At 59.3% G+C, this 126,861-nt stretch overlaps 12 protein-coding genes across 23 annotated transcripts in view; 8 read left to right on the top strand and 4 right to left on the bottom strand.

The window, feature by feature from the left end:
- The first annotated feature begins 7,121 nt into the window (after positions 1-7,121).
- Positions 7,122-21,009, top strand: LOC104336366 (SITS-binding protein-like). Its single transcript, XM_075426538.1, has 11 exons — positions 7,122-7,381; positions 7,939-8,442; positions 11,023-11,194; positions 12,063-12,270; positions 12,390-12,540; positions 12,786-12,983; positions 13,425-13,693; positions 15,148-15,284; positions 16,864-16,985; positions 17,771-17,950; positions 20,836-21,009. Exons 2-11 carry the CDS (start codon positions 7,984-7,986, stop codon positions 21,007-21,009), a joined length of 2,070 nt encoding a protein of 689 aa, XP_075282653.1. The 5' UTR covers positions 7,122-7,381; positions 7,939-7,983.
- A 5,081-nt stretch (positions 21,010-26,090) lies between these two features.
- Positions 26,091-32,635, top strand: SERPING1 (serpin family G member 1). Its single transcript, XM_075425843.1, has 10 exons — positions 26,091-26,173; positions 26,231-26,449; positions 28,604-28,676; positions 28,903-28,972; positions 29,090-29,588; positions 29,945-30,082; positions 30,155-30,358; positions 30,478-30,620; positions 31,070-31,289; positions 31,851-32,635. The coding sequence occupies exons 2-10, from the start codon at positions 26,260-26,262 to the stop codon at positions 32,099-32,101; spliced, it is 1,788 nt and encodes a 595-aa protein (XP_075281958.1). The 5' UTR covers positions 26,091-26,173; positions 26,231-26,259; the 3' UTR covers positions 32,102-32,635.
- UBE2L6 (ubiquitin conjugating enzyme E2 L6) lies at positions 26,521-28,359 on the bottom strand. Of its 3 annotated transcripts, none has more exons than XM_075425844.1 (4): positions 28,169-28,359; positions 27,706-27,795; positions 26,880-26,971; positions 26,521-26,807 (listed from the first exon to the last, which is right to left on the bottom strand). In XM_075425844.1, exons 1-4 carry the CDS (start codon positions 28,342-28,344, stop codon positions 26,653-26,655), a joined length of 513 nt encoding a protein of 170 aa, XP_075281959.1. In that variant the 5' UTR covers positions 28,345-28,359; the 3' UTR covers positions 26,521-26,652. The 3 variants fall into 3 exon arrangements, with proteins under 3 accessions (XP_075281959.1, XP_075281960.1, XP_075281961.1); XM_075425845.1 differs by having other exon boundaries at positions 26,880-27,069; positions 28,169-28,267; XM_075425846.1 differs by having other exon boundaries at positions 26,880-27,066; positions 28,169-28,267.
- A 205-nt stretch (positions 32,636-32,840) lies between the features above and the next one.
- YPEL4 (yippee like 4) lies at positions 32,841-35,987 on the bottom strand. Of its 3 annotated transcripts, XM_075426735.1 has the most exons (5): positions 35,515-35,683; positions 34,177-34,506; positions 33,515-33,558; positions 33,325-33,433; positions 32,841-33,097 (listed from the first exon to the last, which is right to left on the bottom strand). In XM_075426735.1, the coding sequence occupies exons 2-5, from the start codon at positions 34,318-34,320 to the stop codon at positions 33,008-33,010; spliced, it is 387 nt and encodes a 128-aa protein (XP_075282850.1). In that variant the 5' UTR covers positions 34,321-34,506; positions 35,515-35,683; the 3' UTR covers positions 32,841-33,007. The 3 variants fall into 3 exon arrangements, with proteins under 3 accessions (XP_075282850.1, XP_075282848.1, XP_075282849.1); XM_075426734.1 differs by lacking the exon at positions 32,841-33,097 and having other exon boundaries at positions 33,342-33,433; positions 34,177-34,767; positions 35,515-35,987; XM_075426733.1 differs by lacking the exon at positions 32,841-33,097 and having other exon boundaries at positions 33,341-33,558; positions 34,177-34,767; positions 35,515-35,987.
- Positions 35,988-36,033: 46 nt separating this feature from the next.
- Positions 36,034-38,823, top strand: CLP1 (cleavage factor polyribonucleotide kinase subunit 1). The gene is made up of 2 exons (XM_075426732.1): positions 36,034-36,822; positions 38,014-38,823. Exons 1-2 carry the CDS (start codon positions 36,217-36,219, stop codon positions 38,683-38,685), a joined length of 1,278 nt encoding a protein of 425 aa, XP_075282847.1. The 5' UTR covers positions 36,034-36,216; the 3' UTR covers positions 38,686-38,823.
- Positions 38,824-43,010: 4,187 nt separating this feature from the next.
- ZDHHC5 (zDHHC palmitoyltransferase 5) lies at positions 43,011-61,082 on the top strand. Its single transcript, XM_075426558.1, has 12 exons — positions 43,011-43,106; positions 45,974-47,340; positions 55,031-55,152; positions 55,612-55,769; positions 55,884-56,056; positions 56,168-56,270; positions 56,788-56,879; positions 56,964-57,096; positions 57,524-57,647; positions 58,552-58,664; positions 58,831-59,711; positions 60,098-61,082. The coding sequence occupies exons 2-12, from the start codon at positions 47,237-47,239 to the stop codon at positions 60,261-60,263; spliced, it is 2,169 nt and encodes a 722-aa protein (XP_075282673.1). The 5' UTR covers positions 43,011-43,106; positions 45,974-47,236; the 3' UTR covers positions 60,264-61,082.
- Positions 61,083-61,457: 375 nt separating this feature from the next.
- On the bottom strand, positions 61,458-63,833 carry MED19 (mediator complex subunit 19). The gene is made up of 5 exons (XM_075426563.1): positions 63,638-63,833; positions 63,065-63,321; positions 62,867-62,963; positions 62,683-62,777; positions 61,458-62,504 (listed from the first exon to the last, which is right to left on the bottom strand). The coding sequence occupies exons 1-5, from the start codon at positions 63,831-63,833 to the stop codon at positions 62,436-62,438; spliced, it is 714 nt and encodes a 237-aa protein (XP_075282678.1). The 3' UTR covers positions 61,458-62,435.
- Positions 63,834-64,067: 234 nt separating this feature from the next.
- Positions 64,068-66,594, top strand: TMX2 (thioredoxin related transmembrane protein 2). The gene is made up of 8 exons (XM_075426839.1): positions 64,068-64,295; positions 64,766-64,826; positions 64,994-65,107; positions 65,504-65,580; positions 65,658-65,764; positions 65,867-65,932; positions 66,030-66,159; positions 66,262-66,594. Exons 1-8 carry the CDS (start codon positions 64,107-64,109, stop codon positions 66,406-66,408), a joined length of 891 nt encoding a protein of 296 aa, XP_075282954.1. The 5' UTR covers positions 64,068-64,106; the 3' UTR covers positions 66,409-66,594.
- A 259-nt stretch (positions 66,595-66,853) lies between these two features.
- On the top strand, positions 66,854-67,924 carry SELENOH (selenoprotein H). Its single transcript, XM_075426840.1, has 4 exons — positions 66,854-66,972; positions 67,126-67,272; positions 67,352-67,497; positions 67,569-67,924. The coding sequence occupies exons 2-4, from the start codon at positions 67,127-67,129 to the stop codon at positions 67,667-67,669; spliced, it is 393 nt and encodes a 130-aa protein (XP_075282955.1). The 5' UTR covers positions 66,854-66,972; position 67,126; the 3' UTR covers positions 67,670-67,924.
- Positions 67,925-75,904: 7,980 nt separating this feature from the next.
- On the top strand, positions 75,905-107,727 carry CTNND1 (catenin delta 1). 8 transcript variants are annotated; one of them, XM_075425422.1, is made up of 21 exons: positions 76,035-76,122; positions 90,689-90,807; positions 91,620-91,934; positions 93,091-93,162; positions 93,445-93,603; positions 93,824-94,356; positions 98,093-98,556; positions 98,684-98,867; positions 99,157-99,274; positions 100,488-100,641; positions 101,043-101,060; positions 101,308-101,376; positions 102,844-102,971; positions 103,547-103,697; positions 103,959-104,151; positions 104,259-104,373; positions 104,927-105,014; positions 105,284-105,331; positions 105,469-105,566; positions 105,729-105,803; positions 105,990-107,727. In XM_075425422.1, exons 3-21 carry the CDS (start codon positions 91,740-91,742, stop codon positions 105,996-105,998), a joined length of 2,871 nt encoding a protein of 956 aa, XP_075281537.1. In that variant the 5' UTR covers positions 76,035-76,122; positions 90,689-90,807; positions 91,620-91,739; the 3' UTR covers positions 105,999-107,727. The 8 variants fall into 8 exon arrangements, with proteins under 8 accessions (XP_075281541.1, XP_075281537.1, XP_075281535.1 ...); XM_075425420.1 differs by having other exon boundaries at positions 105,987-107,727; XM_075425423.1 differs by lacking the exon at positions 101,043-101,060 and having other exon boundaries at positions 105,987-107,727.
- A 902-nt stretch (positions 107,728-108,629) lies between these two features.
- LPXN (leupaxin) lies at positions 108,630-112,037 on the bottom strand. The gene is made up of 9 exons (XM_075426087.1): positions 111,938-112,037; positions 110,939-111,087; positions 110,750-110,805; positions 110,275-110,377; positions 110,043-110,198; positions 109,788-109,961; positions 109,640-109,721; positions 109,286-109,434; positions 108,630-109,201 (listed from the first exon to the last, which is right to left on the bottom strand). The coding sequence occupies exons 1-9, from the start codon at positions 111,948-111,950 to the stop codon at positions 108,935-108,937; spliced, it is 1,149 nt and encodes a 382-aa protein (XP_075282202.1). The 5' UTR covers positions 111,951-112,037; the 3' UTR covers positions 108,630-108,934.
- A 6,644-nt stretch (positions 112,038-118,681) lies between these two features.
- Positions 118,682-126,861, top strand: part of ZFP91 (ZFP91 zinc finger protein, atypical E3 ubiquitin ligase) — a 21,589-nt gene continuing 13,409 nt past the window's right edge. The window contains exons 1-2 of the mRNA XM_075425694.1: positions 118,682-119,031; positions 119,827-119,852. Coding sequence (XP_075281809.1) covers positions 118,682-119,031; positions 119,827-119,852 — 376 coding nt within the window. The remainder of the gene's footprint in view (positions 119,032-119,826; positions 119,853-126,861) is intronic.

Genomic DNA, 126,861 nt, shown 5'->3' with positions numbered 1-126,861 from the left:
CGTATGCAGCAGGGCTTTCTCTGGAGCATCACAGCCTGGGGAAGCCGCTTATCCCACCTCCCCTCCCTGCTACAAAACCTGCACAGACACCCCTTCCCCTCTTCCAGCTCCCGAAGATGATTCCTAGGGCTGCTCACGCCTAGCCAAGGGCTTTCTCTCCAAGGGTTTCATTAAATCCCACTTCCGTGCATGTACCCACATCCCTCCCGTGGGGTGAAAACAAGCCCTGTTGAGGGGCCGGGCCAAGAGAGCAATTTGGGACTGCTCCTTTCCAGCATCTTAATTAAAATCCTGAATGCCAGCGGTGGGAAATGCCGCTGGGGGCTGCTGGTTTGCTCACAGCTCTGCATATGGTGAGGGCAAAACTGGGGGCTTTAAAGCCTTGGGGAGCTGCCCAAGGGGAAGCAAGGGCTGGGGTTTTTTTGTTTGTTTTAATTTTAGGTGTTTTTATGGCATTCTCAAGTGAGCTGAACACTGTGAGCTGGGCTTGGGGTTTTGTGGTCTGGCAGCGTGAGCGTGTGGCTGCTGCCGGGCTGCTGGAGCTGGTGGGGAAGGAGCTGCTTTCGGGATGCGCTGAGCCAGCTGCTGCATGCCGGGACCCGGGTCAGAAGAGAGCCAGCCCGGCCACAAAGCCGCCAGGATGAGGAGAGAAGAGCCCGGTAGCTACGATTACGCAGCCTTCAGCCTTGCTTGCCGACCCCAAATGTAGCAGCTCGGGGCTGCATTAAGAGTCCAACTCAGGAGGGATTAAAAACCCATTGGGATGCTGGACATCTGCTCAAGCCTTTTACCATGCCACAGAGGTTTTGGGGGTCCTCGAGCACATTGCTTAAGTCCCTGATGTCCCCATGGCTTGTCCAAGGGACTCTGTTTTCTTGCTGGTTCGAGCTCCAGGTCAGTGCAACACCAGGCACAGCAGAACCCCACGTTACTCAGCACAAGTTATTCAAAATGATGGGTGAGAGAGGACGAGCTTGCGAGCAGAAAGCACGGCCAGCCACCAGGAACAGCATCCTTCAGCGCTCCCGGCCTCTGGGAATAGAGGAGCGCCCGGCATGGCAGGGATTGCTATCCTGAATTAACCCCAGGGCTTTTTCATAGCACAAGGAATTCAGAGAAGTTCTCAGCCAAAATCTCGGTGCAGTCACTGCCTGTGTTTCAGCCCACACTCCCCTCGCCCAGGCCAGGAGGCAGCTTAGACTTCCTCACCTGCTATAATTAGCAAGAAACCTCATTAGTGTCAGGCTCAGCTGCTTTCAGAGAGGCCAGGGGGAGCTCGTCAGGGCTGCTAATTGCTAATTACTGAAAGCTTTTAGTGGCTCTCCTGTGGGAGTCTCCCTCCTCTGGGAGGGATCCCTGATGGGATCCATCACAGGTGGGAAGGGCTTGGTGGGGAGCGTTGCTCTTGGGGTAGTCCCTCTGTGGGCACTCAGGGCTTAAAGGTGCCCTTGGGGGTGATGCCCTGGGGCACCCCCATAAATCCTAAATCCCCATGGTGGGGGCACTGCAAGGTTCAGGCAAGAGAGAAGGAGGAGGAGGAGGAAGAAGAAGAAAGCAAGCGAGCAAGCGAAGAAAGGAGGAAAGAAGGGGAAGGTCTCTGCCTTCTGTGGTGCAGAGCCTGCAGCTTTGGAGGCTTGGGGAGGTGAGTTAGAACCAGACTCCTGGAGCGGAGGTGTCCAGATCTCCATTTTGCAGCCCCTTGGAGATGCTTGGTTCTGCAGGGATGTGTGACCTGCAGCCTTCCCTTGCTGAGAAGGGGAACACCACTAAAATAACATTTAAGGGTATTTTTGGGGTGGAAGCCAGGAGTGTGTGGAGTGAGGGCTGTGGTTTGGTTTGCCTCAGAGACCTCCAAAATAAAAAAAAAAACAGGCTGCAGGGCTGCTTAATAACCCACACAGGAAGGAGAGCTTGATGAAGCTGGGGTGTCCTGTACTCATCCTCTGGGCAAATGTTCCTGTGTGTAGCTGGAAAATGCCACCTCTCTGGGGACATGTGGCTGTCCAGAGGGTTGTGCGGCACCTGGGGACCATCAGTCCTCTGAGCCTGATGGCTCGCCTCCACGGAGACAAGTTGAAGAGTTTTGGTCTCATCATCCAAAAGGCATCTCTAGGCCAGTGATTTAATTTGGTGAGCATGTAGGCTGCAAATCTACTTAACAGATTTCTGGGAAGGTTGGAAGAGGCAAATGAAACAGAAATGTCCTTCCCAAAAGCTCCCTCGCCTGCCGGTCACCACCAGCAGCTCCCTGGCATGCCAAGCGTCCTTGTAGCTCCCCTTAACCCCGTCTGCAGACACCTTCATGGAAAAAGCAAGGGGCTGTGTGTGTGTGTATCACATGGGCTGAGAGCAGTACGTAGAACTTTTTTTTCTCCCTATGTTGTACTCGGGTTGAGCCCTCCCGAGAGAGATGGGGCAGGAGCTCTGTGCACTGATGCTCAAGTCCTTGTGGGACCTGCTCCCCTGCTGATGAAACCCACGCATTTGTGGGGAGCTTCCTCAAAAATTAAGCCAGTTATGGGGCTAGGACTCAACTCCAGCAGCCAAAGCCTTGCTCAGAAAGGTAAAACCATGCTTAGGCGGGGATGAGAAGGCTGATCTCATGGGGGGTGGGATCACTGCTTAGCAAGGGGCACAGAATAAGCCTGTGGGGTGGATCTGCTTTAGCTTTGCAGCTGCGGCCTTCATCAAACTTGTGGGTTTTTTTTGAATAAGAAGTAGAGGGTTTGGGCTTTTTGAAGGCTTTACCTGGAGGAGCAGTGTGTGGATCTGGCCTTGCCGCAGCCCCACACTAGTTCCTGGGGGTGAAGGGGGGAGTGGAGAAGTTAGCAGTGTCTTCCAAGCAGGTGCTGCTTTTAGACACCCCAAATCAGTGCAACCTCTCCTCTAATTAATTGCTTCAATTTAAGCTCAGAGCAGAAAAATTTATATTGCCTGGGTGTTGTGATGTTTCCTGGCTTTAAGATGTCTGACCTGGGTGTCTGGGGTCTGCTGAGTCCTGGCTTTGGGGTGCAGGAGGGTGAGTCCCTGATAAAGGTGGTTTTCCTCGGCTCCTCTCTCCCAAATTAGCAATTTTAGGCGAGTCTTGTGCCATGAGCATGTTGGGCACATGGGCTCGGTCCCTTCCACCCTGGGCGTCCCCCAGATATCAGGTTTTGCCTGGAGTGAGAGGGGGGACAAGGGGTACACGGGGACCATTTGTATCCCATTGGCACCGACAGTGTTGGCAGTTGGAGCCTGCAACTTTTCAGCTGCTTCGAAGGGCCTCTGCGATGCATCCATGGATGACTTTGGGAAGCTGAATAGGTGCAGGGTGCTCTGTGTGGTCCCCCAGCCCACCCTCGGCCCGGAAAACTGCTGCTTGGTGTGAGCTCACACTCGGAGCTCCAAAGGGCTGGTGCATGGATGCAGACAGCTTCTTGTGTCCGGGTGCTTCTGGTTCAGGCGGACGTGATGTGTGGGGGGAGAGACAATAGTCCCAAGCAGTTGCTTCCAAATGCCGTTACTATTTATATGCCCACTTTTCAATGCGAGTCCTGCTGCTTGTTTTATTGACGTTATAAATAGTTGCGAAGTCGCCTGGGACTTCACAGAAATTCGGCATTGCTTTCCAGGGGGAAATCTGGGGCTGAGATTTAGGGTTTTCAGGAGCTATACCACCCTTTTTTCTTTTTTCTTTTAAACTGTTCAATAGCAAGCACAAGGCTCTATAAGGCACGGAGAGTTTCAGCACAGCTGAAGGCTTTTGCTGGCCCTGAAAGGAAAGGCTGGGAACTACAACAGGGAGAAAAGCAAAAAGCAAACCCCTGTGTAGTGCATCAGCTGGCCTGTTCCTGGGTCTGATTTTTAAAGCATCACCTCCAGGTTAGGCAACAGCAGATAAACCACGGGTAGGTACTGCAGTGGAGGTGAGGGCAGGAGGATGGGTGTATCTGTGCCATCAAGCTTTGGGCCATCTGCTTTGGCTCATCGTGTACCTCCCGGCTTCTACATATAATGGAAAAAAATGGGGTTTGGAGTGTAAGCTTTTATTGGCCAGAGCCAGGGGGATGAGGCTGCTCCCCCCTAGGGAAAGCCAAGGAGAGATGCCAAGTCCCGGAGGAACTTTGCTGCTCCCACCCAGTTTATTTTGTTCTTGGTCAACCCACACATCTCTCTCTCTCTTTTCTTTTTTCAAATAATATTACAAAAAGCCCCAAGCAAGCATCCCCATCATAGTCTGGGCGTACTGCTGGGAAGCTGCGGCTGTAATCACTGGCGCTTTGAGGCTGTAGGAAAATATTGATGGTAAGGGCTGGTCCTCTCCAAGTGCAGCCCTGTGCTTCTCACCTCTGCTCGCATGCATGGAAAATCCCCGTGGCTGTTCATGCTCTCTGTTTTTCTAGCCAGCCTGAAAGGCAACGACAGGATTTTAAAAAGGATGCGGTATGTGATTTACAGGGCATGCTGCAAACAAAGCTTCTCTTATGGGCTGCCGACCCTGAATCCCAACAGGAATAAGCTGTAGTCCTTGTTTTCTGAGTGTTTCACCAAAAACCTTTGATTCCCGAGCTCTGCTTGTTGATGCTGGTGGGCTGAATGTATTTCCAGCTGCCTGCCCCATCCCTTCCCTGGACACCAGCAGCCCGGAGGAGTTGCATCTCCCCACCCCAGCAAAAGCCCTCGAGGGCTGGGGAATTGAAGTCCTCCCAAGGCAGCACATGTGCCTCTCGGCATCCGTGGGGCTTGGAAAGACCTACTGGGTGTAAAATGGGAAACTCGAGGCCTTTTCAGACCTGCAAAGACAGGAAGAGGGGAAAGATGCTCCATTCTGCAGAAGAAGAGACTTAAAACTGTAAAAAAACCCCTCTGCAAGAAGAGGGGCAGGTTGGCTTGCTGGAAACCAGGCAAACCACCCCAGAGTGGTGTTTCTCCTGCGACTGGTGAAGGAGAGGTGGTTTTTCTTGGCAGTTCAGGGAAGACTGAGGTGATGCGGGGCTTCAAGCTGTCTGTGGGAGCTGGGTCATGCTATGATCTGTGATGGGCAGGAAAACCTGTTAAAACCATTCCTCCACCGCCCAAAAAAGCAGCTGATGAGAGGGTGGGGAGGGGGTTCAGCCCCAAACCCCCCATGCAGCTGCCTATTTGCAGAGCTGGCAGGGGACACCTAATTCAGCAGAACATTGAGCTGCTGCAACCTCCGGCAGGTTTTTTCCCTGGTGTGCAAGGAAGAGATTTGAGCTGCTTTTTAAGAGATGCTTTTAAAAAATGCCCATTTCCCTGGGATCCCACGCAGGTACAGCTTCCCCCTCCATTGCATCAGCACTGCCGAACTCGCCGTTCCTGGGTTTCTCTAATCCCAGCTTGGAGCCATTCATGGCCCCTCTGTCATCCCACAGCTGCGACTTAATCGTGCACCGTGTGACAGAGCTTTGCCTTGAGCTGCTGCTGCTGCCAAATGACTCCATCGGTCACACGCTCTGGCCTGTTTGGGGGTGAGGAATGGAGAATTACCAATCCCTGTTCAGCTTTTCTGAATTTTTAGGGCTATGGCCATCCATCCCTCTCTACCCTGGACCAGAGGATCAAAAGCTGCTGGTGCACCGGGGACTGCAGCTCCATCCCTAAGATCATTTTTTCTGATCTCCTCTGTCCTGTTTCTGTGTGGTTTTTGGCCAAACCATGCTCTTGCTAGGGCAGACGGATTTATAAAACCTCAGAAAAAGAGTGGCAAATCCCACCCTAATAAAGCAGTCAGCTTGGGTTTGTGCTCTAGCTGAACAGCTTTGAATTGCCACTGGATTTTATTAACTTCTACTTGTTGCCTTTTCCCAGGTCATGGGGTGTGTTGAGCAGTGCGAGTCCTGCGACCTTGCCCAGAACTTCTTTGGTGGAAGAAGTACCCACCCCTTCTTCCTTCTTTTTTCAATTGATTTTAACTAGTTTTTGGTCCATAACCTTGACAGCTTTTTTGGGGGGAAGGAGGGTCCTGTGAGAATCGTGACCTCTTTCTTTAGCACTTCACACCCAACCCTGCCTCCATCACCTGTAGCTTTGCTATAATCTCCTCTAGCCTGGAGAGAGCATTTTCCCAGGTGATCCCCAGTCCCTTTTTGAATGGACATCGTTGCTCCTGTCTCATGTCCAAGCTTTCAGTGAAGTTTGCCTCATCCTGTCTCCTTATCCTGGATCCGAGTTTTTTCTCCCCACTCTGGACCCCCCGCCAGTAGCTGGGAGATGCTTGTGCCAATGCAGTCGACCCATTTTCCCCTCCATCTTGCACTGGGTAGTGCCCCAGCTGAAATGAAAAATTAATCCTGGAGGTGCCTGTGCGAAAGGCCCCTCCAGGGATGTTTTTTGCGCTGTGGTCAAGGATTTTTGCGGTGGGTTCAGCAGTCCTGAGACCCTCCTGAAGAGCAGCATCTCCTGGGGTGAGTAATGCTTTCTTCTTTGGGTTCAGGGCTTGGGATTGTTGGGGTTTTGTCTGGATGCAGAATGGGCAACCTCTTTGAAATCTGAATTTTTTTGTATAGCTTGGTTGCCCACAGGTTGTAATATTGCTGATAAAATCCAGGACCTGCCTGATCCCCTGTGGGCAGGGGGAGGACTGGTGGGATGAGTGTGTGTGGCATGGAAAAAGGGACAATCCCAGATTTCCAGAGTTTTCTGCACTAGTGGGCATTGCAACGGTCCTAGCCGTCCGCTTGCCTCTGCAAGGGTGCTCTGCTCTTGGGTGCAAGCAGCAGCCTTCCCTGCAGCACCCACCGCTGCAGCCCTGGGGATGGCCCAAGGGGGAGCCACAGCAGCTCAGCTAGTGTGAGGTAGAAACAGGTAGAAAATCCTCCAAAATATAGTAATAGTACTAATAATAATAATAACAAAAGAAGCCAAAGCCGCAGAACAGAGAGGCTTGGCGTTGCCATGGGTTTCTCATGTGTGAATTCCCAGGTGTGTAGTAAGGGCTCAACCAGAGACACCTCAATAACTTTGCAAAAAATCCCTTTAAAATTATTCCTGTATAAATAAATCATTTTAAAAATTATTTTTAAAATTCCCTGCCTCTGTTTGCAATGTTGCTACCTGAGGATCCACGCAGCCTGTGCGGAAGCAGGGTGGGAGGAAACATGCAGTGTCTCGTCTTGGATATCGCTCCTGGGTGAGTTTGGATCAAGTTGCCTCGGCTATACAGGTCTCTGACGTGGCCGGGAGGAAAAACTTCCCTGGGGAAAGGGGAGAAAAACCTGCTGCCCAACCCAACAGTGGAAAAAACATCAGTACTGGGCCCTGAACGGGACGCGGGGAGAAGCCGGTGCCACCCACTGCCGGTTGCCCCTTGCGCGGAGCCCCGGTGCCTCTTCCATCACGTGGGGGATCAGCCAGCACTGCCGGACCCTGCCCACAGGTAATTTTTCTCCCTGCCCTCTGCATTAATCAGATACTTTTACAGGCAAGAGGGGAGCGGGATGGAAAACCGGTGTTGCACTCTTTCTCTAACTGCAATATTTTTTCTGCACCCCCCTGGCTATTCCCTGCTGCTTTGCAAGCCGAGAAGCAAAGCTGCACTGCTTCACGAAGCAGAAACCCAAAGCTCTGCGGAGGCTTCGGTGCTGCCTGGCTCCCCATCGGCTGCTGCCCCGTGGCTTTCACCCACACTGTACCTCTCCGCGGCCCCGACGGCGTCGCCGGGCGGATGCTGCCGGCCATGCCAAGGGGTTGAGCTGACACCCGGCACGGGGTGTTGCGGTCGAGCTGTCGTCGCAGCCAGCGCCGAGCCCGGCAGTGGGATTTGCCGTGCAGCAGCGAGCAGTGGGAGGCTGTAAAAGAGATCTCTCTTACCTGCGGATTACTACAAAGAGAAAAGAGTTGTGGCTTAATTTTTTTTTAAATCTTCTGTTTTGTTTTTTTAATATTATTTTGGAGCAATCCCAGAAGAGGGTTTTCTTTCTTGTGCTGCTGCAGGAGGGGAGTGGAAGAGGAGCTGGAGCATCCCACTGCGATCGCACCATGCCGCTTGCCCGCCCCACCAGCCAAATCCCCAACGCAGCTTGGACCTCGGGCTTCAGGGAGATGACGGAGCCCTGGAAAGGTGCTGTCGGCTGCCTCGGCGTGGCCATCTTCTTTGCCATGACCATCGGCATCATCTCGTGGCAGGCGCTGGAGCAGCCCCTGGAGGAGTGGGTGCTGCGGGGCCACGGCGGCGGGGTGCTGTGGGAGCGGCGGCGGGGTGCCTTGCTGCTGCGGGCGCTGCCGGCGGGGAGGACGGTGGCGGTGATCGCGGTGGGCGGCGTGCCGGCCGCTGAGCCGCCCCCACCGCGGGACCGCTGCTGGCACGACGGTGGGCAGTTCTGCTACACCTGGGAGGAGGACGCTGAGCTCCGGCTCTCCCTCGAGCCCCCGCTGGCCCCCGACACTGAGTGCTACAGCGTCCGATGGACCCCGCTGCGCCCCGACGTGATGCTGAAGGTAGCGGGGAGCCCTGTGTCCTTCTCCCAGCCATGGCATTTGGGGTAAAAAGAGGCAAAGCGGGGAGGATCTGGGCCGAACACACAATTTCCCAGCATGGTTATGGGGTCACCACAGCTGGGGGCACTCCATTTTCCTAAGCCCCCAGTAGCTGTAGGGTCTCTAGTGGGAAAAACCCCTTCAGAAGTCTCATGTCCTGATGCTGAGCCCCCAAAACACTGGGGGCCCGCAGCCACCTCCTCCCAGGGCTGCGTTGGTAACCCCAGGGTGGGAGAGCAGTGTTTATATAGAAACCGAGTAAATAACCGCGTGAGAACACAATGTTGGCGAGAACCACGCGGAGCTCAGAAAGCTCTCTGCCAACCACAGACACAATGACAGCTCTCTCGGAATGGGATTAATCCGTGTCCACACTCCCACTGCTGCAAAAATTTATGGGGGCTTTTTTTTTATCCTTCCCCATTTTCTGCCTTGGCTAAATAAAAGCAGACTCTGCAAATGAGCCTTAGGGAGGGGAAGGTAAAACCTGAAAATCTCCATCAGACCATGGTGTCTTGCTGTGCAGAGCCCTCGGGACAGGTGAGGAAGTGGGATGGGATCCTGCGGGGACAGGGAATTTTTCCCCTTTAGCCTTAAATGGCCTGTTGACATGGTTTGGGGCTGGTGGAAGGTGTTGCCTGAACACAACTGCTGTGCCTGGGGCTGGTTTTCCTTCACTGACTTCAATATGGGGCAGCTGAGAAAATGAGCAAGATAGAATAAGCATTTTCTCACTTTTTTTAAAAAAAAAAAAACAAAAAACCCCAAACTACTAAAAACTATGATCCAGTGAAATCTAAGAGTTAAGAATGAGCTTTTCACCCCTGTCTCTCCCAGCTGGTGTAACTAGTTCAGCTGACACCTGGTACAGCTCTTCTGAGCCTCCAGGGTTTCCACTTTAATAATTTACATCTCCTCTCCCCACCCCTGAGTGAGACTTAACCTCTCTCTGCCCCTGCGGCAGCAGCCAGCTGAGGAGCGCTGTCTGAGCCTTGGGACTGGGGTGGATAAAAGCGGGGAGGGTTGGTTTGGGCTGGGGGGTCACCAGGTCCCTCTCTGCCTGTCCCAGCCTCCCTCTGCAGCCCCAAATCCCTGGGCTTTCAGGAAAGCCCATCCCTGCGTGTGAAGTCACGCGGGATGCTAAGTCCTGCTGATCCTCTGCTTTGGCAGAAAGGAGAAAGTTTTAGAAGCTTTGAAGCAAAAATTGATGGTTTCTGAAAGGAGGTGGCTCAAGGATGGGGATGGCCCCTGGGACCAGCGGCTGTTGGAGACGGCTCATTGCCTTGCTGCCCCGTAAGCCCAAGGAGATGTGCCCCAAATACCCAAACAGATTTAGTCACCAAAGGAAGTACTTTTCATTATCAGCTCTCCAGGAACAGGGGACCTTTGCCTTGGGGGAGAGCAGAAAACCCCCAGGTTACTGGGGACACTGCAGACCTATTGAGAGGAATGGTCGTGATGGGGTTAAGATCTCCCTGTGTGCATGCAGGCAAGGATAGCTGCAAATTCAGGTTGTAAATTCACACCAGAAATTATGCAAAAACTAGCTAGGAGAGATTGATTTGTTTATTTTTAAGAGAAAAAAAAAAAAGGATTTTTTTTTTCCAAGCTGGGTTTGTGAAAGCACAGTTGCAGCATTTTAAAGCTGCTGCCTTGAATTTTGCACCTCTGCCATCGCTCTGGTCTGGCAGCAACAGGCACCTGCACTGCAAAGCTGCTCCACTTAAACAATTTTCAGCACATTTTCACCAGCAACTCAAAAGCCTGTTAATTTTTGCTAATCAAGATTTGGTGCAAAAATGTACTGGGATGGGCTCTCCGAGGTGCGGGGTGTCTGTGGGGCTGCTACCTCTGGGTCAGCCAGCTGCTTCACAGCAACTTCGTTTGCTTGAAGTTTATCTATCTACAACCAGCAGGCTTTGGGAAAGATTTCTTGAGGGTTTTTTGTTTTAAAGGAAACCATAATTTTTCAGGTGTAGGGTTTTTATTCCTGTCATGAGGTCTTTATATTCCTCCACCTGGCTGCACGTTGAATGCAGACGCGTAAGGGGAAAAGGAAGAAAAATTATTGTCTTTGGCTTTAATTAGCAAGTTAAGGCTTTTTGTGTTCTTCAGGGTAAACAAAGCATGTAACTTGCACTTTTGACTCTTGCTACAATATTTTTTTCCCTCTTCCTACTCTTACACCTTTTGATAACTTTAACAAACTGCAGGCTGAGAAATCAAGTAGTTAGGCAGAATTTCAGCATTTTTTGGTACCTGGAAGCCCAACTCTTGCTCTTGTGGAGGAAAAACTTCAACCCAAGTATCTCCTACCAGGTCAGATGCATAAAGCAAAGGGTGAGCACCCACTGCTTTTTGCATAAAACACCTGAATCTCATGAGGTTGGGATTTTTCTTCCTGGGAAAAGACCTGTCCCATGACGGCTCTGACAACCCTGGAATAACATAGGGGTTTTGTGCCTCCAGCTGCAACTAGTCATGTGTTCATCCTCACCCTGAGGCATATCTTAACATTTGAAGATGCTCTCTTGTCTGCAGGACTGCTTCTCCATGGCCAATGTCTCCTGGTACGGAGGGGCGAGCATCCGCGCCCAGCGCTGGCCACTCAACAGAGCCGAGAGCCAGGCACAGCCCTTCGTTAGCGGTGACTTCAGCAAAAACCCCGCTGGCTATGGACCTGTTTTGGAGAGATACTTTTTAAGCTCAACAGGTAATCGCATCCTTCCCTGTCCGCCATCCTATTGCTTTGACCCCTGTGTTTCTCCATCCCTCTCCTCATCTATAAAGCAACCAGATTAAGAGCAGGGTAGGTGTCTCTGAGATTAAAATGTCTCACAAATGTAGTGACACCTGGCAGAAGGACACAAGGCACGGATCCCACACTGCCTCACCCCTGGGGAAAAGGCCAAGAGGTTAAACCTTAGCACACCAAAGGTGCGCTTACCAGTCAGTGCCTGGGGTTGGCCCAGGTTACTGCAGAGAAATCCCATGCCTCCTGGTTTGTCTTGTCATGTTTGGGGGTTTTTTTTTGGGGGGTGGTGGTTTTTTCTCTGTTTTGTTTTTTTGTTTTTCTGTGGTTTTTTTGAGTAGCTCTCTGGGTCCATTGCCGCATCCTCCAGCTCTGCTCAAGTAGCTTCACCCTGAGCTCACGGGTCCCTGACACTGCTATAGAATGCTGGATGTGGGCAGGAGTTTAATTGCTGTTGTTATTTTTGGGTGGATATCTTGATTATTCTGTAGAATGCCAAACTTCAGATGTTCCCACAAATTAATCAATTGATCTGCAACTGCCCCACATTGATGAAGCTGAAGCTGCTGCCTCAGCTGAATGCAGAGTGAAAAGGCAAGAAATGGAGCAAATCCAACCCTCTGAAGGCATTTTAGAGGTTAAAAGGGAATAGCAGAAGCAGAGAGTGGGGATTTGCTTGCACGGTAGGTCTGTGGCTGGGATCAGTCCTGGAGGTCCTGGTACCAGTTAGGCTCTGCCCCACGTATCCCTGTCCCTGCAGCCACTGGTGCGAGCACAGCGAGGAGCCGGGCACTTGCTGAGACGGCGTTCTCCTCTCCTTTCCCCAAAGGCGTGACGGTGATGGTGGCACATGATGTGCCCCTCTTCCTCTCGCTGGAGAGCAACAGGCAGTTCTGCCTGGGAACGCCGGCGGGGAGAGCCGCGGAGACCCTGCGCTACGTCCTCTGCATCAGCCCAGACGTGGCGGCCGCCCACCGGCATGTTGGCAGCCAGCTCGCCGGGCAGGCGCGGGCACTGCCAGACACGGCCCTCCTGGGGTAAGGCGTCCTTCCCTCCCGGCTGTGGGGCTGCTTTCCGAGCCCTTCTCTTGGTCGCTGCCCCGAGCATCTTGTGCAGGCACGAGGTGCAAACCCCGCTGGCTCTTTCCACCACACAGGTCTCCGATCTGGCGATATTATGGCCCAGTGGGTTCAGCTGCCAAAATAAAGCGAGGGTTGAGGTCTCTGGCCAAGAGGTTGAAGCGGCATCATCTTCAGGAGGGGGTCCTGGCACTGGGAGAGCGCTGCACTGGCATCCTCGCTGCTGCGGTATGTCCCGTCCTGCCGGCCTGCGGGCGCCGAAGGCAAAGGGAGAGCTGCCATCGGCCCTGCTCTCAGCACCGTGAAATCCCCGCACGTAGAACACAAATGCCACCTGTTTTGTGGGGTGGGGGCTGTGAGCCCCACATCCCTGGGAAGGGCTGCTCTGTTTGGAGATCCGCCCCGCGCCAGCGGTGATGCCAAGCCGCCGGTACTCCTACAAAACACCTTTTTCTGCCTTTCACTCCCCACAGGCCGATGTGCCCTGGGAGCAGAGGAAGAGGCACGACTCGCCCCACGCCTGGGACCCTGCGCTGATACAGCCACTGAAGCTCTCCATCACGCTGTCCCCGTACGCCAGCATCGCCTCGCCGCTCTTCCTGCGCTCACTGCGGGACGGCGAGGCGGCGAGCTACTGGCTGAGCCTGCAGCCCCGAGTCGGGGGCTGCTCGGTACGAGACCCTCCTCCGGCCCCTGAACCTGAAATCCAAATTAAAGCTGAATACGTACCCGCAGAGGGGGAGGAGCGCATCCTCCTGTGCTGGGGGCAAACCCTGCGGGTGCAAAGTGATGCCAGGGAGCAGCTTTTCTCCTGTTTCATGAGGAAGCAGCTTTCAAATTTCCACTTCCAAAAGACATTTTTAGAAGTTGCCAGCGTTCAGAAAATCCCCCCCAATTCCCTTTTTAGCAGTTGTTTTATTGATATGCAGATTTGCCACCAACTCAGGGTTTTTTTGGGAGGTTGAGAGGGGGTTTACACATTTGTGTTGCATGGCGATGGTGAAAATGGCAGCAGGGCAGGGTGAGGGCTGAGCGGGCACCCTCCAGCTTTGCACCCCGGGGCTGGCAGGACGTTTCATGGGTCTGACAGAAATTTCCATCCTGTGCCGCAGGTCCCGCTGCTGACCACGTGGCAGGGCCGGCTGTGCGCCCGCCTGAACGTCACCAGTGACGCAGCGCTGAGTTGGTACCTGGCATGTGCCCAGCGCCAGCGGCATGCGCTGGGGGCCACGTACGTGGCCGTTGAGGGAGCCGAGGGCAACACCTTCCTGGAGCAAGCAGTCCCACCGCCCGCCGAGCTGGCTGGCGACCGGTACGCTGGGGTGCTGGCGGCAGCGCTGGCAACACTGGGGAACACCACTGTCATCAGCGCCGGTGCCAGGTGGGTGCCAAGGAGAAGGTGCTTTGCCGGAGCCGGTGGCTGCGCGAGCTGCTCGGGAGAGGGTCGAGGCGATGCTGTAGACGTGTCTAGGGGAGGCTGAGGCACCGCTTGGCACCCAGGGAAGCAGCGTGGAGGTGGTCCAGGGCAATGTGGAGGGGTTGCTCTCATATCTCCTCTTCCTCTCTCTTTTGGAGCATTTCAATTATTATTTTTTTTTTTTTAACATCTCTGAGCATAAAAATGCTGAAGCGCATTAAGGACAAATGCATCAAAAATGCATTTTGTCATTTATGGCCTTTCCAGCTTCAGGTCACTGCCTCTCCTGCAGGAGGGAGAGGGTGAACCCTGGAGCCTTGGCCAAATTCTTCAGTTGGTAATTGCTTGTGGTGTCAAACAACTGCCATTTTTTGACTTTTAATGCTTGCATAGCCCACAGCAGGCTTAACTTATTAATTAGTAGTTTAACCATTTGGTTAAAGGCACCAAAAGCTGTTACTTTCCTTTTCTCACCACTACTTTTATGTTTGGCAAAGGGGAACGGATATGCAGGCTGCTTGCAAAATTACTTATTTGAGGTTTCAGATGAGGCATTGATGGTAAATTGTCTGAGAAGGCAACTTCGAAAAGTTTGTTTTCAAAGAAAAGTGTCACACGCCAAGGTGGTGACAAGCTGGCAGCTGATGTGGATGGCTCTTAGTCATCTGCAAAACCAGAGTGTTGGAAATAGCCCCTCTTCTAACCCTGCTGTAGCCTGCTCAGGACCATACCTTTCCTGGTAGGCAGTTTCCACACCAGAAATGTTTCATAAACCATTGCATCAGCCTTACCACCTCATAAGATGAAAAAGTGTCTCTAGGAGACCTTTGGGGAGTCAGCAAACAGGTTGAGGTCAAGCAGGAAACCAAGGTCTAGGAGCAAGTGGACTCAGATTAAAAAAAAAAAAAAAAAACAAACCCCTTGGTTAGATGAACTCCAGACTGTTTTTGAAGCCAAGGCTCATTACAAAGGTCCAGATCTGACCCTTTTTGGCCATCAGAAATGCTGTCTCCTGCACTGGGTTCCTCGATGACATGATCTCCCCACCAAGTAAACCCCAGGCATAGAAATGCTACTGGAAAAAAAATTTAAAAGAAAACATGGGGAAAATAATGTTTTCCTCTGGCAGAAAGACAGAACTGTTGTCAGGAATGACAGCCGCTCAATGTGAAACAGATGAGCACAAAGGAAAGTCAGGAGGAGAAACCCTCCCTGCAGGACGTGTGCCCCAGGCCAGCTGCATCACAAGGTCCTTGGTGCTTTGGGCTTGGGGAATGCAGGGACCCAGGGCTGAGGCTGCTGTGGGAGATGCCGAGTGGTGGAAGAAACCCCTGTCTGACCACACCAGCTGCCAAGACAGCCAGCCATCGGGGAGTTCTGGCTCCTGAAAATGTCGGGTTTGTGCTTGTTTTCCCCAGGTCCAGCCATCTCCCGCTCTTCGTCCAGATGAGTCCACAGCGCTCGGACTGGAGCCACGCTGGGCTGAAGGGTGTTATTCCCTCCGTGCTGCACTACAGCCTCTTGGGCTACAACTTCTTCATCCCCGACGTAGTAGGTAATTTCTTTCCTGCTTTTTCCCTTATTTCTGGCTTTCTGCAGAGATTTTTTACAGTGGTTTTTCAGGCGAGAGGAGCACAGGAGGTATGCTTGCACCATTTGGCTTAGGTGTGCTGTACGGATGCTTGGAGCTCTTTGTTCCCAGCACCCAATTTGCCGCTGTGCTGACTTGGTTAGGTTGAACATTACTAGGGAACTACAGGAAGTAAAAACAAAAAAACACATTATAAATTTTAACAGGCAGCCCCAGAAGCAGCCAGGTCTCTGGGGATGCCCTTCGCAGAGCTCCTTACCTGCAGGCGCAGGGCAGCCCACTGCCTCTCGCAGATGTGCTCGAGATAAAGCCCACCTGGCAATTGCAGGGAGAGAGCCCACAGCTGGGAGACTGCACGCCCAGGCTCCTGGCCGGGAGATCGATGCTCCTAAACCACCAGCAGCCCTGCTCTGAGTTTGCATTTTTGCTCCAAAGCACGATGGCTTGAGAAATCCTTAAATAAGAACATTATACAAGTCGAGAAACAATCCTTTAATTGGGGCCAAGCAGCTCGGTTTTCCCCTCTTCTTGGAGGTGACCGGGTTATTTGCGTTTAAAACACCCCAAACATGCAGAGGCTGCACGTGAAGTGTCAGCCCCAGAGAGCAGAGCTGCAGAGACAGTACTGAGAAAAGGAGCTGTTGAGCGATTTTTCAATTTGGCCTCTATTTTTAGCTGGTTTTCCTTAGAAAATGGGTCTTAGGCAATCAAAGTGTGCCAGGTGTTGAACCCACTGGCTTATTTCAGCTGGGCAGGACAAGCAAGTGGGTTCCCCTGCATGGAGGGGCTGTGGCAGGTGGCGTTCGCTGCCAGGGCAAGTGGCCCATCGGGCTGTGTCACCACAGCCCAGGAGCCACAATGGGGCACCAGGGCTGCTCAGCATGGGAAAAGCCTCTGGAGGAAGCGGGGCTTTGTGAGTGGTCTGGGCTAGCCCTCGGCATTGGGGGCTTGTGCCATTTCTAGGGGATGCTGTGCCAGTTTTTTGGAGCTATGTCTCCTGGAAAGCTCCAGTAGCAAGGGCTTCATTACCCTTTCTCTGTCCCATTCCACCCTCTCCTGTCCTCCCCAAGCAACCCCCTTTCTGGTGTTTCAGAGGACTGGCATTCCCTTCCACTGCGCATTTCTGATTAATTAGGTAGTGATATTCTGCTTCTCCACCTCTTTCCACTATGAATTTGAAGGGATCCAAATGACAGGCGCGCATTCCCACCACGCTTCGTCTTTGCATGTCGAAGCGTCAGGGAAGTCCAGCATTTTCTCAACGCTTTTCTTTGCAGGAGAGAAATTCCTATTTATGATGTTCTGCTAAAATTTAGAAACTCCTGAGACGGCATCCCCAGCATCTCTGGCCCTAAAGTGGCCAGAGATGGATGTCGGACTGACATGTGCTGATGGTGATCAAGGAACTAAAACATGGCTGGGGAGAATTCGGCCCCCTTTGCAGCCGGGTAGCGAGCCCTGCCCGCAGGGAGAGCACGTTGTCTGGGACTCGTCCCGCTCCAAGACACCCCGAGCAGCTCACTCAGCCCCTTGTCCCCGGCAGGAGGGAGCCTGGCCGGCGATGCCACGGGGGACCCGGAGCTCTACGTGCGGTGGCTGCAGATCGTGACGTTCCTGCCCGTGATGGCCTTCAGCACGCCGCCCTGGCTCTGCTGCGACGCCTGGGTACGTAGACCCACCCTGCAGAGGGGGAGGCCGTGGCCCCCACCTGACAAACACCCCAAAAGCCATTCGGGTCCCTCCCAGGGAAAGCCAAGGCTAAAAATCACTGCCCTGTCCTTGCTACCCACAAAAGCCTGCTCTCTGCCCCAGCAGCCAGCGCGTTGTATGCTCTTGGCAGTATTTTTGCTGCAAAATTAAGGTGAGTTTTTGCAGCTTTATACTTTGCGGCCGTGTGCAACCACAGGGACAGCATCCACAATGCCTGTAGAAATGAAAGCAATCGCCACATGTCTCCCTCCCTCCCTTTTGCTGCTGGAGTTCATTAATTAAGTTTGATCATATAATTAATATCTATAGTGGAGTGAAGCCTGCAGATTCACACTCACGATCTTTTTAAACAGTTCCTACTGGCATTTTCCCAGGGATGTCGCCTTTAGGGCAATAAAAGGAGCGAGCAATTCCTAAAATCAGGGGCACAGGGGGAAATGTCATTAAATCTCTTTGCCAGCAGCAGAAGGGTTCATTGCTTTTGATTACCAACACCCTGGCAGATCTTACCTGCCAGCCCCCCTAGCTTTCATATCTAAATGGGAGTAAATCAGCTGTATCAACCCTGTCTGCACCTTGTTAGCTGCCATAACTTGTCCAGGACATTGCAATCCAGTAATCTTTCTTCCCAGGGGAGGAAAAAAAAAATGTGTATACATTTTCTCTTTTTTTCTGCTTGCTTTGCTGTTTATTGGATGAAGGACTTATCATAGGTTTCTTTTTGTTCCCTCACCCTGCAGGTGCTGAATCTTACCCGGCAATGCATACAGAGGCACCGGGACTTCGTCGTGCCACTCCTCATAAAATACAGCGAGGAATGGCTAGGTTTGGGATACCCCATCTTCCGGCCAGCATGGTGGCTCAGCCCCACAGATCCAACCGCTTTTACCGTAGAGGATGAATTTCTTATTGGAGACGAGGTAGGAAATGCAGGGACTGAAAGCCCCCAAAGGGCAACTGGGGATAAATGATGTGCCATTTTTGTAAACAGATTTCTTATCTTGTGTGGTGGCTTCACTTTATCTTTATCCCTCTTCCTTTTCCTGGGTGCACGATCCCTGCAGCTCAAAATTTTGGCAGATACTACAGGTTTCTTTTCTTTAAAAGCACAATCCTCGGTTCATATTATTGCATTCATTTTGCAGCAGCGTGTTAGTCCATCTTTACATGGGGATGCTGCAAATCTTGAGGACATCGCCTTCCTACAAAAAACCCCCAAACCCTAAAGCAAAGCTCCATAGGAATTTGTTTCTTGGTTTGATCGAAAAGCAGTTTGTGCTGCAGAGTTATCTTTTCAGACTCTGCTTGCGACCTGCAGCAGATATTGCAATACCTGATTTCCAAGCTTAAGTCTCTTACTGCAAAATCTGCGGATTCGACTTGTAGTTTGTTTTTAAAAAAGGAAACTTTTACTGCAGGAGATCACTTTCTGAGAAGCAGCAGGAAGACATTTTAGCAGAGAGCTCAGATAATCAGGTGGGAAGTTTTTAAAGTACAAATTCTTGGCACAAATGACTTTTAGACCAGCACTGTGCAAGTGCAGAGGCTGGGGGAGCCGTGGCATTTCTGCCGTCCCAGCACGCTGCAGAGCACACGTCTGGGCAGCAATGATGGTGAGGGTTATGACTGAGCAAGCAAAAACATAGTTCCTTCCCCCAAAACCTCTCAAACTGAAAAATCCCTGATGTGATTGAATCAGCCAGGGCAGAAATGTGGTCTGTGTTAGTGAGGTGAGTTTCCCAGTAAAATACCACAAACTCAGGGAGAGGGGAAAAAAAAAAAAGGCAGAACAGCTTTACCCCCTCCCCCAGGAGGTGCAGAGCTTCTGCTTGGCTGAAAGCTCCTACAATACGATAAAATGTGATGTCTGCTCTGTAAACTTGTCAGGGTCAAGCATTTCTGATAAAGCATGACAAGAGGCTGGCTAAATGCTTGTCTTGGTTTTTTTGGTTTTGTGTTTTGGGGTTTTTTTTTGTTTGTTTCCCAAAGAGCCTGGGCTTGTGGCAGGAGAGCCCAGACAGGGGATGTTTTGACTTCCAAGCTGGTTTTTTAGAAGTTGGAAGAATGGACATGCACTCCAAACTGGCTTTGATGCAATTTGGAGGATCATTAATAATAAGCTACTGGAAAACACAGAGGGTGGTTCTGTCCCGGTATGGTCTGAGGCAGGACTAAATGTTGGGATGCAGGGATAAACCCTTTGAGCCTCACCCCTCAGTGCAAGCAGCTGCTGCAGGGTGCCGACGAACACAGCTCCGTGCTCTTGTTGAAGCCCTCCCCTTCTGAGTTGCACTCCAGGCTTTTCTGGGGGTAACTCTGGGCTGGGAGGATAGCCCTGCTTTGAAATCTGATTTTCAGGCTGTGATTTGTACATTCATTACTTCCTGATCTCGTTCATCCAGATCTCTTGGCAGCACACATTCAACCTGCATCAGACTGGACAATGCATTTGTCAAATTAGCAGGAGTGGTCAATAAGCAGTTTTTATGTCAGATTTTTGCTTACTACAAAGGGAAACAAATACCTGCTCCCTACAAGCAGACAGGACAGCAACGTCTTTGGGTTTCTGCAGCGGTTTCGGGATTGCAGTGGTCAGGGTGGTTTTGACTAGAGGTCTTGAAACTGGATTTAACACTGTACAGCCACATTCCAGTATTGCTCATGAGCAAATTTCCACTACTGGGAAAGAGGAACTGGAGATGACCGCTATTGAATCCTTCCAGCAAAGCATGTTGAAATACAATAGCAAAGAGACAAGTTGCACTGGTTTGGCAAAAAAATATGTCTGTGTGCTGTTTTCTGGTGGGGAGGCAGAATTGCTGCTTCTCAGTGCCATCTGCCTGGCAAAAGCTGATGCTGCAAGAGGCAGGGAAGCCAGGTCTTGTTGCCAAATACATTTATAAAGGTCACGAGAGTCCAAAAGCATCCCCCAAATTGTGCCAAACACCACGATGCCTCCCTGGGACGATGCTGCCATGCAGAGTGAGAAGCATCACTGAGGGGTGCAGGGAAGAGTCCCATAGAATTATAAATGCGAATATGTTGCTCGAGATTTTTATATATCATGTTGTCTATTTTGAACGTGAGCTTTTCCTAGAGTTTATGTAACCTGCAAACTTAATTAGTCTGAGAGGCTGGAACTCAAATCTTTGTCCTAAATGCAGGAGAGGAAAGGTGGGAAGGGAGCGTTAAGCCACCTGGAGAGCAGCCCTGGGCAGCAGGCTTTTGAAGCCCTACTTTTTATCAGCCTGGAGCTAAAGTTCTTCTTCCACCCTTATCACGTGTTCATTTCTAATTGAAATACAAGCTTCTGCTCGGTTTCATACCAGATTATATTTTACTCTGTTGAATAAGTCATATGAAAGAGTCTGCCTGAGCCATATCCTCCCAAGCAGGGGCTCATGGGAGGAAAGAGAATTTCCCAATTCCACCACAAAACCCCTACGTGGCATGGGGATATCTCTCACCCTGACTCTGTGCCACCAGTTCCCACTGCAATCCCATAACACTTCCTCCCTGTGAGCCTGAACCCACCTGCAGCACTGTGGGCTACTGCAAGCAGGAACGATCCAAATCAAACAAAGGCCACTGCTTCATCTTTCACTGCAGTTCAGCAAATCTTGCATTTACCAACTGTGGCCTCTGCTGCTTGCTTGGGCGGATGCTCTCGCGAGCCGAACTTCCCATCTCTGTGCTTGCTTGCTTCTCCCTTCAGCCTCGCAGTCTGCTTGGGGCAGCCAGTGGTACATCCTGGCTAATCCTCCATGTGCTAGATTTCTTCTTCTTTCTTTTTTCCCCATTGCAGGTCCTGGTTGCTCCAATAACAGAAAAAGGGCAAATGTGGAGAGATGTCTACCTGCCTGGAAAAGGACACCTGTGGATGGACACCAACACTGCCCGCGTGTTCGATGGAGGCACCATGCTCAGAAACTACTCTGCCAGCCTTGCAGAGGTGCTGGTTTTTGTAAAAACCTCCTGAATTCAGACTGCTGCATGTTTTGGGCAGTTGGCCTCCTTCAGAGCAGCGCTGGCCAAAGGTGCTTGCTCTTCCTTGGGAATGTTTTAGCCTATTTACACTTTTCCAAGAACTTTTTTTTTATTTCAGCAGAAACTGTTTGAATCTTTCATCATTTGCTGTTACTCTAAAACAGAGGAAATACAGCTTTGGTACAAATATACATCCATGCAGAATGTCAGCCTACACCTTTCCAAGGCTTTCCCAGTGAAATGTTTGCATGCCTGTGTTTAGCTGGGCACATCCAGCATTTCCAGGTCCCTGACACCTTTCTCAAAGATGCTGCCTTGTCCAGAGAGTGGATTTTCCAGAATAGGAGATAAACATCAGCTTCTACTAGGATGGGATTTTTTGCATTTAAAGAAAAGAAAAAAAAAAAAACAAACACCTAAATATATGGTAGCTCTGGTCATGTGCATGGACATCACATGCCAAGTGCTGCCTGCTTCTCCCATCTGATGCTGTGTGTGTGCTCCCCCAGGAGAGTGTTTGGTGACAAGAGACTGACTTTGAGGATAATTAGAAAACTGGGTGAATTCCAGGTCTACGGGAATTGGATTTCTGTGGAAGAAAAAGAACTTGATCAAGCAAACAGAGCACGATGTGGACAGACAGGATGACTGCCCACCTCGGAATAAGAAATCCAGAGTTCAACATCCCATACCCAAACTCCAGCCTGTACCTTCCAGTGCCTTTCACCATTTGCTGAATTATTTCCCTCCCCCCCCCCCCCCCCCAATTATTTCTTGCAGTGCAAGTGGGATGCAGTGTGACCAGTCTTCCTCTACCCAAACAAAACCACATCCACAGGCAACGAAGATGTCCCGCATGCTGAATATGCATTTGGGGGCTTAGATTGTCTACTCAGACAGCCCAGGTCATGGATGAATGGGACATTAACATGTACGTTAATGGGGTGACTTCAAAGGCTGGCACTTGAGGTTTCTCTTGATGGATAAATTGTGTTCTGTGCGGATCTAAAGGCTCTGCTTCAATTCACTCACTTGGCCTGAGATGAATCCTGGTGAGCTGGATCTTGATTTGGAGTAAACCCCCAGATACTGCTGTCTTTGGATGGACACAGAGAAGATGGAGCATGTGTCCCTGCCTGGAGAGACTGAATCACTCCAAATCCCAGACAATGCTGGCATTTTACTCCTGATCCTCCCTGAAGTCAAATTGATGACAGGATTAGCTTTTGCTATTCTTAGCCTCCAGAAGTGTCACTATATGTAACCCAGGTTTAGCAAATGGCTGAAGATTAAAAAAAAAAAAAAGCCCACCTCCAATCATAGTGCATTTTTAATAAACAAATAATAACATTGCCTTTCAGCCACCCAAATGCAAATCCTCTCTGGAAAAACCAGTAACCAGAGTGGTAAGCCCCTGAGCTGGGCTAGCATGTCTTGCCTTTCAGGGTATCTTAACATGGCTTCTTGGTACCAGTGAACTTTGTGTCCACTTGATGGACATGCCAGCCAGAAACAATGGGACAGTCTTCGCCCTGCCCGTGCCCTGTGAGATTCACAACAGCTCAAGCAATGGCATGAGAGAGGAGATGACTGACTCAAAAATTATTGCAAGCTGTTGAATAGCCCTGAATGGGCCTTTTATTCCTCAGGATGTCTCTGTTTCCTTCAGATTTAGTTTCAACCCTGATTTTCCAGTGTGCTATAGATGCAGAATATTCCTGAGGCTTCTTTCTCTTTTCCTGTGTCTTTGTAAAGCAGACAAGATTTGCCATAAATGGGGCAATAGAGATCTGTGAACATATTCCTTTCATGCATGTTGCTGTGGGAGACCAGACCTCTATTTGCCTGCTTAAAGGCTCCCAGGAGGACAGTTTAATCATGTCCTTTGTGTTTGAGCCGAAAAATATTAGCAGAAGACTCAGTTGTTCATGAGCGTTCAGCTCCTAATTGCCAAACTAGCAAATATTTGCAGTCGAAAGCTGATGTTCTTTACTGCATTCAAGTGTGAATCACTATTTCTTCTTTTCTGTGGAGGGGAGAGGGTTATTCTAGCTCTTCCCTGATAGCTTCATACGCTTCTCACTATCATGTCAATGCAGTGAGCCAGCCACATACATCTCATCTGGTTCCATGTTTTCTCTAAAGAGAAACTACAGATCACAGACGTCAGACAAGATCATGAGATTGCAGACAAAAGCTAGATATGAAGGGACCTTTGCATAGCTAGAGATAGGTTGTGATGGCATCCTTGAGGGTGAAATCCAGACATCTGCAGTGCTGGAGTGTTTGGAAGTTCAGGACTGGAGAGAGAAGAGTGTCCGACTATAAAATCCAGGTATGCCCATGACAGTTTTAGCAGTGATGCGTCAGCTCGGCCTTGACGGTTCCCATGCTCTATTTGACAAACACATTCAAACAGACTGCTTTAAAAAATTCAGGGTCTGAATGCACAAGAATGAGCAGAATGGGAAAAGCAAAGGAGAAACCGCTGGAAGCAGAGATAGAGCAATGGGGATGCCCCAGGAAAAGGGACTATGCAGTGGGAAAAGGGCGATCGGGAGCGTCAGAGCAGGTACAGTGGAGGACATGGGCCAAAAGAGACCACTGGATCGAGGAGTAGCCAATGGGGATGCTGCTATAGGAAGAGATGGACCAATGGCAATGCCCCAGAGGCAAGGACTGGCCAATGGGGTGCAGGGCAATAGGGAGCCCCAGAGTGGCTGGCATAGGGAAACAGGCCAAAAGGAACCACTGGATCAAGGATGCGCCAATGGCAAGGGTGAGGTGGCAGACATGGACCAATGGCAACACTCCGGCGGCAGGGAATGGCCAATGGGGTGTAGGGTGAATTTGGACCCCTGCAGCTGATGCCGTGGAGGAAATTGGCAGATAGAGTCCACTGGATCAAGGATGAGCCAATGGGGAGGCCAATATGGGCAGAGATGGACCAATGGCAATGCCCCAGGGAAAGGGCTGGCCAATGAGGCGCAGGGCAATAGGGAACCCCAGAGTGGTTGGCATAGGGAAATGGGACAAAAGGAACGACTGGATCAAGTATGCGCCAATGGCAAAGGGTGAGGTGGCAGACATGGACCAATGGTGATGGACCAGCCGCAGAGATTGGCCAATTGGACGTGGGGTGATTGGGAGCCTCTGGAGCAGATGCCATGGAGGAAATGCATGAACTGGAGCCACTGGATAGAGGCTGAGACAATGGGGAGGCCGAGGTAACGGAGATGGACCAATGGGGGTGCCAAAAGGCACCACTAGATTGTAGATGAGTCAATGGGGAGTCTACTGATGATACAGATGGAATAATGGTGATGCTGTGGTGACTAGCCAATGAGGTGCAGGGCAATGCCCCCCCGCCCCCCCCGTAGCAGGGTAAAAGGGCCAAAAGCAGGCACTGGATTGAGGCTGAGCCAATGGGGAGGCCACTGGAGCGGAGATGGACCAATGGCGATGCCCCAGGAACGGGGACTGGCCAACGGAGTGGAGGGCAATGGGGAGCTCCTGGAGCGGATTCCACAAGGGAAATGGGCCTAAAGAGAGCACTGGATTGTGGATGACCCAATCAGGACTCCGCTCATGGTAGAAATGGACCAATTGGGATGCCCCAGCCGCAGGGCCTGGCCGATGTGGTGCAGGGCAATGGTGAGCCCCTGTAGCGGATCCTACAGGGGAAACTGGCCGTAAGGAACCACTGGATCAAGGATGAGCCAATGGCGAGGCCGAGGTGGCAGAGATGGACCTATGGCAATGCTCTGGTGGCAGGGGTTACCAAAGGGGCGTAGTGGCATTGCCACCGCAGGGGATGCCACAGGGGACATGGGCCAAAGGGTACGACTGGATCAAGAGTGAGGCAATAGGTAAGCTGAGGTTGCAGAAATGGACCAATAGGAATTCCCCAGTAGAAGGGACTGGCCAATGGTGTGCAGCCTGATTGGGAGCCGCTGGAGTGGATACTATGAAGGAACTGGGCCAGCAGAGATCACTGGATTCAGTATGAGCCAATGGAGATGTCGCAATGGGCACAGATGGACCAATGAAGATGGCCCAGGGAAAGGGACTGGCCAATGGGTCTTAGGGTGATTGGGAGGCCCAAACGGATGCCATGGAGGAAATGGGGAGACAGAGGCCACTGGATCAAGGATGAGCCAATGAGGAGGCTGCTATAGTCAGAGATGGACCTATGGTAATGCCCCGTGGACAGGGACTGGCCAATGGGGTGTAGGGTAAATGGGAGCCATTGCAGCTGATGCTGTAAACGAAATGGTCAGAGTCCACTGGATTGAGGATGAGCCAATGGGAAGCCACCAGTCTCACAGATGGACCAATGGCAATGCCCTGGGGGAAAGAAGTGACCAATGGGGTGCAGGGAAATAGGGAGTCCCAGAGTGGTTGGCATAAGGAAATGGGAGAAAAAGGGACCACTGGATCAAGGATACGCCAATGGCAAGGGTGAGGTGGCATAGGTGGACCAATTGCGACGCTCCAGCGGCAGGGACTGGCCAATGGGGCGTAGGGTGATTGGGAGCCCCCACAGCTGATGCCGTGGAGGAAATGGTCAGAGTACACTGGATTGAGGATGAGCCAATGGGAAGCCACTTGTCGCACAGATGGACCAATGGCAATGCCCCGGAGGCAGGGACTGGCCAATGGGGTGCAGGGCAATAGGGAGCCCCAGAGTGGTTGGCATAAGGAAATGGGCCAAAAGGGACCACTGGATCGAGGAGGAGCCAATAGCAAGGGTGAGGTGGCAGATATGGACCAATGGCGCGGTGCTGCGGCAGGGACTGGCCAATGGGGCGTAGGGTGATTGGCAGCCCCCACAGCTGATGCTGTGGAGGAAATGGGCGAACGGCGGCCACAGGATTGAGGACGAGCCAATGGAGAGCCCGCTGTGGGCAGGCACTGGCCAATAGGGCCGGGCCCCCTTGGGGCGGGCTGCGGCCGATGGGGAAGCAGCGGCAGCCGCGGGCGGCAGCGGGGCGCGGGGTTCTCCTGCCCGGCGGGGCTGCGGGGAGCCCACGGCGCCCGGCCCCGTCCGCAGCGCAGCCACGGGGCCGGTCCCGCACCTGCGGCGGGCGGGAGGCCCCGCCACGGTGAAGGCCGTGCTGCTGGAGTGGTGCCGCTCCCGGACCCGCAGCTACCAGGTGAGCTGAGGAGCGGGGCGGGGCGGGAGGTACCTGACCCCCGCCCGCCCGCGGCAGCACGTGGACGTGCAGAACTTCTCGGGGCGATGGGGCAGCGGCCTGGCCTTCTGCACCCTCCTGCACAGCTTCTTCCCCGATGCCTTCGACTGCGGCAGCCTGGAGCCCGGCGCCCGCCAGCAGAACTTCGCCCTGGCCTTCACCACCGCCGAGTGAGAGCCGCCCTCCAGCCCCCCGACTCCCCCCCGCCCCCGGCGGGGGCCCCAGCTGATGGCGCCGGTGCGTCCTGGCCCACAGGGCGGGCAGCACCTCCCCGGTGCCCCCCGCCCTCCCGGTGAGGCATCGCGGGGTCAGAGCAGGAGCGGGAGGATGTTTATCGGCTTCTGTGCGGGGTGGGGTGGCCCCACAGGGTGCCAGTCCCCCCGGCTAGGCTCCCGTGCCAAGGCAGGGGTGAAGCCGGGGTGGCTCCGGGCATGGGGGGCTTAAGGCCCCGGGCGCTGCTCGGCGTGGTGGCGGGTGTGTTCCTCCGCCCGGCGCAGGAAGACCTCGGGCTGGTCCTGGAGCTCACGGGCCAGGTCCTGCCGCAGCACTCGCTGGGGGTCTGGGCTGTCCAGCAGCAGCAGCAGGTCCTGCAGCACTGCGGGCAGCGGGGCAGTCAGGACGGGCACCCCCTCCCGCTGAGCCCCCTCCCCGTGCCCGAGGCACCCACCTTGGATAGCGCGGGTGGTGGGCACCCAGTGCTGGGCAGAGGTGAGAGGCTGGCAGACGTGGCCGTCGGGGTCCACGCCAGGGTGGTAGATGCTGGTGCAGAGGGTGGCGCAGGGAGGGGACAGCGGGTGGTTGGGGGCAAAGGTCAGCTCAAAGCGGAAGGCGCCCGTGTTGTATGGGGGGTTGTTCTGCTGGGGGTCGGGGGGCGGCATCTCAGAACCCCCCTGCGGCAGCGTCCATCAGCAGGAGCCCCTTGTCCCAGCCCTGGTACCCAGTGTCCCTCTCCCAGTGGGCCTCCCTCCCAGCCTGAGCCCCTAGAAGTGGTACACTGCCACTGTCCCCAGCCCAGGACCCCAGGGGGACCCTCCCCCATCTTGCCCTTATAGGGACACCTATTCAGAGCCCCCCAGGGTAACCCCTAGCCCCCCATGTCCAGGGTCCCCTGTGCTCCCCCCTGTTCCCTCAGGGCCTGCCCCAGCCCCCCATACCCAAGGTCCCCAGTCCCTCAGGGTCCCCAGTCCCTCAGGGCCCCCCCCCCCCCCGTGCCCCGGGACACCACCCCCATACCCAGGGATCCCCATTCCCTCAGAGTCCCCCCGGGACACCCCCCCACACCCCATGCCCAGGGTCCCTGATCCCTCAGAGCCACCCCAGGACATCCCCCCCCGTGCCATGTCCCCCCGTGCCATGTCCACCCGTTCCCTCAGGGCCCCCCCGGACACCCCCTCCATACCCAGAGTCCCCCGTTCCCTCGGGCCCCCCCGGGACACACACACACCCCCCACACCCCCCCCCAGGGTCCCCGCTCCCGCGCGCGCCCCACGCACGGGCAGCAGCAGCCCCTCCCAGCGCCGCATGTCGCCCTCCAGCGGCCGCAGCTCGCGGGCCCCGGCCCAGCGCCGCGCCTCCTCCAGCTCCTGCACAGGGGCACTCAGTGGGCGGGGTCGCCTTCCGGGACACGCCCCCGTGGGCGGGGCAGCCTCCGAGCCGTGCCCCTTCGGGAGGCGGTCCCGCCGGGGAAACGAAACTGGAGCGCGGGGGCGCCTGGGGAAGGCTCGGCGCCCCCGGCCCCGGCGCCCCCCGCCCCGCCACCGCCGCCGCTCCACCGCGGTAACGCCAGCCCCGGCACCCCCGCACCTCTAGGGCACCTCCAACCCCGGTGCCCCACCAGGGTCCCCCGTGCCGGAACCACCACGGGCCCGCACGCCCGGTCCGGCCCTCCCCGGTGCCCGCGCCGATGCAGGGACACGGCCGCGCCCGCCTCCGCCGTCCCCCGGTGCACCCACCCACCTTGGCGAGCCTCGCGGCCATGGCCAGCAATGCCTGGTGCTGCGGGGCGGGGCTCCAGCGGGCCACGCTCCGGGTAGGCGGGGCGAGGTGCTCCAGCCCCTCCCCGAGCACGGGGTTGGGGGGTGGAGCCAGACAGGCCTGGGGCCATAGAGAAGGGTGGGGACCACAGGGGTCATAGAGAGGGGGCGATTGAGTGGCTAGAGCGCCTCACCCCACCTCCCAAAGGGTGCCTGCCCGAGGGGGTTGGTACTCCAGTGCCGGGAACAGAGCCAGACAGGGCTGGAAGGGGGGTGGGCCACATCCTACCACGGGCGCCTGCTCCCTGCCCGCCCCCCGGCTGCCCCACCCCCCCACCCCACCCCCCCCGGCTGCCGGCCCAGGTGATTTACGGGAAGCCTCGGCAGCTGCCCGATGCCTTCCTTAATCTTTAACCAGGCAGGGCTAGGTCCAGCCAGATCCCTTCTGCACCCAGCCGGACACACAGGGACACAGACCGCTGGGCACCCAGGTGGGCCCAGGGTGCCATCTCCTCCTGCCCCCCCACCCGGCTCTCCGGGGGGTGTCAGACCAGGGGGCACCCCTGGGTGGGGGTGCACAGGGTGAGGGTACAGGCGCTGCAGGGAATGCGGGTGCTGGGCTGGGGTGAGAGGGTGTTGGGTGCCAAGATGGGATGCTGGGAGCGGGGGTGGGCGGGCAGGTGCTTGTCCAGCCCTTGACCTGTGCTTGCCCACCAGGTTGCCCACCATGATGCACTGGCTGCCCCTGGTGTGGCTGGTGGCCACAGCCACGGCCACTGTCACCCCGGTAAGTGTGGCCCAGGGACACGGGCTCCCTGCATCCAGCTGCCCCCCTGCCCACCGTCACCTGAGTCCCCTGCCCAGGTGCCCCTGTGCCCCAACTCACCCAGGTCCCTGTGCCCAGGTGTCCACGCTGGAGGCTGCTCCCAGCCAGCTGAAGCAGTTCAGACAGCATCCAACGCCACCAGTGTCCCCCAACCCTGCCCCAGCCCTGCCGGGGGACATGGCAGCACCCGTCCTGCCCGTGCCCACCCCCCCCGCCCACCCCAAGGAGCTGCCCAGTTCAGGTGCCCCCCAGAAGACTACGGATCCCACCAGCCCTGAGGCGCCTGAGGAAGCACCCGAGCATCCAGGCACTACGGCCGACGGCAGCACGGCAGCACCCGGCACCACCCCGGGGCCCCCCACCACCCCTGGCACCAGTGCCCCGCCATGCCCCGGAGACGGGGACCTGGCCGAGGCCTGCGGGGAGCCCACGGGGGAGCAGCGGGCGGCCGTGGCTGAGGCGCTGGTCACCTTCGCCCTCCGCTTCTACCAGCGCATGGCAGAGGCTGCCCAGCCCGATGCCAACCTGCTCTTCTCCCCCATCAACGTCGCCATGGGGCTCTCGCACCTTCTGCTGGGTGAGGGGCTGCCATGGGCACAGCAGTGGGCTCTGCCGTGAGTTCTGCTGTGAGCTCTGCTGTGGGCATTGCCACGGGCTCTGCCATGGGCTCTGCTGTTGGCACAGCTGTGGGCATGGCTGTGGGCTCTGCCGTGGGCATCTCTGTGGGCTTTGCCATTGGCACTCCCATGGGCACCATCGTGGGTACCGCCACTGGGCTCTGCCGTGGGCACAGGTGTGGATGTTGCCATGGGCTTTGCTGTGGGCATGGCTGTGGGTGCTGCTCTCGTCATTGCCGTGGGCACCACCTGCGTTCCCACAACCATCCCAGGCTGGACCCACGGGCGCCTGGCTGATTTTGCCCTGTGCCCGCAGGCGCCCGTGGTGAGACCCGTGAGCGCCTGGCCGCCATCCTGGCGTACCCGCCGGAGCTGGCCTGTACACACGGCACCCTGCGGCAGCTCGCCAGCGCGCCCGGCCTCTTCTCCGCCGCGCAGATCTTCCACAACCCAGGTGAGGCGGGCACCGGCGGGGCCGCCGATGCCCAACAGGCATGAGGCTGATGCCAGCCGTGCTGCCGGGCAGAGCTGCGCCTCCGGCCCCGCTTCCTCAATGAGTCGTGGCACTTCTACGGCGCCCGGCCGCAGGCCCTGAGCGGCAACGAGAGCCTGGACCTGTGGCACATCAATGAGTGGGTGCGGGGGGCCAGCCGGGGGCTGCTGCCGGGCCTCCTGACGGCACTGCCCCCCCAGCCCTGCCTGCTGCTGCTCAGCGCCGTCCACTTCCAGGGTACGGCCCCAGAGACAGGATCTGCCCCGGGATCCAGTGAGGGGCCAAGCCCGCGGTCACCCCGCGTGGCCCCCCCCGGGCAGGCCATGCCCCGCAGCCCCCACACCGTGTCCCTGCAGCCACCTGGCGCACGCCGCTGGAGGCCAAGGAGACGGTGCTGCTGCCCTTCCTGCGCCCCGGGCACCCGCCGCGCATGGTGCCCACCATGACCAGCAAGAAGTACCCGGTGGCCTCCTTCACTGACCCCCGCCTGCAGGTCCAGGTACCCCACACCAGCCCAGACTTCACTGCAGTGGCACCAGAGGGGGTGTTGGGCCGTGACTCCGCTGTCGTGGCACTGGGGGGGGGGGGTAACAGTATGTGGTGGCACTGCAGTGGCACTGGAGGCCATGCCAGGCTGTGGTATCCCTCCCCCAGCACTGGGAGGGGGGCTGTGACATCACTCCGTGGTGCTCGGGGAGGATGCCAGGCTGTGATGTCACTCCCCTGGGACTGGGAGGGATGCCAGGCCATGACGTCACTCCGGTGGCACTGGGGAGAATGACAGGCTGTGGCATCACCGTGGTGGCACCAAGAGGGATGCTGGGCTGCGAGGTCGCTGTGGTGGCACTGGGAGGGAGGTGCCATGCTGTGACATCACTGCGGTGGCACTGGGCGTGCTGGGCTGTGAGGTCCCTACAGTGGCACTGAGGGCCAGGATCCGTCCCTCAGGTGGGGCGGCTGGAGCTGAGCGGGGGGCTGAGCCTGGTGGTGCTGGTGCCATGGGGGCCCCTGGGGGCACTGGGGACCCTGGAGCGGGCACTGGACCCCCTGGCCTTCCTGGGGCTGCTGTGGCGGGCAGCCCGCACCCCTCCCCAGGCCACCGCCCTGGCCCTGCCCCGCATGCGCCTCGACCTCGCCCTGGACGTGGTGGCCCTGGTCCATGACATGGGTAAGGCCACTGACCCCGGGTCCTGCCCCTGGCATCCCTGTTTGGGCTGGGTGGGCAGGGGGTGATGTCACTTCCCGCGCGGGAGGTGACATGCGGTGATGTCACTCCCTGCAGGATGTCACTGGCCCCTCCCTGGTCCCTATGCAGGTCCCTTTCCCCAGGGGCCCCAATGTCCCCAGTGCTCACCAGCATCCCCATGCCTTTGGTGTCCCCAGGGTGCCCCCATACCCAGGTGTCCCCCACATCGCTAGTGTCCCTGATGTGTCCCACTGCCCCCATGCCCCTAAAGTCCACTTCATCTCGGGTGTCCCCCAGTGTCCCTCTGTTACCCTTGCTGTCTCTGGTGGCCCCAGTGGCCCCAATATCCCCCATTTCCCTGGTGTGCCCATGTCCCTTAGCATCCCCCAGTGCCCCCCAACGTCCCCGGTGTCTCTGGTGTGCCCTTACCATTCCCCACATCCCTGGTGTCCCTGAGGCCCCGCTGTGCCCCCTCCGCACCCGTTGCCCTGGTGTCCGTCCTCAGCATCCCCGCGGGGGTGGCACTGAGGACGGGTGCCGCAGACTATGGGCTGTTCCTGGACGCGGAGCTGTGCGGGCTGGCGCAGGGCCCGGCGGTGGCGGTGGACGCGGCACGGCACCGTGCGGTGCTGGCGCTGGACGAGGCCGGCGTGGAGGCAGCGGGTGCCATGGCCACCTCGGTGGCCCGCACCGTCCTGCTGCTGGAGGCCTTGCGCCCCTTCCTCTTCGTCCTCTGGCACGACGACGGCGCCGTCCCCCTCTTCATGGGCCGCCTCAGCGACCCCCAGCCCTGAGCTCTGCCCACCACTCACCCCTCCCTCCCTCCCGCCTGCCTCTTCTTCCTCCTTCCTTCCCTCCTTCCCTCCCTGCGTTTTCCCCACTTTCCTCCCATCCCGCCTTCCTTCCCACCTCCCATCCCTCCTTCTCTCCCCCCATCCCTCCCTTCATCCTTCCTTCTTTTCCATCCCTCGTCCCTTCCTCCTTCCTCACCTCTTTCACCTTCCCTCCCTCCTTCCCTTCTTACCCTCTCCCTCTTTCTTTCCAGTCACCCTCCAGCACCCATCCTCCTCCCTTTCCCCTCCCTCCAGCCCTCCTACCCTCCCTCCATGCTCCCTCATCCTTCCTTCCCTGCTTCCCCTTCTCCCTACTCCCATCCCTCCCTCTCTCTCCTTCCCTCCCTCCAGTTCTCCATCTCTCCCTCCCTCCTTCCCCACCCCCCCCAGCTCCCCACCCTTCCCCCCAGCTCCCCAGGGCAGTGTGGGCCCCCCCGTGCCTCAGTTTCCCCACCAGCTCAGGGCCTGAGGCCCCAATAAAGGCGCTGACCAGTGTCTGGCTGCTGCCTCTTGGGAGGGTCAGGGACAGCCGGGGGGTAGGGGGGAGGCTGGGGGCTGTCAGCAGCCCCCGTCTGTGCCAGGGTGCCCGTGGGGGCCCCGGCTGCATGCCAGGCATCACCCCAGGGTGCCAGGGCTGAGCTGGGGGAGACGGCAGTGCCGGGGGTGGGTGACACCAGCACTTTCCTAAAAAAAGGCCTTTATTGCCCTAGAAAAGCCCCCGCGTGCTGGTGATGGGCCGTGCACTCCCCCCGGGGGGCCCCGGCTGGCACCGGCGCCCACGGGGCAGGGGGGCGGTGCGGGGGGGCACCCGCTGCCAGCACCCCAGCGGGGGTGCCCGCCAGGGCGGGGGTGCCCCCGCCGCGCCCCTCAGTCCCAGCCGTTCTCCTTCACCATGTGCGACATCTCGATGATGAACTTTCCCTCCTTGTACTTCTGGCTGCTCTCGAAGGCCTGCTCCTGGGGGAGACGGTGTGAGACCCCCCGTGCCCCCGGTGGGCGCCCCAGGGCTGGGCGCTGGGGCTGCCGCCTGTGCCCAGCACGGTGCCCACAGCAGAGCCCGGGGTGGTGCCCGCCTTTGGGGTGCCCAGGCCAGGGATTTGGGGTGCCCAGGGCGGGCTCGGGGTGCACGGGAGGTGCCCGCGGCAGGGTTCGGGGTGCCCGCAGCAGGGCGGGGGGCCACTCACGTATTTCCAGCCCAGCGTGGTCTTGCAGCTCTGGCAGAAGATGTCGGCCACCGAGTGCAGCCCGGTCAGCAGCAGCCGCTGCTCGGCGGGGCCGCACCCCACGTTCACCCTGTGCCGGGGAGCGGGACGGTGTGCCACGGCATGGCTCCGCCAGGACGGCAGCTCCCGCGCCGCGCCCCGCGGTACTCACACGGAGTTGAACAGGTAGGCACGGCCATGGCTGCCCTGGAAGGACTGCGGGGACACGGCGCGAGTCACCGGCTGCGCCCCACGTCCCCCGGGCCACCCGCACCCCCCGCCCTGCTGCACCACTGCCGTGCAGCACGCCGCCGGGGAGATGGGCACCTCCACGGAAGCACCGCAGCGGACATCTGCCCACCCCAGGACCCCGGGGGGGACGCTTGCCACCCTGGGGACACCGGGGCAATGCTAACCAACATGGGGGCACCGTGGGGAATGTCCCCGCCTCAGGGACAACACATGCCAGGGGCACCACGGGGGCACACTGGCTGTCCCCATGCCACGGCAAGGAGAAGCTCACTGCCCTGGGGACACCACGGGGGGATGCTGGCTGCCCCAGGGCCACAGCGGGGAGAAGCTCACTGCTCTGGGGACATCATCGCGAGAAGCTCACTGCCCTGGGGACACCACGGAGGGATGCTGGCTGTCCCCATGCCACCGTGCGATGAAGCTCACTGCCCCGGGGCCACCGTGGGATGAAGCTCGCTGCCCCAGTGCCACCATGGGATGAGGCTCGCCACCCCAGGGCCAGCACGGGGAGAAGCTCCCGGCCTCGGGGACCCCACGGGAAGAAGCCCCCCGGGCCCGGGCGGGGGGGTGCGGGGCGGGCACCTTGGAGATGAGCTCGTCGTGGCGGGCGAGGTGCGCCCGGCAGTGCACGCAGCTGTAGGTGCGGTGCGAGCGCGGCAGGTAGCTGCGGAAGGTGCGGGGCGGGCGGCGGGCAGCGGCGGGCAGGCGGCGGCGGGGGGAGGGCATGGCGGGCGGCAGGGCCCCGGGGGGGCGCGGGGGCGCGGGGGGCACCGCGCACCCCCCGCAGAGCCGCTCGCAGGGGAAGCAGCGCAGCAGAGCGCCGACAGCCGCCGTTCCTCCCGCGCCGAGGTCGGGGGGGCAGCGCCGGCCCGGGCCCCCCCAGGTGAGAAGGAGGCGGAAAAGGGGGGCGGCCTGCCAAGAGTCAGAGGGGGCGGTGAGGGGGGGCGGCACTGCCAGCCACCCCCCCCGCCCCCCGATACCTCCAGCTCTGGGCCCCGCCACCCCCGCCGCGCTGCCAGCTGAGACCGGGCCAGCTCAAGGCGGGAGTGAGGGGCAGCGCGGGGGGGCACCGCCTCGTCCCTGCTGTTCCCAGGGGGGGCCCTCAGAGAGGGGGGGCGCGAGGGTCTGGGGGGGCGATGGGGGGGCTCCTCCCGAGCGGGGCCGGGTCTGCTCCTGAAAGGATCAGGGAGTCCGGGGGCATTGGGGGGCCCGGGAGGAGATGATGGGGGTCTCGGGGGGGGGGGAGATACTGGGGGTCCCGGGAGGGGATGACGGAGGTCTCGGGGGGGGGGGGGGGGCGGATACTGGGGGTCCCGGGAGGGGATGACGGAGGTCCTGCGGGGGAGGATATTGGGGGTCCCTGGAGGGGATGATGGAGGCCCCGGGGGGAGTGGGGGTCCCGGAGGGCACAACGGGGGCCTCGCGGGGGAGCTGGGGTGCCAGCGATGGGGGGGGCTGGCGGAGGTGGGGGCTCGGGGGCGTACTGGGGGTCCCGGGCCGGGAGGATGTCGGTGCTGGGGCGAGCGATGTCAGCAGTGCCGGGGGGGGCACGATGGAGGTCCCAGGGGGGCACTGGGGGTCCCAGGAGGGGATGATGGGGGTCTCGGAGAGGGGGGGTATTGGGGGTCCCGGGAGGGGATGATGGAGGTCTTGGGGGAAGGACATTGGGGGCCCCGGGAGGGGATGATGGGGGCCCCGGGGGGAGTGGGGGTCTTGGAGGGCACAATGCGGGCCTCGGGGTGTAGTTGGGGCGCCAGCGATGGGGGGGCTGGCGGAGGTGGGGGCGTACTGGGGGTCCCGGGCCGGGAGGATGGGGGTGCCGGGGCAGGCAATGTCAGCAGTGCCGGGGGGGGCACTGGGGGTCCCGGGAGGGGACCACGGGAGCCCTGGGGACACGATGGGGTCCCGGGGGCCGCTCACCGCCTGCCGCTGTCCCCGCTGCCGCTGCCGCCGCTGCCGCTGTCCCCGGGTCGGGCGGCGGGCGGGGGCACCGGGCGGGCGCGGGGGGGGCCCTGCGTGCCCGGGGACTGCATCACGGCACCGTGACTCATCCCCCCGCCGCCGCGACGTCACCGCCCGCACCCGCCGCCGTGACGTCACCTCCCGGCACCTCCGACGTCAAACCCGCTGCCGGGGATGCGCTGCGGGCCCCGACGCCCCCGGTCCCCCCCTCCGGGAGTCACCCCCGGGACACACGCAAATAAGATGTAAATCAGGCGGGGCTGCGGGCGAGGGGGATGCAAATGAGATGCAAAAGAGCCGGGGACCCCTGCCGGCAGATCCGGGGGGCGCAGTCTAATGACATGCAAATGAGGCGAGGGGACGCGGGGCCGGCATGCAGATGACCCCGGGGCGTGGCGGCACACCGGCACCGCCCCCGCGCTGCGTCAACGTCACCGCGCGGCTGCCATGGCAACCCCCGCCGGGCACCGCCCCCCGCCCAGCGGGCCGGGCGCGCCTCTCTGACCTCACTTCCGGCGCAGCCTGCCCCAGCGGCCCTGGTAGGTGGGTGAGGGGCTAGCGGGGGCCGCGGCGGCGGCCTGAGGGCGGGGGAGGGGACCGCGAGCCCCCCGCCGGGCGGGGCGGCTCGGGGGACGGGCCCGGCCCCGCCGCCCTCCCGCCATGGCGGACGACGGCGGCGAGGAGAAGAAGCAGGTGGCCAAGTTCGAGCTGGAGCGGGAGACGGAGCTGCGCTTCGAGGTGGAGGCCTCGCAGACGGTGCAGCTGGAGCTGCTGACCGGCATGGCCGAGGTCTTCGGCACCGAGCTGACCCGCAACAAGAAGTTCAGCTTCGACGCGGGCGCCAAGGTGGCCGTCTTCACCTGGCACGGCTGCACCGTCCAGCTCAGCGGCCGCACCGAGGTGGCCTACGTCTCCAAGGACACCCCCATGCTGCTCTACCTCAACACCCACACGGCCCTGGAGCAGATGCGGCGGCAGGCGGAGCGGGAGGACGAGCGGGGGCCCCGTGTCATGGTGGTGGGGCCCACCGACGTGGGCAAGTCCACTGTGTGCCGCTTGCTGCTGAACTACGCTGTGCGCCTGGGGCGCCGACCCACCTTCGTGGAGCTGGACGTGGGCCAGGGCTCCGTCTCCATCCCCGGCACCATGGGCGCTCTCTACATCGAGCGGCCGGCCGACGTGGAGGAGGGCTTCTCCCTCCAGGCCCCGCTTGTCTACCACTTCGGCTCCACCACGCCAGGCACCAACATCAAGCTGTACAACAAGGTGAGTGTGGGGGGCCCGGGGGGGGTGGTGGGCCTCACCCCAGGGATGGGCCTGGTTCAGAGCCGGGCTTCAGAGCTCCCCACCCAGCCAGGACTGTCCCATTGCTTTGGCTGCTGTGTGAGACTGCGGTGCTTTCCCCCCCCGAGCTCTGTGCCCACTGCTGGGGGCTGCACCTCAGCAGAGATGTAGGGGGGCCAGGGCGGTGAGGGGAGAGGCATAGCACAGATGATGGGGGAGCCCCCTGAGAAGGGGAGAAACTCTTCAGCCTGGAGAGGAGGAGCTGGGGGACCGTGATCGAGCTTTTCACTGCCCCCACGCTGGGCCCTGCACAGGCTGCGAGCCGTGGCTGGCTGTGGAGGGTGAGGCCAGAGCCGCAGGTCACAGCGAGCCCACCCAGCCCGCAGGGCTCATTAGGTGGGAGGGAGCAGAGCGCAGCAGCGGGCACGGTCTGATGGCTCTCGCGTGGAGCCAGCGTTAGCTGGAGCGGGGGGGCTGTCACTGCACCGCGTTCCTCCCCTGCAGGGACCCCCCTTCCTGCTACCCCCGGCCTGCGCTCTGTTTACGGAAACCCCAGGGGAAAGAAGCCCAAGAAAAATGGGAAGACACCCAGAAAGCTGACCCAAATCCCCAGGGTCCTCCCACCACTGCTGTTTGGTGACAGAGGCCCCTGCTCGGCTGAAGGCCACCACAGCCCAGTGCTGCCCTCGTCCTGGAAGCCTTCAGGGCAGGAAAGTGGTTCTCCTGCTGTAGGCAAGCACCCATAAATGCTAGTAGCATGTTTTAGGAATGGCTTCAGTCTCCTGCATGGCAAACTGCCCCTTTGCGGCTATCGGTTGGGGGTGGGGAAGACCGGATTTTGTCCCAGGTGGCTGCCCAGGGCATCGCTCCTATGCCTTAACAGTAAATAACCAAGCGTGTCAGGGACAGTGTGGAGGCTGGCTGTGTGCCCGAGGAGTGGGACGGGGCCCAGTGTGCCGGCCTCCTGCCCTTCTGCTGCCATTCAGGGACTGCCTGCTCGCTGCCCTGGGCTTCTCACCCGGTCGGAGCCAGCATGGAGCTGCTGTGGGGGCCGAGGCTCTGGCATTACTGAGGGAGGCGGGGACAGCCTTGGAGAGAGCCGGCTGACGTTCGGGTACATGGGTGCCTCAGGAGTCTCTCTGTTGTGTGACCTCCGCCCTGTCTGCCCCACAGATCACGTCCCGCCTGGCCGACGTCTTCAACCAGCGTTGCGAGGTGAATCGCCGCGCCTCAGTGAGCGGCTGTGTCATCAACACCTGCGGCTGGGTGAAGGGCTCGGGCTACCAGGCGCTGGTGCACGCCGCCTCCGCCTTCGAGGTGGACGTGGTGGTGGTGCTGGATCAGGAGCGGCTCTACAACGAGCTGAAGAGGGACCTGCCCCACTTTGTGCGCACCGTCCTGCTCCCCAAGTCCGGCGGTGTAGTGGAGCGCTCCAAGGACTTCCGGCGGGAGTGCCGGGATGACCGCATCCGGGAGTATTTCTACGGCTTCCGGGGCTGCTTCTACCCTCACGCCTTTGATGTCAAGTTCTCTGACGTCAAGATCTACAAGGTGGGGGCTCCCACCATCCCGGACTCCTGCCTGCCGTTGGGCATGTCGCAGGAGGACAACCAGCTGAAGCTGGTGCCGGTGACGCCAGGGCGGGACATGGTGCACCACCTCCTGAGCGTCAGCACCGCTGACAGCCCTGACGACAACATCTCGGAGACCAGCGTGGCTGGCTTCATCGTCGTCACCGGCGTCGACCTGGAGCGCCAGGTCTTCACCGTCCTCTCCCCGGCCCCTCGCCCCCTGCCCAAGAACTTCCTCCTCATCATGGACATTCGCTTCATGGACCTGAAGTAGGGGAGGAAGGGGCTGCCCGCACCCCCTCCTGCGGCCGCCCCCACCCGCGGGCGCGGCGGGGCCCCCATGCCCACGCCCACGTTTTGTACGCTTTTGTACCGTTTTGTACCGCTCGTTATTAAACTTCGGAGCCCTTTGCCCGTGGGTGAGCGTCTACCCGGGGGAGGGGGTGCCCGGGGCGCTGCGGGGAGCAGGGCTGCCCGGGGCGGGGGAGGAGGGCGGCGGCAGCCGAGCCCCGGTACGGTCACCCCGCGGTGCGCAGCGCCGAGCCCTGGCTCCCCCCGCCCCCCCGACGTGGTACGCTCCGCGCATGCGTCCTGTCATGGCGAGCTGCCGCCCCCCCGGCCATTACGCATGCGCGTCACCGCCCGCGCAGTCCTGATGCGCATGCGCCTCGCCCCCTCTGGGCGGTTACCCAAGCGGCGGCCAATGAGCAGCGGCGGTGGGGGCGCGCGCGGCCGGCGGGCGTTGCGCAGGCGCGGCCGTGACGTCGTGCTCAGCCGCCGAGCGCGGCGACGGTTCGTGCCAGGGAGCGTTGGTCGCGCGCTCGCGGCCTCCCGCCCGCCCGCCGCCGGTGAGTCACGTGGCCGCGGGCCCGCCCCTCCCGCTGCCGGCGCCCCTCGCCCGCGCCGCCGCCTCCCTCCGTCCCCCTCCGCCGCCGGCCAGTCTCCCGCACCCCTCCGCGGGGCCTGGCTGCCGCCCGCCCGCCCGCCGCGGGCCCCGCCGGTCTCCGCGCCTCCCTCCCTTCTTCCCTCGCTCCCTCCCTCCCTCCCTCCCGCGCGGCTCGGGCCATGCCCCGGTTTCCCCCGCGCCGCGGCCGCGCCTGCTGCGCGCCCCCCCCCCGCCTCCGGGAGCCCGGCGGGGCCGCAGCCGCGGGGACCGGCCCCTTCCCGGCCCGCCCCGCGGAGGAGGGCTCAGCCCCCAAGCACCCCCGCCGGCTTGGCCCTCTGGCCGGCCCCCGGGCCCCCCGCGGCGCCGCGTCCCGCAGCCCGGCCCTGCCTCACGGCCTGAGTCCGCTCCCGGGCGGGAGCTGCGCTTCCTCCTGCCCTGCCCGCCGTGCCCTCCTGCTGCTGGGCCCCGTCGGCCCCTCCCCGCGCACGAAGCCCCCGCTTCCTGCGCCCGGCCCTCGGGGGAGGCCTCTGCCGGCGCCGTGGACGGGGCCCGAGGCCGCGGGAGCGGCGGTGGGAGGCTGCGGCTCCCTTGCGAGCGGGGCGGGAGCAGGCCGGGACGGGGCTCTGCGCCAGGCGCAGCTGCCTCGGCATGCCGTGCTCTGCCCCGTGCCCCGGGGCTGGCAGCCCCGGGCCCCCCCGTCCTCCTCCTGCCCAGGCGGCTGGAGCCCTGTGCCTGCAGCAGGGAGGTTTCCCTGGACACACCGGCTTCTCCTGTGCCTGGGACTGTCCTCTCGGAAAATCTTAATAACTCTGCCCTTTGAAAGCCTGGCGTGTGAACGTTCACGCGTTGGCTTTCGTGGGCTGCTGAGGACCAGAAGTTCAGACCCCGCGCTCTGGCCACCGAGTCCTCCTGTCCCACCCATCCAAAGCGTGATTCCTCCTCAAAGCACGTTTCCACGTCGCGTTCCCTGGTTTTGGCGCTGTAGTGGGTGCTGCTGGCAGGTGTTCAGTCTGACTTCTCAGAAGTCCTGAATTCTAAACATGGGGCATACAAATCCCAGATTATTGCGTCCATGTGTTTGGTCGCATCTCCCCGAGATAAGATAAAAACACGGGTGCCCCGCCCCGCTTCGTCTCGCTGAGCTGGGAGATGATCGGCTGTTCTTGCGTTCCTCGTGCCGCCCTCCTGCTGACTCCCTGGGAAGTGGTTTCCCCCGGACTAGCTGGCTTTCACTCCGGCGTGGATCTGAGTTTGGGTGTTTAGGGAAGCAGGCTTTTCTGTTCTAGGTGCTACTGATATTTTTTTTCCAGGGGGTATGAAGTACGACTAGAGCCTTGTCCGGATCAGAATGAGAGGAGTTGATCGGAGGTCATCTTAGTGGGCTTAATCTAATTATCACCTTCGCTATCTCCGGTCGAGGCAGCAGCAGTTCTTTAGCAGAGTACTTTGTTCCTGTTGGTTTCTGAGGTACGAGCCCTGACAAGGTCCGGCGAGAGACCTTTAACTCCTGTTTTAGAGGCCCATCATGTCGATCGCTGCACTCGTAGTTTCCATTGCCAGCTGTTGCATCTTGTAACACAGTGGCAAGAGGCTGGATTTGTTCCTTGCTCGCCACGGTGCACGCAGTGAGACACGGCTGCAATGGATGAGATGTTGTTCTTCCCTGCATTTTCCATAAAATGGGACTAATCCCGTGTAAACCAGCAAGACTGACAGGGGAAGGAGGATGGGAGTGGGGTAATCCAGGCCAGGAGGTAAGCACTGAGTGGACACCAACCTTCTAGCTGTTGTCTGGAATAAAATATTTGTCCGCTTTCTGTATCTTATTCTCCTTAAAAAAAAAAAAAAAAAAAACGAAAATGACTGTATGTCTAACTGTGGAGAAACGCATCGAGTTGTAGGCCATTTCGCCTGAAGCCAGGGGGACAGCCGTAGAAGCCTTACTCTGGCCAGGTTTCCAAACTTCCCTGCGGAGCAGAAGTGTCTGGTGTGCATTACTGTGCATCCTCCTTTTGAATTGAAAGCACGAAAGTGTCCCCAAATCATCTCTTTGAGGCAGGTGCTCCTATTTATGTACAGTGCTGAGCACACTAAGGCCTGAGTTCTGTGTTACTGTGGTACGGGCGAGAAGAAAATCATCCTCTGTGGGGAGACCCCGCAGCGTTGTGTTGTGGTGGGAGCCTCGGTGTTGACCTTTCCCCATGACATCCAGCCGTATGACGTTAACGGCTTTGCCTTTCGGTTTGTAGTCTGTGTCTGAGCAGTCGATCTCCAGTCCTGTTGTCTGGGCTAAAAGAATCCTCCTTTGACGTCTCGCTGTCTGGGTTCTGTGATTGCAGGGACCCCCCACGGCAGAGGGGTGCTGACTGCAGCCCGTTTCCCATCTCGTTGGTGCCTCTCCATACTGGAAGACGGGAGGGGTGGCTGAGATAAGCGATGTTCTCGTGTTGGTGGTCTGCAGCGCGAGATGTTTGGTCCGGTTCAGTTGTGTTGCTGACCAGCAGGTTTGACAACACTTCTGCTCTCTCTGCTAATTTTCAGAGCCTGAAATCTCAGTGGTAGATGAGAACTGATTGTGCAACGTCAAAATTAGCCGAGAGAGCCTGTGGAGGCAGAAAAGGGGGGTCCTTGGTCTTCAGCTGGCCTTCTTGCTTAGGCTCAGCGAGGGGGTGCCGAGGCCAGCAGCAAGCTCTGGAACGGGCTTCCCTGCATACCTCCGGGGTGTAGTTAATGAAAACAGAGTGGGAACAGGTAAAGCACATCCTGTCTTTGTGAGATCCTGTCTGGGAGTTGCCTCAAGTGGAAGGAACTGTTTGTTTGACCTGTGCCATGGAAACTCTCCTGGTTTGGGTAGGTGGATAGGTAGCTGCGGATCACAGCGAAGTGACGCGTGTTTGGGAAGCAGTAACTGAGAGTGAACTCTCTCCTCCGAGTGACATTACGCTCCTGTCCCCGGGCGGTGATGAAAGGCAGCATGTTTAAGGGAAGCTTGTAATGTTGACGTGCGTGTTTCCTCCTTCCAGGGGTAGGAGCACGTTGAGGCGCTGCAGTGGTTATTGACAGCGACTGAAATAAGGAAGGGAATGTTGCGTGCTGGCTGTGCATGTTTTCCCCAACCCAGAAAAGGTGGGGAGAGCCCAGTGAAGCGTGTTTTCATGTTCTGTCTGATGCTTCAGAAAGATTGAGCCACAAAGCTCCCAACTCTTCAGGCTACGTCTGGGATGATTGCTAGAGAAGACGGTGAGAAGAGGGCTTGTGGCGGACTGAGTGAAGCAGGGTGGAAAGTGCGGTAGGAAGGAAAGGAGGAGCGCAGTGCTTCAAGAAGAAAGTGCTGGAAGAAGAGGAAATTGGAGTGAAACTTTACAGGGCCTTAACCGAAGAAAAGGAGACTCAGACTGAAAGAAATGGAAGGTAGTAGCAGTCGCGTTTGCAAACGTCCTGAGGGAAAGAATTCAAAATGAAAGGAAGCCCCCAGAAACGGAGGTGAGGGCGGATAGAAGCACCCCCTCGTGCGAGTGGAGGTAAACCCTTGAAACTGGGGAAGGGTGCTCTGGAGGTGGCTGAGCAGAGTGGAGCTGGGAAAATACCCGGAGAAGGGGGTGCTAGGATTGGAAAAACATGTGGAATTCCCAAGGGAGAGGGAAAGGGGAGTCACCGGTGACACACGCTCGGCAGAGCTTGATTGGGGCAGGAAGGAGTAGGGCTGAGTTGAGGGCAGGTCCAGAGGAGCTGGGAGGAGGGAGCTGCTGGGCTGGAAGTGGCAGAGGGAAAGGAATCCGAGGCAGCAGCGGAGCCTGTCTGTGCCTCAGGTAAGCGAGCCGATCTGGGGACCCATTTGAGCAGGGAATTCTGTGAGTGGCCTTTGTGGATGGGGACAAAGTGTCCAGAGAGACAAAGGGTATGGAGAGAAGGGAGGCGTTGATAGACCAGAGGTAGACAGGTTGCAGGGCTGCAGAAGGGGAAGGCTGGGGGAGAAGGCGCGTATTTGGGAGAATTGTTGTGAACGTGGCCTGAATCGGCATAATTGGTGGGAAGTCAGGGTGGATTTTGCTTGTGTTTCTCCTGGACACGAAGGTGAATGGCAAGGATAGTCAGAATGAGGTAAGTCACGTAGTTTAGACCAAAGAAAAGAGAAAAAGATACCTTGAATAGTGCACAGCAGAGATCTCGGCACGCCGTGCTGCGCCCTCGGTGGCTTCAGCCAGGTGGATGTTCCCCGCTGTGGGAGGACGGGACCTGCCGCCCCGTGGTCGCGGCACGCAGGCGTCCTGGCTGCGGCACCGGTCTGCCTGGGCCTTGCTGGGGGGCTGGCCTCTCCGCAGGGCTGGGGCTGGTGGCTCCAGAGGGGCTCAGTGTACGATGGGGCTGGAGGAGGACGTCCCCGATCTGCGTGTGGCTCCAGAGCTGGGTGGGATGGGCTCAGCAGCCTTTTGTAGGTGTGGTGGGTTGTGGAGTTATTCTTGGGCGAAGGCGTCAAGGAGCCGGGGATTATATTTGCATTGCGTCTTGCTTGGCTGTCACTAATGACAGCGCTTGGGATTTCTCCCCCACATGTAGTGCTTGTTCAGGTAGACTGTCCCATCAGCAATTACCTCCACTCGTACACTCTTTATTTGACGAGGAGCTCGCTCCTGCGCTGCCTGGCGTTCACCTCTGCACTGAGCTGAGCTGGCACGCAGACCTTTGCAAAGGCGCAGCACACCAAATCGCCCCGTGCGAAGGGTCGGAGCGCTTGAGTTCGTGCCCCGGTCTGCGGGTGGAAGAGCTGAGGCAGAACCCAGCAGGATCTGCTCAGGGCAGTTGCTTGGGCTTCAGGGGCGACCTTGATCGAGGAGCACACTGCGCTGTGTGAGGGAAGGGGTGAAGAAGGTCTGTGGAGGAGGAGTACTACAGGAAAAAAATCCTTCAGTTTGGCAGTATCTGTTTGAGTTTGAGGTGTGGCTTTGTTTTTGCGGCGGAGCCTTTCAAAGGGCTGGAGTGTTCTGTTACAGCAGCCAAGCATGTTAGCAGATTGCTTCTGCTAAAGTAATTATCAGTGAAGTCATGTTTAAACTTCCGAGTAACCTATCCCTAGAATTGCTGTGTCGCAGCAGCAGCTAGCTCAGGCGACGAGTGCTTCCCTCCCTGGGTGATGGCGCGACAGGGCTCAGCTTTGTGGAGTGTTGGGCTTTCTCCCAGATCGCATGTGTCGGGACTTGTGCTTGCCTCTCGCCAAGGCTGAGCATCGTACGTGGCAGGGTAGAGCGAGGCTGGGGAGCTGCTGCTCTGCGGGGAGCCTGCGCCTGCCGGGGAGAACAGCTCTCTAATGAGAGCTGCTACCAGGTGAAACCAGAGCTTTCCCCAGCTGGGTTGGAAGCGTCAGTCCAGCGTTGTGCTGGGCATTCTCTCTGTCACAAGGGCAAAACAACTTGGCTTGAGGAGTTGCACTCTGTTTCTGCAAAGGAAGAGCTGCTCTGCAGTGGGAGCAGTTCCTTCATTAGTCAGCCCAAGTGACTGACGCCTCGTTTTGTGACTGAACCGATTTAATTGTGATATATTCTTGTCATTAAATGCGCCTTTAATTTTGTGCCACAGTTCTCTCAACCTTCATGAGTGTTTAGTCAGCACTAGCTACTTTTCTGTCCACCCTGAAGAAAAACCTTGGAGAGGCAGAAGAGGGGAAGTCTGGAAGGAGAGAGCGAATGAATCGCCAGGGTGCTGGACTTGGACCTGCAGTGCAAAGGAGGCCTCGTGGCGAAACAGGGAGGCAGGGAAGCGGAGACCGGGTGACAAGTCGAGGAGCGGTTGCTGTAGCAGTAACAGTCGGTGCAATATAACCGGTGTCTGGCTCATCCCTGAGCTGTTGTGGGCTCTTGGGTGGTTGGGATGGGTTGGAGCCTCCTGCTTCCATCTTTGGAGAGGTTTGGTTTTCTGTGGCACTCCACCTGCATGATCAGCCAAGCATGGCACGTTCCCAGGGGCACCCTAAAGCAGTCAGGGCTACCTAGTGAGAGCCCAGCTCTCTTCCGTCCAGAGCTGCGGGTCCCTCCTCCAGTCCAGGGGCTGGTGTTTTCCACAGGCCTCTCCCGTCTCCTGTCCTCCGGGGGTAAAGGGACAAGATTCCTGGCTGGCTTGTCCTCCCGCAGTCCCCATCCTCACATCAAGTCTCCAAGCCTCCGATCAGCCCCTTCACCTCAAGGGAGCGGGCGTTCTCCAGTGTTCAGGCTTGAGCGGTAACTGCAGAAGGGCATTGGGCAAGAAGTCGTAGGGTCCCTCATCTTATTCGGGGTTCGGCGTGGATTCCTCGGGTGACTTCCAACGGGTTGGGTGGCTCGGCTGTCTGCCACAAACGGTGTGGGGCCTTGGGGTGGGACGGGAGGCTGCAGCTGGGCTCCCTTGGCTAACCGCAGCCTCCACAGCGTGGTCCTAACTGCGGTTCGCAGATGGGGGAAGGGACGCTGATGTTAGGTGATAGGCCTGGGGCTGCGGCGTCCATCTGTGTCGGAGCTGGGCTTGGAGAGTGGCATCTTGCTGACTGGGACTTGCCAACAGGGTTTGAAATCCACCAGGCGCTGTCTCCCTCTGCCACTCAACACCTGCTCAGTGTCCTGGGGAGCTCGCTGTTACTTTAGTGGATATTTTTATGCGACTCTGTCTCTTCTCTTGCCTTGTTAATTTAATTGTTTTTTCTTTACAGGTGAGGTGTGGCGTACCAGATGTCGAGTTTTAATGATTTTATGTAGGGTTTTTTAAAAGACAAATGGATTAACGAAGAGGAATTTTACTGAAGGAAGGGGAGGAAAAAATGGAGCTGTTTGGAACAAGCTGAGATCTTCCCCCACATTGCTCGGGCCATGGGTGAGACAGACCTGTTCAGCACCGTTTTCACCATCAGTTGTCTTCTGGGGTTGTAACAGCACTCCCTGAAAACTCTCCTCCAGATCTCTCCGTTAACCTACCCTGTGCTGCTTGGAAATGGTTGCCACAGAGAAGATTTAATGAAATTCCTGTCAATTCCTGATCACCAAGTGGATACTCAGCCTGTGGAAAGGCCTGGGGGGTCAGGAGAAAAGAACAAGTAGGAAGAGGACGAAAACACACAATCCTCTGGACCTTCTCCTCCCGCCCCCCTTGCAAAGAAAGGATTTACAGCTCAACCTTGCACCAGCTGTTCCTCAGCTTTAACAGTCAAGAGAGAAATAAATAAAATTAAACGGCCACCACCAGCCAGCCAGTCCCGGATCCTGGTGAAATCAGGGAGAGTGTTTCTGTGACCCCCTCCAGCGAGGGGGAGGAAGAAGAGGCGGCGGTGCTGTGAGGAAGCTGGGCAGATTGCTTGCACGACAACCCCCTCCTCGCGTGCAGCAGCCGGTGGGGGCTGCAGTGTGCTGGAGGGCAGATTAAAAAGGAGAAGTGGTTTCCCTGAGACTCCCGGAGTGGCTTTTTTGCAAGACGCGTACCGACATCTTGCTTTTTCCCAGGGTGCTGGCTGGGTGGGAAGGTGTGCCCAGCTCCTCACCTTGCACGTCGCGCTGGTCGCACTCCCCTCGCCCGAGCCTGGAAGGCTTCTCCTCCCCTCTGAGCCTGGTCGCAGGTGTCAGCCCTGTGGGCACCTGCTTTTTTCACACTGTTGCCCCACCGAGGGAAGTTACTAAGGGCTCTCGGCATTCCTGCCCCAACGGCTGTTTTAAATCCCCATCCAGTTCTCTGTCCTGAGTTTTTAATGTTTTTAAACTTCTTACGCTGTGCCCGCGAGCCCTTGCTGGGCAGGGCGTAGTTTGGACTCCTCTCCTGGGAGACAGCCGTGGACTTCTCCGGACTGTCTGCTCGGGTCAGAGCCCACCCTGGGAGCAAGCGCTGAGGCCGGTAACGTTCCCTCTCCCCTCCCCTTCTCGTCTTGCTCTGAGTCCCGCTGGGCCTGGGCTATGCTGCGGGGCGGATCCCCCACCACAGCTCCAACATGCCAGCAGCATCTGGAAAGAGATTCAAACCCAGCAAATACGTTCCAGTCTCAGCTGCTGCCATCTTCCTAGTGGGAGCCACCACCCTCTTCTTTGCCTTCACGTGAGTCCCGGCTGCTCGGCCGAAGCGTGGGGAGGGCGAAGGGAGACCCAGGGACCCATTCCTCTCCATGTGATGCCATGAAGCTGGGGGGGCAGAGACCGCAGGGGGCTTGTCTGGCAGAGGGGCTGACGGGAGGATGTTGTGCTCTGGGGACTAAAGGGTGGGCGGTGGAGCAGCCTTGCAGTCCATCGCACAGTTGAGCCCAGCTGCGCTCGGTTTTCCCACGGGGTGAGCCAGAGGAGGCAGGGTGCGGTGGATCCCGGCAAGGCACCTTGCCACCGCTCGGCTCTGGTTCCTGGCAGCCGCTCCTCCCCTGTCTTCGGGTGTTCACACAGCTCTCTCGACTCACTGGCAGCTCTCTCTCGGATCAGCCAGGCTGGGATTGGTTTGTGACCTGTAGGTGGAAAATGGCAAAGATTATTTTTTCCTTTGGAGCTAAGTGAAGTGATTTGGTGGACTGGGGCAGGCTCCATGTTACTGTTTAGAGTTTTGTAACTGATTTGTGAGCCACAAAGGAGAGTTCAAGGAGAAGCACTCTGACCCCTCTGTGGGTCTCTTGCTGCTGTTGATGTCGGTCTTGCTCTGAGGGAATGGGGGCCTGGTATCTCTGGAGCAGACCCAAAGAGGTAGCCTGAGGCAGACGCCTGTGTTGGCCTTGGAGCTGGTGGGGAAAAGCCAGGGTATAAAATGGCGCCAGTAGCTGGAGAGGGCCGGACCATACCATAGGGACCTCACTGGGCTGGGAGAGGGGTAGGGCTGCTGCTCACATTAAAATTTTCCCTTCCTGGGTGAGAAATAGCTTATTAACACTCGTTCAGGGCTGAGCTGAGCTGGTTCTGGGGTGGCTGCGGGCAGGAAGGCAGGGGCTCGGGCTGCCAGCGTGGCTGCTGTGCTGTTGCTGAGCCCCAGCACGGAGCTGCGTGCGCTCCCCGCTCGAGCGGCCGCAGCCGGGCTGGTGCCGAGGCACTTGTGCTGGGCAGGAACGCCGGAGGGTGCCAACTGGGGCTGGCTGCCGAGCCCTACAGTGTGTTCCTGGGGTTGAGGTCTGAGAGCGGGTGCATTTTGGGGGGATAGAGAGATCTGTAGATCAGACAGGTGTTTCTTTATGCTCATGCTTTGGAGGGCTTGATGGTGGCTCCACGCGAAGGGTTTGGGATTGTTGCAGCAGTCTGGAGACATGCCGGCTGCTGGCCTGGGAGGCAGAGGGGCCGGACTTGCTGGGATGGAGCTGTTGGTGGCTGAAAGGTCACCGTGGCTCTAACGCCTGGCAACAACCAGGCAATAAAAGAGTAATTTGATGACTGAAGGACAGAGCTGGTCTGATTTTTTCCCCCTCTGAGCACGGGAGGCAGCTGGTGGTGTCGCTCAGCAGCGTGCGGCCCCCCCACTGAGACACGGAGTGTTCGTCGGCCGGTGCTGCTGGCAGCTCTCAGGCTGGAGGTTTTGCTGGTCTGAGCACGGTGTGTGACATGCCGTGACCCAGGGGGACAGGCGTGGCTCTGCTCTGTCACGGCAGGCTGCGCATTCGGGGGATAGCAGGGCAGCCTTACCCCCCAACGCAGCCCTCACTGCTGTGGCCAAGCCCATGGCACCGGACTCTGAGCTGTCGCCGCCGCCGATAGCAACCATTTATCAGCGAGTGCGTGGTGCGAGGCATCGCTGGGAGCCAGTGCTGCGAAGCAGGTTTGTTCAGAGGAGGAACACCTGGGCAGGGTCGCTTTAATTGTAGGTCAGGGGATGTTATTTAACCTACTTTAAACCATCAAATTAAATTTGAGGCAGAGCGCAGCACACTTTCACACAGGCTGTTCGTCAGGGAGGGAATTGCGTTACTCCCTGGCGTTACAGTCCTCTCGGGGCCGTTTCCCTTTCCTGTGGCTGCTGGGGTGGGGTGGAAGGGACACACAGAGCCGCTGCGAGGTTCGCCTCCCACGCAGGAACCATGGGGATGGTTTCCCGTGGATCGCTGTGCTCCACTTCCTGGCCTGGCAAAAGATGGGCAAAGCGGCTGTGAGCCTGCTGCCCAGCCGTGCTCGGCACCAGCTGCTGCCTGACCTGGAAGCAGGGCCCTCCTCCGTGGCACGGGCCTGCTGCAGACCTGCTTGGGAGGGCTACACCGTCAGCACCGGACCTAAAGCTAGCACTCTGGGACGTGAGATGGAAGCTGTGGGTTGGGGGGCTCCGGGACACCTCCTGCAGGGCCCGATCCCAGGCAGGGAGCAGCCTGCGCTTGCACCGCTCCCTTGAAAGGCTCTGATTGTGTCATTTCTAGCGTATCTGCCAGATGCCTTTCGGTCCATCCACATTGGCCCAGGATTTGTATCTCCGGGCCAAGAACTCTAGTTAATTGATTAATTTAATTAGGAGATGCTGCGGAACATGTGGCAGTTGAAACGAGCTGAGTCCAATTGTGCTGGAGGGAGCGGGCAGCAGGAAGAGGGGATGTTCCCACCTTCCCTCCAGAAGGAGCAGGGGTCTCTGACTTGCTGATGTCTCAAACAGGTTCTGCCTTAGGACTGAAATTTCCCCTTGGGGTCAGTTTGTCTGTTCCTGCATCTCTTGCCTGGCCTATACTGGTCACTGCTCTTCATGACCAGCTTGCAGTCGGTGCTCAGCCTCTCCGTCCCGTCTGGAGGCAGGGAGCACCTCCGAGCTGCCCCTGGCAGGGGCTCTCTGGATAGCGTGCAGTCCGTTGGTCTCTTGCTTCTGTTTGCCTCAACTCTCGCTTGTAGCCACAGCTCAGTGTGACTTCTGGGGTTGTACAAATGCCTGCAAAGTATAAACTGTTTTTTGCAATTAGGTGAATCTGTCTGCAAAACCTCTGACCCTGGCTTTTCCTCCGATCCTCGCAGCTGTGAAGGCTGCGAGGGAACTGCACCCGTCTGGGAGAGCAGCTCTTGCCTCTTCCAGCGCTGGTGGAGGAGAGAGGAGAGGCCCAAAGGTGGGTTTGCCGGGGCGGGATGTGACAGCCCTGGGCACCAGCGGTGCCGCTGGCACATGGTGGCACTCACACTCCCGGTTGGACCCAAGCTTGCGTGGCCGTGGTGGTGATCAGGGGCTGTGTTTGCAGCAAGGCCTTTGCGGGAGCTGAGGAGGCCGTGAGTCCAGCCCTGCCGCGGTGGGTCGGCAAGGTGAGCCCGGCCCCGGCACGGCCTCGGTCCGTCGCTTGGCAGCAGGTCATCCAGGGGTGCAGACAGGGTGGGGAGGGCGCCTTCTGGGATGGCTCTCTGCCGGGAGAGTGCAGGGGACGAGGGGCCACAGGGCGGCTCTGAACCTGCGGAGGGGAGGAGAAGCCGGATTGGGGAGCAATGGGCTTCTCCTGGCATGACTGGTGGCAGAAAGCCCGTCTTGGATGGAGATGTGACTCAGTTTGCTGGAGGCTCCGCGATTTCTCTTATGTGCTGCCAGAGACAAGTCTTGACAGCTCTTCTAGCGATGGGCATGCTACGCATCCCAATCTGCAGAGGGACCTTGATGAGTTCGCTGGGCCCTGCGTGGCCACGATGGTGAGCAGCCTCTCTCCTCCTCTCCTGCGGAGCTGGAGCCCGCGCTCCCCGGCTGCTCCCGGTGTCGGGGCAGGGCCTGCGGCCCCGTGCGCTCTGTCTGGAGAGCAAAAGGCAGGAGCACGTCAGTGCTGCCGATACGGAGATTTCCCTCGGGCACCAGCAGCCACCTTTGCTCCCTGCGCCGTGGGGTGGGGCGGATCTCGGGAGGCGACTCGCCTGTGTTTGGGGCCACGAGCACGGATGCCAGCGGGCAGTTTGGGTCTGTGTGCCGTGAGGATTCCTGCTTCCCCCCGTGGTGTGGGGAGAGCTGGGAGGGCGGCAGGCGGTGGGCTGCTGTGCCTGGGGGCAGCAGGGAGGAGACTCCCGGCATTGCGCTTGCAGTGCAGGGATGCTCAGCCTGAGGCTGCCCTCACAAGCTGCGGGTCCTCTGGTCCCCGAGGAGGGTGTTCTGCATGCCCTGGCCCGTGAAATCCCACCCTGGGGTGGCTTTGCATCCCTGGCCCGTTTTTCTGGGTGGAAAGTTCGCTCCATGCAGAGCAGCCCTGGCAGCTCGCCTGTCCCGTTGCATGCAGCTGGCAAGACCTGGTAAGGACAGGCGTTGTCAACTGGCCCCGAGATGCAACACCAGCTTCTCTGATCAGTTTGCCTTTTCCAGAGTTCAACCTGCCATCCGCCTGTGGAGTCTGGCTGGCAGGTTGGTGCTCGGGGCATTCGGGGTCCTGCCTGGGGGTTCGTGACCACCCAAAATGGAGACTGGAGGCCGGATTTGGAGGATGCAGTGCAGTGAGCCCTCTGCTCAGTCTGCAGCTGAGCACGCAGCCCCCAGAGTGGAGCTGGACTGATGTCCCCAGGCAGGTCTCCTCCGTTTGATTCGGTGGCATCACTGGTCGCCCTTTCAAAGCTGTGGCTGCGTCCTCCTTGGTGCCAAGGTGTCTGCAGGCTGCTGGTGCTCCCTTGGCTGAAGGGCCAGTCTTTCTCGGGGCTGGGGACCTGCTGGCTGCCATCCTGGCCCCTGGGAGCAGTGCTTCTCCCTCCTGGGAACGGCTTGGTGCCCAGGCAGCACGGGAGGCAGTGGGAGAAGCATTCCCTTCTCCCCAGAAGGAAGGCCCTCTCTGTCTGCCCCGGAGCTTTTCCTCTGTGCCAGCCTTCACTGAGGCAGCTCAGTCTTTCCCCTGCAGTGCCAGGGTCTGTCTTTCGAGGAGCTGGGCTGCGTGTTTGGCTCAGCCTCGCTGTTGGCATTTCCCTTGTGCAGGGATGGCTGGCGTGTAGTGGGTCTACCTGGCTCCCCTCCATCTGCTTCAAGCAAAGATTTGGGCTGGGATTTGCCTTCCTGGAGAGAGGAGCTCCTTGCTCAGGGTCTCTGGAAGGGCTTTTCCTACCTTTAGGGCTCATCTGAGCACCTCTGCTGCTCTCGCCACTGCAGCTCGGCAGAGAGCGAAACCAGGGAGGTTCCTCTTGAGCTGCTGTAGGGTGCTTGGCTCTGCCCTTCCTTGGGGCGAAGTGACGTAACGAGTGGCCACCTTCCCCTTGGCACTGTCTGTGTGCAGTGCCCGGGGCAGGGGAGAAGAGCAGCACCCCTCGGAAGGGGCTGCACCTCGAGGGCAGGGAGCTGCCCCGTCGGGTCTCAAAAGACCAGGGCAGCAGCGGCCATGAAGAGAGATGGGGAGTAGTGAAGCCACCAGTCTCCTTGGAACCCCACCGCTGGCACGGCCCTTGGCCCTGGGAGCTGCGTGAAGCAGGCGGTTTGCCTCTCGCCCAGCTCTCCTGTGCCTGCTGCGCAGGTTCCTCTGCCGGCTCCCTGCCTCGCCAGCCTGCCCCGCCGCAAATACCAGTTTCCCCTCTGCGAGTCTGGGAGACTTTCTCGCCTTCGTTTTCTGCAGACCACTAAAACCGCTTGCCCGTGCTGTTCCAGTGGGTGGCTGGGGCAGGTGGGATAAGCCCTGTCCCCGGGCCCAGCCCGCACGTCAGAGGGGCAGGGGAGGCCGGGTGAGTGTGAGCTCTTGTCCCGTGGCGGCTCCCAGCGATGGTGGTTGTACTGGGCTAGCTGGGCTCGGTGTGGCTGGCATGTTCTTCCCGTGCTCGGATCTGGGACTTGCGATGTCACGTGTGTCCCGTGCCTCTCCAGAGCTGCTTTCTGAGGGTTTTGGGGCACAGGCTGGGGACATCTCCGCCTCGCCACCCTGTCCCCGCAGCGCTGGTGCCACCCGCTCTGTGGAGAACCCGCCTGGCCGGCTCCAGAAGGAGATGGCAGGGCCGGCTGTCTCGGAGGCAGAGCCGGCCGGGCTGGTGCCGGGCAGGTGGCGAAGGAGCCGCTCCCTGCCCCGGAGCAGAGCTCTCGGTGGAATGCTGCGATGCTGTCCCAGCTACGTGGGGTGGGGAGGCATCGCCCGGGTGCCCGGGTGGGCGAGGGTCCCACTCGACGAGGCACTCGGGGGCTCCAAAGCGGCACGAGGGGATGGGGTGGAAGGGGTTTTGGGGAGGACAGTTTGCAGTGCAGCCCTGATGTGCAGGGCCAGGGCCTGGAGGTGCTGCCGAGGGTGGAGGAGCCAGGCCCTGCTGTGGGAGAGGAAGAGGAGGAGCGTGCTGGCTGGCGGAGCGTGGCTTGGCTCCATGCTCCTGGTAGCCAGGTGTCTCGTGGAGTTGAGAGGGTTTGCCCTCCCGCTCTCTCCTGTCCTTGGGCAGCGCCCGCTGCCGCCTCCCAGCCTCTCCGGGTGCAGGGACGGGCCTGGAGCCGTGCCTGGGGCCTGGGTGCGTCCTGCCCGCCTCTCCCTGCTCCGCTGCCAGGTAGGTGCTGAGGCAGACATGCCGCTCCTCGCCGAGACCCGTCCTGCCTGCTGGCAGTCCTCTGTCTGGCCCTGTCCCCTGTCCCCTCACACGCTGCCCCATGCAGGAGGCTGCCCCCCCTCCCCAGCCACTCAGGGCCCTGCCAGCTCCGGACTGGGCTGGACTGGGGGCAGAGCCCTGGACCAAGGGTTCCTTCCCAGGTGGAACCTCCCTGGGGCTGCCGTGACAAAGACAAGGGCTGCCTCGCCAGCGATGGGACCCTTGCCCCAGCTGAGTCACAGCGGGTGGTGGTGGAGGAGCATGGGACCAGCCCCTGCCCCTTCAGCTTTACCTGCTCGGGGGCTGTGGGGGATTACAGCGCTGGCACCATATGTCACCCTGCCCGCCGAGCCCTGCGCTCGGCCCCTCGCTGCTCCCACTGCCTAAATCCATCTGCGCTTATCGCTGCGGGGGGATGAGAGGGACAGATGCTGTCCTAGATCTGCAGGATTAAACTCCCAGCAGCAAAGCAGATTAGGGTATTACACTGGCGCCTCGGAGGGGGAAGCCCGCTGTCCAAAGCCAGGGCAGGGGGGAATGGTGGTGATTCCCTTGCCATGCTCCCACGGGCCCCCTCGGCCAGGCCCACGGAGGAGCTGGGTGCTGGCCAGGGCAGGCTGGCACAGCGATGGGGTCCCCATCTGCCAGCGGACTTGTCTCCGGGCTGGGCTCCGGGATGCAAGGAGCAGGAGCCGCTCTGGAGGCCCGGGAGCTGCTGCTGGTTTTGCATCCCCTCACAGGGACCCTCTGCCCCTGAGCTTACTGGTGTGATGCGTGGAGGGTGACGCTCTGGTGCCTTGGGGCCAGATCCCTCCCGGGTGTCCCCAGTGCCATCAGCCTGGCTCGCCCCGTTCCCACCACCGCCCACAGTCGCTCCCTGTGGCAGCGGGGCCCTGTGCTGCAGTGCTGTGGGGCTGTGGGTGCCAGGGGCAAGTGGTGGGTTTGCTCTCTGATGGTTTACCAGAGTGCTTCCCACACCAGCCCCGCGAGTGCTGGGGGTTAGGCCAGTCTGTGGAGCGTGGTGAGCGTAGCCTGGGTGACGCCGATTTGGCTGCCGCTCCAGTTCAGATGCGGAGGGCACTGGGTGAGAGCAAAAGGAGCAGCTGACGGCAGGCAACCTCTGCATCTGCCTGTGAGCGGGGAAGGTGGGCTTCCCAGCCAGGCCACCACTGAGCACGGCAGGAGCGGCTCAGGGATGGCGGTGGGCTCGGAGGGGCAGTGAGCCGGGGGAGCTCGGTGATGCCTGCCGGGGCTCAGCAGGAGCTGGGCCGGTGGGGGGGTGACGCAAGGGGCAGTGGGAAGCGCCGGAGGGGGGACCCGCGGCACAGGGACGGGGTGTCTCACTGCTTTTGTGCCCTCAGGTGCCCAGGGCTCAGTCTGTACGTCTCCCCAGTCATTCCTGTCTACAATGCCGTCGTCTTCCTCTTCGTGCTGGCCAACTTCAGTATGGCCACCTTCATGGACCCAGGCATATTCCCACGAGGTGAGTCTGTCTCCGCTTGGGAAGTGTCTCGCGTAGAGCTGCCTCCTTCCGCCTTTCCTCCAAGGTGAAGAGGATTACCCGATCCCAAAAGGCTTGAGGAGAGCCCTCCTTGCCCTGCCTGGGGGGAGCCGGGTGGTGGCACACGCTGCAGGGACAGTAGCTCTGGGTTTGACACCCAGCCAGTAGGACCGGGTGGTGGAAGCAGCGTAAATCCTGGCACCCCGTGTTAGGTACCTGGGGCTCAGGCGGATGTCGTGGTTTCAGGCAGGGCCTGGGAGAGCCCCCCCCTGCCTCTGCCTGTGTTTAGGGGGTCCCGGACTGGTCCCTGTGCCGGGTGAGTTGGGCCTGGTGATGCCAGATGCTGGGCGTCTCCGGCCCAGGAGGGCCCGAGGCTGCCTGGGCCCGGGCGTCACCTTCCCTGTGCCCTGACGCGTGGCTGTGCTGGGGCTTCCCCATCAGCTGAGGAGGACGAGGACAAGGAGGACGACTTCCGAGCTCCGCTCTACAAGACGGTGGAGATCAAGGGCATTCAGGTGCGCATGAAGTGGTGTGCGACCTGCCGCTTCTACCGGCCGCCGCGCTGCTCCCACTGCAGCGTCTGCGACAACTGTGTGGAGGTGAGGAACTGCCGGGTCCCGATGCCTCTTCATTTCCACGTAGAGTTGAATATGCAGCACAGGTAGGAGGCCCTGGCAGCCGAGCTCCTCACTGTGTCTTCTCCCCACCTGCAGGAGTTTGACCATCACTGTCCCTGGGTCAACAACTGCATCGGGCGCCGCAATTACCGCTACTTCTTCCTCTTCTTGCTGTCGCTCACCACGCACATCATGGGGGTGTTTGGCTTCGGCCTGCTCTACGTCCTCTACCAGGTGGAGGAGCTCTCCGGCGTCCGCATGGCCGTCACGTATCCTCTGCCAGGCCGCGGGAGGGGGCCGGGGGAGGGGGGCATCGGTGGGGCTGGGGACAGCGTGCTGTTGAGCAGGGCCGCGGCCCTTCCTTAGCTGCCTGCTGATAGTATGGTGGTGATGTGCGTGGCCGGCTTATTCTTCATTCCTGTCGCTGGCCTTACGGGGTTCCATGTGGTGCTCGTGGCGAGGGGCCGCACGACCAACGAACAGGTACGCCTGCAGGGCTGCTAGCCCCTGTCATGTCAGACGGGGGGTACCTTTTGGGGCTCCCCAGAGCCAGACGGGCATGGACAGGCTGGATTGAGGCAAGGGGCGGCTGCTGGGCTGGCTGGGGGCTACAGCACGAGACATCTGTGAGGGGAGGCTGAGAGCACCTCGTCCGTGCAGCCTGGAGACACGGGATCTTTGCTGCTGCAGTTAGGGGTGCCTGTAGAGGGGATGGAGCTGGGCAGGCTCTTCTCGGGAGGGCAAGAGGCAACAGGCACAACCTGAAACAAGGCAGCTTCCAGTTAGACATGAGGGAAAGACATTTTCCCTTTGATGGTAGTTCAGCACTGGAACAGGGACCTGGACAAGGTGGGGGGAGTATCTCCAAGTGTCTGTGTGCTCGGAGATTGTCGTGAGTGAGCTGGACAAACCCTGAGCAACCTGGCCTGGCTGGCGGGACCGGAGACTCCCCCGAGGTCCCTGCCTACCCCAATAAGCTGCAATGCTCCTCATTCCGCAGGTGACAGGCAAGTTCCGCGGTGGTGTCAACCCCTTCACCAATGGTTGCTGTAAGAACGTCAGCCGGGTCCTCTGCAGCTCCCCGGCCCCGAGGTGAGCCCGGCACAGCCCAGCAGCTCCCGGGCAAACTGCCCCACTGAGCTTCCGGCCCTGACCATCCTCCCGCCCCTGCCCTAGGTACCTCGGGCGCCCGAAGGCCGAGCAGACGGTGCTGGTGAGACCCCCCTTCTTGCGGCCTGAGGTGTCAGACAGTCAGATCACTGTCAAGATCATGGACAACGGTATCCAGACAGAGCTGAAGAGGACAAAGGTGAGGAAGGTGGGGATTACCGGTCCCTGTGTTGGGGCCCTCCATGGAGCCCAGGGGTGCAAGCCTGCATCCGTGAGTAAAGAACCGAGTGAGCCTTGTCACATTCCTCATCCCCCTCCGTGTCATCTTGTTCTGTGTCCTCACGGGACGGAAACCATGTCCCTCCCATGCGGCAGCAACCACATGAGGCTTTGCACCCTCTGTTGCCCTTCCCTGTCCTGTCCTTCCCCTCGCAGCATCCGTCAGAGGTCCCCCTTCCTCAGCACTCCCCAGCCCCTGAGGCACGTGCCACCTGCGAGCGCTCTATGCTGGATGGCCCAGGAGGCAGCGAGGGCCCCCTTAGCGCCGCTGCCCGCTTCATGCCTGCCGAGGGAGGGCTGAGGCCTTGGTACCCCTCTGACCCCTGCTCTGCGCTTTGTCTCTGCAGTCCAAAGGAAGCCTGGAGGTGACGGAGAGCCAGTCTGCCGACGCCGAGCCGCCCCCCCCACCTAAGCCAGACCTCAGCCGCTACACGGGCCTGAGGACACACTTAACCCTGGCCACCAACGAGGGTAAGGAAGGCATGCAGGTCCCCGGCAGCCACTGGGAAGGGAGCCCAGGGCTGTGCCAGGCAGACAGGAGCCAGGGCCGTAGGCCGAACAGGCTGCAGGGCAGACCCGAAGTACATCAGCACCACCTTACAGGGCAGAACGTGCCCACATCTCCGGGCTGGTATGTGTGGCCGCTTGCGCTTGGAGAAGCCTGCGGGGTGCTAACAGCTGGCTCTGCTCCCTCGGAGAGGAGCAGGGGAGCTGAGCCGAGACAGTGCGCTGCTTGTCTGGACCTGCTGTGCACTGCGGTGCTGCAGGCAGGTGCAGGAGCATCTCCCGGATGAAGGGGGCGAAGGAGTGGCAGGCCTGGCATGGTGGCAGAGAGCACGTCTGTGGCAGCCTGCGTGGCTCATCTTCCCTGCTTCCCCGAGCACTGGCGAAGCGGTGCTTGGAGCTGCCTGCGTGGGCTTGGTGAGAGAGGTGGGCTGTGAAGGGCAGAGCGCGGGAGCAGCTGCTTCCCGCAGCGGGCGGAGGCCTTTGCAGCTCGCCCTGGGCTGGGGCACAGCGCTGCTCAGCCCCGTGGTCGGTGGGGTGCCCAGGCACCCACTGACAGCTCTCTGTGGTGCACGACCCACCGGCCCCGGGGTGCCACCCAGCTGGGGCCACTGCAGGGGCACGGGAGTGCCAGCCCCAGACACATTGCCATGGGGACACGTTTTCCATCCTGCTCTGTTTCATCCACCCCTGGTGCGCCTCTCCTCAAGCCCATCCCTCTCTCCACCTCCACCTCCCTGGTCTGTCTGCCCCAGGCTCAGAGCCGGTTCTTGGGAAAGGAGGGCAGGCCTCCGCACAGCGTTCCTTCCCCTGCGCAGCCCTGGGGAGCCGCTGCACGTCTGAACATTTCTCTTTCTTTCCCTGCCTGCAGACAGCAGCTTGCTAGGCAAGGACAGCCCCCCGACCCCCACTATGTACAAGTACCGGCCCGGCTACAGCAGCAGCAGCAGCTCGGCAGCCTTGCCCCACTCCACCAGCGCCAAGGTAAGGCTGTGCCTGCCGCTGCCTTCCTGCGGCCGGGCGAGGGGGGAAGCAAGGCTCGAGGGGCTGCCGCCACATCCCCAGCTGGGGGAGAGCCTGGGGCGGGCGTTGGGAGCTTTGCAGGGGCTCTGCCTTCCTGTGGGTGACTGCTGTCACCTCTGCCCCTCAGCTGAGCCGCGTGAACAGCCTGAAGGAGCCCAACTCCATTTGCGACAGCAGCCGCAAGCCCAGCTACCGTTCGGAGCCGAGCCTGGAGCCTGAGAGCTTCCGCTCGCCTACCTTCGGCAAGAGCTTCCACTTCGACCCGCTCTCCAGCGGCTCCCGCTCCTCCAGCCTCAAGTCCGCCCAGGGCACCGGCTTTGAGATGGGCCACCTCCAGTCCATCCGCTCCGAGGGCACCACCTCCACCTCCTACAAGAGCCTGGTGAACCAGACGCGCAACGGCAGCCTGTCCTACGACAGCCTGCTCACGCCCTCCGACAGCCCCGACTTCGAGTCGGTGCAGGCGGGCCCGGAGCCCGACGCGCCGGTGGGTTACACCTCGCCCTTCCTCTCGGCCCGCATCGCCCAGCAGCGAGACACCGACCTGCACGGCCGCTTCGCCGGCACCGTCTCGCCCAAGCATGCGCCGCCCCGCGAGCCCTCGCCCGTGCGCTATGACAATCTCTCCCGGCACATCGTGGCCTCCATCCAGGAGCGGGAGAAGCTGCTGCAGCAGCCACCGGCCCCGGGCAGGGAGGAGGACGCGGGGCTGCCGGACTCGGGCATCCAGTCGACGCCAGGCTCCAGCAACGCGCCCCGCACCAGCTCTTCTTCGGACGATTCGAAGCGCTCGCCCCTGGGCAAGAACCCGCTCACCCGCCCGGCCCCCCCCCGCTTTGGCAAGCCTGAGCCCCCCCACACACTGCGGGTGCGCTTGCTGGGCTCCCCCGAGCAGCCCGCTGCCCCCCACCTCGGCAAAGCCGTGTCTTACAGCAGCCAAAAACCAGCGCCTCAGGCCAGCGTCCCCGAGACGGAGGAGGTGGCTTTGCAGCCCTTGCTGGCACCAAAGTAAGTCCCGCGCCGGCCGGCCGCGCGCAGAGCGGTCTGTGTCTGTGGGGGGCCCTGGCACCGGCCCCCCGCCCCGCCTGTCCCCTCCCGTCCTCCCCCCTCAGCACCGCACTGGGAGCAGTGGGAGGGAAATCCTCCTCCTCCTCCCAGAAGGAGCTGATGCTCCCGCCCTCCCCCCCAACCTCCCGGGATCCCCCAGGCCTCTCGGGGAGCCGGAGGAGCATCTGGTGCTGGGGGTCCCCAGGGAGGGCAGGGCCGTGCATGCCGGGATCCCTCCTGGGGGTGACGGCAGCCGTGCGGTCCCGTCCTTCCCCCCAGCCCTCACCGCGGTGCCCCGCTCCCTGCCCCTCCTCACACCCCCTGTCCATCCTTCCTTCCCTCCCCAGGGACGAGGTGCAGATGAGAACAGCCTACAGCAAGTCCAACGGGCAGCCCAAGAGCCTGGGCTCGGCCCCCCCGGGCCCGGGGCAGGTGCCCCTCAGCAGCCCCACCCGTGGCGGAGTCAAGAAGGTCTCCGGCGTGGGGGGGACCACCTACGAGATCTCGGTATGAGGGGCAGAGCCGATCGCCCCTCACCTCCTCCCCGGCGCCGGAGGGACGCGCTGCGGCCAGGCGCTCTGCGGACTCCTGGGGGAGACAGGCCAGCAGCCCCCCTGCTTCTCCCTGCCCCCTCCCCGGGACGTGGGGGGCCAACACACACCGAGCGGGGCTGCTCTGCCCTCGTGCCCTGTCACCATCTCGGCTGGGCCAGCCACTTGTGGGCCTCGTGCAATCAATCGCTCGCCTAGCGTGGTAGGAATGGATTGTTTTTAAACCAGAATACTTTTTTTTATTATTATTGTTACGGATTCTATTTTTTTTCTCTTTCTGAGTTACCAGGTGTGTGTATATATAAATATCTATATAAATATAAATATTAAAAAAAAAGCAGAAATTATATATCTTACCCAGAGAGAGGAAGAAACTACCCATTCCCGGTGTAGGGCCTGCATCCCGCCTTGTCACCATCCCCAGAAGAGGGATGTGGGGCCGGTGTTCGTGGGATGAGCCGGGGCAGGCGCCTGCTGTTGCTCACCCACCTGAAGCGCGGCCGGCAGGGCCGTGGGGTCGGCCGGCAGGACCCTGCTGCGGTGCCCCGTTCCCCTGTTGAAGGCCGAGGGCCTTTCGGCCAAGGACATGCTGCTCCCCGGTTCTCTGGTTGTCAAAGCCTCCAGCCCTCCCACGTGGGGCAGAGGCAGGGCCGCAGGGCAGCCCCCTCCCCAAAGCCGACTGGGAGCTGGCACATGCAGGTGCTGGCTGGCGCAGAGAAACACAGACGGGCTCCAGCCTGTACCCAGCTGTGGGGTTGTGGGGTTTTTTGCTCTTTTTATGTTTCCCCAGAGTTTGTGTTGGGGGGGGGGGGGGAGGGGGGTGTTGTTTGTGTTGTGCTTTTTTGGGGGTTTGTTTTTTTTAATGGGTCCGATAGGGTTTTCTCGTTGTCACACAGTTGTTTTTATTTCTGTTCGGGGAAGAAGGCGGCCAGCGGGGTGCAGCCCCGTAAAGCAATATTTTCTCCTCACATGCCAAACGAAAACACAGCCAAGAAGCCCAGCGCTCCCCGTCCCCTGCCCAGGCCAACCACCCCGCGCAGGGGCTCCCAAAACTTCAGGCACTACTTGGCTCTTTCTCTACGGCACTACGTTTCCTGTGGCCTCCACAGAGCCACACCATTGTTTTTTTTATTAGCCATTTTAAAAACGAGGAATAAAAGGATATTTAATGAGCCACCCCCATGGGCGTGTATGTGCTTTGTTTAGCAACCAGGGACAGAGAGCTTCAGTCCTGCAGGGTCTTTTAGGGTCTCAGACCTCCCTCCCTCCCCTTGTGGGAGAGAGGGAAGCGGGCCCGACAAGAGCGAAGCCCGGCCCCATTTCGGGGAGGCTCCTCCTCGGGGTGCTTTTGAGCAACCCCTGGTCCCACAGAAGGGAAGTTTTCTTCCAGGGCATGAGGAAGGCGGCTCTAGGGAAGGTGTCGCAGGAGCTGGGGAAGCTCAGGGCCCTGTGCACAACGCTGGGACCAAAGGAGGACATTGGCATCACGGAGTGACTGCTGCTGGGGCTCCTGGACCCCACGACGGCAGCCCTGGGTGCTCTGCCAGCAGCCACCTCCCCACAGGGACACGGCGCCTCGCTGGGGCCACCCCTGTCCTTGCCAGGCCCGGGAGGTGACTGGCAGAGGGGTGCAGAGCCGCTCAACCCAGCCCCACAGCCAAAGCCAGGCAGGAGCACCCCTCACCGCTGCTCGGGGGGTGCTTGGCCATGCTCCTCACTCCTGGCCGCAGTGTGTGGGGCAGCACCAATCCTACACACCCCCACAGACCCCCCCCCCACCCTCCCAGTCTCAGCTCCTTGCTGCGACGGCCAAGGGTTGCAGCAGCCACTGCCACCAGCCCTCCTCAGAGCAGAGACTTTAATTAAAAGGTGACTAAAAAAGAGAGGCCCCATGCACTGGGTTGTTTTGGTATAAAAGGCCGAGGTTGGCAGCGCCGGTGCCAGCAGAGTCTGTCCCCTGGTCCCAGCTGGCTGCACGACACGAGTGGGGGCTGTGGGGGTGTCCTCTCTGCAGGGGGAGACAGGCCAGCCCGAGCCCCCCGGGCCAAGCGCTGCCAGAGGGACAAGTCCCTCCCAGGTCAGTCAGTGCCGCTCCTGTCGGCAGGGGGGTCCCCAGGGCGGCGCCGGCGTGGCCTCACCGCAAGCTGCTGCTGCTGCTGGCCTGGGAGCTGCCCACCCCCGGGTGCTCCGGGCTGTGCCGGTTCTGCAGAGGAAGGACAGACACCACGTATCCCGTAAGACCTCCCGCTCACCAACAGCACCCCCGGAACGGCTGCCCGCTGGCTCCTGGCCCTGCTGCTGCTGCCTGGGCCAAGCTCGGTGCCAGACGGCCCCTGGGGTGGGCACAGGCTGGGAACCAGACCGTGGCTCTCCTCACCCACCTTCTTTTTCTTCTTTTCTTTCTTCTTCCTCTTCCGCTCCGGATCCTCCTCTTTTTTCTTCTTTTTCTTCTTGTGGTCGGAATCCGAGGGGGTTTCTGGGGAAACAGGAGCAGCAGGTGAGCCTGGCACCCCCGAAGCTGGGTGGAAGGGGGGGCGGCTGCGGTAGCGAGGCACAGCCCCTCACCTGGGGGGACGGGATCCTGGGTGCGGCTCTGCTTGTGCTTGTGCTTGTTCTTCTTCTTGGGCGGCTGGATGTGCATCAGGCGGCACTGCTCGGGCAGCTGTGGAGAGGAGACAGGGCCGGTCAGGCCGGGCCAGGCACCTCCCGCCCCACGGCCCCTGGCCCGAGCGGCTGTCCCCGGACACTCAGCTGCAGGCTCACCGGGCCAGCGTGGAGGCGGAAGCCCGTCAGCATGGTGCCGGTGAGGGGGGTGAAGGAGCTGCTGCAGATGGGGGGCTTCTCAATGAGGGAGCGCAGGCTGCTGTTGTCGTGGGAGCCGGGCAGGTCGATCATGCCGGGCAGGTCGGGGAGGAAGTTGCTGAGCTTCTCCTTCACCTTCTTGCCGCAGAACTTATTGTAGGCATGCTCCAGGTTGTAGTGCGTGATCAGGTTGGTGCTGCCCGTCAGCTCCGTGGTGCCTGCAACAGCCGCCGGCCGCGGGGAGGGCGATGGGGTGGGCGCGGGGCGGTGCTGCCGCCCGGACGGGCCCCGGCCCTGCCCCGCACCGCCGAGGACACCCCCCCCCCGGCCCCTTTTCCCTACTCGACAGCGACCTGTCTGGCCCCGCCCCCTGCACGCTCATTGGCCTGCCGCCCTGTCAGTTAGCGCCTCCCCGCCCACCGCCCCCATCCCTTATTGGCCCGTCGTGCCGCCAGTTGGCGCCGCGTCCCCGCTCCGCCGCGCCGATTGGTCGAGCGCGGTGCCCGCCCTCCGCCCCACGGCCCCGCCCCCAACCTGGCAGCTCCCGCAGCAGGTAGAAGGGGCCGGCGGCGGCCTTGCGGGCCGCGTCCTCGCCCGGAGGCGGCGCGGCGGCGGCGGGGGGCGGCGCAGCCCCGGCGCCCGGCGCCTTGGTGGGCCCGAAGCCCAGGGCGGCGGCAGCGGCGGCGGGCGGCGGCTCGGCCCCGCCGAACAGTGCCGAGAAGTTCTCCATCTTCCCGGCGTGCCCCGCGCGGGGCCGGCTCGCCCGCCGCGCCGCGCCGCGATTGGCCGAGCGCCGCCCGGGCTCCGCCCGCTGCCCCGGTTGCTAAGGGAGACTCGGCCGAGCCGTCTGATTGGTCGCTTCTGTATTCCCCCTCCATTGGTCAGCCGCGGGGGTGTGAAGAGCTTGACAGCTCCGCTCGCCACTGGCCAGAGGGGACGAGGACCCGCCTCCCGCAGGCGGGCGGCCCAATAGGGGCGGGGCGGCCGTGCGCGCAGGGGGAAGATGGCGGTGGTGGCGCCGCTGCTGGCGCTGCTGTACTCGGTGCCGGGGCTGTGCCGCTGGCTGGCGCGGCCCTACTACCCACTGTCCGCCCTGCTCGCCACCGCCTTCCTGCTCGTCCGCAAGGTCCCGCCTCTCTGCCGCGGGCTGCCCTCGCAGCGGGAGGACGGCAACCCCTGCGACTTCGACTGGGTGAGGCGGCCGGGCCGGGCCTCCCGCGGTCCCGGGCCTGGCCCCTCTCCTGCCCCCGTAGCCTGCCGGGGTCTGCCCCGCCTCCCTGCGCTCTTGGGCCGGGCCCTGCCCTGGGCCTGCAGCCCCAGCCCTGCTGCGGGAGGGGAAGCGCGGTAGCCGCTGGCGTCGCTCTGCCAGGGGCTGCCGGGCGCCGGCGAGGACGGGAGGCCGTGCCCGTCGCTGCGGGGGCGGCCCCCGCTCCCTGCTGCCTCCGCCCGGGCCTCGGGAGGGAAAGGGGCGGCAGGAGGGGGCAGGGGACTGGCAGGGACGCGGGGCCGGGCCGGGAGCAGCCTGGCAGCAGCCTGGCCGCAGCAGGGCCGTGCGGCTGCGGGGGGTGCTGGTGGCCGCCCCCAGGCCCAGCAGCCGGGCAGCGCTGGGTGACTGCAGGGTGCCGTGGGTGCCTCCTGCCGACACCGTCTCTCCTGTCCCAGCGGGAGGTGGAGATCCTCATGTTCCTCAGCGCCATCGTCATGATGAAGAACCGGCGCTCCAGTGAGTCGGGGCCTGTGCTGTGGGGTGGGTGCAGGGGGCCGGAGGGGCTGCTTATGGGGCCTCCCCCACAGATCTGGGTGGACCAGACCTGGCCCACTGCCCAATCCCCCCTGGTCTTCTGCGGGGGTCTGGCCCTGTCTTCTATCCCGCTCTCCCTTCTTCCCCAGTCACTGTGGAGCAGCACGTCGGGAACATCTTCATGTTCAGCAAAGTGGCAAACGCCATTCTCTTCTTCCGCCTCGACATCCGCATGGGCTTGCTTTACCTCACGCTCTGCATAGGTGAGACCTGCTGAGGGGAACCCATAGCACTGGGGTAGTGGCGGTGCCCCCTTGGCACGGCTTGGCTGGCTCTTGGCAACCGCAGCCCCTACCTGTCCTCCACACCAGCAGGCTGCAAGGGCCAAAGCTCCCTCTTGCCGTGGGGCTGGCCTGTGGCCTGTGTTGCAGGAGGGGGTGCAGGCGTAAGGAGTCTCCGTGGGCCCCGGGGGCAACAGTAGGCAATGGGGGGGGTTCAGGAAGTGCCTCAAGGAGGAGGGGGGGTCTGCCTGCCCCAGGGCTCGCTCTGCCTTGGTTCCCCCGGGCTGCTCTGTGGAAGGAGGGAGCCCCCTCCCAAACCCAGCCTGTGCCTTCCAGACACCGGGGGGGGTGGGGAGCTCAGGGGTGCTGTCGTTGCAGTGTTCCTGATGACCTGCAAGCCGCCCCTCTACATGGGCCCCGAGTACATCAAGTATTTCAGTGACAAGACCATCGATGTGAGTATCCCCGCCCCAGGGGGGTGGCAGGGGCCTCTGCCTGCCATACCCTGCTGAGCCCCGTGCCCCTGCGGCAGGAGGAGCTGGACCGGGACAAGCGGGTGACCTGGATTGTCGAGTTCTTTGCCAACTGGTCCAGCGAGTGCCAGTCCTTTGCCCCCATCTTCGCTGACCTCTCTCTCAAGTGAGTGGGGGGGCTCCAGCAAGTCAGGGGGGTGGCTGGGGCTGGTGCCCAGCCCTGCAGTTGCCCGCAGCACTTGCAGTCATGTGTCCCCATCCTCCCCAGGTACAACTGCTCGGGGCTGCACTTCGGGAAGGTGGACGTTGGCCGGTACACAGATGTCAGCACCAGGTCAGGGGGGAGACGGCCTGGGTAGCAGGGCCTGTGCCAGGACAGAGTCCTCGGGAGTCCCAGGGGTTACTGCCGGCCTGTCCCCCTCCTGCCACAGGTACAAGGTCAGCACCTCGCCCCTCACCAAGCAGTTGCCTACCCTCATCCTCTTCCAGGGCGGGACAGAGACCATGCGCCGGCCACAAATTGACAAGAAGGGCCGGGCCGTGTCCTGGACCTTCTCTGAGGTGGGTGGGATGCTCCAGCCCCCTGCCCCGCTGCCTCTGTGAAGGGGGGGGGGGGGGGCCGCGGGGGTCCACGGGGGTGCCAGTGCTGCCTGTTGGCCACAGGAGAACGTGATCCGGGAGTTCAACCTCAACGAGCTCTACCAGAAGGCCAAGAAGCAATCGAAGCCGCGGGAGGAGGGGCCCGAGGAGCCCCCCGGCGTGCAGGCAGGGGCCGCGTGCCCCGACGGGGAGGCCAAGAAGGACAAGTAGAAGCTGTTACTCTCCACCGCCTCACCCTCACCCCGGTGGCACCGGCCCCGTGGGGCCTGCCTGCCCGCCCAGCCCGGGGCCGGCTCTGCGAGGGGAACGTGCTCTGGGGCGGGCAGGGCCCTGGGACAGCCCTCGCCCCGGTGACCGCTCGCCCCGCCGCTCACAATAAACGCGCCGTGGCCGTGTGCTGTCGGTCCCCAGTGCGGCGCCGGGGGCGGGGCTTGTCGCCGGGGGCGGGGCACCGCTCAGGCACCGCGCTCCAATTGGCTGGCGCCGCTGCGATGGCTGCCCGGCGGGGAGGGATGACGGTGGGCCCGCCGGCGGAACCACTGAGCCTGCCGGGGGGGGACAGGGGGTAGCGGGTCTGGTGTTACCGAGGGCCGCCCCGCCGCCGCTGACCCGGGAAAGGCGAGGGGCTCCTGCGGAGGCGGGGGGGGGGGGGGGGAAGTGTTTCGCGGGCTGCGGTTCGCCGTTCGGGTGCCACCACCGCTCCCCCGCGCGGTCGCCCGAGTGGCGCAGCTCCGCGCGGCGCCCCGTGCTCCCGGCACGTGGCTGGCGCAGCAGGTAGGCAGCGGCTCCCCCGGGACCCCCTTCCCACCCGCTCCCACACAGCGGGGTCCGCGGGACCCTCCCTTCCCCCGGCGGGACCATAGGGCAGGCCCCTCCCCTTCCCCCCGCCACTGCCCCGGCCCCCACCGCCCCGACGGCTCTCCCCAGCATGGCTACCCGCGGGAGGAAGCGCCGGGCCCAGCAGCCGGCGGCGGCCGAGGCCCCGGAGCAGACGGCGGCCCCAGAGAAGCGGGCGCGCCCCCGCGGCGAGGGCAGCCCGGGGGGCCCCGGCCCACGCGTCGTCATCGAGCACTGGTGAGCCGGGCCCGGGGGGGTGGGGGGTGTCCGCGGGGCTTCCCGGGGTGCGGTGCTGACCCCCCGCCTGTCCCCCCAGCAAGAGCTGACGGGTGTTCGGGCGCAACGCGGCGGCGGTGAGCGAGGCCCTGCGCGGGGCCGCGGCCCACCTCCCCGTGGACATCAACCCCCGGCCGCCGCGCAGGAACAGCTTCGAGGTCTCCCTGGTGAAGGAGGACGGCAGCAGTGAGTGCCGGTGCCGGGGGGGAGGCGGGGGCTCCCCTACACCCCTGACCCGCCCCCCTCGTCCTCCCCAGCCGTGGAGCTGTGGAGTGGCATCGGGAAGGGGCCCCCCCGCAAGCTGAAGTTCCCGCCGCCGGAGGCCATGGTGGAAGCCCTGAAGAGCAGCCTTGCGTAGAGGGAGTGCCCAGGTGAGCGTGGACGGAGACCAGGAGTGCACACCCATCACCTCTCCCCACAGCCAGGCCGGGATCAGCACCCACGGCACGAGCACCCATGAAGAGGCGAGACGAAGTGGGGGGCACCCACCAGCCCCAGTCCCGTCTCTGATGCTGCCGCTCCACCGTGGGCAGCCACCGCCTGGACCCCGGCACCCCCCACGCTCCCCCTTGTCCCCCGCTGTTCCCCAATAAAGCTAGGCAGCCCCACGGCACAGCTCTGCGGGCTCCAATGCTTTATTCCAATGCTGCACAGCCTGGCAATGCAGCCCCTTGGCCCGGGGTGCGGGCAGCAGCTGGGGGTGCAGAGCCAGCCCCTAGGTGAGGACATCCACCTCCTCCTCCTCCTCCTCCTCCTCCTCGTCGGATGAGGGGCAGGGCCAGACGCAGGCAGTGCGCCAGCACGGCTCCACTGTCCCCACGTCCACCTCCTCTTCCTCCCCATTAGGGTCACCTGGGGGGTCCCCCAGTGGCACCGCCTGCCAGCAGCCCTGCCGGGGTGCAGGGGGCACCTGGCCGCGCTTCCTGCAGGCCGCCCGGGGGGGCTGCCGGGGTGGGGAATGCCTGCCCGCTCGCCCCAGGGCACCCACGTCCCCAGGGGGCCGTGGTTCCACCACGGAGCCGGGCGCAGCTGGGGGCTGCCTGTCCTGCACCACCTCCCAGCGCTCCCCGCTCTCCACCTTCCGCAGCTTCACCCGCTCCACGGGGCCAGGGCCGGGGCTGGGCTGCAGCATCCCTGGCGAGCAGGGCCACCCCTGTGGGGACGCACCACTGCTCCCAGCGGGGACACTGCTGACGCCTGGCCCAGCCCCACCACCCGCCACCGTGGGGGAGCCGTGCTGGGGCGGGCGCAAGCAGGAGCGGTTGAGCTGGTGCTGGGGTCCCAGCCTCACGAGGCGTCCCCCCTGGAGCTGCAGCGACTCGAGCTCTGTGACGCGGAGGCGCCGGGCGGCCGCCAGCACCTCCTGCACCTCCTCGCGCGTGGCCTCCAGCTCGGCGGTGTAGAGGAAGCGCACCAGCTTGCGCAGCGCCCCGATCCGCAGCCCCCCCAGCTCCAGCACCACACGGCGACCCCGTGGGGGCAGCTCCCGGCCCAGCTGCTCCATGAAGAAGGGGCTGCAGACGGAGAGGACGCAGCAGTGGGCCACCACCGCCTCGCCTGCAATGTAACAGCGGCTGTCACCACCCTGCAGCCCCCCCCTACTCTCCCCAGTCCTCCCCAGGGTGTTGTGGGGACCCTGCCTGCAGGTCCCCTGAGAGCACTGGCTCCTCCATGGGCCACGCCACCCACTCACCTTCAGCCTGCAGGACCACGTCGCAGAAAACATCTGCTCGCTGCTGCTGCTGGTGGAGGTGCCGGAAGGCCGTGCGGAGCAGGCGGGTGCTGCGGTAGAGCAGCCTTGGGGTGGCCGACGGAGAGCCCATGGGCACCCTGGGGAGAGAGTGCAGCGCTGGGGACCTGGGGACCAGCACCCGCCTCCCCCACCTCAGACTGGCCCAAAAGGTTTGGGGCTGGGACGTGGCGGGGCCTGCCCAGGACTGTGGGTACCAGGGCGTTCCGCACCACCCGTGCAGCCACGCAGCGGTCTGTGTCACCACCCCGCAAAGCGCCACGTCTCTGTGCGATGTCCCACGCAGCCAGGCAGCGGCCGTGCAGAGCCCCGCAGGCCCCAGGGGCAGCCCGCGCGTCCAGCCCACAGGCCAGCACAGGGGTCCACGCAGCTATGCACAGGCCCGGCCGCCCATGCAGCAGCCCCACAGAGCTCCCTGGGCCGTGCGACGCCCTGCGTGCCCCCGCTAACCCCCGGGGCTCGCTCGGACCCCGGTGGGCGCCGGCCACGGCGGCTCCGGGGGTGGGCAGGCGGGTCTGGAGTCCGTGGTCTGCCCCCGGCCTGAGGCGCGGCAGCAGCACCCCCCCCCCCCCGCCGCCCGGACCCACTGCGTACCTGCCGGTGGGAGGTGGAGGCGGCTGCCGAGCGCCTGAGGGCACGCGCACGGGTGCGGGGCGGCCGCGCGTGGGCTTGGGCGAGGCCGCGTCCCCTCCTCGCAGCACGCGCGCCCCTCACACCCGCCGCCTCGCGTGGCCCAGCAGCTCGTCCCGCCCAGCAACAGCCCCGTCATTGGCTCATCCTGCCGGCCAATCGCGCCTTTCCAGCCAATGGCGGCGCGGCGGGTGCTGTGGCGGGAAGGGCGCGGGGGTGGGGCTCTGCCTGAGGCGGGCGGAGGGGACGGGGCGGCCGTGGAGCCCCCGCCGCCGCCATGCCTTGCTAGTGTGAGGCCGGCGTTTCCCTCAACCCTCCTCTGGCTGCCATGCCTCTGCGTGGGCCGAAGCAGCTCTGCATGACGGGGTGGCACTGGGGTTCGCTAGTGTAGCGCCCTGTGCCGGGCCTTGTTTTGGATTTTCAAAGTCTGCCGTGGCCTTGCATGTGAGAAGCAGCGTGGTCGCAGCTCACAGACGGCTCTGGGAGGGGTGGGGCACGCACACAGACAGCGGGCAGAGAGGGGGAGATGGACGGTGGGTATTTTGGAAGCCGTCCTTCGTGCAAACGATGCTTCCTACTCAGTTTGAAAGTATTTTGTCATTTTATAAAGCATCCATTGTAAGAACATCTGCGTCAGTCACTCTACGCGCATGAACAACAATTATAGTAATCCTGGCCCGATTGCCCTGAGGTATTAGCTGTTCTTACAAACAACCAAAGAGGGTGGAAATTTCAAGAGCTGCAGAAGAATAGGAGTCTAAATGATGCCATGGGTTTTAAACCTACAGCATTTTCAAATGCAGTTATCATCCTCTGTTATTTTCTGTGGCCTTGCAGATGGATTTTTGTCTGGTTTGACATGCGAGGATGGGTTTTCTTCTCCATTTTTGCTGTGTGCAAAATGGACGCAAACCAAGGAAGAAAGTGCCTGATGGTGGATGTGGGCCAGCGGCCACTGAGGTTAGTTGCAATCTTTCCATTGACCTCGGGTGGCTTGGAGCCTGGCCGTAAATGCCAAGGGATACAGCGAAGCACGTAATTTTATATCAAAGTGCTATCATATGCTTATAAAAATAGAAAAAAAATAGACATGTTTCCTCCCCCGCCCCTCAAAATCTTTTCAGAATTACAACAATCGCAGCTGTCGCTTAGAAAGCTTGAATTTGTTGGGAGCGGATGAATCCAGGTACTGTTTGGGGTAGTAGTACCCGCCCGACTGCTGCTGCCTTGTGTTTCTAAATCCACCCCAGCCTGGTGATCCACCTGTGGGTCCACACCGGCCCCTGTGCCCTTGGTCCCGTCCCTGGAAAACTCCCCGTGGGAAGCACCTTCAGCTTCAGGGAAGACCTGAAGCGACACACAGCCCTGGGCCCAGCACAGCCGATGGGACCTTTGCTTTGGGGCAGTTTTAGTATTTCACAGTGGCGACAGCACTCATCGCTGTCACGCAAAGCCCACTTCCCCGCTGCACCCCCAGCAGCTGCGGTGCTGCCTCTCCCTCCTCACCAACAGCTTTGTCTGCCCTTAAAATTTACTGAGATATGGTCTGGCAATACCAGCAAACACTCCCATTGTAGATACACAAAAGAGGCTTCTTGTGAGTGTGACTTTTACTAGTACCCAAAGCCAAATAATCTGCACTGAAAGAAGCACCCACACCCTGTTGTCCTATTGATCCCTCTCTTTAAACACCAACATCCATATTTGCTGCCACAATTTGCTGGATAAAAACAAGCAACTGTAGCTCTCACTGTTATGCAAGCGAAACGTGTAAGGCCATGAATCCTTCTGTCCGCCCTCAGCTGTTGGGAAGCTGGTTACCTAAGGCACGGCCCTTGCTTCGCTGTGGTCAGGGCTTGGGCGGCTGGGCACAGCCCTGCGTGACTCAGTGGACTGGGAATTCCAAGCAGGGTTTATCTCCCAGTGGGATTCACTGGGGAGGGGAAGGGAAGGCAACTTAGTCTGGAGGCCGCCTGAAGGTGCGCTGGCTATCCAGTTGGTGGGAAGAGCGGCCTCCACACGGGACAAGTCATGTCTTCCCCACGTCTCCCAGGCCCTCGAACCAGCAGATTCTGAGCTGGTTTATTTAAGAGAAAGGAAATTCATCTTGGGTCTCACTTGCAGCTGTGATCATTTTCTAGCAATATCCCTTTTCACTCTGGTTGCTGCACTGCAGTGCAGGAGCTGCCCCTGGTTCCCCGTCCTTGGGAGGTACCTCGTGGTTTGCTGCAGCTGCTGCAGAGGGGAAGGATGAAGGCGGGTGTCCATGGCTAGGAAAAGCACTGGATGTGTACAGGGGAACAAGAAGAGACTGTACGTAGCGATAGATTATTGTGGGGATGGGAGGGAAGGAGATTTCTATGCATACTTCTGTCATTTGCACATCTGAGCAAAAGATGTAACAGGAATCCGACAGTCTGAGAGCCTGATGGGGTGCAGCCAGGCCGGACACCAAATGTTGAAGGCAGGCTGGTTTGCAGGCCTGGGAGAGCCCGAGCACAGCGGGAGGCAGGCGGGAGGCAGGTATTGGGCTTTCCTGTGACTCTGTGCCGAGCACACGGAGCTGCCAGGCGCCACTCCGCAAAGGAGTCAGGGTGAACTGTGGACTTGCTTTATCACCTGGTGTCTTCACGTTAGAGCTGAAAAGCTCCAGCAGTCCCAGCTTCCCTCCTCCCCTTTAATGCTGGTGTCCAACGGATGCAACCTTCTCGGTGCCATACTTCCTCTCGCGTGGGGGAAGACAGCAACCTGTCGGGATTCCCATAGGAAAGGGGCTGTGGAAGTGTCTTGTTATCCTGGTTTAGAACAATGCAGGCCATCTCTCTGAACCGCCTGCGCTGGACCCGAAGACGGCAGCCTCCCCTTCCTGCTGCCTTCCACCACCGAGAAGCACTGATCTGTCTCGTAAACAAGCTGTCTTGCTCTGTTCCGGTGGTAGCTGTGTTTTCTGGGCGTCTCATCTGGATAAGACATCAGCAGCGCTGTAGGATGAAAGGGGATGTGCAAGATGTTATTACACGCAATTACTGTAAAAGAGGGCAAATTTTCCCATGCCAGTAACACATCTCTTCTCTTCTTCCCAGGAAGTGGTGGGATGGACTCCTCTGCCACAGTAGTTACATTCAAACAAGAGTGTGATCTGCTGCTGGGTGAGCTGAAGGCAGAGGATCAGGGTTCAGCCTGCCTTCAAAAGTAAGCATGCATCACCGGGTGTTCTGGCAGCTGCCAGGGCACAGCTGCATCAGGAGCTCAAGCTGACTGCGCTGATAGACTCCGTCCAGCTCCATCCTGCAGCCCTCGGGACACGAGGCACCCGCCCAGCTTCAAAGAGCTCTGACTCCAGCTCCGACCTGGAGCCAGCAGAGGTGTGTTCGCAACAGGGTGTTTAATCTTTGCAGAAACTAAAATCTTTAAAGGCTGTTAAATTTCTGGGCTGATCGAAACAGCAACAAAGCGGCCATGCACCAGGCCCAGCAGAAGGCTGGCCCAGGCTTCCCGCACCGGCGGCCGCTTACCTGTCGTCTGTGTCAGGGCGGCCATCTGCCATGCACGGTCCCCGCTGCACGCTGGGGCATGCTGCCTGCATCTCCCACACTGTCATGTGCAAGGTGAAGCCTTAGCACGACTTGTGCACCCTGCGCTCAGCCACCCACCTTCCTCAGGGCAGGACGGGGGGACTGGGTATTTCGGGCAGTGATAGGGAAGGGTAAGGAGGGAGCACGGGCAGCTGCGCTTGGAATCTACTTCTGGGCTGAAATAATTTGTGAGGTGATGTGGAACCACCCCATCTGGTGATGCCCCCCTACCCACGCCCGTGGCTCCATGCTGGTTTCACCCCGCATTGCCAAGGGCAGTGGGTTTGTCCAGGCGCGTCAGGCCCATGCGCATACCCCACCGACAGCCCGTAGTCCTGACAACCTGGGCAGGAGCCCTGGAGGCTGTGGCATGGAAACCAGTGCTGGGGTGGAGGAGTGAGCTGCCCTGGTGGTTTTTTGCTGAGGGATAGCTGTCCCTTCAGAGATGTCAGAAATTCCTGGGACACGCCGGTGAGGACTCCTCTTCCCAGAACAAATTGCAAGAGCACCTCTTCTCCCTCCATGTCCCCAAGATGCAGGGGACGCACCCACCTCCGTCCTTTATGTGGGCAAAGAGGAGGAGAGGGCAGCCAAGGACTATTTGCGACCTAGGAGCAGCTATCGCTCGAGGCACAGGGCCAAGAGGGACCCCAGCTTGCTCCTTTTGGGTGACAGTGAGGATGAAGGGGTACAGGGAGGAGGTCTCGGTTCCCTGCCATGGGATGGAGAAGCGTCCCCCCTCCCAGGGAGGGCCCGAGGCCGGCTCTCTCTACAGCCAGCAGGTTGGATGGTCTGTTTTACAAATCAAACAAGGGAGCTAGTTTGGGGGTCCCACACCCCGATAATCTCCTTAAGTGTGCCTTTCACAGCCCTATGAAATGCCATTTCTCCAAATTTTGCGCCACCTTCAGCAGACCTCACCTTGGCTGGGGGATTACCCTCCACTGTCCCATCTCCCCCACCTCCTTGCCTCACCGAGCAATGCATATTTACCCCAAGAATCACTTGTCCCCACCCAAAACCTTCCTCAGCTCTTTTCCTCCTGTCATTGTCTTGCTAACAGTGTGGCAACTGGGAGCAGACAGGATCCTCCCCAGCGCCTGGGTCCTGCCAGCCCAGAGCCGGACACCGGGCAGAGAGCTGTTGCCTTCGGGGACCTGGACCCGGAATTCTCCCAGGTGAGCGGCACGGAGCATGAGAAGGGGCAGGCTCTGCATTGCTTCCTCGTCCCTAGGGAAGGGGAGTCCTCCCGCACCACGGTGCAGGTCCAAGAGCGCTCGCAGCAGCAGTGCACCCGAGCTCAGCTCCATTCCCAGAGCCATGGAGTGACAGCAGCAGGCCCTGGGACAGAACACTGCTCCCTTGCGCAGTGCTACTCGTTCTGGAGTACGTTTCTCCAACTGGATTAGCTGCAATTGTTAAACCTTGCTTTTAAATCTCCTGCCCCGGGTCTCTGTACCCACCCTGGTCCCCTTCCACTCTTTCCCTGCACCCGCAGGGACGGCAGCACTGTTTGTTCCGGTGCCGTGGGAGCGGGCAGAGCAGGATGGCCTTGACTGGGTTGTGCTGGCATTTCTCGCCTGGTCTGCTGTGAGCGGCACATCAACGCAGCACACGCCAAGCCCCCACGCCTTCCCCACCGCATGCCTCCCCCCACCCGGCTTATCTGTGCTCTCGCCAGCCCTCCACTCTGCCTGCAGCCCCGTGGCTGTCCACACGGCCTCGGCCATGCAAGGGGCCACTCAAAATTAGCTGCGATCCCTCCACGGGGCCTTCCAGTCCCCCCCGGCTAGAGTGGCCGGCGGCGCATCTGTCCCTGGCCACCGCCATGTCCCTCCACCCGCACTCTCTGGGGCAGGAGCCCATAGGATGTGTTGGTGGGGGCACGGGGACAGGGCCCACCTGGGATGAGCTCCCGGTGATGGGGGCCGGCTGGGGGGCTCGTGGTGCTGCCCAGGACCAGCGTCAGCGGGGCTCCGGCCAGCACCGGCTCCCTGGAGCCAGAGGGGCGAGGGGGACCCCCGGGCGGCTCTGCAGCCCAGCTCCCCCCGAGACCTGCTTCTGGGCGAATTCCAGCCCGGAGGGGTGACATGTCCTCCCGGCTCCGGCGGGACAGGCCCGGGAGGGGGCTCTGCTCCAGAGGGGCTGCTGGGGGGGCTGTCACCCCACCACCCCCGGCAGACCCCGTGCCTGGGAGACCCCCTCCCCGGAGGAGGACCACGCGAGAGGGTGGACCCCACTGGGGGAACACACACCCCCCGGGGCAGACCCCACGGGACAGACCCCACGGGGGACAGATCCCCCCCAGGACAGACCCCCACTGGGACAGACCCCGTGGGAGAGAGACCAGACGGGGACAGGCCCCTCCCGGCACAGGCCCCACCGGTTTCAGATCCCCCAGGGGACAGACCCCACGGGGGACAGACCCCACCCGGGCAGACTCCGCGGCACACCCCGCTCCGCCGCTGCCCCGCCCCTTGCCCGGCGGCGCGCCCCATTGGCGGGCCGGGCGCTGCCGAGCTCTGCCCGCCATTGGCGCGGGTGACGCTGACGCCAGGGGGCGGAGCCGTCGCCCCGCCCCGTCCCGCCCCGGCGGAGCAACTTCCATTTTAGGTGCGGGAGCGGCGCGGGCGCACGGCGCGGCGAGGTCCGGCCCGACCCTCCCCGGACCGCTCCGTTACCCCTGCGCACACCGGCGGGGACCCGACCGCCGCCCGCAGTTGTCGTCCCTCGCCGGGCGCCTCGCCTTTCGCCTCGCCGCGTCCCCGCGGAGCGGGTCGGGCGGCCGTGCCGCCGCCGCGGGGCGGGACCGGACCGGACCGGCCCCCCTGCCCGCCGCCGATGAGCCTGGCCGCGGTGAGTCCCGCTCTCGGCGCGCCCGCCGCCGCCTGTCCGGGGGGGGCTGGGGAGGGGAGCCGGCACATGCCGGGCGCCGCACGCCCCCGCGGCGGGAGGGGGGCGGGCCGGCCCTCGCCCTCTCGGTGGGCCCGTGGCCCGGCCGTGCTCTCTTGCCGGGGCCGGCGGGTGCCGGACCCCTGGAGGCCCGTCGCTGCCCGGGAGCCGGGGGTTGGGCCGCACCCCGCGGGACCGGCCGGGGCGGCGGTGCCCGGCCCTGGCGGGGGCGCTGGCGGGGACCCAGCCAGCCCGGAGCCCGCGGGGAGCGACACAAAAGCGGCGGGGCCGAGCGGCCGCCCCGCTGCCCGCCCGGTGCCGGCCCGCCGCCGCCTCCGCTGGAACAAAGGCAGCCCGTGTGCCAGCTTCCCGCGGCCGGCGCCGGCAGGGCTCCCCGCTCCCTTTGTGCCGGGGGTGGGGGGGGCCGGCGCTCAGCCCCGCCGTGGGGACTCTGCCGGGGCACGGCCTGGGTCTCCGGCTCTGCCTCCCGGCGTGGTCCTCTCCCAGCCGCCCGGACTCGCCTCTGCCCGGCTGCGGGCGGGCTCGTCCCGCGGTGCCTCGTTCGCCTGCGCCTTTGTTCTGGTGGTGGGGGTGGCTGGCGTGCCCGGGAGGGTCAGGTGCGCGGCTGCAGCGGTGGGGTCTCCTTCGCGGCGCGGCTTCGAGCTTGGAACCGGCCCGGCAGCCCCCTCCGCCCGCCCCGCGGCCCGCCCGCGGCACTGGAACGCTTCCCGGAGGCGCGACCCTGCTGCGGCCGGGCTGCGGGGCTGGGCCCGCGCGGCTGTTCAGTCCCGCTCCCCTGGGCCCCTCTGTCACGTAGCAGCCGGCTGCCTCTGCCCGCTGCCCTGCGCCGTTCCCGGGAGGAGCCGGTGACCTTCTGCGGCGCTGCCTTGTGCAACCCGGTGCTGCCATCCCTCCTGGGAGCAGCATGGAGGAGAGACTTTGCTTGGGGTAAATGCTTGGAAGTTTGGGTGGCTCTGTCATGAGGGTGTCTGCGAGGCTCAGGCGGGCTGGCCCACCTCGCAGGAGGGATGTGGGGCACCTCTGTTGTGCCCCTGAGCTTTGGGTGAGGGAGCCTGGATGACAAAGCTTCCTCTGATTGTCGTCGAGAAGGGTGGATCTCCTGGGAGTGCCTCCCTCGCTGGCCAGTGCTTGGTGGCCGGGCTCTTCCCTGGAGCCAGTGGCTGTGGGGGGTTAGGGGGGAGGCCTGGGCTGTCCCTCCTGCAGCGGGGAACCTGTGGCAGGGCTGGAGGCCCCTGTCGCAGGACTGTGGCACCCAGACCTGCACAGGCTTCTGCCCGTCCGAGGGGAACATCTGGGCGCGTGTGGAGTGTCCTGATGCTATCCAACTACAGCTGCCTGCAGTTCTGCCTGACGTCCCCCTGTGCTGGTGCCCTTGGGCTTGGCTGCCCAGTTGTTGGTGTGGGATTGAGAACGGACTTCTCCTTGGCTGAGTAGGGAGAGCTCAGCACCTCCAGGATCCAGGTGTACTGGGAATCCCGTGGTCAGTGGTCACAGCTTTGTTTGAAACTTCCATTTCTGTGCCTTGCTCTTCCTCCTCTGAGCAGCTATTCTGGGTGCACAGAGCTGAGGGTGAGCAACTGGTTGGCGGCTCATAGACTCCCGTCTCCGGTACCCACAGCACACGTTGCTGTGCATGACAGATCTGCAGAGCCTGCTGGGGCTCCTGTGGGGGGAGCAGGCAGCGTCCCCCAGGTCTGTGGAAAGCCGTGTGCTGGGAAGAGTCGGAGCAGGGGAATCGTTAGTCTTCCGCACAGCTACCTTGCTGGTTCCGTCCTGCTTCCGGTGCTTTCTTGAGGCAGGTTCTTGTACCTGTTGGTGTTTACTTGTGCGCTTTAAACGGAAAACAATAAGGCAGTTTTTAGAAAGCTCATCTCCTTCCACTTGACTGAACTTGGATGGGACTCTGTTGCATGCAAGCAACTGTCCTTCGCAATGTGCAGCATTTGCTGGAATCTTGGACGGAGCCTTCCTGGAAGGGGTGGGAGGATGAAAGTGCTTGCTTAGTGGAGTGTGCTGGGCTGCTGCGGAGGGGTGAGCCTCCTCGCTTCCAACTTGGAGGTCAGGCCCTGATCTTTGTGGTCTGCCCTTGGGGCCGTCCTTTCCCTGAAGATGGGCTGGGAGTCGGATGAATGGTCCAGTGCAGACTGCGCAGCTGGTGTCTCTGTCCCTGGATGCCTCTCATCTCTTCTCTCCTCCAGCCTGTGGCATGGAGATAAGACCTTGGTCCACTGTATCTGTGCTGGGGATGGCTTTAGGACACCCAGAAGGTAATAGCGTAGCTTGGACCATGCCTGGAAGGCTGTTTGCAAAATACCTTACTAGTGTCTGTGATCTTAGGGAGGAGAGTGCTGGTTAAATCTCTTGGTTTCTCTTCCCAACAACTGCTTGTAACAGTGTCTCATTTACTGCTGGCGAGGATGGAGCCCTTTCCCCAGACTGCGGTGGTACTGTCTCCAGGGAAGTACAGAGCTCTCCTTCTGACTCTGAAAACATGGGTGTCTGCAGTGTGGTTGTTTTCCCCCACCCCTGCCTTGCTGATAGTGAGCAGCAGAACTGCAGAGCTGGTTTGGGTCCATAAAAGGCAACAGGTGTTGCCTGGATGCGGTGACAAAACCCAAGCCTCTTGGGTGATTCAGGAGGCTCCTCCACGTGTGACATGGGGCTTGGCCAGTGGAGGAGGTTGTCCTCTGGCACAGAGTGCAGGAATGTGTCTCGGTGCAAGGCTGTTGGAAGGGGGCTGGATTTACAGGCTCTCGACCAAAGTCCTTGAGTTGCCCAAGGTGTCTACAACCTTCTCTTTGCTTCTTGCCTTCCGAGGAGGCTGTCTGGGGGTAAAACTGTTGCTTGGAGCCAGTTCTTGTAGTGGAAACTCCCAGCAGCAGGCTGATGAGTCTGTCCAGCCTCCTGCCTGTCTTGTGCTTGTTGCTAATCACCTTCCCCCTGGGAATGCTGCTGGTGCTGCTGCCCACTGCTGCTCCAGCCCACATATGCCTGTCCCTGTGCATGCCCTGTCTGGTGGCTGCTGCGGCAGGGGCTGACCCGGGGTTAATGTGTTGTGATGTTACCTGTCGAGCAGATGTCGGGGTGCAGTGGGTGCCATGTGATCCTCCTGTGGTTCTGCCCCCTCTCCCCACTTCCCTGCAGATGAAGCCAGAGTTTTCCTTGTGAGGTGTTCTGCTTCCGTGTTGTGGCCCAGATGAAGACAGCACAGTGCAGAGAGGAGAGACGGGTGGCTGCTGGATGGAGGGCAAACTGGTGATGAAGGAGCACAGGCTGTCAGGCCTGATGCCAGGATGGGCGAACCCTTAACCCAAGCACCCGTTGCCTCTGTTTCCATCTGCTTCCTGCAGCCCAGAGCAGCGAGCAGCTGGAGGTCGGAGGCTGGTCAAGGGACGCCTGGTGTGCATGGGCCTTGGAATGAGGTGGGGATGGACAGTCAGGGAGATAAGTGTCTCTGCAAGGGGGCAGTGACAGAGGGGTGATGGAAGCTGGGGAGCTTGTCCCTGTGTCCCTAACATTGTGCTGCAGGTCCATGGTGACTTTGTGCTGCAGAGCCTGCGCCCACTGCAGAAATGCTTGTGCCAGTGTGGGCCTGGGGACCTGACCCAGCCTGAACACCTTGCCTGTGTGTTTAATTTTAAAAGTTTGTTGCCCAGATGTTTGTGCTGATAGGAGAGCAGGATTTCTTTTGCAAAACCACAGCCCTGGCCTTTTGGTGTGTTGGAAGTTGGGGGGGTCTCTGAGGCTGTGAGGTGCTGCTGGGGTGTCAGTGGGTGTACAATGTGTAGGAGAAAGTCTTGGGGTGCTTGTCCAGGCTAGGAGTGACTGGCCTTCCAGCCCATGCAGGGAGGGGTCTGGGCAGGTTGGGGTAGGGGAGTGAGCCCTGGGAACAACTCTCCTGTAGCCTGGCCGAGGTGCTGGTGCAGTTCTGGGAGCCCTTTTTAAAACCTGCAGCTCCAGGGCTGGTACGAGGGCATCCCTGGGTGGCTGGCTTTGGTGGCAGCGGTGTTGGGTGCGTGCGAGGGCAGGAGCTGTTCTGTGCCTCCATCCCAGTCCTGACTGCTCCTGCTCCTCTGGGCGTTGGCCCCATTGCCGGGAACACTGCTCAAAGTTCACCAGCTTCCTGCTGCTGGCCGCTCCTGGGCGTGCCGGACCTGGAAGCAGCGTGAGCCTTACCTGCTTCTGCCTCCTCAGGAGCTGGCAGCATGAGGAGGGCTGCCTGCACTGTGCTGGGGTGGCTGGCAGCCAGAGGAGCTGCTCCAACCTTGCGTGGCTTTTGCAGCTGCAGAAGCACCTCTGGGGTAGAAGAGTGATTGCTGGGGTCAGGGGGACGGGTTCCCCAGGGGCGAGGTGGCCCAGTGAGGGAGTTGGGTACCCTCAGAGTAGGTGAACACGGAGAACTGGTTCCACCCTGGCCAGGAGGAAGAAGGCGTCTTGCTGTCCTCAGCCAACGTGTTTTCCTCTTGCCCATATCCCGTGTGGTGCTCGAGCTGGTCTTTATTGAGGAGAGCTCCCAGATCTCTCAGCTGCTTCCTCGCTGATGCTCCCAGCTCCTCTGCTGGCCCAGTAGGAAAGGGGAGATGGCGCTGGGCAGCCTGTGCACGTGGGTAGCTGCCATGGGTGGGAGGGAGTGTGTCAGACTGCAAAGACGAGTTTTTCCGACCTGGAAGGGTGGGTCACCGGTCGTGTTTGCATGCTGCTGGCAGGCCCCTTGCCCAGTGGAGTAATACATTCTTGTGAGCGTGTTGCTGCATGCAGCTCTGCTTGCCATGCCTGGCTCTGGCTGCGGGCAGGCTGACTCGCTCCGGGGGGGGAGATGTCATCCGACCTCCTGCGAACTGGGGTCTGCTGGAGGAGGAGGAGGACAGCCTGGGGTGCTTCTGGGAGAAATCCCCTCTGATGTGGAGAGGCTGGCTGCTCCAGGCTGGCTTTGTAACCCTCCTTCCTCTCTGCTTCTCTTTACTCTGTGTTTACCTGCAGGAGGGAGCTCCCAGGGTCCTACAGCTCCCCTGCAGAACGTGCTGGTGTGGCAAATGGGGAAACCTGCTCTCCCTTGATCTCTGCCCTGTGTCTGTCTCCAGCATTGGGCTTGAGTGGAAAACCACTTCCCCTCTCTATTCTGCTTCCTTCAGTAGCGAGAGCAGCTGCCCTGGGACAGGCAGGTGGATGGGCCTGTGGGGCCAAGTAGCGGTAGCAGTCGTAGGCCGTGAGGGTGGGGGGCTTCCCAGGGATGTCCCTGTGCTGCTCCAGCAGCCTTGGGAACACCACAAAGTGTCAGACGGCCCTGTTTGTCTGTGCCTGTTGGCCGGTGGAGTTGTGCAAACAAGCAGACGAAGTGTGTGACGGGAGGCTGGGGAGTGGCAGAGCACGCTCGCTTGTGGTCTTTGGGAGCAGACGCCATGCTGGAGTTATGGTGTTAGTGCTGCCTCGGTTCTGTGGGTAACAAGTCTGTCTCTAGGGCACGGTAGGCACAGCCGTGTCCTTGAGGGTTGGAGAACAGTGTCTTCCACTCTCTGCTTGTAGGATAGTCCCAGCCACGGACAGGCATGTGATGCCACCATGAAAGAGGAGCCCTTGTGTGTGTTCCCTGGGGGCAGGATGCTTCCAGCAAGCTGTCTGCAGATCTGCTCTCCTGGGTGGACTGTGACGAGGCTGGTGTGGTGGTGCCCATGCTTGGCCTTCCCAGCCTGCTTCCAGAGCCTCTGTGTGTGGGCTGGGGGTGGTGGGGAACGGCCCTTGGCAGGACGTTGTGTTTAGAAGCTTACAGGAAAGGGAAGTCACTATGTCATCTCCTGTCTGACCAGGAAACGCAGGTTTCCTTCCCTTCAGCTCGCGCAGGAGCCTGGGAAGGATTGGGGGAGCAGTAGCCAGGTGTGGCACTGGCAAACAGTTTGGGCAGGGGACTGGGACGGGACACAGTCCTGCTGTCCCTCTGAGCATGGCCTGGCCTGCAGCCTTGTTTGTCCTTTGTTGCTTCATGAGTGCTGGCTTGTGCCAGCCTGTGTGTGCCACTTGCCTGGCCGTGGGCGCTGAGGGCACTCGGAGCTCCATGGGGGTCTTGCCATTGCCCTGCCCTAGCCCATTGGCAGGGCAGCAGCCCCCTCCCCATCCCCAGCCGTGACTCAGCCCCTGGCTCTTCCCTGGTGCTTCTCCCGTGGCTCTCCTTCACCCATTCATTACTACTCTTGGCAGGGCCCTCGAAGTCCTCTCTGAGTGCAGACACACGCATGCAATTAGAGAGCAGGGCACCTGATGAGGTCATGCCAAATGTAGCTGGGATTTTCAGCCCAGCCCCAAGGTGATTTGCACTGTGACTCAGCCCATTGCCTGCTCTGCCTGCCGCGGGAGTATGGGGAGGCCAAGGGGTTCCACTTCTCCTGGGCAGCTCCTTCAGGCTGCCCCCACAAGTGTGGCTTGGCTGAATCTTGGCAATTTCCTCCTTGTCACCCCCACACCCAACACTACTTCATCACCACTGGCCTGCTTGCTAAGCCCGGGGAGGGGTTAAGTGTGTGGCTTCTCTGGCAGGGGGAAGGGGGCACTGTCTGTCTCTGGGTGCCCTGGTCTCACCGGGGCAGGGCAGGCAGAGAGACTCCACAGGGGGTTGCTGGGGAGGCTGGGGGGCCCTCGGCTTCTACCGTTCTCCATGTTCCTGGTTGTGGTTCCTGGGTGACTGGAGCACTTCTCGCAGGGAAGGCAGGCAATGTGGGCTGGCCTCCTGGGCTGGGCACTCTTTGGACGAGTCCAGCAGTGCCATGCCCCTGCTGCTGGTGGTGTGACTCCACTACACTGCCAGTCCCTGTGCACTGATCGGAGTGGAGCAGCTGGAGCTGAGCTGGGGCTGGGCCCTGGGGCCCAGCCTGGCTGCAGGTGTCGGGAGAGGAAGTGACCTCAGGTGGCTTCCCTGGGAAGGGGGGGACAAAGACTCTGTGGTGGGGAAGGGGGCCTGATCCATGTGTCCGGGTGCCAGGCTAGCACTGAGTCCTCTGGCCATCCTGCATCCTGGGCTCTGCTGGCAGGGGCCATTCGGGGCGGCGGCTAGCTGTGGGCGCTCGTGCCCATGGCCTGATGGAAGGTGGCTTCCCTTAATCCTACTGGGAATGCTGGCCACTGGGCTGTGGCCTCTCTGCTTGGGGGCAGCCAGCAGCAGGTGCAAGCCCTTGAGGAGCTAGATCTCCCCTGGGACGGGGTGCAAGAGCAGCTTCACCCCATCTGCTGTGCCCTTGTCCTGCTGCCCGGGCTTGGGGAGAGGCAGCTCCCGTGATTCTGCAGCAACGGATTTAACAGAGGGGGACTTTGCTCCCTGGGCGCTGCTGGCACAGCGCTTATCTCTGCAAGCCGGGCTGGTGTTTGTTTTCTCTGCGGGAGAGGCAGCCCAATGGGAGAGTTCAGCTGGGTGGGGGAGCAATGGGTGCAAGGCAGGGCAGCTGCTGGGGCCGGGGGGCAGCACTGACCTTCAGCACGGCACTGGGGGCCAGCCGAGCCTGAGTGTGGGGGCTTCTCATGTCCCCCACCAAGGTGGCTGCTGTTCCTTGGGCATGGCGAGGGGCCAAGGACTGCCCTGCCATCCTGCTGCTCCCTGGGCCAGCATAGCGGAGCCGGGGGGCTGCTGCCATTCCCCCACGGGGCCTGGGACCTGCTGGCTGCCGAGCATAGCCTGCCCTGGGAATGCTCTGGCCCGGTTCCCGGAATCCGGCGCTGGGTGTTTGTTTGCTGCTGCGCCCCTGAGGCCTGGCGCTCCCGGGGCAGGAAGCGGGAGCGCCGGGGAGGCCGGCTGGGCTGCGCTGTGAAATCCCTTTGTCCTGCTGAGCGCTCTGCGGCGCATTCCCACAGAGCGGAGAGAGCTGCCTTTGTGCTGCCGGAGGGCTCCCGGCATGTGAATCGCCTGCGCCCGGGGCTGCGGGCTGCGGGGCTGCTGCCTGCTTGGTGCGCGGGGTGGCAGGCGCCTCGCTGCTGTCCCCGGGGTGGGGGGACCCACGCAGCGGTGTCCTGGGGTTGCCAGAGTGGGGCTGCTGGGTCGTTCCGGGGGCGGCGGGATGCAGAGCAGTGTTGCTGGTAGAAGGCTCTGGCCTGGGGAATGCGGGTGGATGGTGTCCACTGGGAGCTGGGCGCCTTGGCTGCCATCTGCTTGTCCTCTCATCCTCAAAGGCGCGGGGGGGAAGCTTGGTCTGCCGTCCACTCATCGTGCTGCTGACTGCTCCCCTCAGTTGGTGGTGTGGCTGACGCTGCTGCAGCTGGTGCAGAGGGTCGCAGCTTTCTTGGCCCCCCTGGACGTCTCGCTGTGGCCCAGCCAGAGGGAAGGAGCTCCTCCCGGCCTGCGTCCCTGCTGTGCTCAGGAGGAAACCGAGTGGGCCCCCTCGCATGCCCTGAGGACAGCTGCCCCGCAGCCGGGTTGCACGAGCCTCGCTTGCTGTGGTTGACCCCATGCTGCTGCCTCTCCCTCCCAGTCCCGCTGGGGCGGCGAACCGCACCGACGTGGTGACCACAGCTGGGACAGGGACAGATCCCTTCCCCAGCGGGTCACCCGCTGTGGTTCACACCCCCTGCCATGTCCTGTCCTGTCCCTGGGCCCTGGTCAGTGTTGGGCACTCCTGGGCCCCCTGCCCTTGCTGGGGGAAGTGAGAGGCCTGCTCCTCCACTCTAGCTGGCAGCGTGGCCGTACCCTGCCCTTATTGCTGCCTCCATATCGGACTCACTGGCTGCAGCCTGCTGCTGTGCGGGGTGTAGTGTGTGTCCTGGTGTGCATCCCCACAGGCACCGGCCCTCTTGGAGGGTCCCTGCCCCCGTGGAGGGAGGCTTCCCTGGTGGGGCTGTGCCCTTAATCCCTGGTGCAGCGGCAGTGCTGCTGCTGGTCCAACCGGTCAGGCGTGGCAGGTGGAGGCGGCTGCTCCCGGGCCTGCCTGGCCAGGCGCCCTGGGCACGGCTGCCCCCGGAGAGCTGGGGCTGAGCTGGGTGGGGAGCCCAAGGTGGTGTCCAACTGCCCCCCGGAGCACCCCTCCACCCTGTCCGGATCCCGTTGTGCCCCTGCTCCATAGCCTTCCTCTGGGGACAGCCTTTCCTTCCGGGTGGGGCCGAGGCGGTGGCGGGGAGCCTCTCACCTGGAGCGGGCCCTGGTGTGGTGCGGGCAGAGCAGGCCGGTGAGCGGGAGCGAGGTGGCCTGCCCGCCCGGCCTGGGAGTGAGGATGTGTGGGTCTGCGGTGGAAGCTGTCAGCGTCGGCTGTGCCTCTGGGGTGGGAGGAGAAGCGGCTGTGGCCACAGCCCCATCTCCCGCGCTGGGATGTGGGAGCTGCTGCCCTGCTTCCCCTGTGCTCCCTGAACTCGGTGCAGGAGCGGTGAGGCAGGGATGAGCTGGGGCCTGTGGGCTCTCTGCCCGATACCCTGCCAGCTCGCTGTGCCTTGGCTTGTGTTAGTGCTTGCTGCCTAGGGTAGGCTGAGGCCTAAGGACTGATGTGTGAGCCTGGACCCTGCACTCGGGAGGGTGGAAACATGCCAAAGATGTTGGCTCATTTATTTTTTAGCTAATTGAGACTGACCAGTAGCTTGTGGTGAATTAGCAGGGCTGTGAACCTGTGCAGAGCAAGCAACTGTAATGCACTGCAAGCGCTCGGGACAGTTGCGGGCTTGAATTATTGATGGGGTTTCTGTTTTTCCTAAGTGCATCAGGAACATCCTAGGCAGCTGGAACCAGGAGAATTTGTTGCTTCCTCCTCTCTCGAGGACAAGGGGTCTGGTGCTGAGAGCTGTTGATGTTCACTTCTGGAGGGCAGGCAGCCAGCTGGCTCTCCTCAGAGTCCCTCAGATTGATAGGGCAAGGCAAATTATTTGAGTGATGTTGCCATATTCCTTGCTGGGGACTGTGGTGGAGCAGGAGCAGGTTCCTCAGGCAGCACATGGCTCCTTGTCTGCCTGGAAGGTGGGTCTGGTCTGGGACCCTGGAGCCTCTGCTGTCCTTGTAGGGGCTTAGCCAGGTGAGGGGCTGGGTCCCTCCTGGCTTGAATCCTGGCTGGTGGTGACAAGCCAGAGGAGAAAGGCTGCTTTGCTCATGCCTTGCAGCAGCGGGGAGGCTGCAAGGGGTGTCTGGCCATGGTGACAAAGCGTGCTGCATGCTTGACAGGTGCCCAGGAAGCGGTAGAGCTGCGGGGAGAGTGGCAGTTGGAGCCAAAGTGACTCTGTGCCCCCCTCTGCGGTGGCAGAGGACTGGTGGGAGGGAAGGAGTGCCTGGTGTGTCTCTTGGCAAGCAGCTGGGGTAGGGTTGGTGTGGCAGAGATGGCTTCTGGCTTTGTAGGCATTTGGGTTGAACTTTGCCCAAAATCTTCCATGCTGAGGGGGTGGCCTTAGCTCCAGGGATCCCAGGACCATTTGGTGATAGCTCTCTAGGGACTTGGGGCATGGAGCAGGGCTAGAGCAGGTCTTTGGAAAGACCTGAGCAGTGGGCTGTGTCCTGGAGATGCCCTTCTGCTGCAGCAGGTGCTGCCCATCAAGCCTCCTGCCTGTGTCTTACCTGCTGGATCTTGTCTGTTTTCCCTGGCCTGTGGTGTACAATTCCCTATCTGCAGGCTCGGTTTGGGCCCCGGGCTTAGTCTTTCCGTGGCTGACAGGGAAGCATTCCTGGTGGGGAGCCTTCAAGACTTGAACTCCATTCTCCAGCAGAGGAAGGTGCAGGTGAACTCTAGGTGGGTATGACTGGTGTTTGGCCCTTGGAATTGCAAAGGATTTGTTCTGGGTGAAAGTAATCCCCCAGGAAACAGGGGCAAGGAGTTTTGGAAATACGTGCTGTGTCAAAGCTGACCCAGTGGCAGAGCTCTGGAGGGCTTGGTCAAGGTTTGAGGGGTCTTTCTGGCTACTGCTAAGCCTTTAGTTCAGCTGGAAAGATGACGGTGGAGGGAAGCTCTGTGCATGTGGATCGGCTCCTGGCTGCCCCTCTGCTAGTAAGGGTGCCCTTCTCTGAAGGCACCCTGTGCTGGGTGTCTCACCGGTGGGCCTGCTCTGGCCTTGGAACCTCTGGGCACAGGGTTATGATGGTGCCACAAGTTGGGAGATGAGGTAAGGCCAGAGGGATTTGGATGTAAAGCTTTCTGCGTAGCTGCGTTGGTCCCTGGGGGTCCCCTCTTGCTGTTAGCCACAGGGGAAATGCTCTGGTGCTGCTTCTGCCCTGGGGCAGGAGCTGCTCTGGGATGTGTTTTGTCTTAAGGTTTTTGTTTTGCCCTGAACAGAGCCAGCTGAAATATTTTTGGCTTGCTGGGGTTTTTAAGTAACGGGTGTGTCAGCAAGTGCCTCTCTCGTGATGAAAAGGCTTTCATGCAGCCATCCTCAAAGATGGTCAGGGTCTGGCTTTGGAAAAATGCTCTGTAGTTGTATCTTCAGAGGCTGGGGAGAAGGAGGGGGGAATGGGTGCAAAGCGATCCCTGGAATTCCATCCTTGCGGGATCCGGCATACTTGGCTTCCAGCTGTCACAAGCAGCTTGCTGGCTGGAGGATCGGGCTGTGTAGCTGAGGATCCCCTCCCCTCCCCTTCTTCTGAAGAAGGCCAGTGCCCCGAGCTGGCATCGGGAGGCGGCGAGGGGCTGTGCGGTGCCCAGGAAGCCCCTGTCCCAAAATGCTGGGGTGTGAGCCACAGAGGGGTTTAGGGCAGATTGTGCATGGCTGGGAGGGCGTAAGGCTGAGTGGCTGTTTGAGGTTTGTGTGGGGGCCAGCTGTAAGGGAACGGCTGCACTCCAGCCTGGACGGCGCTGGCCTGTGTCTGCGGGGAGAGCTGGGGACAGTGCTTGCTAACCTCTCTGGACCTGGCACTGCCTCTCGGTAATTATGTCTTTAATCCTGGATCGATGAGGACTAGATGGCTGAGAACACGAGTTGGGGGAGGTGGTGTGTCCTGATGGAGGAAGCCCCAGGGGGAGAGCCCTCTTGGGCAGCAGATACCCTGTTCTGCTGGCCCCTCTTGTCCGTGATGGAGCTGTGCCTGCAGTTCAGGGCAGGAGTGACAGCTACACGCGCAGGGCAGGCTCCAGACACTCAGAATCACTGTCCCGCTGCTTAGCATGGCCTGATCCTGTGGAGAGACCCTTCGGTGACCACTCCAGAGCATCACCGCTCAGTGTCTGTGGGTCTGCAGAACTGTGGGCTTCATCCAGCCTGGACCACAGCCCACTCCCTTGTCTGGCTGCCCTGATGTGACAGGCTCCCGAGAGCCTCTGGCTGCCACCTCTCCCCAAAGCTCTCTGCTCTGGCCTGGTGGCCCCAAGGGGAAGGGGGCCTGCACCTGTCCCTGTACTACCTCCTGCCTGGGCTGGGGGCCGTTTGGGTGCAGTGGGACAAGGAGAGCTGCTGGGTGAGGGACCTGTCCTGTTCCTTCCCGCTGCTGTTGTGTTTGCTCCCTGTGGAAGGGACAGGAAGGAAACAGCCTCACGGCTGCTCTGGCCCCATATCTGGGGCCCTTAGCAGCCTTGTGAGTTTCATTGTTAGCTTCCATGTGCTCCGGGCCGCGTTCCCAGGGAACGCGTAGAGGTGGGGACGTGGGGCTGGGGAGGCATTGCTGGCTGCGTAGGACCTGCCTGGCAGCCACGCAGTGCTGCAGGAATCTGCTGGGGTTGCTGTCTCTCCTGCGTGCCTTTCTGCAGAGGCAAACCCGGCCGGTCTGTGCTCGCTGCTCAGTGTGCTTGCAAGCAAGTGAGCCCATTCACAAGAGCAGGGGCTGAGATAAATCTCTCCCTGAACCCAACGTGCTGGCTCCATCATGCACCCATCATGCCTCTTCTGCACAGAGACAGCTGAGGGCAGGCTGGGGAGCCATTACATAGCAGCACAGCTACTTGGGCAAGGGCATGTCATGGAGGATCCTTTCTGTGTAGGGGTGTGTTCCTTTCTTTGAAAGGGCTGGATGAAACACCGCTCTGGAGACAAATAGCAACAAGCCAATGGGGCTTCTGGATGGGGTTTTGGATGCTCCAGTTATGTAGGGTGTCTGGGTGCTAGGACCATCCCCTCCCCTGCCGGAGAAGTCTGGGATGTGGCAAAGAGATGCTCCGCTGCTTTTCAGGGGAAGAGGGACCCAGTCAGTGGTCCAGGCTGCCTTTTCCCAGCACCCGATGGTCTGCAGCAGCCTCCCTGCAGTAGCACTCTGTGGGACGGGGCCCTGCAGACCTGCTCTGTGACTGGCAGCGACCTTCAGTGAGTCCAGAATGCGGAGGATCTGTGTCTCTGCTTGAGGTGGATGGATGCCTGCCGAAGATGGGGAGTGTTTGACTCGGGTGAGAGTTGGGACATGTCAGCACTGTCCTGGGAGGTAGCGAGCCTCTCTGTCAGAGGATGTCTGTTGTGAATCCATGAGGCAGGTGGGACGTCAGAGCTGTCCTTGCATTTCCATACAAGGCCTGGGGAGTCAGCCTGTTGAAAAAAACCTTAGAGCATACCTGTTGGAAGGTGGGAGGAGCAGAAAGCTGCATATGTGAGCCAGGAGTCATGTCTGGGAGCCTCTAAATGCCTGCTTTGGCTCCTGAGCCAGGAGTGGTGGGCTCCATTCCCGTTGGGGTGCGGGCTGGCCAGCAAGCATCCAGCCCACGCTGGGCTGGGCAGGGCACTGGGAGCTGAAGCAGTCTGGAGCAGGTGTGCGTGTGCCATGGCTTCATCTCTTGCTGGGTGCTGCATGGGCATTGTTAGAAAAACTGGGGTTTTTATTGATCAAGGCAGATTAGGGTGGCAACGACCAGATGTTCAGACATGCTGCATGTGGCCTCCAAAGCACTTGGAAAAAATCCACTCTGCTTCACTGGGCTCAGTTGCTGATAAGCACCAGGGCTGCTGTGTCTGAGGGAAGCTTTGCAGGGCAGAGTTCTGAGGAGTGGACTCCCGGGGGGTGGGGGAGGCATTTCAGGAAGGGTTTGACCTGAATACACTTTTGAGATAGCGGGGGGAAATTAATAAAAACCACCGAAAAGCCCTGCTCTGAGCTCCTCTGAAGCAGCATCTGCTGCAGGCTTGGACTAGAGGGGCAGGGCTGCCAGGGACCGTGGGGCTGGGGGAGGTGGATGGGACAGGGCTCTGTGGGAGGGATGATGCTGCCCGTGCTCTCGGTCCCAGGTCATCGATACAGTTGTACTGGGGCGGTGGCCTTGGAGGAGTGGGCAGAGCTGATGCTGGAGACCGTGGGAAAGCAGTTTCTGTGCTGGCTGCCTGGCTTGAGCAAGTCCCCACACGCCGGCCATGACTGCACGGGTTTGGGAAAACCTCAGGCGCGCTTGCTGGGACTCGGCTGGGCTGCGCAGGGGGCTGAGCCTTTGCCGCTCCTGTCGGTGGGGAACAGTCGGAGGTGCTGGGCTCTCGGTGGAGCTGGAGGCTGCTGTGGGAACAGTGCTGCATTTGCCACCCCACCGGCCCTCTCCAGACACTGCTCCGTCCCTTGGAGAAGCAGGGATGGGAGAGAGGAGCCCTTTCCCCAGTCTATTGTCTGCACTCCCTTCTGTTTTGAGTTCACCTGTGTGTTTTTTGACCTCCTCTCCTGCTGTCCCTGCAGCTCTCTTCCCTCCTGCTTCTTCACTGTGGTGGCTGGGCTATTTCTCCCATGACTCTCTGCGTCTAGACCTGGTTGTCCCGTGCCTTTGCCAGTCACACCAGAACTTCCTCCTCTAACAGGTCTGTATGGAAGAATATTGCCTTTCTCTATCAAAATGTGTTGATTATGGTGTGCTTGTTCACTGCCCTCCTTTGGGAGGGGATGTTGGAGGGGTCCAAGCCAATGCCTGTCCCTAGATCTGTGGGCTGCAGACCTCCTTGGGTGGCTGCAGCCTTGAGAGCCCTGGTGAGAGTGTGGGGGGAGGTGAGTTTTGACAGCAAAGGGGCTCATGAAGCCCTCTTTAGGGGGGTCCTGTCCCGCTTCATCCCCTTTCCTGGGTAGGAAGGAGCTGTGGAGCTGGGGCTGTCTCCACACCGCTTGTCACGCTGGGGAGAAGGGAGCAGATAAGTGACAGCTCTGTCCCTCAGCCATTCCCCGGGGGAAATAATGGAATGCGGGTTGCTGCTGCTTCTGTGGGAGTGTCCCCTGTTCTGCCCCCGGGACATGCCTTCCCCTCCTGCACTGACTGCAGGCAGCCTCTCCTTGTAGGGGAAGCTTTCCTGCAGCCCGAGGGGGGTCCTCCTGGGAAGAGGGAACCTCCTCGGCACATGGCAGGTCTGCTGAACCTGGCTCAACCCCAACTGTTTGCTGTCATGGGGGAGGACCACCTGCCCCAAAGTGCCACTTCTCCAAGCTTAAATGCTGTGGCAGGGAGAATCCGAGTCACGCCTGGGGCTGTGCTGCTCTGAGACCCTCTTGCCAGCTCTCTGGTGGGTGGGAGTGGGTGTTAACGCTGTAAGATATTTTTTTCTTGTTCTGAGAATCTGTCTTAACGTAATCAGTCTCTTCTGATCACTCTTCTCTCCTCCTTTCCTCCCCCAAATCAATGAAGAGAGGGGCTCCTCCCCTTCCGGGTCACTTTTCTTCCCCTCACCTTGACACCAAGCCACCTCTACTTGTGCTTCCCTGTGCCCTCCGCCCCTGCCCCGCCCGTCCCGGGCACCCATCACCCATGGACGACTCGGAAGTGGAGTCGACCGCCAGCATCCTTGCCTCTGTCAAGGAGCAGGAGGCACAGTTCGAGAAGCTGACGCGGGCGCTTGAGGAGGAACGGCGCCATGTCTCAGCCCAGCTGGAACGAGTCCGGGTCTCCCCACAGGATGCCGGCCTGGGCTTGGCCAACGGCACGCTCACCCGGCGGCACCAGGTAAAAAGCCCCCTTGGCAGAGGTGGGTGTGGAGGCTCCTGGAGCCCCTGTCTGTGTCAGTCCTGCCTTGGCGGGTGCAGCCTTGCACCCGGCCGCTTCCTTGGGCCCTCCTCGGATGTGTGAGGCGGAGGAGGGCTGGGCTGTTAACACGGATGGTGCTGTTTGTGCTGGGGCTGAAGGTGGTAGGGGATGTGCAAACCTACCTTGGCAGCTAGAGCCTGCTGGGGAGGAGAACCCGGCCTGGAGGGTCTTGCTATCAGGTCAGCTCGGTTTTGGTATTGTGAAGGTTGGAGGCTGGCTGTATTCAGTACCTGGGCATCTCTGCTCCCCATCCCACTCAACTTCTTGGAAGGTGGCTGAAATGTAGAGTTGATGTATAGCTGTGGGGGCATGCATGTGTCTCCTTGTGTGAAATGAGCAAGTCCCTGGAGTCTCGGTTTATCCCCTAAACAGCCAAACCAGGGCTGGGAGAGATCTGTTTTGTCCACAGCGCTGGAAATGTGGTTTTATCTGCCTCAGCTTGAGGTCTCTCTTCTGCTCTCGCTTTCCTGGGCTCTGTTTTGGAGAGGGCTGATCGGGGGGCTGGTGCGTGGTGTTGTGCTGGAGGCAGGTGCCTTTCCAGCTGTGGAAGGTGGTGGTGGTGATGCTAGGAGAGACGTGGGCTGGGGGAAGGAAGGGGTGGGCAGAGGGGGAGCGCAGGAGAGTCAAACTGTGGCACTCTGCAATCAGCCGCTGAGCATCTGCGCTGTTCCCTCGCAATCCCGAGGGGCCTCTGGGAGGTTGCTTGTGGCCCCTGCATCTGCAGATGTGGACGGTCTCTGGGGCTGTGCTGGGGAGCAGGGAAGGATCTCGGCCATTCTGTCAGGAGCCTGTGGGCACTGTGGCAGAACTGGGATGTCTTGGGGCGGGGAGAGGCTGAACGGCATGTCCTCCAACTCTTCCACAGGCTGGAGTGGAGGCTGGCTTGCTGCATGTTGCACAGACCGTTGAGGAGTGTCCTCCTCTCTGGGAGTGACACGGGGTGTGTGCCGAGTCTGTCAAATGTAGGAGGTGGTCTGCTTGGGGCCTGGCGGGGACAGGGGGGGATGTGTACATGGGGTCCTGGCAGTGGGAGGTCCGTGTAGTAAAAGGCTTGCTGTGGTGCTGTGTGTTTCAGAACGGCCGTTTCTTGGGTGATGCTGACCTGGAAAGGCAGAAATACCCAGATCTGAAGCTCAACGGGCCGCAGGTAAGGGGATCTGAGTCCTCTGGCTGTGGCCAGCCTGCTTGTTGGGTGGGGATTGTGGGGGGAGGGGTCCAGTGTCCCCACCCGAGCTGAGAGAGGGGGACTTGTGTTCCTAATTTGGCTGCCCAGGCTTGAAAGGGCTCTTGAGTGTGGGGTTGCTGGTACCCCTTCCCATGCAATAGGATATCAGGGCTCCCTGAGAGGTGAGATCTCTTGGCTGACTGATGCCAGGGAGGCTCATGCTGGCAGTAGGGGGGCTAACTGTCTGTCCCTTGCTCCCCTCAGGACCACAGCCACCTCTTGTACAGCACGATCCCCAGGATGCAGGACCCAGGCCAGATTGTGGAGGAGACGTACACCATGGAGGAGGACCCAGAAGGGGCCATGTCAGTTGTGTCTGTGGAGACATCAGATGATGGGACAACCCGGCGTACAGAGACCACGGTACAGGCCGGAGGAGAGCGTGGAGGGACAGGGCTCTGGCTGGGAACACTAACAGCTGTGGTGCTACAGCTGTGATATCTGCTGGCTTGCTGTGCTGCAAGCTGAGACAGGGTGTGAGATCTGCCTGGAGTAAGGTGCTGGGCTGGAAGGGGAGGAACCAGGGGACATGGGCATGTGATTGATTTCCTGATGGGAGAGTGTTCTGCATCCGTCCATCTAGGTGAAGAAAGTGGTGAAGACTGTGACCACCCGGACGGTGCAGCAGGTGCCGGTGGGGCCTGATGGGTTGCCTTTGGAAACCTCCCCTGTCACCAGCAATTACGTCCAGACCATGGACAGGAACTTCCGCAAGAACAGCAACGGGGGCCCCGGGGGCTACCTGAGCCAGCCAGGCACAGCCACCCTCCCTCGTAACTACCACTACCCCGACGGCTATGGCCGCCCCTATGAGGACGGCTATCCGGGCAGCGATCACAGCTACGGCAGCCTGTCCCGTGTCACCCGCATTGACGAGCGCTACCGTCCGTCCATGGACACCTACCGGGCCCCCAGCCGCCAGGACATCTATGGCCCCCAGCCTCAGGTGCGCGTCGGGGGCAGCAACATGGACCTCAACCACTTCCACCCCGAGCCATATGGCCTGGAAGATGACCAGCGCAGCGTGGGCTTTGAAGATGCGGACTACGGGATGATGTCTGACTATGGCACAGCCAGGCGGACGGGGACCTCGGCTGATCCGCGGCGGCGGCTCAGGTACACATAGGAGGCACTGAGGTGGGGGAGCTGCGGTGTCCCTTTAACCTCACCCTCTTTGGAGGAAGGAGTATTGCAGAGACAATACCATAAGCTGAGTCACAGCTCATGCAGGAGAAAACTTGCATCCGCTTCTAATTGTCTGCTTAATTGGTGGTTAGAACTCAGGGCTAATTGAGCCAGTCGTCCTGCAGCAAGGAGTTCCACTGGGCGGTTAGATGTAGCTTCGGGCCCTTCTTGGGACAGCAGGTTTGCCTGCACCCCAGCCCGGCCTGCCTTGCTGGGAGCCGTGCCTGGCACAGGGTGTGCGGCGCAGCCCTGCGTCAGGAGTCACAGCAGCCTTGTGACCGTGCTCGGAGCAGCCCCTGGGAGCAGTGCCGAGCCCGGGGCCCAGCCCTCGGGAGCCTTCCTGCAGCATGGTCCTCTGCAGGGCAGGGCCGGAGAAGCTGCACAACCTGTTCGGCAGGAGTGGTTTCTCCCTCACTTGTCTGAGTAATCAGTGGCTTCTCCAGCAGCTGCCTTGCCAGGCTGTGGCTGCCCTTGGGCAGCCAGAGCGGAGTCATGGTGGTCAAAGGGCCAACGGACTGCCCAGCCTGCCCTGCGGCTGGGTGTTCTGGGATGTCACATGCCTGGGGCCTTGACTGCTGTGGACTGGTGCCTTGTGCCGGCTGTGTCTCCTGCACCAACGCTGATGCTGTCTGCTTAAGCCTCTCGGCCTGCTCTGCTCGCTGCCTGGGTTGTCAAGCAGGGCTTGGGGAGGTGCTGGTGGAGGGCTCAGAGGGTAGTGAGGTAGGAATGGAACAAGGGGCTGAGCCTGGGTTCTGGACATGGGGAGGGGGCTGTGTCAACAGGCTAGAATGGATGTACATATTCTGAGTGCCCTGGAGCAGGGGGACAGGTAAGGCTGACACAGGCTGCATGGAACAGAGACAGGAGGGAGAGACCCAAGGGTAAGGAGGCTCTTGCCATCCCCTGCTGCAGATCTGCCCATCTCAAGGACACACTGTAAATCCGTGGTAGTTCCTAGCTGCTGAAGGGGCTAAAGGAGGAGCTTTCCCCTTTCCGCTTGTGCCAGCACAAGTGTTTCTGTTGCTGTGCTGAACCAGTCAGGGCAGTTGTTCACCCAGATCGATTTCCCTGGCTGCCTTGCCTTGCAAAGCTGTGCTGGCTGGAGGAGGGCAGGCAAGGCTGCTGCCCCACTGTCTGCGCAGACTGAGCAGCATGTGAGAAGCCAGCATTAGCAGTTCTGAGCACATGGGCCCTTATGGTTAGCCCCTCTGAGTAGCTTGGCAGATGGGGTTAAGCAGGCATGTCCAACCTGTGGCTGCTTTGCTCCAGCCTGGGGCTGCGAAGGAAGCAAGTCCTAGCCAAGACAGAAGGCTCTGGCTTGCAAACCTTCCCTGGATTCCTGTCCTGCCCAGCACGTGGGGGCAGAAGCCCTCCTGGGGTGGCCTGATCTGAACTGCTCGGCCTTTGAGACCAGGAGTCCTCTCTGCTGGGCTCGGTGGTGCCCCTGCTGCTCATGCCTTTCTGGACCCAGAGGATGGAAGCTACAGGAAACGGGCATGGAGCTAGATGCAGGAGCCACAGCTGGGTGGGAGACAGCGAACTTTGGTCACAACAGCAGGAGAATGTCCCACTTCCAGGCACAGCCAAGAAGCAGCCCTGGTGGAGATGTCACCTTGTCCTGCAGGGATGGTGCAGGCTATGGAAGATGGATTGGTGTGGCCTGTGAGCAGGCTCTCCCTCCCCAAGCAGACTGGTAAAGATTGCAGCAATCTGTGGAATCCAGGCACTGTTGAGCTTGGCTTGTCCTCTGCCTTCTCAGTTACCATCGGCGCTCAGCCTCCTGGCTTGCAGGAACGGGAATAGGCGAGGTCAGCATCCCCTCTGCCTCAGATGTTTGTCTTGAGCAGGGGCCTGGCTGTTAATGACTTCCTTCAGGGAGGCAGCTTGCCAGGCACGCGGGAGACGAGTGCCTTGAGCTGAGCAACGCAGCGTGTGCTGGCTGCTGTTGGCTGCACAGCACACAGGTCCCCTCTCCTGGGACTCTTCTCGGAGCTCCCTCTCTGCAAGGGAAGAGGGAAGGGGGTTCAGCGATGGCACAGGGGGTGCTCCCCCCACTAGCCCATCTTGCCCAGAGGGGTGGGGGGTATCCAGCACAGAAGGACCCTTGCTGCTGGGCAGGGGCACCCTTTGGGGCATGGGTCTTGGCATGGCAGTGAGGTCAGCTGTTGGCTGTTGACAAGCATTGGGTGGCTTGTCTGCAGCATTGGCACTCAGCTGCATCTCGCTTGTCTTTTCCTGCTGTGGGGTTGGTGCTGGTGGTCAACATGGTGCACTGAGTGCCATGCACCACAGCAGCGGGGAGCACCTGCCTGGAGTGCCTGAGCTCCTTGGCATCTCTTGGTAGCCAGGCCATGTGGCAAGCAGCGCGTTTCACTGTCGGGACATGCTGAAAGGCAGCCTTGCAGCCTGTTACCACCATCCGTGGTGGTGCAGTTCAGGCAGCTGAGCAGCAGCCCCTGAGGGGATGAGGCTGTGAAAGCAACTGCACCGTGAGCCAGTGGTTTTGGTGAGTCCCATGCTGGAGGCTGTAGGGGGAGGCAGTGGTGTAAGGAGCAGGGCCAGTGACCGTCCTGCGTTGCAGCTTCCCCTGCCTGCGCCTGCTTGGCAGCTCTGAAGGTAGCCAAGCCATCCCCAGGGCAGACATGAGCCGGAAGGTGCTGCCTCATCTCGGACCCTGGTGGGGTGTCCCCAGTGTCCTGGCACAGCAGGGGTGCCAGCAGCGGTCAGGCCCCTCTGTTTAAGTGCAAAATCCCTTCCCATCCACTTCTGTGGAAATCACTGGATTCCTCTGCCTGGGTGGAGGAAGGATTATATTGCCAGTGACTACAGAAATGGGGTGAGAATCCAGGATTTTGTGTGGTGTATGTTCTGGTGTGTTGTCACCTTGGTGCCTGGTGGACTAGTTGCACTTTCTTGCCACTTCCATGTGCTTGTTGGGGCTCATTCCCAGTGCTGCTGGGTTTGTGGGTGAACTGCTACTCACCAGGACAGGGGACATGGGGCCACAGCTCTTCCCCTGCCCTGGTGGGAAGCCATGAGGGTGATCCTTGAGCATGGGCATCCCTTAATGCCTGACTAAGCCTGTTCCTGGGGCAGCAGTGCAGCTGGTGTGTATCGCTGCGTATCTGCAGGTGGAAGGGTTGGAGCCCAGGCAGTGCTAGTGTGCCGAGCCTGGGAAGCCCCCGGTGCTTCACTCCCCAGCAGTCCATGGTGGGGTGGATTTGCCCTGCAGTGTCTGCAGCCCCAGTGGGGCTGTGTGTCTCCGGGGCCAGCTCCTGCCTCAGCAGAGATTATGCAGAGACCAGGATCCATCCCCTTACCCAAAGCCAAACCTATTGGGTGGGTGGGAAGGCCCTGGAATAGCTGTTGAGGCTGCCTTCTCCTAGAGAACGGCTTCCTGCTTCCTGAGCGGGCCTTGGGACATTTCGGGGTGGCCTCCTGCAGCTGCAGGCTCCCACTGGACCCTGCATGGGGAGCAGGAAGGTGCTCTGTCACTGGTCTGCTGCCTGGTTCCCAGCCCTCGGTGGGAGCCTGTCGGCTGCTCTCCAGCAGGGTAATGGTGACTAGACATGGTGTGTGCTTCAGCCCATTGTCTGTTGGGTTGGCGAGGTCACAGCATCCCCCCAGGCTTAGGGCTTGTGCTGACGTCTGCTGTCGTCTCTCCTAGGAGTTATGAAGACATGCTGGTGGATGAAGTGGCCCCTGACCGGTACTACTGGGCCCCCCTGGCTCAGCATGAGCGGGGTAGCTTGGCTAGTCTGGACAGCCTGCGGAAGGGAGGTCCGGCCCCAGGCAACTGGCGCCAGCCGGAGCTGCCAGAGGTGATAGCCATGCTGAACTACCGGCTGGATGCAGTCAAGTCCAATGCGGCTGCCTACCTGCAGCACCTCTGCTACCGTAACGACAAGGTGAAGACAGAGGTGCGCAAGCTGAAGGGCATTCCCGTGCTGGTGGGATTGCTAGACCATCCCAAGAAAGAGGTGCATTATGGTGCCTGTGGAGCCCTCAAGAACATCTCCTTTGGCAAGGACCAAGACAATAAGATTGCCATCAAGAACTGCGATGGGGTTCCTGCTCTGGTGCGCCTGTTGCGGAAGGCCCATGACATGGACCTCACAGAGGTCATCACAGGTAATGGCTCCAGGGAAGAGAGAAGGGGCTGATCTGTTGGGCGAGGGATGCACAGTGCAGGTTTTTAAGCCTTCATGGTCTGATTGATCACACACACCCCACCCCCCCCCCCCATGTGGCATTTCAGGAACACTGTGGAACCTGTCCTCTCATGACTCTATCAAGATGGCCATTGTGGATCATGCACTACATGCCCTGACCGATGAAGTTGTCATTCCCCACTCGGGCTGGGAGCGGGAACCAAATGAGGACTCTAAACCCCGCCATATCGAGTGGGAGGTGGTGCTCACCAACACTGCTGGCTGCCTTAGGTATGAGAGAGGGGCTGCCAACTGCTGGCAGAGAGTTGGTGTAAGTTGGGACTGCTGTAATGCTCCTTCGTGGCTGCTCCTGTTAGCTTTCTGGGACTGACAGGGGAGGTCTGCAGAGGAGCTGCTCTCCTCAGACAGCTACTGGTGATGCAGTCCTTGATTTTGGAGGTGTTTCTGTAGTGGCGGGGAGTTATGGGAGTCTTTCTCTGGCTTTAGCTCTGCTGGGCGTGGGCTGTTCCTCGCCTGCCCTCAGCTGTCTCTCCCATGATGGTTGTCCCCTGTCTGCCAGGAACGTGAGCTCAGAGCGGAGCGAGGCCCGTCGGAAGCTGCGGGAATGTGATGGGCTGGTGGATGCCCTGATCTACGTTGTCCAGTCTGAGATCGGCCAGAAGGATTTGGACAGCAAGGTACCACAGCGGGGGTATTGTTGGGGCATGTGTAGAGCTCTGCCCTTGACAGCCAGCTCTAGCAGTGTGCTGCTGTTCGTGGTGGCTGAAGCTGGGTTCATCCCAAGACGAATGAAGAACGAATCGGGGGATCTTCAGCAGGGAGAGATTTGATCTGACAGGATGTTGTGGTTTAACCCAGCAGGCAGCTAAACACAACACGGCCATTCGCTCACTCCCCCTCAGTGGGTTTGGGGAGAGAATTGGGGGGGGGGGGTGGTGTAAAACTTGTAGGTTGAGATAAAGACAATTTAATAGGACAGAAAAGGAATGGAAAATAATAATAATAATAATGATAAAAGAATATGCAAAACAAGTGATGCACAATGTAATTGCTCACCACCTGCTGACCAATGCCCAGTCAGTCCCTGAGCAGTGGCTGCCATCCCCCGGGCAGTTCCCCCTGTTCTTTTTATTCAAGGTGATGTCATATGGTGTGGGATGTCCCTTTGGCCAGTTGGGGTCAGCTGACCTGGCCGTGTCCCCTCCCAGCTTCCCGTGCACCCCCAGCCTCCTTACTGGCAGGGCAGTATGAGAGGCTGAAAAGTCCTTCATTTAGTGTAAGGACTGCTCAGCAACAAAAAAAACCCCAACATGTTATAGACATTATTCTAGTCCTAAATCCCAAACGGAGCACTACACCAGCTACTAGGAAGAAAATTAACTGTCCCAGCTGAAACCAGGACACCAGTGTACCTTGGGAAAACCCAGTCAGGCTCATGCCTCTCCACGATCTCTGCTTCGGAAGAGAGCCTGCATGGGGTGTGACCTGGATGCTGTCTGACCAAAAGGTGTCTGGCACTCGGCTGGCAGTTTGCAGTAGGAATGGTGGCCCTCTGACAGGGTCTGGTGGAGTCACTCATTCCCATGCTGGTGTCACCTGGCTTGAGGCTCCCTGATATGCCTTGGCAAGGTGTTGGCTTGAATTTTCCTTGGGACTTTCCTTGGACCTTTCATGCTTATGGCAGAGTCTTTTGGCCCAGCAGAGTATGAACTCATGCCAGCAGAGCTGGCCATGCCTGCTTTGGGATGGGGGTATGCTCCAGCTCCGTCTGAGATGGAGCTGCATGTGCCCATTGGCTTGGCTCAGGGTTGCAGGCTGTGATGGGGCCCTTGCTCAGACACAGGATGGGTATGTGCTGCTCCAGGTCAAACTGTCTGGCTTTCTCTCTAGCTGGTGGAGAACTGTGTGTGCCTGCTGAGAAACTTGTCCTACCAAGTCCACCGTGAGATCCCCCATGCCGAGCGCTACCAGGAGACACCTCTGGCCCCTGCCAACAGTGCTGGGCCCCATGCTGCGAGCTGCTTTGGTGCCAAGAAGGGCAAAGGTTTGTTGGGTGGCAGCAGCAAGGAGGGAGGTGGGAAGAAGGCAGGTCTACTGCAGTGGAGCTTTAAGGTGGTCTGGGGTCTTTGCGCTCTTACTCTGGTGTCTCTTGTGTGAAGGCTAAAGTGCAGCTTTCTCTGGAGACACAGTGGTCTGTGTCTCCCCTGGCTTTGGGAGCTGCTGCTTGGCTTTCTCAAAGCACTTGGCACAAGCTAGTGGTGGGTTTCTGTGGTGGTGGGATGGTGATGGATAGATGTCCGCTAACTCCACACCTTTCCTTTTCTCCTGTGTTGTCCGTTCCCCTTCCCTTCGCTTTCTTGCCAAATGATCTGCCCCACGATGCTGTCGGCACTTCTCTCCTCCTGCCTCCCCTCTCTCCTGTCCTTTACTCCGCTTCGCCAATAGACGAGTGGTTCTCCAGAGGTGAGTGTGCTCTTGGTTTTAATTTTTCCATGGTTCAATCGGGTGCTTTCTCTAGCTATATGTTCCCCCACCAGCTGGGCACATACTGCCTGCAGTGTGGCCAATGCCCTTGACATGCCCTCCTTGGATATGCTGGTAGCTTAGCTTCAGCTCACCTCTGGGCTTGTTCTTCTAGCAAGTGGCAAAGAGCTGTTGGGCTGAGATGGGGAGAGGCGGTGTCTTATGCCTCTCTGCTTGCCCTTTGAAGGTAAAAAGGTCCCAGAAGACCCCGGTGCCGATACAGTGGATTTTCCCAAAAGAACAACTCCAGCCAAAGGTATGTTCCTCAGTGTGTTTGTGCAGGCCTTGGGTGTGCAGGGGTGCTTCTCCACAAGCAGTCCAGGAGAGGAGTGGGTAGAATTGATTTCCCACTGAAGTTAGCCTCCCAAACGGGCAGAGGTTTGTTTTGAAGGATGTATGTTCCCGGTTGCCCAGGTGCCTGTTAAAACACTAGCTCTGCCACAGATGGTTGTGAGGATGCTTGTTGTGCCTGGAGGAGGTCAGTACTGCCTCAAGACAGGCTTCCTGGCAATGTGGGGGGGACTGTTGCCCTGGGGACTGAGGAACAGCATGATGACACAGCCCTAGGAAGGGTAGCTCTCTGTGGTGATCTCAGCCTTGTCAGTGCAGTTGCCCTCTTGCCTGCTCTTCTCCCCTGGGTGTGAAGAACAAGCAGGATTTAAAGCCAAAAACCCTGCCTTAGTGTTCTCCAGCATGAGGAGGGATAATTCTAAGAAGCCTCTGGGAACAAGTATCTTGCCGCCTGGAGAGCTGTGAATCACAGCCCCTCTCTGGCTGGCAATGGGCATTAGCCCAGGGCTTGAGTTCAGCTCTTTCTGCCCCAGTATACCTTGTGGTTCTGGGGAGGACCCTGGTGCTCCTGGGGGTGTGGACAGTCAAGCTAGAAGAGTCACAAGGAAACTCAGGGCAGACCTGACCTTGTGAGCAGCTCGGATATGTGGTGGTGACTCCTTGGGCTGACCTGGGCTGTGAGAAGAGTCATTACCCATCTCTGGTGGGAGCCTGAGAAGCCACCTCCTCTGTCTGTGGGGGCTGGGGACATAGCTCACCAGAGCTGAGGGCAAAGAGCAGGATGGAAAACCTGGGTTTGCAACGTAGACTGCAATCTCATGGCTGCTTCAGAAGTCTCTGCTGTGTATATGTTTTCATGGAAAAGAGTTAATACTTAAAGGCCTGATCCCTGCCTGCCTGCTTGCTAGGGTAGTGGAGGGCTGGAGACCCAGTGCCTTGAGTCCCTGAAGATGAGCTGAATGCAAGCTCTTTTCACCGTGGTGTTGGTGGCCGCTTGCTTAGGGTATTTTCCCCTTCCTCCTGCTGAGAGTGTGGCTGAGCCTTTTGCTACAGCACCCAGCTGCCAAGTTTGCTCCCTCACCATGTGCCCTTGTGTGGGCTGGGTGCTGCTCAGCCAGGTGTTGTACTGAAATTGAAGTCTCCTTGCTGATAGCATCAGTGCTGTGGCTCAGCCCAAACCCCTCCTGAGCTGCAGTGGTGTGTTGGGGACTGTGGGCAGCAGCCCCATCCTTGATCAGGGCTGGTGCTGGGGGCTGGGGTTTTTTGTACTGTGGGGCAGCCTGACGTCCTCTGTACCATGGATCCACTATCCAGGGAGCAGTGAGCCTGAGTAAAAGTTTCCAGGCTCTTCTGCCCAGCAGTGCTCCTTTGAATGTGTCAGATGCTAGAAGACCCCTTGAGTAAGTCTTTCTTACCTGTGTTCTTCTGGCAGGCTATGAGCTCCTCTTCCAGCCAGAAGTGGTCCGGATATACATCTCCCTTCTAAAGGAAAGCAAGACTCCAGCCATCCTAGAGGCTTCGGCAGGAGCCATTCAGAACCTGTGTGCTGGCAGCTGGACGGTGAGTGCCTCGTGGAGCTGAGAAGGGGGACCTTGGGGAGCAGGGAGCATCACCCTTGGGGTACCAGCAGAGCTCTGGGTGGCCTGGGCTCTGCAGTTTCAGGCTGTTTGCTTTGCACATGGCTTGCTGCCCAGGAAGATACTGTTTGGCAGCACCGTTCAGGTGTGGACCAGGTCTCACTTGTGCTGTCAAGGACTCCGTGCTCCCTGCCAGCCGTGTGTTCCCAAGGGCTGCCTGTCTGTGTCCCTGCCTGCAGCTGGCTCCCTGCTGTTCCTTCCCTCCTGTAGGCTGAGGGCAGGGGATGAAGGTTTGGGGCTGCTCTACAGCGCCTTGACCTGCGTTCTCTTGCTGTATATGGAAAGACCATCTGGAAGATCTTGCTTGCCAGGCCTGCAGGGGTGCTTTGGGGCAGGAGTGGGACCCTTGCAGTCTGTCTCAGCATGGGTGAAGCCAAGACCCGCAGTTCCCAGAATGAGGGTGGGTGGCAAGGCTCCCACTGGTGCCCCCAGCCCCAGGAGCAGGAAGAGACTGTGCCTGCCCAGGTTACACCGTGGTGCTCTGCTTCTCGCCTGCAGTATGGCCGGTACATCCGCTCGGCACTGCGCCAGGAGAAGGGACTCTCCGCCATTGCCGACCTCCTGACCCACGACAGCGAGCGAGTGGTGAAAGCAGCGTCTGGAGCCCTGCGCAACCTGGCTGTTGACTTGCGTAACAAAGAGCTGATAGGTGAGGACTGCAGCAGAGAGGACATCATGCTCTCTGTATCCACATGGGTTAAGCTGATATTGGCAGCTGAGGAAGTGTGTGGGCATGGCATCAGCCCAGCATCTGTCTACTGCTTGTCTCCCAGGGTACCATGTGCTGAGCTCCACTGAGAGGGACATCAATGTTGGTCACCTGTCTCTGGTCCTCCGGCAGTAATTCCCCACCCCCCCTCTTGCTGTCCTTTTGCTTGCTTGCTCATTCCTAGCTCTTTCCTCTTCCCAGGTAAACATGCCATCCCCAACCTAGTGAAGAACCTGCCTGGAGGCCAGCAGACCCCAGCCAAAAACCTCTCTGAGGACACAGTAGTGTCAATCGTCAACACAATCAATGAAGTAATTGTAGACAACCTCGAGGCTGCCAAGAAGCTGCGGGAAACACAGGGGATTGAGAAGTTGGTGCTGATCAACAAATCTGGGTAGGCTTTGCTGGAAGGAAGAATGCAAGAGTTGATGAGGGGCTTCTTGGTGAGCTTCCTCAAGGCCGTGGGTATTTCCAAACATCTCTTCCTTCACCTCTTTCCAGGAACCGCTCAGAGAGAGAAGTCCGAGCAGCTGCCCTCGTCTTGCAGACAGTCTGGGGGTATAAAGAGCTGCGGAAGCCGCTGGAGAAAGAAGGCTGGAAGAAGTCAGATTTCCAAGTATGGGACTGTGGCAATGGGGATACCCTGTTGTGGCTGGGGCAGTAGGTAGGGTCCTGCAGCAGGGAGAAGGGTGTTCCTGGAGCTCAACAGTACTGGATTTCAGCTCTTGCCTTCAAGGGTCTCCAACCCCACCAGCAGGGTGTCCCCTCTGCCACTTCTCTGTGGATGGCCGGCAGGAAGTTTCTGCTAAGGAAGAAATACTCTAAAAAGCTTTAAGCCCTGTGTCCCCATGCAGATCTGCAGGCAGGACAGTTTGCAGCTCTGAAAGCCACCATGGCAATGCTGAAGAACAAGGTTTTCCAGGGCTTAGTTTCTTTCCCAAAAGTTGGGACTGTCCTGGCCTCTTATGGGCTGGGTGCTGCCCCAAGCCAGTGCAGGCAGGCTGCCTCCACGCCCTGATGTGGGTGCAGCCATGGGCTCTGGAGCATGCTGCGGTTGCTCATGGGCTGTGGGAGAGTCTGTCCTGATGTTGGGGGTGGAGGGGTGGGATGTGTAGCTGGGGAAAGAGTGTCTGGGTCAGGGTGTGAGTGGTAACTGTCTGATGCTCCAGGTGAACCTGAGCAATACCTCTCGGACCCAGGGAGGCAACTCGTTTGATGACAGCACCTTGCCTCTCATCGACAGGAACCAAAAAACAGGTATGTGCCTTCCTTTCAGCCTTTGTCCCCTCCCTGCTATTCAGCGCTGCCTTTCCTGACAGCCACAGCTGCTCACACAAGACCTTTAGGCTTTAGATGGCTTCTTGGGGCTAGAAATGATGCGTGCAGTTAACATAGGTCTTGCAGCATCCTTAGGTCAGCAGTGCTGTGGCTGCAGCTGGGCTTTTCCAGCTGGGATGGGTAGTGGTTCCTCTGCTGCTCATGGCTGCAGGGGCTCTGTCTGATGTGCTGCTCTCCCATGCTTGTAGACAAGAAATCCTCCCGGGAGGAGATCCAGATGAGCAACATGGGACCAGGTAGGAGAGGGACTGGAGGGGGGGCATCTTGACTCCTTGGTGTGCTGGGAGGGGGCAGAGCTCACATCTCCTGTGGGGACGATGCTGCCTCCCATGGAGGTGATGGAAGTGAGTGACTGTCCCCTCTCCTGCTCCAGACAACTATTCCACACTCAACGAGAGGGACCACAGCAGGACGCTGGACCGATCTGGTGACCTTGGAGATACGGAGCTGGTGAAGGCAGCACCGCTGATGGTGAGCAGCTCTTCCTAGTGAGGGAAGTGTGAGCGGGACTGGGGTGCAGGAGATGACACATCGCTGTCCTGGCTGGCAGGCGGAGGGGAGAGCTGGGCTTCCACAACTAACACCCCCCTCCACCCCACCTCCTCGCCGCTACTAACCCCCATGTGTCTGCAGCAGGAGGAGGGGCAAGAATCGCAGCCTGAGGTAGAGGAGGCAGAGGATGCTGCTGCTGTGTGTTCCCCTGTGTCGGTATGTCCTGCAGTGTCCTGCCCAATCTGAACAGTGGTGACAGATCCTGCTGCACTGTTAGGGGTGCTTTGGCCAGCCAAATTCTGCTATGATTGCTGCTGCCTGATCCGTCGGGGCCATGATCATGCCTCCACTGCTCACTCGCTCTCTGGCATGCTAACGTTTCTCCCTCTTTTTCCACAGCAGAAGATCTAGCTGCCATCCCCGCCTCCACTCAGTCTGGGTTGATAATATATTATATATATAAATATATCTAACTCTTCATGGTGGAATGGACCGACTTTTACCTTGTCTTATTTTTGGATTTTTTGCTGGACTGTTTGTGCCAACTAGCCAGCCAAATGACTGGGCCTGGTCCCCCAGGGCAGCCTGGGCCCCTCTGCCTCCTCTAGATTGCTGCATCTCCCTGTTCTGGGACACCTTGACCGATTACTCTTCCTTCCTGTCCTTCACCACCTCCTTCCTCCAGAGAGTAAAACCCTCCTGCCTGACTCTGCTGGATCAACCAGCATGGATGCTGCAAAAGGGCTCTGGATCTCTGCCTTGACCAGGAACTGTCTACTCTCCCAAGCCTTCCCTCTGCTTGGAGACGTCTACAGGGACAGAGACTGGGACCTCACTTGCCACCTTTTTTTATGGGTGGTGGCTTTTCGTTTGTTTTGTTGCCTATAGGATATATATTTTTGTGTGGGATCACTCTTCAGGCAGGGCTATGGGGACAATGGGAGCATCCCTCCCTGGCGGTGGCAGGACCAGTGTGAAGGGGGCTGGAGTCATGGGGCGGTGAGGGGAAGGAAAAACAGCAATAACTTCTCTTGCTTTGCTCCTAGATGAGGCTTTGGGGACATGGGAAGGGAGATCTGGCTCTGGATCCTGCAGAGGGATCTGGATGTGGTGCTGGCCCCCACCTGGTGGCTGTGTGAGGAGGGATCCTTATGTGGGGATGATGGTCAGTGCGGGGGGTGATGGGTCCCTGGGGAAGGAGGAGATGCAGCAGGGCTTTTGGGGAGGGGCAGGCTTCTCGGGGCATGCTGTGTGCCTGGGGTGAAGCACAGGCGCTGGCATAGCTGCAAGTGGGTAAAGCCAGGATCCCCTCTCACCCCCACGCACCAGCTGCCTGTGGCGCTGCCCCTTGGGCTTTCTCTTGACATGTGCCTTTCTTTTGCCACTGTGAAATAGCTCTTTGAATTGTACTGTCTGGCTTCTTTGCTGGGGAAGGGGTGTTTCCCAGGCTTCTGGCAGGGCTGAGCTCCCTTCCCTGCTGGGAGCCTTAACTGTCCGCAGTGGGGCTGGAAGCCTGTTTTGGGGGGCATCCCAGCCCCCCTGCCCTCACTGATGGGGTGCAGGGCTCTCATCTGTGTCCTGTCCTGGGGAGACTGGGCTGCCACAGGAGCTAGGACATATGCATCCTCCTCTCTGCTGTGGTGGTGGGGGGCTCATCTAAGTGCTGTGATGTTCTGGGGAGCCCTTGGGCTCCCTCTGCAACTGGAAGCCTCTGTAGGAGGCTGCAAACTGGAGCAGGAGCCCTCCCCTGCCTAGGGCTCCCCCTGAACTGTGGGCACCCATGGGGAGCGGGGAGCCTGCAGCTGGCAGAGCTGGTGCCTTGCTCCTGCCTGCTCCCAGCTCTGGCTGAGCCCTCCCTTGCTCCAGCCCCACCTCGCCTCAGCTGGGTTTTGTTCTGGGGTCTAACTCTTCTCTTTTCCTTTACATTTGTAAAACACTAATTCCTCTTTTAATTTTTAATTCCAAATGAACCAAAAAAACCTTCCCCCTGCTCTCATCCGCTGCCCTACTGGGGAGTGGGGTTAGGGAAGAGGGGAGTGGGAAGCAAGCAGCAGTTCCTTGTCTGATTCCTGTGCACACTCTTGTAACGCTTTTAAAAGAAAATGATTTTTTTATATAAATAAAGTTTTTAAAGTGTGTCTATGTGCCTTCTACCTATGACTGCTACCTTGGTGTTTTTGGTTTCGCAGTTGGGACTAAGTGCCTTTTGTAGGGCTAGGGCTGTGCTCTTGAGCGTGGCTCTGAAAGATGCCACTGCTTGACAGCCCCTCTCTTGGGCTGGAGTAGTGTTTCCTCCTCTTTCTAGCGAAAGATTGGAGGAAGAATGAGAAGCACAAGACTTTGCTTTGTACTGAGCTGCTAACCATTTTTGCAGGGTGCGTGGGGCTGCTCCCGTGATCCCTGCCTTGCTGTCAAGAGTAGTAGGACTTCCTGCTGGGAAGCCTTTCCCTAAATTTTCCCCTCTCCTCTGGTGGCTGCTAGACTTTGCACAAATGAAGAAATAACCTAATTTTTCTAGGGCTGGGTGCATCCTTAAAAAACCTGGCTGGGGGAGCCCTCTGGCACAAGGGCTGCCGCTGCAGAGCGGGGCCAGGCTCCAAAAGTGCTCGTTCCCCTCCTGGGGAATACTGAAGCCAGGCTCAAACACTGTGTTAACTCACTTTGCTTTTACCCCTGCGTGCGTGTGAAGAGAAAGACAGAAAGAAATTCTCTATGTTTGTGGAAACACCTTTTTGGAAGCAGTTTTCTGGCTTTTTACCGAGGCTGTGTTGCTGTTGGAAAGATCTCAGTGGGGTGCCAAGCAGCGCTTTCTGCCGTGGGGTAGTGGAACGCAGGGGTGCAGGGCTGGGGCTGCTGTCCTCTGGGTTACAGGGGAAAGGCAGCTGGGGCAGAGCCACCCCCAGTGGTGGCACGGTAGGAGACGGGATGCAGTGCTCCAGTAGGAAGCACTGGTGGGTTCACCTGGCTGGGGAGGCTCCAGTCCTCCCACCTTGCCTTGCACCCTTGTCCATGACGACACCAGCGAGCAGAGCAAAGTCAGGGCCAGGTGTTTTATTGCTTCAGGTGGAGGGGACAATGCCAGGAATGTCTTGTGGGGAGGAGGACAAGGGATGATGCCTGGGCTGTCTGGCTGGGCAGAGACAATGCTGGGACATTTGGCTCAGCAGGAGCAATGCTGGGGACATTGGTGGGAGGGACAATACAAGGGGATGTTTGGCTCGGCAGGGAGGACGCCAGGGGTGCCTGGCCTGGCAGGGAAGGTGCTGGGGCTGTTGATAGTGGGAAGGATAGCAGGGCTGGCCAGCCAGCCAGGAAGGGTGGCTGTGTGCTGGCGGGGCAGCCGGGGCTCAGAGGAAGAGCTTGTCGTGGCAGGCCTGGCAGTACATCTTGTCGCCGCGCTCACGGAAGGTGCCTTTCTGCAGCTGGCCCAGGCAGTAGGCGCAGATGAAGTGCTCGGGGTGGTACTTGCGCCCCGCGGCTGTGACGCAGTGGCCAGTCACGGGGCGGCTGCAGCCGTGGCAGATGCTGCCTTGCCGCTGGTGGAAGTGCAGCTCGCAGTAGGGCTGACCCTCCAGCTCGAAGAAGGAGCCACTGGCAAAGCCGCTTAGGCACTCCTGGGGGGACAGAGACAGGGAAGGCTGACATGGGCTCGAGGACACGCTCGTTGCTGCGTCCCCACCGGCCCGCGGCCTGCTCACCGTGCAGACGAAGCACTCGGGGTGCCAGACGCCCTGCAGCGCTGACAGGTAATTGTCCGTCACGGGGCGGTCGCAGCCTTGGCATTTGGGGGCAAACATGGCCAGGAAGTCCTGGCGGCAGTACGGCTTCCCGCTTCGCTCATGGAAACCTGCGGGGAGAGTGTCGGGGTGGGCACACACCGGGCGGAGGCTCGCAGCAGGGCACAGCCATGGCAGTGCCCGGGACAGGAGGCAAAGGCAAGGCCGTGGGGGGGATGTGGGATGGGGCAAGGGGTTCGAGGGCTGAGCTGTGGGGCGGATACTGGGGTGGGGGTAGTGGAGACAGGACCCCCACCTCTGTACCCCGGGACTTACCGTCGTCTCCGAACGCCTTCCCACAGTGGGCGCAGAAGAAGTGCTCGGGGTGCCACGTCTGGTCCAGGGCCGTGAGGACTTTCTGCAAGAAGAGGCAAGGTGAGGTGCTGGGGGTGGCTGGGGGTGGCTGGGGGACCAGGGGTCTTACCTCGCGGACCGGGCCAGCACAGTAGGCGCAGCGCGGGGAGAAGGCCTGGTGGTAGTCCTCCTCGCAGTATGCCCGCCCGCCTCGCTCAAAGAAGGGCTGGCCGCCCAGCTCCTCCCCGCAGCGGGCACAGGCAAAGTGTTCGGGGTGCCAGGTCTTGCCCAGGGCCGTGAGCACCTGCGAGGAGGCGGGGGCCGGTGAGAGCAGCTCCAGGGGATGCCGAGAGGAGGGGGGCTGGCATGGCAGCACAGGGCTCACCTTGCCAGCAATGGGCTTGCGGCAGGCAGCGCAGGTGCCAGTGGGGACAGCTGTGATGCCCAGCTCCTGCAGGTCCCGGGTGAGGCTGCCCAGCATGGTGTCCAGCGAGGGCTCGGGCTCCGCTGGCACCCTGGCTTCGTGCCCCGCAGCCGCCAGCTGCTGGGAAGGAGGACGGTGAGGGATGGGTGAGGGCCAGGCCCCCGACCTCCCTTCCCCAAGGGACAAGGCTCACCTTGTTCTGCAGGTGGCCTAGGTTGGCCAGGAGCTCGTCCAGCTGCTGGGCAGCTGCTGTGGGTGGGGACGAGGGAAGCAGCGGCTGCGGGGCTGGTATGGGGCTGATGGGTATGGCAGAGAGTGAGAGATGCTGCGGCTCCCACCCCAAGGCTAGAGGGTGCCCGGGACTGAGATCCCTCCACCCCTGTGAGACGCTACCCTTTCCCCACAGACCACAGCAGGGGACAGGGGACATCCCTGGAGACGTGCTGGCATGGGGGAGGCACATGTGGCAGGGAGGGGGCTGCTGGGAGCCCAGCCCTCACCCCAGCCGTGCTGCAGGGATGCAGGATACAACCCCCCTGCCCCAGCTCATGGAAGGACCATTTTTTGTGAGGCATGTGTAGGAGGCCAGGTGCTGCCGGAGGACGTGTCCCAGGTGACCCTGGAAGGGCACTCCTGGGTGGCTTTGCCCTCCCACGGCCATGTTTTACCTGTACACAGTCTTCAAAGCCTCTCCCAGAACCTGAGCCCGAGGTGATGGCTGCACCTGGAAGGACAAACCCTTGTGGCTGACCCCCCAGGATGCTTCCCTGGCACTCTCTGCTGCCTGCTTGGTACCACCACCCCTGTCACGAGCTGAGCAGGTCTCAGCTGCCAGCCCCACCATGTTGAGGTGTTACCTTCAGTGTGGCCGAGGGAGGTGGCTCACGGCCCTGGGCAGCTGGGGGCCTGGCTGTGGCTGGGTCCTGCTTGCAGGAGCTTGGAGCCTGCAGCACGTGGTCCTCAGAGGCCGGGCGAGAGCTCTGCTCCAGTTCTGCCAGCAAAGCATCTGCATGGAGAGACCCAGGTTAGGCACCCCAGCCACCGTTTGCTCTCCCTGCCTGTGCACCCCCAAGCAGTCTTTTGCCACTCCTGAAATCTCAGGAGCAGAAGTAGCATCACAGCAGCTGCTGCCAGCCAGGTGCCAGGGCCCCAGCAGGCTGCGGTGGCCCTGAGCACCCTCCCCCGGAGCCCCATCTCCAATGTGGCATGCACCCCGTGTGCTGTGCAGCCTTCTAGAAGAGTGGGGGGGCCACTAGCAACAAGGGTCCTGCTCCCCCCCACACCATCTCTGGCTTACAGAAAAACATCGACCCACACTTAAATTCATCCCAGCACGAGCCCTGGCACAGCAGAGCTAAACCTTGTTGCTTTCTGTGCACCCAGAGCAAGCGGCACTTCCCATGGGGAAGACAAAGCGGTTCCTCTCTCTGCTTTTACCTCGCTACCTTGGCCGTCCCTTGGCACCTCCCTGCCCTCATGATGGGAAGCGGGGGGATGCCCCCCCCAGCGTCGCTGCTTCCCCCACCCTGGGCCAGGGATGACTCCAGCACCCATGGACGTTGTGCCGCACCCTTGGGCTACTCGGCCCTGCTGCGTGCAGCTGGGATTGCATTGCTGCCGCAACCCGTTTCCTGCCGTCAAACACTCTCCATTTTTGGCCAAGCTCGGCCGCCTGGGCCCTGTTCGTCCCCTGCGATGGGGGGGCCTGGTAGGGAGTGTGGCTCCATCGCTGCCCCCTCTGCAGCATCCCCACCTAACCCTGAGGGAGAGGACAGACAAGGCTCCCCTGAGTCGCCGAAGGCACAACCCTGCATCAAGCCTGGGTGTGGGACTGGCTCCGGAGGGGCCCGGCTTACCTAAATCCTCCATCCTGCCTCGGCATGGGGTCCTGGCGGCCGGAGGCCAGGGCTGCGCCTGTGGGGCGGTGAGCTGGCAGGCTGAGCTACATCGGCTTTCAGTTCCGCTCTCCCGCTTCACCCCCGCTCCCCCAGCCAGCGCTGGGGTTTGTCGCTCAGGGTTTTTCCTTTGTGGGTTGTGCGCTGTGCACCACGTGTGACAGGCAGCATGCAGAAAGCGGTGGCAGAGGCTGGGGCAGGAGGAGCCGAGAGCAGCCCTGGGTTGGGGCTGGAGAGGGAAGGAACCAGCCATCAGGTTGTCCAGGGAGCTCCTGGCTCATAAAAACATCTGAGCTCTTTGGGCTTCTCAGATGGAAGCTGGAGCGCGAGTGTCTTGCAGACCTAGGCCCTTTCCAGAAGCCACCAGCTGCATGTGATGAGGGACAGCATGCCTGCACGAGGTGGAAATACATCTGTGATGGTGTGATGGAGGCAGGCACAGGACCCACAGTGCCAGCATACTCCAACATAGCCTTGCCTTTGGGAGATGCTTTTGGAGCCCCATCTTGGATTTCCAGGTAACGGCAAATCCCTTTGCATTACTGAGAGTCAGCGTGAGGACTTGGCTCACTGCAGCAGTGCAGGCGGTGGTGGCACTGCCGAAGCTGGTGGCAGTGCTACACTCTCCCTGTGTTAATGCTTTGGGCCACTTAAAAGTTTCCCAGAGGTGCCATGCATGTGGCTGCCAGGCATGGCTCAGCCCTGATGCTACAGGCATTGGGATACACCCGCTTAGCACGTCACTGTCGGCCGGCCAGGCACAACTCCCAGCAGCAGACCAGAGCAGTGATCTGTGCTGGTACTTCGAGCGATTTACCCACCATTGGGACTTTTCTGCTTCTGCCGAGCCAGGGTGCTTCAGTCTCTTGGGCACCTCATGCAGCCACTTTGGGCGTTAAACCCATGAGCACCCAAATGTCTGTCTTGAGGCAGGAGCAGTGGTGGTACCTCTGGCAGAGACACAGGTTGAGGCTGCGGTCTGCTTGCCCCCGAGATGCAGGCACGGGTCCCTCGCTGTTCAGGACCCTTTGGGAAGGCAGACCCACAGGTATGACTATTATCCCTGGGGCCTCCACCAAGGCCCAGGTCCTGTGAGGCTGATCGAGTGATATTTACAGCTTGGCTTTTCAGCAGAGAAACCTTTTGGCACCACTGAGAGCAGCCCGTGAATGCTGGAACAGCTCCAAGGGACTGGTTTCTAATATGGGGTGCGGGGATGAAGTGGAGGCTGCTGCAGCAGACAGAGGTAAATAACTGGCATATTCATTGCACCGGTGGACACGGGAACAGCGGGAGATGGCAGTGCAACGATGCCTGCAATCAAAACATGCCCCAGACCTAAGGTGCAGACATCTGGGATGACATGGCAGGGCAGCATCGCACCAAGATGCTCCCCCTTCCCACCACAACCCTCCGGATCCAGTTTCTCCCCCAGAGCTGCTTTTCTACCCTGCTGTGAAGTGAGTTTCCTCCAGGCTGCTGCTGCTCTCCCCCAGCACCCCTGCCCCAGTCTCGTTAGAGCTGCATGTGGTGATTAACCCTAGATGGCGCGTGCAGGGGAGGCTGCATGTGGCTTGACATGTCTTTTGTGCTCTTGCTTTGGTTTCTGGAGGAGGCATCACTTTGTAGGTGCGTGGATAACATCTCGGACACCTTGGCTACCGGCCCCACACAAGCCTGCAAGCTTCCGTGTCCTTGCTAGGCTCCTTCTGAGTTTTGGGCTACCTGGGGGGTTTCAAGGATGCTATGAAAGCCTTGGGAGCAAAAGTTACAAGCCATGCAGCCAGAGCCCCTGTCTCCCTGCTGCTTCTCCTGCGGATGTGCGACACTTCTTGCAATGTCTCACCTCTGCCACACCTCCCTCGCTGTGGGTATCTCTTTGATCTCACTCCCACTCTCTGGCTTTGCCTCTGTCCTGCCAACCTTCCGTTTCATCTCCAGGGAAGAGGCTCATTCAGAAAAAATACCTGTTCCAGATAAAGCCAATTAAGCATCAGTTTTTTCCCACCATTGCCAGGTGAGAGGAGCCCCAGTTCTGTGCACAGCTTCACTGTGGCAGCTTTATGCCTCATCGGGAGAGCTGTCAGGAGATCCTCAGACAGGGTTGCAATCAAGCACTGCACCGCCTCCAGATGTGTGGTTTGCCACAAAGTGGCCCAGAAACACAAGATGTGGCTCCTTCAGAAGTATTACTGACCCTGGGGAAAGAGAGGTTCACCTCAAGGCCAGATAACAGCAAGCGGGTCCCTGTGGCAGCAGCCCAGCAGGACGCAGCCATCCGCCGGCTCCTGGAGGAGGGTCTGCAGTCAGGACCTGAAGCATGCTCACGGGCAGCCGGGGGCTCTGTCGATGCTGGGCTGAGCCTGCTGCTTCCAGTCTGTCCTCTCCAGGGGTTCGCTAAGCTTCCGGGCAGCGGGAGCTGCAGCACCCCGAACCGCTGAGGAATGAAGGATTGCTGCACAGGCCAGGCTAATGTCGTGTTGGCCACCTGCTGTCACACATTGCTGATCCCAGCTGCACCATCAGAGTGGAGCAGGTTTCAATTAAGCCCCTTTGTACCAAGCGGGCGTGCCAAGGTTCGCTTAATTACTGACACTCCATGCTGGTGACAGCTCATTTGTTACCTGCTCACAGCAGGGACATCCAGCCAGGCACCCTCTTGGGAAAAGCCACGTGGGACACGGAACTGTGAGTACCAAGGCACATTTCAGGACAAGCAATACTGAGAGCTACCCAAAAGACAAGACAAGGCACTGCTTGTATCGCTCTCTTACGGCTACTTTGAGCCAGGATCGTTGTGTCAGCTACTTCCCCTTCTGCAAATAACAGAACCTTCTTGTCTGCAGAAGGTTTCGGGTTATTTTTAGACTTCTCAGTGATTTACTCTCCCCCTCCAGTGATAATGTGAGCCCTAGGGTAAACAAGTATCTGGAGCTGTACCTTTGTATTATAAAATTTCCCGTTACAAAACACAAGCCCAACAGATGCAAAGCGCTGAGCTGTGTCCTGATCTGAGCTGTACTTCTGTGCAATGGTTTAGCCAACCTATTTTAACAAGAATTAAGCGACACCATGCCTTGCCTGCAAAGGAGAAATCAATCACAACAGCCACTCAAGAGTAACTTCCCCCATCAAGACTCTCTAGTTTGAAATAAAATTGATTTTATTTAAGAATAAATACAAAATCATTTCATAGCAGAGAGGATGGGTTAACTGCAGCAGAACAGTTAGTCTGGAAAGTGATGTCAATCAGTTTTCAAGCTAGACAAGTCCTTGGGGAGAAAAAGAATATTTTCAGCCACTTAGAATACAAACAGCAGTAGCAGACATTACTTAAATTCTTGCTGAGATTTCCTTCTTGAGAAGAGAGAGAAACATTTCAACTGAAAGAAAACTAACAGATTGACATCGGACTGACAAAACGCAAGAGCCAGCCAAACTGTCTCTGTGCTGACAATGATGAGCCTCAAACCACTCAGGTAACCAACTCTGGAGGTTTGTACATTGCCTTTAAAAACCACCCACCGCTGCTGAGAAAGCACGCTGCCACAGCTTCTGAAGGAGGCAGCCACTTGCCTTGTTCTGCAAGGGACAGGAGGAATCCCTGTACAAGTATCTCGAGCTCTTCTGGTTCTTTAACTTTCATGTTAGTATGTACTCTTCCTCCCCACGGCCCAGTGTCTTTGCCAAGAGGAATCGGACCATACACAGTTCTCCATAGTAAGATGGTTTATTAGAGCACTCTCAGGAACTGAGGAATGGAGATTTGGACACACTTTTGTTTTCTAGTCATACATAATAAGGCTTAGGACTTGAAACGCAAAAGCAGGAGGAAATGAAAGGCAGACCAAGTCATCTCACTGGTGGGTATTAGTCTGCCAAACATTATTTACCAACTAAATGCCTTGGGCTCTTTGAATTCCTTGTTGCTGTCTGTAGAGGGGGGGATGAAGAGCACCTTGTTCTGCTACTGTGGTGGGGCACCCTTCCCAGAAAGGCACTGCACACCCTTGAAACAGTGGGTGTGAAAGCCAGCTTATGTAGAGAAGCTTTCCCCTTCCAGCCCTGCTGCAGGGGGCCGAGGGGCAGCTCAGCGACCTGAGGAAGCACATTTTGGCCCGCCTTTCTGTGGCTGTTTGTAAAGTAGCTCCTACCTGTTCCCCAAAGAGATTCTCCCCTGCGTAGGGTAAGTTCTCGAGTTTTGTTTGGACCTCCTCGTGGAAGCTGGAGGCTTGCAGCCAAGCAGACCACCATGGATCCAGCCCCGAGGCAGCAGCTCTCATCACCATATCCCCTGCATCAAAGGCTGCTAGCACCCGATGCCTGGCCAGGTCTGTGCCCTAGAGAACAACAGCCTGGAATGCCTGGCACTGGTCCTGAGGAAGACATTTTGCTAGCACAGAAACTTTCTTCCAGAGCTCAATTTGTCCTCTGCCCATGTAGACTTGATAGTCCACAACACGAAGGGCTACAGCTGCAGACTAGTAAACCCTCTGGCCAAATGAATCCAGGCATTGCAGTTCTGGGTTTTGGGGTGCAGTACCATGCTCCCAGCCCGCCTTCTCCATTGCCATCGCTGCCTCGATGGCCACGCTCTCGTGTGCAGGCTGAGAGATGTAACTGACCGCATCCTCAGGAAGGGTGCATTTTCTCTCGATTTCCTTTGACACAGGAGGAACGGTGTGGGGTGTCTGCCATACTTTCTTTACCAGCTTGTCCACGATAGGATGCAAGGGCATGGCAACTCTATTGCAGGAGGGCTTTTGATGTAGATACCAATCAGTGAGAATCCCTCTTGACTCCTGGAATGGAATTAAGTTGAAACCCAACCAGTTTAGCGAATCTTTTCGTGAACTGGGGGAGATGGATTTTCTGATCTGGAAGTATTACCATCTTGTTCTTCTGTTCTAAAACAGTAGGTAAGGTCTGCCAAATCATCCTCTCCAGAAGAATCAAAGCAACAGCCCTCATCCCTGAAAGCAAGCCCTGGCTTCCAGCTGGAGGACTTACAACCCACTGCTGGCTAGGTGAGGTTGAGGGGATGCTCTTTCACGGGGGGATGATGAGGGGGCATTTGACTTGAGGTAACTGCTTCATCCAGTGAAAGAGACAGTTCTCGAGAGCTGGAGGACATCCTTTGTTCCAAAAAGCATCCCGGCTGCACTAGAGCTCACCAAAGGCTCTGCGGCAAGTTCTGGAGGTGGCTCTCTGGGTCTTGAGGCAGTCTCAGCAATTAGGAGGACAGATCTGGTCAGCTCTGAGAGCGTACCCAGCCACTGAGAACCCCCTGACAGCGGTTCCAGTCCTGACACTGGGTGGAGGGGAAGGAGTGGACAGTGGGACACAGAACTGCTTGAAGGTGGTGGCTTCAGTGTTCGTGGGCTTGTAGCTTTTGAGTTCTGTTTGGTTCTTACAGGACAGTACTGCTTCTGCAGGGAGCGCATGTTGGCGGGTACTGCAGAAGTTTTGCTTTGGGGAGACAACTCAGCTTTTAGAGACGAGAACAGCGGGTCCCTGAGCAGAGCCACCTTCCCCTGCGCTGCTGGAAGGCACAGCAGGGTCGCCAGCGGCGGAGCTGGGACGGAGCCCTGGCTGCTGGCAGGGACGGTGAGCCCACGCCGGCGCTTGGTGGATTTCCCATGGCTGCCCCGCAGCTCGCCTGCCGAGGGTGCAGGCCAGGCCGGGCCTGCGCCAGGCCGCGGAGGTGCGCCCGCCGCAGGCGGGCAGCACAGGGAGCCATGTCGGCACAGGCCCCGCAGCCGTCCGTGACGGCTGCGCTCATCGGCCACGGAAATGCCGCGGGCGCCGGGGTACTCCAGGCCCCGGCCCGCGGAAGGAGCGGCCCCGCGGCCTCCAGAACTACATCTCCCGGCAGGCGGCGCGCATGCGCGGCGGCTGCGCGGAAGTGGGCGGAGCGCCGGCCGCCAACCCCGCCCCCCTTGCGCCGGCCGCCATTTTGTCACCGACTTTCACCCGCCGCCGGACGGGGCGTTGTTTTTTTTTTTTTCTTAAAGGAGAAGCGACAGCCAAAAGCGGGCCCCGCCGCCAGGCCTCGCCGGGACTGCGAGCGGCGCCGCAGCCCCGCAGCAGGGAGCGGCTGCGCGGGGCGGGTGGCGAGCGGCTTCCCCTGCCAGGCCTCGCCCGCGGGGCGAGGGGACCCGGGGGCAGCCGGAGGGGCGCAGGCAGCGGCGGCGGTAGGGAGCCCGGCGGTGCCGAGGGCCGGGCGGCAGCCGCGTGGCGGCCGAGCGAGCCGGGCGGGCCGGCGGAACAGCAGCCGAAGGGGCCGCGCTCGGGCGGGCGCCGCGGCGGGGTCGGCCGGGGGGGGGGCGGGGGGGGGGGGGGAAGCTGGACGGCGAGCGCGGCAGCGCCTGCGCGGTGTGGCACGCGCGTGGAGCGGCCTGCTGGTTGGCCGCGCGGCAGCGAGGGGGACGAGCCCTGCCGCAGCCGGGTCGCGCATTGGCTGGGCGGCGCGCGAGCGGCGCAGAAAGGCGGGAGCGCGGCGAGGAGGCGGAGCTGGGGGTGGGGCCATCTGTCGCGTCCCGCCCGCGGATTGGCGGGCGCGCGGAGGAGGTGGGTCGCCTCGCGGCCCCCTCGTGAAGGTGGGCGGTGATTGGGCGCGGCCGGGGCGGGCGGGGGAAGGCTTGGCGGGCGGGCGGGAGGGAGGAGCGCGTAGCAGCCGCCGCGGCCCCGCCGCTCGTCGCCCCGATGCCGGCGGGCACCGAGCAGCCGGGGGGCGCCGAGGAGCAGCCGCCGGCCCAGGGCCCGCCGGCGGCGGCAGAGAGGCCGCTGTCCTCGGGCCGCCGCCGCCCGCCGCCGCCCGCCGCCGATCAGGGGGAGGAGTCCGGCGGCAGCCGGGTGCTGAGGGGCGGCCGGGAGCGTAGCCGGGCCGCCGCCGCCGCCGCCGCCTCGGCCGCCGGGGGAGCTGCTGCCGCCGTCTCCCGCCGCCGTAAGGCCGAGTATCCGCGGCGCCGGCGGAGCAGTCCCGGGGCCCGGCCCGCCGCCGAGCAGCCCGCCGCCGAGACGCCGCCCGCGGCCAGGAAGGCCTCCCGGGCCGGGTGAGTGCTCTGCGGAGATGGCCTTGGCCCCCGCCTTCCACAGGGTCGGGGCTGGGGGTGGGGTGCTGGCGGGCGGCCTCTCCCCTGTCCCGCTCGAGCGTCGCATAGGCCCCCGGGGCCCGCCTCCCGTCGCGGGGTGTCCCGCGCCTCCGCCTCTTTGTTCCGGGCCGAGCTGGGGCCGGACATGGGCTGGCCGCGCCGGTCTCTGCCTAGGAATGGCGGCGTCCCGAGTGCTGCCTGCTCCCGGCCGCCCGGCTTGTTGCAGCGGGCGTGCCTTCGGTGGTGAGCGAGACCGTGAGCCGCCGGCTGCGCAGCGTTCTCGGGGCGAGCTGCCGCCTTCCTCGGCGCTCCGCAGTCCCCAGCTGGTTTTGGTCCCGTGTGCCAAGGGGCTCGGGGAAGGAGGTGGCAGGATTTAGTTTCCCGTTGGGAGAGGACTGCATCTCGCTGTTGCTTTATTTCTGGAGTAGGAAACTAGCCATGAGCACGTGTGCGCCTGGGGTGTTTGGTAATGGAGCTGACCTGCCTTGTTCTAATGGCAAAGTCCCTCTGGTTTGGACATAACTGTTATGGGCAAAACCGGGCTTTTGCTGATGTATTGTTGTAGTTCACCAAAGCTTTTTCAGGATTAAATAATCCGTGTTGGTATCAGGGGTTGAAACCAGGGATCTGAGAACAAGGCGATGGGTCTGTCCACAACTGAGAACTAGGGCTCCTTCTCCACATCATTCAGTTACTTGTTTCTGCCACTGTGCCATAGAAGCTGTCTCTTATGCTTTGCGTTTTGTGTTTTTTCAGGTGGACGGATAAAGCAGCTGGTAAAGGTAAGAGCTGAATTATTCGCTCCTACTCTTGTATTTCATCTAGAAAGTCAGGGCTTTCCCATGAAGGTAGCCCTGTTGGATCTGCCTTTTAAAGAATGTTTTGTTGCTTGATGACATGCATTTTTTTTCCAAGGTCTCTCTCAAGATTGTGGAACTACATTAAGCTGCTGCTGCTATGTGCACGTGCCCAACGAGGGAGAATTTATTCTCCCAAATAACCACTAGGGTATCACTTCGCTATCAGAAGTGGAGGCCACGCTGCACCGCAGCTTGACAACTCTGATTACACGGTGATCCTGAGTAGCTGGCAAAACCTGGGCTCTCATCTGTTCTGTTGCCATCACAAATATAGGTGTAGGTCCTTGAGACACATGTGAAAGATACGTGTAAATAAGAGTATTCAAATATTTACCCTTATCCTTTTCTAGCTTTAGTGGATGGTGAATTTTTTATGCTTATGTCTTCAGGGATGAAAGAGAAAAGTTTTGAAGGGGAAAGAGTAGCTTAATGACTCTAATCAAGAAAGCCCCAACTGTGGGGAGCTGCGACCAGGAACAGAACTTTTGTTCTTCCAATGCAAACTGTGTGAACTCTGTGCATCTGTTTAACAGCTTCTGGTACAAACAAAAAATGTTAGAGGGCTTTGCTCTTTACCCAGTGATGACTTCTGAAACAGTTCGAAGTAAAAGGCTTTGCGTAGTGTTGGTTTTGGTCTGGCACTAGAGAGTTGTCACAGAATGAAATGGTGAGGAAAGAAGATCATACACCTGTGCAAATTAATTCACCTTTCTGCTGGAGCTGTTCAGTTCGTTTGCAGGCAATTGTGTCTCGAAGGCTGCCCTCATGCTCGTAATTCTGTAACTCTTTAACATTATTCGTACAAGTCTGTAGCTTTATTTCATTTGGGTGTTGAAATCCATCACAGCTCTAGCCAGCAAGGTGTATTTTTGCAGACCAAAGCAGAACTAACCGATGTGTGTTTAGCACAGACCCCACTTGTGTGCATTTACCTCTTACCGCATAAATGATGGGCAGACTATTGTAACAGCTTCAGCCTTTTAGGTCAAAGCAGAGATGCTGAAATGTGTAAAAAGGCATGGTGTTGTCACTTAATACATGTATAGTATTAACATCACATTTTAATGATGATTCTCAGTGGTTTGGATACCCTTAAGCAGAAAGGTTTACGTGGTAGTGGTGGAAAACAAGCAGATTAGTTCCATTTTTACCCCAGCTTCTTGAGACGTGCTTGGAAATGGCAAATGTCAGTCTCAAATTTCCCAAGTTTGGTGGCTGTCTGCACTCTAGCCATTTTGGGCTTCAGTTTTGGGCTCCGAGAGATTCGACTGTCCTTGAAGGTGAGGGTGGAAGCAGTATTTATATTAAATTTCTTGGGGTCTTTTTTATGATTAGACTTGCAGCCAAAATGGATGGCATGAATGTTTGCATGGAAATTGGCACTGAGAAGTGATGACTACTTCTAGTCCAAAGGAAATCTGCCTCAGTGATTTTGTTTGTTTGTTTCTTGTCTGTTTTTTGGTCTTTAAAAATGCAGAAGTGAGAAAGCTGTAGTTCTGTGTCCCGGCTGTGCACTGGATGAAGTCCTTGCTGCACACTTGTGCTTATTGGGGAAGATGTGGAAACAGACTGAATAAAGCGTCTTCCTCGGACAGATCATGCAGTATGCAGGAGAGGAGCTTCCCTCCCAATCCTGCCTTTTGGCCTTTAGAATAAAATGTTTGGAGAAGCCCAATCAGGTGTAGAGCAAACTGCAGCTTTCCTTGCACAGGAGGGTTTTTGGTAGTTAGGGGTCCTCGGTGATCCTGGAAAGTAAAATAGCATTTGTTGTTTCACCCCTTGCTGGAGCTGGGTTGAGGAAGAAAACCAGTACAGCTGCTGAGTGGTCCTGGTGAAGGCTTTGAATTTGGTGCTAGTGTTTTCTGATGTGTGTTCTGACAAGAAATTTATTTCTGCATGGTGATTTGCATTATACTGCTATCCTTTACTATAAAATACTAAATCCAGTTTAGAATATTAAATTTGCATGAGCTCAGCCATAACTGTTAGCCTCCGTACACAGGGCAAATGGCCTGTGGAAGTGAGGTGTACCTGGTGACACATGCTGTGTATCTGTCGGACAAATGTAAAACTTGCTGCACCAAAGTTACTTCAGTAAATTTTGTTACCTTATGTTTGGGGTTATATTTTGAACTAAAATCACCAGTGTTGCTGCTGGTAAAAAAAGCTTAGAGGTGATGGCTAAGTTTGTGCTATCAATTGTAACTGAGAGGCTGTAACAATGGAAGTGTCTTGCCGAGTCTTACATTCTTCTGTGTAGTGCCGTGGGATCAGAAGGCTTTTCTGCTCGTCGACTTGGGAGCGCAGGCACGAAGGTCTGACTGTGTGGGTCTGATGGGGAGGTTACGGGAAGGTTAAAGTCAAGGGTGTGTATCGTGTCAGAATTAGTATGTGATTGTTACTGTACTAGTGTGCACGAAGGCAGTTGCAAAGTCAGCTGTAGCGATTGTATTTCCTGTCTTGTCTGCTTAGTCATGCAATTGCAATATTTCTCTAATGTGTTTCTGTAGAAATATTAGTTATGTAAGTAGAGCATTTAATCTCGTCTTATAAATGAATTCATGTAGCTAGAGTCAGACTGCGTAGTGTAATTGACATTTGACTTCCCATGACACTGTATATTCTCGTGGAAATAATTTTCATTTTAGTTAGGCTTGAATAATTTTAATTATTGGAATATAGATTTAATGAATACACTTCATGTCCTTCCATCACTGGATTAAAAATTCAGTGCTAACTGTGACTCTTAAAGTCATGTTAACAGTCAAACAAAACATGCTTGTCTGATGTAATTTTACACCCAAACCAGTTTCTGACTCTATCCACCTTTTGGTAAGATTTTACCTCTGCTGTTTAATAACCACTTTTAAGAGTTTGAATGAAATCTTTCGATCACAGTTGAAAAAACAGGATGTGTAGCTATTCTGGAGGGAGTGTTGGAGTAGTGGCTGAATATAAAGATGCTAGGTTTGTGCTTGGAGGTAGAGCCGCTGCCTTACTGTGTTCCCAGAACATACGTGCTTTGTCTTTGAGATGTTAGAGCTGCGGGCTGCAAGATTACTTCTCCCACAGTAAGAAGAAGAAAGAGGGTGGGGTTGGAAGCATTTGTACAAACATAATATGCCATACATGAGCACTCCGATTACTGAATCTCCGTGTCTAATGTTGCTCTGCTTGTGTCACGCAGCTGAAAAATACCCAGTGTAGACTCTTGTTTATGCAAGTGATTTTTCTTGCATGTTTTTGTCTTGCGACTTTATATTGGTATTGATGCATTTTTTGCAATGATGAGAATGAGGTCCAGTGTAATTCTTTAAGTGCATGTAGGTACGCAGCTGTGTAGTCATGATGTTAAAAGGTAGAAAGAAGAGTTTGTTGGAGAGGTGAAACAGGACCACGTGAAGCCTTTATTTACTTAAAGATGCGATCAAAAGAGATGCAGTGCCACGTGCATGGAGAGTCACCTCTTTGGAAGTCTGTTCTCAAGTCACAGGGGTTTTTTTGCACAGTGTGGGCAAGAGGATGAAGCCAGCAGTATTTACACACTTTTTTAGCATGTGGTAAAAGAACCTGTGCGTTAGTCATGTGTGAAATACTTTTGTTAGATATTCACAAGTGTGGAGAACTATCTTCGTGATTTCTTCAGTGATAATTCCCCCCCTGGTCTTTCCATACAAGGCTGCTGTAATGCACTTTGTGGGTGGCTGGTATTGCAGCCATTCTCCCACCATGGTGGCTTTCAAGCTGCGATTTGAAGGCTCGGGAGAGGGGGGAGGTCAGAGAGTTGTTTCTGCAGGGACTGTGAAATGAAATGAGTGGGAAATACGAGCTTGTGCTGTAGCAGTCCCCTTTCAACTGCTAGAAAAACTGTAAGGTTCCGCAGATTAAAAAAAGGATGGAAAGCTTTAGGACTCTAGTTGTACAGAATGGTTTTGTATCATAGATAACTCGCATTACACCTTTTTATTTGTTTTCTTAAACCTTCATACTTCTTTGGTAAGGACTGCTTTCCCCTAAGACTTTGTCAGTGTTTTGAGAAAGAAATGTCATTACTTAAAATCAAACCTTATTAAAATTTGCTGAATTCAAATAACTTGGAATAGCCAAACCCACTTTGACTCCTATGAAGATTTTCGTGTGTCCCATATGCACAAATTCACAGCTTTTGGTGGGGGGGCAGAGCCACTTGGGTAGAGGTTTACACTAGGATTTTTTTCTCGAATTTCATTTTTGTCTCTGCCATTACAATATTATATGTTCACTGCCTTGTCTATTGTATAGTTACTATGTTAAATCTGAGTCGCAGTCTGAGATGTATCTGTTTGCATTTATTTTCATAATAATTGTTTTGTAACTTAATTCCTGGTTTATTTTCCTTGCACTTAATTGTACATGGATATTTTCTGAAAGTGTCTACTTTGCAGGGTTAGTAGGATGCTTTCAAATGCTGCATGAATCAAAGTTTAGCAAATTTGTTCGTAATCAACAAAGTGTTAATTTTAACAGTTGAAAGTTTCATTTTTCTATACATCAAGGAGAGATGAAGTGGCATGGGTATTTGTTACTGTTGCGATGTCAAAACCAGAGAGGAATCTGTTACTGCAACAAGCTTACCTCTGAGCTGCAGGCCAAAAGGGGTTGGTAAACAAAAGCTTGAACGCCTGAACCAGTGTGGCCGGTGAAAGCAGATGTGCAGTAGCAAACAGCTCCCGGTTCTGAGAGTAACTGAGTGGATTTTTGAGATGCAAATATAGCAGGACAGTTGTAAGAGGCTGCTTTGTGCCAAGTCTACGAGTTGTGCTGTAAGCCGGAGGAGCAAGAAGCTCTGCTCCTGGAGGGTTTCCATCTTTTGTCCCTGGTGAAACCAGAGGACAGCAGCATCTCCCAGCAGTGCTGCCGACTTTGCAAAATGGCATCTGTACTAGCGTTACTGCTGCACACCCTTTCTGTGGGGAATGGTGGTTCGGGTCTCCGTTCTCTGGCTACCTGCTTATCCCTCCCAAAATACAGAGCAACGTCGCTATTGCATCCACAAGTGATTAGAGGAACAGGGGTAGAAGGGGAGCGGTGGACAGACACCGCATGATCATGCAAGTTCTGTGATGGAGCGACTACTACTTCAGGAAGTAAATGCAGTTGGTTTGGACTTTCCCTTTCTGCCCTTTGCAATGAGTAATTGATATATGCCTGGGACTTTGTTTTCCTGCAGTGCTTGGAAAGGAGGTCGGGGAGGTGTCGGCTGTGGGATATGCGTATTTACTGCTCAGGTCCTTGTTGGCTTGCTGTCAGTTACCCAGACATGCTCTTAACACTTGCTGCATCCAGTGATGTAAAACAGAAGCAGTAAGCACCCTGTTCTTGGAACAGTGTCCTGTGAAGAAAATGTTGTGGGGCCAGGGAGCAATGTGGCTGTACATGAAGCAAGAAACAAAGCATGAGAAAGCACGAGTGCCAGTCTCTGTGGCTTCCTGCAAGTATCCTGCCTGCAAAGTGGATTTATGATATAGGGAGGAATTGGCACTCCTAAGGGTGAGTTTATCTCCTGGTCTGGGAGGCAGTGGACAAGCTTTGGTATTTATCCCTTTTGTTTCAGTTCGCGGCAGCACTGGTATATGTAGAAAAATGGTGTGGGCTCTGAGACAGAGATGCTTTCACTGGTTTGGTAACCCTGCGTGCAGTGCTCTGGGGGCAGAATTCGAGTGTGAATGAGAATGCGTTTCTGCTGCGCGTCTGAAATGGGAATCTGTGCTGACTGGCGTGCTGAGTAAAGATGGGGCGTTACTGGGGTGAGCTCTGTTAAGAAGCAGAGCAGTGCCCAAAGCCTTGTCTTTTGATTGTCTAAACAATTGGAACAGAGCTACAACTTTGTAGCTAGTTTTCTCCCATGTTTCCTTTTCTTGTTGCTTCTCCCAGTGACTGGTGTTTTCTTCACAAAATTTAAGATTGAAGGATATTTGATGCCTCTTGTGTACCATCACTCAAATCTAAACAGTGTCCAGGGCAGAAAACACGTAAAGTTTAAAGGTCGTTGGGAAGAATCAGCAGAATGGTGGAAGTACCTCAGAATGAAAGCTGGTTTTTATTAAGTGACTTGGGGGATAGTTCAAGGTAGGAAGAACCCCAGGAGCCAAAAGATCAAAGGGACTGGTGGGACTGCAGAAAGTGGATTTTCCCCATCTCTTCTGAATGACTTCCTGTAAGATGCAGGCATCTACGCGGTTCCTGAAACTGACTTCTGCAGAGGCTACGGGATGAGGTGGATAGTAATTAAGGTCGGTACTGGAGAGTTGCAGGGGAGTGTGAGCATGGGGGCATTTCTTGCCAAGTCGTAGCTTCAGTTGCCCCCTCTCCATGAAATGTGATTTGGGCCAGCAGACTGCCAGAAGGAAAGCACATAATTCGTTTTGCAGCAGCTGATCTGAAAAGCAAATGCTCAAAGCTTCTTTTTGCTTTGCGCTGGGGGAGGCTTGGTACCTATTGTGTCTTGTGTTCTTTTGTCCTCCTGGAGTCTGAGGTCTTATGACCTGGTGTCCATCACCACTGTTGACACTTGCAACGAAATAACAGGATGTTGGCCTATAATCCATTTTCCGTCCGTCTTCTGGGAGGACATGAAGCTTCCAGAGAATTTGTGGCTAGCCGGAGCTAGTGGTGTTGACATGTTTATACAGTTTTAAATGCAGAATTGACTACAGCCTTTCTAATTTAAAATTTTCCTGTGTGTCAGTCTCAAGATATTCAAGCAGCATCTTTTTTTGTTGGAAGAGCAGAGCCTGGTTATCAGTAATAGCAAGGTTTATTCCCTGTATCTGGTTTCTCTTGCTTCTTTATGCCACTAGCCAAATCCTGCTGACTGAAGACTGTGGCTTTCTGTGTAAAGACATTTGTCAGAGGAGAGGGATAATGCTGTATTAATCTGCAGGGCCTGGAT

This window comes from Opisthocomus hoazin, chromosome 7, assembly GCF_030867145.1.
Source record: "Opisthocomus hoazin isolate bOpiHoa1 chromosome 7, bOpiHoa1.hap1, whole genome shotgun sequence".
NCBI classification, from domain to species: domain Eukaryota; kingdom Metazoa; phylum Chordata; class Aves; order Opisthocomiformes; family Opisthocomidae; genus Opisthocomus; species Opisthocomus hoazin.
This window is presented reverse-complemented; position numbering and strand designations above follow the sequence as displayed.

Coding starts and splice junctions, on each gene's coding strand:
- LOC104336366 (XM_075426538.1), top strand. CDS start 7,984: ATGCCGCTTGCCCGCCCCACCAGCCAAATCCCCAACGCAGCTTGGACC. Junction 13,694..15,147: donor GTCATCAGCGCCGGTGCCAG/GTGGGTGCCAAG, acceptor TGTTTTCCCCAG/GTCCAGCCATCTCCCGCTCT. Junction 16,986..17,770: donor GGCTCTGCTGCGACGCCTGG/GTACGTAGACCC, acceptor CTCACCCTGCAG/GTGCTGAATCTTACCCGGCA.
- SERPING1 (XM_075425843.1), top strand. CDS start 26,260: ATGGGGCAGCGGCCTGGCCTTCTGCACCCTCCTGCACAGCTTCTTCCC. Junction 30,083..30,154: donor GCAGATCTTCCACAACCCAG/GTGAGGCGGGCA, acceptor GCTGCCGGGCAG/AGCTGCGCCTCCGGCCCCGC. Junction 31,290..31,850: donor GGCCCTGGTCCATGACATGG/GTAAGGCCACTG, acceptor CGGGTGCCGCAG/ACTATGGGCTGTTCCTGGAC.
- UBE2L6 (XM_075425844.1), bottom strand. CDS start 28,344: ATGACCCCTGTGGTCCCCACCCTTCTCTATGGCCCCAGGCCTGTCTGG. Junction 27,796..28,168: donor TGGCCGCGAGGCTCGCCAAG/GTGGGTGGGTGC, acceptor GCCCCTGTGCAG/GAGCTGGAGGAGGCGCGGCG. Junction 26,972..27,705: donor GGGAGGGGCTGCTGCTGCCC/GTGCGTGGGGCG, acceptor CCTCTGCACCAG/CATCTACCACCCTGGCGTGG.
- YPEL4 (XM_075426733.1), bottom strand. CDS start 35,645: ATGAGTCACGGTGCCGTGATGCAGTCCCCGGGCACGCAGGGCCCCCCC. Junction 34,768..35,514: donor AGCGGGGACAGCGGCAGGCG/GTGAGCGGCCCC, acceptor TGATCCTTTCAG/GAGCAGACCCGGCCCCGCTC. Junction 33,559..34,176: donor ACGACGAGCTCATCTCCAAG/GTGCCCGCCCCG, acceptor GTGTCCCCGCAG/TCCTTCCAGGGCAGCCATGG.
- CLP1 (XM_075426732.1), top strand. CDS start 36,217: ATGGCGGACGACGGCGGCGAGGAGAAGAAGCAGGTGGCCAAGTTCGAG. Junction 36,823..38,013: donor ACATCAAGCTGTACAACAAG/GTGAGTGTGGGG, acceptor TCTGCCCCACAG/ATCACGTCCCGCCTGGCCGA.
- ZDHHC5 (XM_075426558.1), top strand. CDS start 47,237: ATGCCAGCAGCATCTGGAAAGAGATTCAAACCCAGCAAATACGTTCCA. Junction 56,880..56,963: donor TGCAGCTCCCCGGCCCCGAG/GTGAGCCCGGCA, acceptor CCCCTGCCCTAG/GTACCTCGGGCGCCCGAAGG. Junction 59,712..60,097: donor CAGCCCTTGCTGGCACCAAA/GTAAGTCCCGCG, acceptor TTCCCTCCCCAG/GGACGAGGTGCAGATGAGAA.
- MED19 (XM_075426563.1), bottom strand. CDS start 63,833: ATGGAGAACTTCTCGGCACTGTTCGGCGGGGCCGAGCCGCCGCCCGCC. Junction 63,322..63,637: donor CCTGCTGCGGGAGCTGCCAG/GTTGGGGGCGGG, acceptor CGGCTGTTGCAG/GCACCACGGAGCTGACGGGC. Junction 62,505..62,682: donor AAGAAAAGAAGAAAAAGAAG/GTGGGTGAGGAG, acceptor CTTCCTCTGCAG/AACCGGCACAGCCCGGAGCA.
- TMX2 (XM_075426839.1), top strand. CDS start 64,107: ATGGCGGTGGTGGCGCCGCTGCTGGCGCTGCTGTACTCGGTGCCGGGG. Junction 64,827..64,993: donor GATGAAGAACCGGCGCTCCA/GTGAGTCGGGGC, acceptor CTTCTTCCCCAG/TCACTGTGGAGCAGCACGTC. Junction 65,933..66,029: donor TACACAGATGTCAGCACCAG/GTCAGGGGGGAG, acceptor CTCCTGCCACAG/GTACAAGGTCAGCACCTCGC.
- CTNND1 (XM_075425418.1), top strand. CDS start 91,740: ATGGACGACTCGGAAGTGGAGTCGACCGCCAGCATCCTTGCCTCTGTC. Junction 93,604..93,823: donor CCCGGCGTACAGAGACCACG/GTACAGGCCGGA, acceptor CCGTCCATCTAG/GTGAAGAAAGTGGTGAAGAC. Junction 102,972..103,546: donor TGTGTGCTGGCAGCTGGACG/GTGAGTGCCTCG, acceptor TCTCGCCTGCAG/TATGGCCGGTACATCCGCTC.
- LPXN (XM_075426087.1), bottom strand. Junction 109,962..110,042: donor GCAAGCCCATTGCTGGCAAG/GTGAGCCCTGTG, acceptor GCCTCCTCGCAG/GTGCTCACGGCCCTGGGCAA. Junction 109,722..109,787: donor GTGCTGGCCCGGTCCGCGAG/GTAAGACCCCTG, acceptor CTCTTCTTGCAG/AAAGTCCTCACGGCCCTGGA.